This window comes from Pipistrellus kuhlii, unplaced genomic scaffold (assembly GCF_014108245.1).
Source record: "Pipistrellus kuhlii isolate mPipKuh1 unplaced genomic scaffold, mPipKuh1.p scaffold_m20_p_3, whole genome shotgun sequence".
NCBI classification, from domain to species: Eukaryota; Metazoa; Chordata; class Mammalia; order Chiroptera; family Vespertilionidae; genus Pipistrellus; species Pipistrellus kuhlii.
This window is the reverse complement of record NW_023425529.1, coordinates 109626470-109770648: the sequence shown is the minus strand read 5'-3', so window position 1 is coordinate 109770648 and position 144179 is coordinate 109626470. Positions and strand designations below refer to the sequence as shown.

The window sequence follows — 144179 nt, the reverse complement described above, 5'->3', positions numbered from 1 at the left end:
ATGTCTTTGTCCCCAGAGGAAGTCATTCAAATTTTCAAAGCCTCCCAGCAGCCCGCAGGAGTCCAAGGTTTTTCTGGACAAAACGATCTCTCTTAGCACAGATACTATTATTTTAACACAATTAAAAAAATGCAATGACACAAAGGGCTTACAATAGCCCCCATCATTCATCCTTTCAAGCCACACAAGAGTATTTAGTAAACAAATAGAGTAATCAGGGAGCACAGGGCAGGCTGCTCCATTACTCGGGTTACTAGGGAATCAGAATGGGCAATGTTGACTTTCTTATTAGTTTTCCAATTAGTGGGAGTGAATGGCAACAGCTCAGCGCGGGGTCTCTAGGGAGAGGCCTGAAATTTTACATGCAGCTTAAAGGATAGAAGGAGTTAGCGAGGCTGTGATGGATGCTAATCCTCCCTGGCCACCAAGGGATTAGGTGGCGAGTTGTGGATTTGCAATTTTAACCAGAGGAGCTGCTGGAATGTTTATCTCAGCCTCTGAAGGATGCCAGTGCATCCCTCCATTTCTGATTGTGAGGGCTTTCTGGAATTGGCAGCTGAGTGGTCGCTGTTTGCCACTCTTGAGCCCAACGAACCTTTCCTCCATTCCAGGCTCTGTGACACCCTGTCCCTCCCCACAAGTGTGATTGAGGACACCATATTTAACGGGACACCTCTGTGCTCCAGCCAGCCTGGCTGCTCCTCCTACGCCCATCTGTGCCCTTCGCCTTCCCTCAAATGGTCTCCTTACCCCCTTTTAGGCCACCACACTTGACTGTCTCTTCCACCTCTGGGGAAGCCTTCTGCATACATCTCCTTCCTCTCAGGGCTCTAGTAGTCTATAAATAGGCCCTTTCTTCTTAAAAAAGAAATAGTATGCGAAGATATGATTACAAAGCAATTTATTTTAGTCCAGCAGGCTACTGTATTGTTGCGACTGCTCCCTAGTTTCATAAGGTAAACTTGTAAGTTTTTGGAGGGTGAAAACCATACCTCTCTTTGTGTCTCTACACCAAACATTGGGGACTAGTCTCTTGACCATACCATACCCAGCCAGTCAAGCCTGGACCAGGTTAAGAACTCATTCTCAGGGTTGTACAAAGTGCAGGGTCACATCTGGTCTTTATTTACAATTTTAATATTTTTTCTTAATGGATTTTTTTGGCATCAGTTTTGATTTTTAAAAAATGTTGCATCAAGCCCTGGCCTGTATGGCTTCATTAGTTGGAGCGTCACCCCATACACCAAAAGGTGGCGAGTTTGATTCCCAGTCAGGGCACAGACCCAAGTTTCGGGTTCAATTCCCATTTGAGGCATGTGTGGGAGGCAAACAATCCATGTTCCTTTCTCACTCTATCTCTCTCTCCACTTCCTCTCTATAAAATCAATAAAATACATATTGCATTAAAATATTACTTATCTTGATAACTTACTTTTTGGCAGCCCCTTTCACTTAGCACCTGAAATGAATGTCTCACTCCCTCTCTCCCAGGCCCTGTGCCAGTTTGCAAGGTCTTCTCTAATCCACTGCTACCTGAGACGCAGAGACTTGCCCTGGGGTTCTAAATGAGCTGACCCACTGCCGAGCAGCCAGTGTGCTTATCTGGTACTTTCTGCAGCAGTGAACGTGTCTGACTCCTTGTGGCTGCATGTGATGAAATGACAGCTCTGAGGTTGGTGTCAGCCTTGGCCCCATGTGTTGCTTTTCTATGGGATGTCTGATGCAGGAGAGGAAACAACTGATTTAGAATAAGAGAATGGGGGCCATGCTTCTGAGTTCTGGGCTTTCCATAAGCAGAAGTTTATTTTTGGCCAGGAGATATAGTAGCACCCAGCGATCCTCACTCAATCCTCCTGCTTGCTAAATCCAATGGGTATTCTGCTTCATGGTCTCCATAATTAACTGGCAATAATTATGATGATCATAATAGACACTTATTGGGGAGAGTGGGAGGGTGGGAAGAAATCAACTAGTAAACTTGTATGCATATATGCATAATCCAGGAACACAGGCAATAGGAATGGAGAAAGCTTGGGGTTGGGGGCAGGGGCAGGCTGGGAGGCTAATGGGGGAAAAGGGGACACATGTAATACTTTCAACAATAGAGATTTTAAAAAGTTAAAAAGAAAATATACACTTATCAAGCACTTACTATATGCGCAAGAGAACACAGCCAGAGAAAAAGGCGTCCTTCTTTAAACTCACGTCACCTGGCCATGGAGAGGTGTTTACAGACCATGGTTCTGGGCTTAGCCCTACTGCGTTCAAAATCTAATGTGGTCATTTTCAAGATGGATAACTTTGAACAAATTACTTTAGCCTCCCTAAGTGAGCCTCAGTTTCCTTAGTCATAAAATGGGAATAACATAAGTGCCCATTTTGTAGGTAGTGCTTTGCAGGTAAAGTACCAAGCCCAGTGCTTTGCTCACAACAGATGATGATTCAATGTCAGAGGCAGTAGTAATCCCCTCTCCCTTTCCTTTCCCCCTGGGCTTATGGGCATTCTTAATAGTGACTCCTATTCCCAGCACCCACAGCCACTGTGGTCATTCTAATTCCAAACCTTTAAAGCAGTGGTTCTCAACCTTTGTAATGCCATGACCCTTTAATACAGTTCCTCATGTTGTGGTGACCCCCAACCATGAAGTTATTTTTGTTGCCACTTCATAACTGTAATTTTGCTACTGTTATGAATCGTAATGTAAATGTCTGTGTTTTCCAATGGTCTTTAGGCGACCCTGCTAGCGGTTCTCAACCTGTGGGTTGCGACCCACACGCTGAGAACCGCTGCTGTAGAGCCCAAGGTCACGGCGTTAGTAAGGCTGAGAACCACTGCTTTAAAGAATCATAGGCTTAATTAAAGTAAGGAAGAGGCCTTAGAAATTATCTCATTCTTACACAATGTGTGGTTTGAGGCACAGGAGACTGTCATCAGTGGGGACTAGTCAGAAATGCAGATTTGGAAACTCTATATAACCTGGTGAAATCAGAACCTGCATTTTTATGAGATGCTCAGATGATTCTTGAATACCTGAAAGTTTGAGAAGCATTGATCTAATCCAATTCTCAACCCTGTCTCTCCCTCCCCAGTCACTGTTTCTCCTATCTCTTCTATTGCACCCCTATTCCCTTTGAGTGTTCACAGCCGGCACTCTAACCCTAACTTTCTCCTTTCTCTTTGGTGTCCCCTTCCCCCACGGGACAGAGGAAAAGGAGAACTTGATGCCACATTCTTGAAAAAACTCTACCCCCAAATCTAGATTCTTAAGATCCTCCCGCCTTGCCTCACATTCTAGAAGTCTACAGTTTGACTCTGACTTATATAGAATGTTTGTGTGGCGCTATGTCAGGCTTGGGTTGAACCATGATTACCAACATCTGCAATGACTGTAGTGTTCCCAAACCTGCATGAGAAGGAACACTTTCCTGGTGGGCCCCAGAGAAGATTATTATTAACATACTAGGTGGGTCTGGGGTTAGGCATGGGGAAGAAGCACAGGTGAACCAAAGAGCTAGGATAGTTGAGTTACAATAGAATCGCACCAATGTCACACCAGCCAATGCTAAAATCTATCAACAGGAGTCCAGGATACTATCAGAAAGGATAAGAGGTCAGTCATGTGGAATTACCTTTCTAGAATTTATAGAAGTCAAGTTGCTTTTTGCTCTGTTTCTTTGTACTTAACCTTTTGCACACTAATCTTTAAATTCAGCTCGATCAAAAGCAGCAAATGTTAATTGGGCTCCTACTGATACAGTTGTAATAAGCTAGTTATTAATAACTGGAAAGGAGCAAAGGGAAGATCAAATATGATAGGCATGCCAGGTAAGGTCTGGATGAAATAGGGAAGGTACTCATCTGTCAGTCACACCTGGGAACAGGTAATTGGCCACTGCAAGCAAGGAAGATTCCAGATACTTAATCTTCTGAACAAAGGAGTTAGGTCTCTTGGTTCAGACTCTTGCTTGCTCGCACTTTTCTCCTGGCTTGTGGGGCTCTCATGCCCCTGCATTCACCCCCATGGCCCACAGCTGTGGACTCCACACACAATGGACTATAACGAGCTTGATGCTGAACCAGACCCAGCTCCGCCTTGGAACGGAAAGTTCTAGCAGGATCTGCTATTTCATTTCAACTCAATAGCATGTTTTAAATTACAATTGACATAATATTATATTAGTTTCAGGTGTACAACATAGTGATCAAACATTTATATAACTTACAAAGTGGTCACCCTAGTAAGTCTAGAAACCACCTGACACCATCAATAAACATTTCTTGAGGACACACTATGTCAAAGTGCTAGGTACTGAGGAGGATGCAAAGACCATGGGGCAGTCTGGCTCAGGGGCCACATGCATTAGGGGAGAGGAATGTAAATAACTAAAAGATGACATAAGGAGGGTGAACTAACTGCTCTAAAGGGGTTTCAAGAAAAGTGGGGACCTGAGAACAAAATAGGTTTTGTGGAAGGGTGACCCATGTACTGAAGCTTGGAGCCTGATAGGAGGGAAAAGGAATACAAGTAGAGGGAACAGCATAAGCAAAGGTCTAGTGGAGTAAGCACACCCCAGTGGCTGCAACATAGGGTGTGTGCTGGAACACATGGAGGACACATTCCACAGGAAACAAGAGAGAACTCATTGTGATGGCTTTACATTGCCACACTCAGGAGTTAGAACTACCTCTCAAGTCAGTTGGGAGCCACTGAAAACTTGGAAGGAGGGAGAGTGACATGACATGATCTGATGTGTGCTGCCCAATGATCGATCACCTTTCTTGTGGTGCAATGAGAAGTTTGGAAAGGCAAGAGGTTGGAGATACCGGGATGGGCAATGGGGCAGGGGATGGATGATAATTTTAGTATTTAGGTAAAAAAAAAAAAAAAAAAAAAAGCAGTAAGCCTGGGAAAGAAAGTTAAATGTGAGCTCTAAGAGAGGGAATGGTATTTATCAACCACATCTGAAATGAAGTTCATGAATAATATAACCAATTTACTCTCATAATTTCAGAAATTATAATACACTAAGTGTAATATAAAGAAGAAACATCAAGAATGTAACTTAAAATAAAATGACATGCATTTCACTATGAAGTAGTCAAATATTTTTACTCAAACTACAATCATTGTGAAGGTGACAACTGCAAATATAACCTGCTATAGTAGGGTACATTTTTAATTTGAATACCTTGAGTGATACTGTCAGTGTGATGGGATTTCTCTGAAATCTTGGGGAACCAGTGAAATAGGGGAAGAATCAAGAGGATGCCAAGGCTGACTGGGAAAGCTAGTGGGATTAAGATGACTCTGTGTGAAGGCAGCCTGAGCCCGCCCCCCCCCCCCAACTCCCCTCACACACACACCTGCATTCTGACACATATGCTTGCTAGCCCCATTCTCACTTTCTGCTTGTGTCCTAGCTAGTCTTGCAGAACCTGTTTATCTGCAGGGGCCATAAAAAGCCCCCACAGAAGATTAACTGCTGGCACCAGCTGTTTTGGGCGGTTGGTCAAAATCTCCTTCCCCACTTACCACTGTCAGAGGGACTGCAAAGCCCATGAAAAGTCTGGAAGCCTGGTCCATATTTGGGGAGACAAAGAAACCAAGGGGATAAATAGGTGCTTAGGCTTTGGAAAAATGACTCCTCTGAGTCACTGCACTAGTGCATCTGCAATAAAGGGTTTTTCCTGAATCTTCTGAGTACCCTTTGTGGTCGCCTGGTAAATCCTGCAGCACAGGGATTCCTAGTCTAGGTGATTAAGAGGGAGTGCTGCCTTACCAAAGGCAGGGACTCAAAAAGAATGGAAGGTTTAATGGGATGTCTCCTTGCAGGTAGAGGATGCAGGTCAATGTTGGCTTTGGGCAAACTGAGTTTGAGGTGCCTACCAGACCTCTCAGTACAGTGGTGCCTCACACAACGAACTTAATTCGTTCCAGGAGCAAGTTTGTTATGCGAAAAGTTCGTTATGTGAAACGCGTTTTCCCATAACAATACAGGTTAAAAAAAAATAATTCGTTCTGTAGCATAAAATATGCTAAGATGACATAAAAAAAGATAAATTTTTTGTTATTATTTTTATTTAGATACATCTAAAAACATAATTTTTAAAAAAAAAAACCACACATTTTTTTAATTTTAAGACAGACTAAGTAGAGTCTACCGAATCTTGCACATCTTCATCCATTTTCTGCTTTTGGCCGATGGTTTCATGAAAAACCTGTCCAAAGTCGTTTGTTTTTCTCTTTCTCCAACATCTGCGGAAATAATGGACAAGAGTATCGGAGTAAAGATCGTTGATCCTGTTTGCTTCAGCTGAATCCGGATAGTGGGCATTGGTAAACTCCTGAACTGCTTTCCATTTGATCAGGATGTTCTTGATGTCAGCAGTTGGGATTGGTTGATTGATTGTTGCTCCTCGTTATCAGATGACGCTTCCCTTTGAGCATTGTCCTGTTTCATTTCAACAGAAATCACCTTCCTGCTTTTTTTAGAAGCCATGATATAAAAAAAATATTGAGTTTAACTTAAAAGGACGACTGCCGTGATACGTGCGTGATTTAATTCGTAATGAAGAACGATTGCCGCGATACGTGCTTAAGTTAAGCGCAGTGACTAATGACTGCCTGCAGTGCCTGCGCGGAAGGATGCAATACATCGGCAGCGATCGTGGAAGCTCGGGCGAAGCAGTCGTGGAAGCTCGGGCAAAGCGGTCGTGGAAGCTCGGGCGACTTCGTTGTGTGAAACGAAGTTCGTTGTATGAATCATGAAATGAAGTTCGTTGTGTGCAGCGTTCGCTGTGCGAGGCGTTCTTTATGCGAGGCACCACTGTATAGTGTTCAGGAATTTCCGGGAAATCCATGACTCTGCACAGTATCAAATATGGTAGACAATTTGAGTAAAACAAAGAGTGAGAAGAGGCCACTGAAGTTGGCAATATATGACTGGAGAGGGCCGAGGTAGTAGAGTTGTGAGGGATGAAGTGGAACACAGAAAGGGAAGACATTAGAAGTGAACAAAGCAGGAACAGGAGATTTTAAGTGGATGGACTGTTGCAGGGAGTGGGAAATAAATTTGGCTACTGAGTGTGTGTGTGTGTGTGTGTGTGTGTGTGTATGTGTGTGTAGAGGTAGATGGGGAGATAGAGGTAGCCACAGTGATTACAATTCATTTGGCATGAGTTCTATTTTAGAACTTAGAGGATGAGATCCTAGCCAGGTTATTACAGAATTTGTTGAGTTAATAAAAACAATAGCAATATTTTTTTCCTTGAGGAATTCAAAAGGCACCTAGCCCAGTGTTCCTGGTACACATCATTGACACTTTATTGTTACCCGTTGAATCTAGGCATTGGTTGGCCTTCCAGGAAAACAAAGATAACCTAGTTAAAGGATACATTGGCAATTTAATTATTGTTTTCCAATGATGAGGCCAAAAGATCGGAGTCAGAGGAGGCTCCTGTTGGTGTGCAGAAGGGAAAGGAGGTTATTGGTTCCTTAAGGAGGCTGGCTCCTCAAGGAGGCAGTGGGTAGATTGCAGACATCCCTTCATCTGGACTTGGACAAAAATAAATAAAATGTGATTTTTAAAAAAGGGTCATCTGCATGGAACCAGGATGGAAACCCATGTATGCAGTGTTGAGTCTCGAAATTAAAATACTTAGAGGCTGATCAACAAGTGAATCTAAAAACCAAGGGAATTAAAAAAAAAAAATCTGATGAACAATATTAACTGGTGAATAAATAGAATCAGAGGTATGGAAGGGGAGTGAACTGATGATTCTCGGGAAACAGGGAGAGGGGGTGTGGGAAGAGAGTGAACATAAACTGTGCACCTATGGATGAGGACAATGGGGGGTGGGGAAAGGGCAGAGGGTGGGGTGGGAACCTGGTGGAGGGGAGTAATGGAGGGGGGGGGAATGAGGAACATTTGTAATAATATGAACAATAAAGATTTATTTAAAAAAATACTTAGAGGCTGATATTCAGAGCTCACTCAAAGGCACCACAGACCCTCTAAGCCTGCTGCAGAAAAAATTATCTAATTCTATTTTACATCCCTGACCTGCTGGGCTTATTACCTTGATTTTCTCCCATTCACCCAGTTGTTTAGTACAACTGAATCAAAATGACATTTTGATAATAAACTCCAGGATGGGGACAGTTTTCAAATTTGGTATCTTTTTCCCTAATCTGGTTTTCATTGATTCTGAGAGTTGTTGGAACAGGGGAGGCTCTGTTGCAATTCCCAGGCGGGGACTGAAAACATTCTCTTTGTACAGAGATGGCTTAGATTTCTCCACAGCTTCCTCCTGCAACAGCTCCGAAGCATAAATGGGTTGGGGGATGGGGCGTGTGTGGAATGGAAACATTTTGTAATATCAAAGCAACCAAACAAAATAGATCCTTCAGAATGGTTTTATTTTCTGTGGTGACATGGTCGTGGGCACACAATCCCCTCCTCTTCCTTAACCTGAGTCTGTAGCCTTTTGAATTACCTCATCACTAGCAGAAAATAGGATTTCTCACCTACAGATGGTGAAGAGAGAAGAGTCGAGGCTGAACATTAGGTAGAAATTACTTGTCAAGTTTGATCAATTCAGAGAAAATCCAAATCCCCTTTGAAAAGGCACAGTTGATATGTGAAGATTAGTGGGGATGTCCTTACAGATCCATTGTTTGGCTAAATTGTCTGCATATGCAGCGTGTATGCTAAATGAATGGTACATTTGCATCTAAATGGCCCATAAATAATTTGATTCTGCTGCAGACAGGGTAATAAACATCCCCCTCCCCGCAGTTGGACTGGTGAGATGTGTGTGAGTGCAGACTCCTTTCCTATGGCTTTGACTGTGCTATTATTTGACAAGGCACTGGGGAAAGCGTGCGTGAATCTATCAACGGGAACCAATCTCCATTATAAGCTGAGATTTGAGTGAGTTGGCAGAGAAATCTTTCAAAGTGTGCAGTTTTGGGCCTCCAGCTCTCTGGGCAAAATTAAAAAAAAAAAAAAAAAGAAATTAGAAATCAGGGTTGCTGCCACCAGAGCGAGTCTGCTCTGAAGGTTGGGGACAGAGTGAGGCCTCAATTACCACTGCTTGCTGCTTTGCTGAGAGCCTTACGTACGTGTCCATGCTGTCCATCTAGGCCACATGTGTCAAACACAAGGCCCGCGGGCCAAATCCGTCCCGCCAAGCCTTGCAATGTGGCCCGCACCGCGCTGTCATCACTGCACTTCGCTGCGTTTCCATCACAATGACAGTTTATGACTGTTCAGTAAACCATTCGGCCCGCGATTTAGGCTGGATTTTAGATTTTGGCCCCTTCTCTGATTGAGTTCAACACCCCTAATCTAGGCCCTCGTATTTACAGCGCACATGTGGATGGGCCCACCATCTACGTCTGAGTTGATGCTCTGAGGACTTTAGCTACTGAGTGGGCACATCCGGTATTAGGATCACAGCAATCTTCGCCTCCCATGTCCAAGCTGACGTTCCAGCTCTTAATTTGGGAGGCAGGGAGCTCAGTGAGGGCATGAAATGCCTCCAGCTTCCATTTGCAGTTATGTCATGCTTGTTATGTCAAAACTGTGACTTTTTACAGCCTCCTTTCATGAGATTTGTGATATGCCATTTTTTTAAAAGGTCCAAGGGAATGGTTTACCTTGATTTAAGAAAGCTCAATCTATTAAATCCAGCTTCGTCTGAAAGAAATATAGAAGGACTATTATTCAAGTTGCAAAAGGGTTCACAATAGGATTCTTAAAGTAATAAATAGTGTAAGTGGCACTTAGAATGTGATGTAGTGCTTTTTTTTCAGGAATGGGTCTGTTGGCAAAATACAGTCTACTTAAAGGGTTTCTTCCTTCTTCAGGATATTCAGCGCTTGTTCCCCAGCCCGTAGCAGCACAGAACTCAGATGATGACCCTAGTGCTGCCTGCATCGAATCCCCAATTCTGTTCCTTGGACTCTAAACCTCTCATTCTTTACTATGACAGGAGGCATAACTGAAATATGGTAGCAATTTGACCCCACAACAACAACTTGGCTTGCTTAGCTCTGGCTCAATCCCCTTTCTGTTTGCCTTCCTGAGCAAAGACCCTGAAAGCTAAGACCTATATTTTCATTTTCCCTGGAGTTTTGGACTCCTCATGTATTTAGAAGTTTGATCTGGCAAGCATGGTGACAGGGATTGGGGGGTGGGGGGAGGTAAGAGGGCCGGAGGAGGGGGAAATACAATTCCGTCTACCCTTCTGAAAAACAAACAGAAGCTTATTAACCTGTATACCTTATGCACGCATGGGAGATGCCCAGGAAAAATGAGTAATTCTCTAAGGCGGCTTAGAATTCAGGATTAAATAAAATAGGAATAAGGGATATAGGCCTCCTAGTGTTACGGAGGAGACAACGAGATCTCAGTCCTTGTCTTATTGAAGCTAAGATTTCAATCAAGAGACAAAGTGTAGCAAAGTAAGTAAGAATTTATTGACCGAAGCAAAAATATACTTAGGTCAGTGAAACAAGGAACGGCATAGAAGAAGCAACAGGAGAGCCTAGGCGGGGCCGCTTTGGGTCATGGGAAGTCAGAGAAATGGGGGCCTTAGAGACAAGCTGCTGCTGCCCATTGTTCCCCTGGTTGTAAATCTTGTGGGGTCCTGTCCCAAGTTGATCCCTGGAAAGGATCTGGAGTGTTCATCTAAGGCAGTTTTCCCAAAGTGTGGTACGCGTACCCCCAGGGATACGGGAAGAGTTTGGTGGGGGTACGCGTTGCACTGGAGTTTGGTGGGGATATGCATTGCACCGTGCTTAGCTGCGCCTAATTCTACGTTCTCATGAGTATGAGGGATACTCAGCGTTATGAAAATTATAGAAGGGGTACACATATGTCAAAAGTTTGGGAAACACTGATCTAAGGCATCCCTTGAGATAAACTTGAACCGTGCAGGAATTGGGACATTCAAGTGGAGACTGCTCTGCATCAGCAGGACCAGCGTGGTAGGCTTAGGACCAAAAAGACCAGAGGCTTTAATTTTAAGTTCAAGAGTACACAATTAATTCAATTAACTGTCAGAGGAATTACACCACATGAAACATATGCAGTTGCAACACAGCTTTTTTCACTCACACACATTCCTGAGCGGCTGGGGTACTAGCTCAGTTAGGGATCCCCATGGCGCTGTCCGCTGTGGTCGGCAGCTGGGCTGGGCTGGTCCCGGGTGCGAGGGCCTCGTTCTTCTCCCGAGAGCTTAGTCACGTCTCCATCGGGGATTGCTGGCCGTTCTTCTGTCATCCGGAAGGAGAGGAGCGTGGAGCGGTGTCGCTTGTCAGACAGACAAAGGGACGGGCCTTTGTAATGACAAGATGAGCATCGTTGGCTGGCAGGGGTCCATATTTGAGGCTTGACCACACCCATAACAGCTCAGGTGGCTTCAATGATTTACGTCAATGCACATATGTGAATCTTTAACATAGCGAGGGGGCTAAGGAGAGTATGTCACTCAGGCAAGTGTTTTTGTTTTTTTTAAATATCTTTATTGTTCAGATTATTACAGATGTTTCTCTTCCTCTCCCCAACCCATAGCTCCCCTTCTCCTGATTCCCCCACCCCACCCCATGCCCTTATCCCTCGCCACTGTCTTCATCCATTGGTGTAAGATTTTTATCCAATTTCTTCTCAAACCCCTCACACCTCCTTCCCCCTGAGAATTGTCAGTCCACTCCCTTTCTATGCCCCTGATTCTATTATATTCACCAGTCCATTCTGTTCTTCAGATTTTTTATTCACTTGATTTTTAGATTCACTTGTTGATAGATATGTATTTGTTTTCACTTTGTTGTTCATAATTTTTATCTTTACCTTTTTCTTCTTCCTCCTCTTCTTAAATAATACCCTTCAGTATTTCATATAATCCTGGTTTGGCCATTTAGGCAAGTGTTTATCTTGACACAAGTCACTCTGCCTCAGTTCAAATCTTTATCTCTGGGGTACACATGCTTCAGGGCATTGGGGAATGTATCTTTAATATCAGACTTTAAGTTTTAAGGGAAGTTAACTCAAACATTTTTAAACTTTTCTCCCATTTTTTAAGCATTTTTAAACATTTCTCTATTTTACTACAACAGGTCCCTTCTAGGGAAGAAGGGGGAAGGAAGTGGCTCAGGCATGCTCCTCTGGGGGAGAGTGCTCGCTGGGTCCTGCATCCTGAGCATATTTCTCTCTCTCTCGTAAGTGGAAATCTTAGGGGAGGTCTGCGGGAAGAAGGAGGTCTGAACAGATGATTCATCAGCTTTGCAGGTGTGCTTTTCCAGGATCATGGTCTCCACTGATTGTCAGCTCGCGGGCAGAGGGTCATCAGTCAATGCACCTGGTCCTGAGGCAGCCACAGCATCACTTGTCTGGTTTTGCTGCTTTTCTAGGCCTGGAGTTGAAATGCAACTGAGGCCTAGATATTAAATTTAGAAAGGAAAAAGTCAGGGGCTCCAAACTGCATGACCAGCAATATGTTAGGGGAGGATAGGTTACCCTGGAGACGAGATTCTTTTCCCCCCAATTTTGCCCCTTGCTAGGCATCTAGGCCTTTTTGCCCTGGTGAGTGTCTGTACCTGGCCCTTTGTCCTTGCTCTGTTCGTGTCTAACTGCTTGTAACACCAGAAGAGAGTTAATGCTTTTAAGGAAAGGTGACTGAGTCCTTAGAGCAATAGATGGAGGTAGTGTAGTTTGTGACCAATTTTGTCCAAGTGTTGTGTCAACTTGTAGTCTCCTCTCCCGTGCCAAGTCCATCTTCCCTGGTTGATGAAATTGCCAGGGAGGGGGTCTATGACAGTTGAGTCCTTTCTGGAGGGTCTGTCTTTAGGCAGATGTTGTATCGTAAATCAGCGAGCTAGATACCAGATGCCTTAACAAGCCAATTAATTAGGAGTCATTTATTGCGCACGGGTTCAGAGCAGAATACCTCTGTCAAATTCTGAACCAACACACAGAGGAAGTTCTCTCTATTTACACCTTTTTGAGCCCTTTGTGTGTGGATTTCATAAGGGCTCTGCGCAGGTTATTGTTACAGGCAGTTTGCAACCTTGGATATATAATGAACCGACACTTGGCATAAGAATATGGGAATTATTATCAGTATCAGCATTAGCCTGTCATGTCAGATGGCTAGCTTGCAAGGTCAGACAGCTAAGTTTTTATCTTTTTCTATTATTTAAACCAAAGCAGTTATTTTACAGAATAAGGGACTTTCTAAAAATAACAGAGTTCACCTACAGAATAAGAGACTGTCAGAGTGGTTCAAACAGCAGTTTTCTAAAGGAGGAATTACTATGCTTCACAGATGAGGGGAGTCCAGAGGAAGCCTCTCTCTGCATTTGCTGATTTTAAGTGCTTATAGCTCAACATGATCCGTATACCAAAGGGGCATGTTTTGGGGAGGCATGCCCTGCTACCCTTCCCTCTTCTGGGGCAGCTGGGGCAGAGTTTCTGACTCTAGTGGTGGTCCCTAGTGTCAAGGTACTGAGCAGCAGATGGCAACAGCAGTGGCATTTCTGCTACTAGAGTTCTGTGCTGTAGCTGGTGTTGCCCCCGACTGCTGGCTGCTCTGTCCCTGGCTGTGGGACTCTCTGGCCCTCCTGGGAACTTTTAGGGGTTCACACTCAGGGCTGCTGCTTACAGCTGTGCAGACTGCACTGGACCACTACAGAGGGCACCACCCACATGGGCTGTATACTCTTCCTTACCGACTGCTGTCCTCCAAAGGCTGCTTTCTGTCCCTAAGCTCTGCTGCTTCTGCTGCCTTAGTTTGGGCCTCACTGCACAGCTTATGCAGTAGCCATCCAGGAATGAAAAGAGAATTTTCTACAAAGAATGCTTTCAGCCCACACCTTCTCCGAGAGATTAAAACACATTTAGGCTATACTTTCTTCTGTCTAGACATTTAGAAAAAGATTTCCAGGGTCTAGATGTTATAATCATGTGTTCTATTTTCTATATTTTAAGATGCTTTGACAACTTGATCTTGAGGAGCTCTGCCCCTTCTAAGCTTAGCTAGTTAGTTCCTAGAGATTGCAAACAACTTGCTTTGAGAATGCCTTTCATATGCAAACCAGCTAATGCTGAATTCACTCCCCAACCTCCTCCTTTTTTGGGCTCCTGAAGTCCAGAACACCACCCCCCCCCCTTGCCCTAAATCACCACAGGGCCTTTGTGGGACAAGTTAGACCATCCTTGTGGCCCAGAGCCCGCTGAAATTATTCCAATACTCAATATGAAACCTGCTCAGCTGCTTACCCTATCTGCCTCACCCATTCCTTCCCATGAAAAACCCCAATAAAAGCTTTTCCCATTGATGTTTCCCCTTACTCCTCCTGCCTCATAATTACACAGCTCATCCTCCCTCCTTCGGGAATTGTAAGCAATAAACTTTTCTCTCAAAGGCAGTTGTCTTTGTGTATCTTGACCTGGTTAGATCAAATCCTGGGTACATCTTAAAACAATGAGAAAGAAGATACTATTTGAGCAGCACCATGTATGTCATGTCCCAGAATCTTTTTTTCCCCAATGATGAACTGAATTTCCCAAGACAGAACCCTTGTATTTTGACTGCCTTCTGCTTCAGGGATGTTACTTACAGAATTCTCCATCTATGCACCACCCCCTCAGTATCCTACATAATAAAAGGCTAATTTGCAAATGACCGAATGGTGGAATGACCAGTCACTATGATGCACACTGACCACCAGGGGGCAGACACTCAATGCAGGAGCTGCACCCTGGTGGTCAGTGTGCTCCCAGAGGGGAGCACTGCTCAGCCAGAACCCAAGCTCACAGCTGGCGAGCACAGCAGCAGTGGTAGGAGCCTCTCCCACCCCTGTGGCAATGCTAAGGATGTCAGTCAGACATCCTCCCAGGGCCCCCAGACTGTGAGAGTGCGCAGGCCAGGCTGAGGGGATGACTACCCCTGCCCAAGTGCACGGATTTCGTGCACCAGGCCTCTAGTTATTAATGAAGCCTTAATCACGACATTTAAGACAGGTCACTGACTCTCACACTCATAGTTCCCTTTATCATTGGTTCAGAGAACATAGGAACTATCATGAGTTAGGCTATCTGTGGCCTTCTAGAATCTCTACCTCTTCTAGAATCTTGGAGGTGAATACATGGATTAAGATTCTAACAGAACTCTAAGTTCATTCTTCTATTTGGCACAAAGCTCAAATTGCCTATATAGTTTATTGTTACTCTATTGAGTTCCTAAATAATTATATGGAATTTCAGAATTATAAAGAATCTGGGAATTACATAATTTAGATATTTACTTTTATTTTTTTCATTGTTCCTTGCTTTTTCATCTAATTCTCTTCCCCTTGAATGAATCCCTTCTACCATTTCTGACAGTTGATCATATCATTGCATCTGTGTGAATGCTAATTGTTGTGAGTTTTAGCGCAGGAATTTTTGTCAATTAGCCTGTGGTACAAATCCAGTCATTTGCCTGTTTTTGTAAATAAAGTGTTATTGAAACACAATCACAATCATTTATTTAGGTATTGTCTATGGGTGTTTTCAAACTACAATGCCAGAATTAAATAGTTGCAATCAAGGGCATATGGTCTGCAAAGACCAAAATATTTATTATTTATTAATTAGTATTTATATATAGAAACTGGCAATTCCTATTCTAGCAGATAAAATGGGCTGGTAGTCTTGGATATTATTTACAAGTTCTTCAGGAACAATCTCAGATTTTTTCTCTATGAAGCATTCTTATTTAATCTTCACCCAAGGATATGTTTTTATTGATTTTAGAGAGGAAGGGAGAGGGAGGAGGGCATGAGGAAAGGAAAGAAGGAGGAAGGGATGGGGGAGAGAGACAGAAAGAGAGAGAAACATCAATGTGAGAGAGAAGCATTGTTCAGTTGCCTCCTGTATGAACCCTGCCTGAGGATCGAACCCGCAACCTAGGTATGTGCCCTGACCCAGAATAAAGCTGCCACCTTTCTGTGAACAGGACAATGCTCCAAGCAACTGAGCCACCTGGACAGAACTATGAAGTATTCTTTAATTACTATTTCAGCTGACATTAAGTTCTTCATCAAACCATGTCAGTTAATCATTTCATTAACTCTGTATTATATAAGGCTGTAATATATAATTGTGTTGCATAAACTTTTATCCTGATGCTATTAAGATTGTCGTTGGTAGACAGTTGTCCATGGATCTCTCATATGTCTACACATATAAGCATGAACAACCCAATTTACTTCAGAACTATCTTTTCAGGACTCTATAATAAAATGATAATATGCTAATTAGACCAGATGTCTTCCGGACATCATTCCGGACATCCTTCCTGACGAAGCCAGGGCCTGGGATAAGCCAGCTGGGGTCCCGGGTGCCTGTGGGCAGCCTAGGGGAAGCCAACTGGGGTCCTGGGGGCCTGCAGGTGGTCCTGGGGAAGCCAGCCGGGGTCCCAGGTGCCTGCCAGTGGTAGAGGAGGGAAGCTGGTGCTGGCAGCTTGGGGAAAGAAGGCCTACTCTTGCATGAATTTTCATGTATTGGGCCTCTAGTGTTAATATAAGCATGGAGACTGTGACTCTTTTTAGAGCAAATTTATTTACATTCTGGATAGTAAAGATAGAGGTATTCCCTTCTCAGAAAGATTGGCTTAAAATCCAGGGTAAAAATAATTCAAAACACTCTCTCCCTAGAGAAGACGATAAGTAGGTTTGCTAGCAACCCCATATAACATCAGTCTCCTAATCTCCTTCAATGCAACACCTACTTTGTGCACAAGCAATGCCTGGCCATCATTACATCATCCCATTAGAATCGGGGTTCAGGGAACCTGCACCAGAATGTTCTTACTGCTGTGAATAGTAAGCTAAGTACATTTGGGCTCATTGTCTTCTTACTGGCCAAGTCCAACTCCAGCTACTGGGCTGCTGCGTGGGAACTGCTGGGTGCTTGACAGTTTCCTGATGCCTATGAAGTACATTTGTTTTGTCTCCTTGAGTTCACTGAGAAATTCCCAGATAAAGGGATCTGATCTCCTCTCCCCTTTGTGTTCTTCAGCAACCCCAGGACACAGTAGGCATGCAATAAAATTTTGTTACTCAAGCTAAAGGCACCCAGACATCCTTCTGAGCATTCTTCTCAGGGGCACTCAGAGACTTGGGACTATTTATAAATTGCCTTGACTACCTTCTGCCTAAGTGCCCCTGGGACTCCGGGATCTAAAGCCCATCTGGTCTTGTTTTAAAGCAGAGGCAAGTTCCAGCCAAACACTGTCCACCCATAAAACAGGCCCAGGATGGGTCTGGCCGTGGGGTCTATGGAACATGATCCCCCCAGCCCTGTGACCGGAGAAAACTGGACATACTCTTGGTTCCCCAGGTTGGGGGCTGAGTTAGGAAGGGGGAACCCTCCTCCTGAGTGATTGCTCTGGGAATCAATCTGCACCCATAATGAAATGAATGCACTTTGCTCTGGCCAACGTGGTGTAGTTGGTTGGAGTGTGGTCCCATACACCAGAAGGTGGCGGGTTCAATTCTGGTTCAGGGCACATACCCAGGTAGTGGGTTAGATCCCTATTCTGGGACATGAGGGTAGGCAACCAGTCAATGTTTCTCTCTCTCTTTCCTTCTCTCCCCCTTCTTCTCTTTAAACTATAAATAAAAAAATAAATAAAATAAATGAATGCACTTTGTGGACTCTTTCCTCCTAGGTTTGCCAGATTTAGCAAATACAGGACACCCAGTTCCATTTGAATTTCAGGTAAACAAGAAATACTTTTGTAGTAAGCTATGTCCCAAATTTTTCACAAGATATACTAAAAATTTTTTGTTTCTGTTATTTATCTGAATCAAATTGAACTGGATGCCCAGGATTGTGTTAAGCAGGCCTGTTCTCTGCTTTCTCCCCTCGAGGGCCCATTCCCCAGCTGAGTCTGACCCACAGGTGTGTTCTCTTCTCTAAACCAGCCCCAGCAGTAACAGCTTTTCTTTTTTTAAAATTTTTTATTTATTTATTTTTAATATATTTTATTGACTTCTTACAGAGAGAAAGGGAGAAAGATAGAGAGTTAGAAACATCAATGAGAGAGAGTCATCGATCAGCTGCCTCCTGCACAACCCCTACTGGAGATATGCCCGCAACCAAGGTACCGGAATCGAACCTGGGACCTTTCAGTCCGCAGGCCAAGGCTCTCTCTATCCACTGAGCCAAACCAGTTTCGGTGGACTTTTCTGATTCATCTTTTCTACAGCATCCTTAGTCAGGGCACAGCTGGATGTTTAGGAACTAGACACAGTCTTTCAAGAGACCTTTGAGTTTCCCTGATGGGCCTAGACCTTCTGTCATGCTTTGCAGAAAGCAGGACAACAAGATAGGTGGTGAGCTCACCTTTTAAGTTATCTGAAAGCATTTTGATGCATCAGAGTGCTTAAGGTCCTGTTTATTTGTGCTTTATTTTCAAATCTGTAATTCCCAGAATTGTATGTCAAGTGAGATATAAAAGTCAAGAAATGTCTATCCCCTGAGCGTTAATAAAACTTGAATTGGAGCCCAGGAAGAGGCAGAGAGAACAGAAAATTCATTGATCTCCTAGCTGGGTGGTAATCAGTGTTCCAACTTTGGTCCCGAGCCGCTGCTTTTCCCCCCTGCTCCTTGTAGAGGGTGTGCAGAGTACATCTTGTCTACCTCAGGCTGATAAGAAACTAATTTCGTGATTGCCTTCTCTCTCACCCCATAGGCAAGGCTTACACGAGGCTTAGCTCTGAGCTGCTGGGCTGATAATTCACAGTCCCCACTGAGGGCCCTGAAACATGCCGCCTGCTCAGCTGTTCTGGGGAGATTTGCAGGGGAATAAATGCCTCCCTGGGGATTTGCTAAGTAACTCCCTGTTGGGGCGGGGGGGGGGGTGGGGGTCAGAGATTGAAATATGAATTATCATCCCCACCTGGCAAGGATTTGCAGGATGAGCCCCTTCTGTACTCACAGGGAAGATTTATGTGGCCCCTTCGGCCGCACCAGGCTACAGGCTTGTCACTGTGAGACACTCAGCACTGGGGAGCATTCCACAGGGGCCTCTGTCAGCCGGCCCTGGTCCTGGGTGCTGTCTGCTGAGCTCCGCCATTCTGCCCACCGCTGCCCTCCACCCCCGAATGAGGAGGAAGACTTCTCTCTATCACGTGATTGTAAGAGACTCCAGCTCAGTTCACCTCCGCTATCCTTTTGGGGCTCCATTTCCTGCTCCATCAGAACGTGGCCACTTCCCTCACCGCCTTTCCCACCTTCCTCTTTCTTGCAGGAGGACTCGCTCTCTTCTTCAGGTGACTTGATCGCTCCTTTGTTTTCTGTGACCTCTTTTCTCACCAGTGTGTTCAGCTCTGGATCTGAGAATCTAATGGTCAGCCAGTCATACCCACAGCAGAATCCCATGGCGAGAGAGTTAAAAATCAGAACCCTGATTCTGCCCCAGATCTCCTGGATCGGAATCTCTGGTTCTGGGTCCCAGAAATCAAGTTCTCCAAATAATTCTTAAGTACACTAACGTCTGAGAACTGAAACTCTAGATTTCAGTGTAGAGCCTGAACTTGGCCGCCCTCCCCTGCCAAACTTCAGGAGCTCAGTTTCTCCCTTCCTCCCGTAGAGTCTCTTTCTAGCACTGGCAACCTCACCCATCTTTGAGGGTATTTTGATGGGAAGAGAAAATAACTGAGACTCTGTGGGGTTCAGAATTGTCCCCAAAGAGGACATGGCCTGAAAACTAACCTGGCTCATGAATATTCATGCTGGCCATTCGGTCCGTTTTGAACACTCAGATCAATTCAGGGCATTCTGTATAAGCCTTTGTGAGAGCAGGGAACAGGCTGGGGAATAAGAAGGTAGGGAAGAAGATAGAGGCTAAAAGGAATTGCCAGGCAATAGGATTAGAACTCTTGCTCAATCCTGATCTTGCCAGTAAGTAACACTAAGCCTGAAATTAAAGAATTAAACCGTGAAGGCTCCCTTGACAACTGATCTGATAAGCCTAGAAGTAAATTTCAGAGACACTGTCATCTGGAAGAGGCAGGGGACAGCTGAGATAAGGGGCACAGGGAGGAAGGGGGCTGGGAGTGATGGCCTGTTTCTTTCTTTGCAACCCAGTGGTTCGCACCATATGCTGAAATAGTATTGGGAGCAAATTAGTTGCTAGGGCTTTTATTCACCTCCAGTAGCACTTTCTTCCCTACATCCAATTATAACTTTAAGATGGAGGCAAAGTGAAAAGGGGAGGAAGATAATGAAACATAAGTCAAATGTGGCAGCTGGCAAATTTCTGATTATTGCACTTTCCCTTGTAGCATTTCATTTCTATCTTCTCACATTGCACAGTAGCCTATGGGGAGGAAACAAACCCAACAATAACACAGAACAACTCTGAAGGGTTCGAGGAAACAATATCAAATGCAATTTAATGACATTTTCCATGGGAGACAGGGTGGAGATAAAGCAGTATTCTCAGTTTGCTTCTTCTTGACTTTAACATTAAATTAATATACATCAATTGAAGTAAAATGATTTTTGATTACCTTTCTCTTCCTTATCTCAATAACTTAAACAAAAAAAAGTTAAAAAAGGGAAAGGAGTATTTATAGACTAACACACAAGGCAAAATATTTCCACACAATATTGGAAAAGACAAACTCTAACCCTAGTAGACAACCCATGTGATAACCTGCTCTTAGGGGTAAAAAATAAATGCTTATCTGCAACAGGTCTCCTGGACCTCTTGCCATTGTTTGTCTTGACTGGCCATTCTCCAATTTAACACAAAGGAAAACTCACCAATTCTTGAAGAAAGTTTCTTGAACAAATTATCTGAAGTTTAACAATCTACTAGGTGACTCTGCTCTTACTCCTTACGCTATGTATAGCTGAACTTCAATCAGAGCATAATTCTTTGACTTCCAGCCCACAGCCCTTCCCCTTCCCCCAGAAACTGGATCCCAGTGGAAGCTTCAACAAGCCTCACCTCTTCCCTCCCTTACATGGAAACCACTGGGATCAGAGTAACTGATTCACTCTTGAGCTTGGAGACTCTGCCTGTTTCAAGGCACTTAGTCTGCAGTTTCTTGTGACTTCGATCCTAGTGGGAACCATGCCCTTAATTTAGAAAGTGTGTTGCTCTGGGCTATGGACTATGAATGGGGTCCTTTTCAGGTTGCAATGAAGTGAAGGAGCCAGGGTAGAAAGGTAAGAAGCTGGGCTCTGTTCTCCATGGGACTCATTTCTTGACTCATCCCCTTTCCTGTCTCTCAGCTCCTCTCTTGGTGTTTGAAACCACTGCTCACTTTGCCCTTCTCAGGTATTGGATATTTCCAATCTCTAATTTAAAAATAAAATATTTCTTTAGATTGGATTTTGGTCTACATGTAGAAATAAGAAAGATGACCTATAAGAACAAGTAACAGGAGATACCGGTATTGTAGAGCTTGGTTTTACTTTTTGGACTGGGATGACCAAAAGGCTGGTGAAAGTAATTGAATAAAACTTCCCACACTGGAGTAGCGCAGGGAATGTTGTTGAAGCAGCTTAGAGGCCTCAGTCTCTTCTGGAGGACAGTTTGTATTTTCCCAATAATTTGCTGTTTCACTGGCTTGCCTGTCAACTGTGCTCCTGTAGTGAGGCCACCGGGATCTTGCTTCATCATTTAAAGTCCTGTGTATACTAGAGTTGTCTAAGTAATGGTGTGCCGGTTACTGTTTAAAGACTAGATCTCTGAGAGGTAAAAGCCTAGTTAATAACACTTGTCAATTTCTGTGGTATAAATGCTACCCTCAGTGTCAATTTCAAGCCATGTCGCTAAATGTGGAGTTGGTAGATGTGCTGTAGGACACCATTATATAGTGTGCTCACCATATAAATATGACAGATGGTAATAACCTCTAGAGCACAGAAAACAAATAAGTAGTGAAATAATTAGGAAGTGATGAGTTTTGAGTATTATCTTTGTTTTATAACTTATTTAATTGCAAATGTATACAATTTAATTTTTAGTAATGGCTGTGTTTAACATTTGTCTCATACACATCTTTTAAAAATTTAACAACTGGTATACAAGCCACCGTTAGCACACCACTCTGTCTTGGGCTGGGAAAAGAGGGGGAAAAAGGAGAAATAAAAGAGCACATTTAATATTAAAGTACTAAAAGGCCTCTATGCCATTCAGACTGTAAGATGATCCTTCTTGGCCTTGGTTCCATGAATTCATTGAAATGACATAGTTGGTATTGTCCAGAAGCCTGGAATCGGAGCTAGATATACTGGGTTTCAGGCTTGGCTCTACCATTTGTTAGCTGTGCAAGCTTAAATAAGTGTCTAAGCTCTCTTAGCTTAAGTTTCTTGTGGATACAATAACGTACTTGCTTCATAAGGTTGTTATGGGAATTAAATGAGATAATAATATATTCCAAGTAGTTAGCCCACTGGGTCACATAGTAAACCCTCAGTAAGTGGTATCCACGAGTATTGCTATTATTATTCGCCTGATCTATTTCTAAACTGTCCACAGTAATTGCAATGATAGGATCTATCTCAGGTGCAAGATCACAGAGATTGATTGTTAGAGACAATCTTCTTTGTATAGCCTGACCTTCATTTCTGCAACAACCATTTGTGTGGGGTCAGGTGCAGGGGCAGAAATGTCCTTCTCTCCACACCTCCTGAAAAAATTGCCCTCAAGCTCAGGTGCCTAATGCTCTAATACTGGTCACTCACTTCTTGCTGTTAAGTAAACTCCTTGGTGCACCATTAAGGCAGCACCTGAATGGGATGGAATGAGGCAGCCAGTTCCCAGGGCTCTGAGAGTCTAGAATGAGGAGCCTGGAGTGGGTGATCAGATACATGAGGATTCCCACACTCCTCAAACACCTTTCTATTCCCCCCTCCCCACTCCCTGCTTCCAAGTAGACTAGTTCTTCAAGCTGTGATGCCTCTAAAAGCAAATCTGTCTGTCTGCTTCCCCAAGTACCCCAGGATCAAGACCCAGCTGACCCTCAGGCCCACAGTCCACTATTGAGGTGGGAACATTGCTGAATGTTTTGGGTCAGACTTCTTATTGAAGGAACACCAAGTTTGTGGTTGATTTACCGGGTTCTAGTAGTGGTCCCAACCACTTGATATGCGACTTTGGAAAGGTCATTTAATGTCTCTGAAACTTCATTTATTTATTTATTTTTTTAGTATCCTGAGGATACTAATGAGATTAACCTGAGACTCAAACGAGGGAGCCCTTTATGACTGTAAAGCTCAACACAATGTGCTTAGTTGGTACCAATCTCTGCCCCTGTTCTTGAAACCAGTCTCTCTGTCTCTGCTCATTGTTTTCATTGGCCCCTTTTGCTTCCATCCTTCACACGTGGATATAGAAAGAGGCTTTCTTGACAAGACCATAGATGGACAAAAATAACGCACTCCTACCCTTCATGCGAAAAGTTTCTAGTAATCAAAACTATGGGTTCCTAGCTAGGATCACTTATTCCTAAGACAGACGTGGGAGCAATAGCAATAATGTGAAGTTATTCCCAGTCTGGCTCAGGGAACTTGGCACCACAGGAAGGCAGAGGTAATGTTTGCAGGAGTCCTGAGGCTCCAGGAACACTAGGCTCTAACTGAGGTTTTGTTTGTCTATTTATCTGGGCACCTGTGATGCTGCACAAATCCTACAAAAGTGGTTGAGTAGCAGAAACCGGGGAGGACCTGTGGATTCCGGGGAAGCAACTTGCAGCCAAGGGGGTCTTAGGTTCCAGGTGAGGGCCTGGGAGAAAGCAAGGAGCCAGGTGAGCCAGTCCCTCCGTGCTGATCAACTGGCCCAGTTTGCTCCTATTCTTGACCCTCTGTATGGTCTGAGGGGGGCAGCTGGTGCCTGGTAGGATGTTCTGACTCAGCTAAGAGAAAGGAGGTTGTAATCTGATGCTTACCTTCATCAGTGATACAATATTTATTGGTCCCTTACAGCTCTAAAAGAAGGAACCTCAGCCCCAGGGTCCTAGCAATCACTGTGTGACTAAAGGGGATTTCATTATTAAATCTTCTATTGACTGGCACCACCCTTCAGGTGCTTGCGGTGTGGGTTGGTGATACAGGTGGCTAGACCCATGGTCAGCAAACTGCAGCTCGCAAGCCACATGCAGCTTTTTGGCCCCTTGACTGTAGCTCTTCCACAAAATACCACGGCCTGGGCGAGTCTATTTTGAAGAAGTGGCGTTGGAAGAAGTATAAGTTGAAAAAAATTTGGCTCTCAAAAGAAACTTCAATCATTGTAGTGTTGATATTTGGCTCTTTCGACTAATGAGTTTGCTGACCACTGGGCTAGAGGATTGCCTGGTCATTAAGGGAAGGGCATTTTTGTGTTTCAGGGTTGATTATTTTTGGCGGGGAAAAGCTTGCTGGTGGCCAGCCAGGGCAAGCTGCCTGAAACTAAGTGCTCACTTGGAGGCCCGCCAGGATCCAGCCAAGGGGCTGGGTTGAGGGAGTGAGGCAGAGAGCAGCATCGGTTGGCGAAAGGCCCACTCGGTTCTGATGAGCGTGGTGTGGGGGTTGGCGCCATGCTTCTTCGGCGACTGGAGAGTGGCCAAGGGGAGAGCAAAACTGACAAAAAGGAGGACGAAGAGGGCCTACGGGGAAAGATTACAGATAGTCCACCTTGAACAGAAGAGACCAAGTTGACTAAACATGCTATTCTCTTCAAATATGTGACAGATTTCAATAAGATGTTGACAAATTGTTCTAACAGCCAATAAGAGAAAGCCATCCAGACAGGGGCAATGTGGACGTTCATTCAGGCTGCAGCACGGTGCCAAGTGCACACTTGCTCAGTGATAACACCTGTGTGCCGAATGGGGTTCTCAGAGCAACTGGCAAAGTGAGGGAAGGAAAGCGGACCCTCCCTGGCACATGAGGACCTGGGCCAGCCCTCCAGGCCCAGGATCGGGGCACAGACTCCATGCTCCTCGTATCTGATGGTGAGCTGAGGTTCTGTTCTGGTTTATAAGGTTCCACGAGCACAGTGGGTTCTTTGCGTGATACCAAGGTGCTCGTTGCTAGTGAAAGGACTGATGGATTTTTAATTTGATGCTAAAACTCTCTGAGGAGAGAACACCCTCCCAGAGGTGGGAGATTAATTTTATCCGTGTTTTTTTCAGCTGCTTCTCTTTCCCCACATCTTGCCCATCTTTTTTTTACTGCTCAGAAGAGGGCGAAGAGGTTTTCAAGAAAGCACCAGGAACGTGAGGACATTGATTCCAGAGCAGGAAAGGATGGCACAGGCCGAGAGCAAGCCCGCAGCAGCCTGCCAACGAGGGCTCCCTGTCTGCCCCTGCCCTGAGCCCTGGGACCAACCAGAAGACTCATCGTGTGATGGAGCCTCCAGCCCGGGGCCCTCTGGCCTTCTGAGGAGACACAGTCCCTCACCTCCAGCAGCACAGCTCTGCCCCCTGTGTCTGCTTGGTCTGAACTGTGTCTCTGAACGGGCCCGGTCCCTTCCCAACCAGCTGTTCTCACACACTTCAGAGTTAGCTCTCCCTGAAATGGACTGAAAAGAGAAGGGAGAAATGGTTTGGATACCAACTCTCTTTTCAACCCCAACAGTCTGCTTTGTGGTCTGGGTGAATTTTGCTCATTTTGGAAGCCATGGAGAAGGGAATTGGGGTGGGGGGTAATAATAATCATTCCGATTTAATAAAAATGATCTGTAAAACTATTCCAACTAATCAGGACAAACATTACACCAAGATCTTGAATCACAGGATGTTTACATAATATAATGCCCAAGGCAGACAACTATTAGACACCACTAAGTACCTGAGACAAAAAACAAACAAACAAACAAACAAACAAACAAAAAAACAAACAAAGAAAGAAGGAAGGGAGGCAGGGAGAGAAGAAGAATAAATAGGAATTTGGAGATCCGGAGGGCACAAGCAGAGTTCCTTGGAGGAGGGGTGGCTGAGTGTGAGCCTCCGGTGGCCTCTCACTTCACATCTCAGCATCTGAGGAGCAGCCCTCTGTGGCAGTGATGGCGATGCCGATGGCAAGGCTGCCGTTGTCGGAGAAGAGCTGCGCCAGCGAGGTGTTGAGGACGAGGCAGTCCCCGTCGGTGATCACCGAGTCCACACACTCGAGCACGGACCTGGGGGTGGCCTCCCACTTGAGGCGCCGGTGGTTCCTGTTGAGCTCCAGGCGGTAGGTGAAGCAGTCGGCCTGGGTGGGGGTCCCGATCAGCATCATGGTGGCAAAGAACTGGGGGTGCCCTTCGTGCCTCTCCTGCTTCCTGAGCACCAGCAGGAAGTGGTGGCCCAGGCAAGCGTGCACGATGATCCAGTCCGCGGGGGCGGGGAGGTGCATGTCCGTGGCCAGGAAGACGATCTCGGCTCCCTGCAGGATATCCACCCTGTGCGTCTGCCGCAGGTGAGGCACCACCACCTCCAGGCGGCCCTCCCAGGGGCAGGAGGACAGGGGGCAGGTGCAGGGCATCACCCGGCTGGCACGCAGCTCGGCCTGCTGGTGGTGGAGGTGGTGCGGGTGGGCGTGGTGGCGCAGGTGGCGGTGCCCGTGGTGGTGGCGGTGGCGGTGGGCCAGGGGGCGGTGGGGGCAGCCACCTGGCTCCGGAGCGCTCTGAGTGACGGCGCGGCAGTTGGACACATACTGTGGGACGAAGAGAAGGCTGTTAGTTGGGTCAGTTAGTGTGAGGTCAGTCTCCCAGCCTGGCCGAGACTCCCTGGTGTCCAGCGTGGTACAAGCAGGCTTTCCGGTGCAGGGAGAGGAAACTGTTTCTTACAGAATGAGAGCTGCGGGACTGTTACCCAAAGGGGCAGCTCCATTTTACACCCCCATCAGCACGTAAGAGAATTCCAGGTTCTCTGCATCCTTGCCAACACTTGTTATCTGTTTTGACAAATACTTGGGGACAAAATTGTTTTTGAATGTTTTGCCAAATTTAGATGCTGAAATATTGTTAAGTCCTTTCTGTCATTTCATTTCGGTACAAAACCTAAATTTACTCAATTAAAAAATAGAAGGTCCTTCAAAAGATTCCTCCTACAAGAAGACAATTTCCAAATATAATGGAACATTTTTAAAAGTCTAGAAAGATAAATGAGGACACGGTGAATGCTTTGCATGATTGATATTCTACAAACGCAGTCCAGAAAATGCACTAGTTATGCCTTTCGGATTCTTTAATAAGATACTCAAACAGATAGGAAATTTTCCCCCGAACATGCAGTGTGATGGTCTTTAGTTGTAGAAAACAAAAACAACAACAACAAAAAACCTTTCTTTTGCTTTTTTGATACTGTCGATACTTATGTGCAGGCACTGGAGGTCAATGGATTATTGCTCCTATTTTATTGTATTATTGCTAGTATTTAAAAAAAAAATGTTGGCAAGTTCCCCCTTGTCCTTCCAGTGGCGTCCGGGCTGGTGCTGTTTTGGGTGCCCTCCTCATGGTTTCCAAGGTAACTGGTGGGACGCAGAGCTGGTCTTATGCAACCAGACAACGTCCCCAGAGAGGAAGCCTGGCCCGGACTGCGGGGACCCCTGGGACTCTGCCCCCAGGCACACTTCTGCTCTGTCCCAGGCAGCCTCCTCCCTCAGGCTCTCCTAACCTTTTGTTCCTCACAGTAGTGTCCCCCAAATGCCCTTAAAACCTCAGAGCCATGACGGTACCTTCTGCTCAGGTCTGAGTAAACGTTTACTGAGCACCTGCAATAGCCAGACCCGGGGGGGCCGGGAGCACAGCCACGAGCAAAATACATAGCATGTTTCTTGGTGTGGGGAGAGCAGACATTAGTGTGCATGTGATAACTGCTGTTTTCACAAGGGTCCTCCCTGTAACATGAGGACTGTAATTCATTTTGTTCAGGTGAAGAAACAGGCTTCCTGTAGGAATGTGCCTGGGGTTACAAAGCTGGTAATTGAAAGACAGATTCATTTGTTACACCTCCTAACTCAGCACAGCCGCATCCCTGCCCCTCCTCCATCCCTTTAGTTTTCTTATTAACTTAATTAGCCTGCAGGACCTGGGCTGCTGAATGGAGGTGGCAGCTATGCGGGGGGCGCTCCAAGCAGGAGGCCGTCACAGGGCTGCCCTACCCTGGGTGCCCTGAGGGAGAGGGTGTCCTTCTGCCCTAGCTCTCCAAGCTCCTCCTGGACTTCAGAGCCTCTGGGCACTTAACCCTCCCCTGGCTTCGGTGTATAGAGGACAAGCACTGCCCATGTTTGTCTCCCTGGACCAGACCCAGAGAGTGGCTAATAGCTGAGGTGTCTAGCTAGCTTCCCTTTCATCAGGGCATGCAGTGGACACACACACACACACACACACAGACACACACACACACACACACACACACACACACACACACACACACGGTGTGCTGGGATGACCACCCTGGCAGTGGAGGTGACCTATAGGCAAGTAGGGACCTGCCAGCACTGCCTCCAGTTGTTCGCCCAGCTGCCAGTTTCTGCACCTCTCCTGGGAATGCTGCCAACCCAGAGAGCGAGCTACGGTGCTCCTGCCCTGTCCCTGGATGGCGGCTACTGGGCAGTCTGCTGGCACCAACCTGCACAGCCACCAGGCCCAGGAAGGAGCAGGCTGTCCAAGAATCCTCCTAACATTCAACCACTGGGGATGTGCCTGCAACCAAGGTACATGCCCTTTTGATCGGAATTGAACCTGGGACCCTTCAGTCTGCAGACTAATGCTCTATCCACTGAGCCAAACTGGCTAGGGCTCACACTTAGTCTTTACAACAACCAGGAAAGAAACATATTGTGTTTGTCTTATTGATGAAGAAACTGATATACAGAGAGGTTGAGTCACATGACCAAGGTCACACAGCTTATAAGGGGTGCAGCTGGGAATGGAGCCAGATCAGTTAAAGGTGATATAGGTCATAGACCAGGAAGATCACAGCCTGAAAGTAGACTCTGGTTGTTTTGTATGTTTTCTTCAGTTTACTTGTCCAGCAGTGTTGAGTAAGTCAGTTTCCCCATCAGCAAAATATTTATCTCAAAGGGTTATTAGGGAATCAAATGAAATAATGCCTTTAAAACAACATCAAGTATTTATCAAACAGCTTTAAAACCACATCAAGTATTATATCAAGAGAGCATTTCCATAGAGAGGGGCTTTGGGATAAAGACTCCGCGGCCTTCTGCCTCAGTCCATGCCTACTTGTGCCTATCCTGGTGAGCTGATCTTTGCCCCTGGGCAGTATTCCGGGCTGAGAACAGGCCAACATGGGAGTCTGGAGACCCCAACAGTGCACTGGGCCGGGGCCTCTTCTCCCAAAGCTGAGCCATGATGACAAACCTTCTGAAATTCCCATCTCAGAAACAATCTCTGGGTGAACTATTTTCCAGATCCCTTTTCCATCTTCTCCATCCTGTTCTGTGTGGCTAACTTTTGAGATGTGAAATCAAAGCAAGGAGGAGTGGGAAAGAGATACCTAGATCTCCCTTTCTTCCCAGCCTCCAAATTCTCGCCAGGGTCTCCCATTGGCCGAACCCAAGCAGAGCCCAGAGATATGCCCTCAGCGAGGGTCGGCTCCCTTTGGAAGTGGTCTGGGTGAGGTGCTCAGGTGAAGAGGGAATCCCCACCTGCTATGCAAATGTCGCCATTCCTTCCTCTGTGATGTTTGCTGATCTGACCAAGCTGGCCCTCCTAGGCTGAGATTTGATGAGGTTGAGGGAGGAGGTGGGAAGGGTAGAATTCCTACCTACAATTCACTTGGCCACTTAACAAATGTGTATACACCACCTACTATTTGCAACAGGCTGAGAACGCTAAGCAGAATAAGATCCTTGTTCCGGCCCCAGTAACTCAATGTAGTTATACTGTGTTTCCCCGAAAATAAGACCTAGCACATGGAAAGATAAGAGATCCCCTGAAAATAAGACCTAGTGCAACTTCGGGAGAAAAAATTAATATAAGACACTGTCTTATTTTCGCAGAAACGGGTATATCAGAGGATAGAATACAAAAATTCAGGATGCAGTGGGGGCTCTGACTGCAAATGGGGGAGATGGCTATTCTAGTCAGTGCAAAGCATGAGTGATGAATGCTCTCACAGAACAGGCAAAAGGGTTTGCTGACAAGATGAATAGCAAGTTAGAAGAAGCCGGGTTTAAAAGAACATGGGATAGTGAAGAAAAGACAAGTCCCATGTAATTAAGTAGATGGAGGACCTGGGAGGGATGGAGAGGAGTTGGGCCATGGTGCTGGAGAGCAGTCGGATCATTTTGCCCAAAATTGTAACCTGAGCTGAGGCGCCAAGGTGGCACCAGGCCTGGTCCTGATAGAAGTCAGTAGGAGGGCCCAAGAGATACAACTTCATGTGTTAGGGGGCTCCTGCAGGCAGCCCCAGCAGGGCCAGCTCCAAGCTGGTGCTCAGGATGGGGCCAGCCACCAATCCCCCACACTGGTTCAATCATTGGACTCTGGCAAAGGGCATTGCACCTAGGCTGTCCCATGGCTTCTGTTAGGCCTCAACTTCCACTAGCCGTTTCATTTTTTAATTGCTGCCGGGTAACAGAGCACCGGGGGTGTAATCTAAAGTGACAGAAGTCAATGACTGTGCAAATAGAGCGAGACATTATAAACTCCAGGAGAACCGGGTGCTTGCTGTGCCCCAGGAAGATGCTAAGAATAAAAACAGGCTTATTCTTCATTTCTTCCCGCTCCATTTTCTAATGCTAAATACGTTTCATTTAAATGATCTTTGTGTGAGTGGAGGTCACAGGGCTGCTGGTAGGAAGAAGGAATTCTTTTAATTGGCAAAATGCTAATCGCTTTGGAAAGTGAATTCTAATCTTTCCATCTAATACAGTGGATGTGTGAGTAATTACTTTCCTTCACTAAACTGTTAGTGCAACATTAGTGATTACGCTAATTAAAACTAATGAACTCTTACAGGCTGATAAACCCCAGTCAGTCCACCGACGCCTTCCCTCCCATTTGGAAGAAAGATCTTGAATTAACCTTTAGAGCATTGTGCAAAATTGGGTTTAAAAATGTTAGGCTTTATGGACTGCATATAATTCTTTCCACAAGCATTAGTGAGACCATTTCCACTGAGGGTGTAATTGAATTTAAAAACACTTCCTTAATTGGATCAGCCACACTCCCATGGTTGGTAATGGCCATCTCTCTAAATCCTGGCGTCCAAAGGCGGAACCTGCCCCGGAAAATCACGTGACCTTTTCTCCGGCGTCTGCTCCCAAAATTTAGTGGACAGCTTTGCCCTTCCACTTGTTTCCAGGAACACGGCCATGCGAATGAAACCCAGCTGAAGGAGGATTTTTGTACCCAATGTCAAACGAAGGACATTTGCTCTGAGTTTTCTCAGGCCTTATTTGTGAAAGTTAATTAACTGGGGTTTTCAGTGCTGGGGGAAAGGGGAAAGGCAGCGATGCATTTTACACCCAGAGAGGAAGAGCAAGTACGTGGGGTACTATTTCTGATAGATTAAATAGAGAAGGTAGCCGGACACACACAGGCTGTATTGGAAGGAAGAGTACCCCTGCTGGCTGCTTCCAGAGGGGAGGCGGGGGCGCGGAAGAGAGCAAGGGCCCGGGTACAGGCACCTTTAAGGATAGGGGACGAGGCTTAGGGCACTCAGCACACGCTGATTGGTGATTAGGGACCTAGGGTCTTAGGAAATCGGGGGGCTTAGGGTATTTGGCAGGTACTGATTGGTGGTTCAGAGCTCAGGAATGTCTGGCTGCAGGTGGGGTTTACATCTGTTTATCAACTGGAGGAAGGGAGGATCTATCAATTTCAGGGCCGAGAAATGGGATAAAGTCAAGGCCTGAACCAAACTGAGAATCAGGTCCACTGAGAAGAGAGAATGATTGTAACTGCTCTCAGGCTCCACTTGGTAGTGTGAGAAAAATCCTCAATGTTTCTGGGAAGGACAGCGAAGGCTGAAGGCCGAGTGCTGCTCACTCCACTTTCCTGGAGTGGGCATCAGTGGATAGGCTCCCACCTCTCTTTCTCAAAATCTGACGTGATTGTATGTGTGTCCACAAAACCCAGGAGGACTCTGAAACGCTTCCTAACAGTTAAGAAACAAGTTAAAGTGAGATAGGAAACAATGGCTTTTATCACCTGGGACAGAACATCCTCATTTGAAAGTGTATCTTGCACTCCTTTCTCTCAAACTTAGTTATACTTGGTTCACAGGTGGGTGAGGTCTTCCTGTGGAAGATGATATCTATAATTTTCTTTAAATGACTTTAGAGGAGAGGATGTGGTATAAATGTGTACATTTTTAACCTATACTGTAGGGGTTATCAATTCCCTAATCAGCAATTCACACTTTGAGGTGATCACCTATTTGATTAGAAAGGCCACATTCCAGAGATAACGATGGCAATTGCCTGAATTAGCATCATATTTCTGATTTACAACAGGAGCTGTAATTAACATTTCTGCAGAGGTTTGCATTGGAGAAACCAGGTTGGTTTCTTTGTTTCATGAGAAAGGCAAATTGCCACATGCATCACCTACAACTCCTAATTGAGAGCTTGTTTGGAGAGCGCAGCTGCTCATACCTTTGACCAAAGATGGTTCTCTCTTCTAGTGGGAAGGTTGTCCTCTTCCACAGTGTGAGGAGGGAAGCACATGGAGGAAATGGACACCAGCTTAGCCAGCATATCAGTGGAATCAGCCCAATGGGGTGACAGATGTTGCGGCAGATCACCCTCACATGTTTTGTATTCATTTTGCACAGAGTGTAACCAGTAGTTTCTTAATTAGCATAATAGATGCTAGAAATTTCTCTTTGATGAAATTCATAGTTTTCAAGCTATGAAGATTGGTTAAATGATTTCAGAGAGATTCTCTACTCTAGGAATGGGCCCGGAAGCTTATTCCCTAAGTACTGCTGTATCTGTCCACTGAGTCAAGGACTTATGCTGGCCTCATGGGATCTCTAAGGGTATCAAAATCTTGGCTCTCATATATCACTGCATATATATCAAACTGGTTATGAAAAAATTGAACCACTTTCTTACACCTTATATCAAACAGCTATTGCTCTTAAAAACCTCTCCTCAGCTCCCACCTTAGGTTCTGCCTTCAAGTTCACCCAGATTAGGTCCTGATTGGTCAGTTTCTATGCCAGTCAGCGTCAAAAGCTCCACTTCCTAGGCAGGCATTGGCTCCTCACAGTTCATCCAGATTTGGTTCTGATTGGTTGGTTTCTATGCCAGTCAGCATCAAAAGCTCTACCTCCTATTCAGTTAATTGGCTTCTCTGGAAAACTCAGAATGGCCCTGCTTTCACGTTGGTACCAGCGCTTCAGTCATGCCCCCAGTCCACTACAGGGTATATCTCTGGCCCCACTGAGAAGTGGCACCTCAGGTCTGTGCTGGTGGAAATTTTGAATTCTCATCCCTGACCTAACCTTCTTAGAGTGCAAACTCCATTAAGGCAAATATTTGTCTTGTTCATTCTTAGTTTACTCATAGACTTTACCTGTGTCTATGCATCTATGCTAGCACCACATGTTGACTGGTGAAATGGTCGTTTCAGTCGTCATGGTCACTGCCTTTTTATATATATAGATGCTTTTCCAATGCCAGTGGAACCTCTGTTCTATAACTTAATTCATTCTGGACAGCTGCTTGAGAAGTGATTTATTAAAAAACCAAATAATTTTTTTCCCATTAGAAATAATATAAATTAAATTCATCTGTTCCAGACCCTATTTTAACCTTTCTCGATTGCCTGTGATCATTATTTTGTGAGCACTTTCACATCCTTAGTAGCATCAGCACTCTTGATGGCCTTTCTATATTTTAAAATTGTGCTAATTATCAATTTTGCCATGCCACAGTCAGTATCTATATCAGACATGTGAACACCTCTATCATACTTTGCAATTATTTTGTTTCTAAGCTCTATTATCATTCTTACAACTTTTCTTTTTCACTTTGCTGTTATCCTAACCTTCATAGGACCCATGGTGACTTATTGTACATATTTTTATATATAAAAGCCTAAGTGACAGGATGACTAGCTGACAGGCCGACTGGCCAGTAGCTAGGATCCACACTGATCTCCAGGAGGAAGACACTCAATGCAGGAGCTGCCAAGCGATAAAAACTTTGCAGAGTGCCCCCTTGCACTCTGGGAACCCTCGGGGATGTCAGACTGCCAGGCAAGGAACCCCACTGGTGCATAAATCCATACATTGGGTCCCTAATTTAATAATAATAAGCAGCAACAAAAGAAAAAAGACATGAAAATATTCACAGAACAATTTCCTGAGATGTTAATAACATGAGGTTTAGCAAAAACTGACTTATACTTGCACATTCTCTTCTTTGTCACCTGAGAGACATATGACTGATTATACAGATATCAGTATGACAGAGTGGTTGAGTTGAGAACCAAAGTTTTGTTTGAAAATGGAGACATTTTTCCATGAGCAACTTGGTTCAGAATCAAATTGTTCGCAATGGGAGATGTTCAAGAACTGAGGTCTGACTGTACATACATATCTATGATAGAGTTTAATTTAAAAATTAGGCACAATAAGAGATTAACAGTAATAACATACTCTGGCCCCTGGCCATAATATATTGTAATAAAAGTTATGTGAATATGATCTTTTCTACCTCTCTCAAAATATCTGGAATTTTCCACTTAAAATCCAGTTACCCATAGTGATTGACCATGGGTAACTGAAATTGTAGAGAGTGAAATCACGAGGGGAGATGGGTACTACTGAATAATATATAGATTATTCTGCGTACTATCTTCCCTACTGCAATGTAAGTTTCTTGGGAATAAGAACGTGGCTATGTTCACTGCTGTGTCTCTAGAACATTATCTGGTACCATGGAAAGCTCAATAAATCTTTTATATGGAATGAATGAATAAATTTCTCTGGGACTTAAACTTTTCTATCTTAGAGGACCTGAGTAAAGTATATATCCCACTGGAATGTTGATGTGACTATTCCCATTCTTCTCCCCCCAACTCTGACCTGCTGGTTTTCTCATAGCCTTTGACTGCTGGAACCATGGGCCTGCTGAATGCAACCTTATTGTGTGTGCAGCATCATCCAGCCCTATCTGTAATACCCTGTGTGAATTGGGCCCCAAGGAATGAGTGCAAAAATGCAAATACTCTGGCTACTGCTATTGCTGTAGGTAACAAACTGCCCTTCATCTCTGACCCAGGAGTCTCATGTCATCCACTATCATCCATGAAACTGAGATGAGCTGCAAACAGGATGAAATCTCAGACTCTTTATAGTTACATTCAACACCTGACAAAATGGGCATTTTGAAATTAAAAAACACACACACATACATGAATATTTATAGAAGGATTAGCTCATAATAATCAAAATTGGAAAAACACCTAAATATCCTTTAGATGGATACTTTGTGGTATAGTCACACAATGAAATGCTACACACCTATAATAGGAGAATGAACTACTACTGCACACAGCAACATGGATAACTTTCAAAAACATGTTGAATAAGAAAAGCTAGACACAGAAGAATACATCCTTAATAATTCTATTTTTATGAAGTTCAAAAACATGCAGTGATGAGGAGGTTTGCACAGTGGTTATCTTTGTGTGGGGCATATTGACTGGAAAGGGATAAGATGGAGTCTCTGGGGGACCAGAAATATCCTAACTCTTGATTTACCTGATTGGCTACATGGGTATACCTACATACATAGATATAGATATGTATATACATATAGACAGATATGTATATCCATGGAACAATACACTAAAGATCTGTGCTCTTTATTGCATGCTATACACACACAAGAAGGAAGGAAGGAAGGGAGGGAGGAAGGAAGGCAGGCAGGCAGGCAGGAAGGAAGGAAGGAAGGAAGGAAGGAAGGAAAGGGAAGGAAGGAAGGGGAAGGAAGAGGAAGGAAGGAAGGAAGGAAGGAAGGAAGGAAGGAAGGAAGGAAGGAAGGAAGGAAGGAAGAAAGGAAGGAAGGAACATATTCAATAGAAAGAAATAAAGGACTTACGAACACTAGAAAGCCTTTGCTTTCATTTTTACAGGTGCTCATATGACCACCTAGAGATCTAGTTGCTGTGATGCCAATAACTAGGGGCACTGGAGGCTGGAAATGAATCGCAACAGGGACAGGTGTTGGGTATCCAGGGAGAGTGAGTCACGTGGGCTTAGAAGGGGTTGTGGCTGACACTCCCCCGGAGACACTGGGCCTGAAAACCAGATGAAAGGCCGTGAAGGTGTCCACAGCCATGCCTGGAAAGGTGTCGGCCTAGTCCCCAGGTTGTAGAGGCAGAAGGCTCCCTTCTGAGACCAGATTAGGGGCTGAGGACTGATGCTAGTACCGCATCAGTTAGAGAAGGCTAACCCCTGACTTTGGCTGAATCAATAGCTCCTTCTTTCTCTACAGCGCCACGGTGAAAAGCTGCTGACAGCTCTCAGTAAATCCCCATAAGTGAGGTGGGGCAGGTGTTTTATTGACTCTAAAGCTTTCCCAGTCACTGGGTACATATTTAATAAAACCTTAGGCTTTAGGGGGAGCGAGGGGAGATATAGAAAAGCAAGAGAATTGCTACCCCTTGGGCTTGGGAGGTTAGCAGTCTGGCCAGTCCCTAATAACTCATTCATCCAATATTCATCTTTAAGTTATTACAGCCACTGTGTGTCTCTAAGGAACACGTTTATTAGTGTGTGCTAAGATAATTAGCGCAATGCACTTCAAGGCAATTGGAATTGTGTCAATAATTGTATTTCCTTCCAGAATTCACCATGGCTACGTCTCCACTTGGTCCTGTTGTATTCACGTTTCCCCCATTGGAGGATGCGCACTTTCTACCAGCATCTCACACCGGCCTGAGGGGGAGGAGATTAACGTCCCAGGCTTAGCGTCTGCAGGCCAGGATGGCTGAGCCCACACAATGCTGCAGCTTGGATCACTTCTGGGAAGGCAGCAGGGGCTGGCCTTGCTTCCTCTCCCTGCTTTGTTCCCGTGCTCTAGGAGTGTCATAGGAAAGAAGACACATGTAAAGTTTCAGCTAATCTAAAGCACCGGATTTTATTCCCTGCACTTGCATAAGTCTCTCTCCCATTCTTGGAATTTCACAAGCAGCCAAACTCTTTTTGCTCTTCTCCGCTGAGAGAAGGCTGGGCCTGGGAGGCTCAGACACGGCAGTGTGCACGCATTACCTGGACATCTTGTGAGAAGGCAGACTGATTCAACAGGTCTAGTCTGGGGCCACGACTCTGCGTCCCTAACCAGCTCCAGGGATGCCCAGGCTGCTGGGTCACAGATCACATTTTTAAGATCAAAAGGCTCAACAGATATTCCCCTTCCACTTACCTCTTCCTACATATCCCTTTCGGAATCAAATATACGATTCTTTAGGACCTCAGACATTTCTCTTACTTCTCTGATTCTTTTATAGCCTCTATCCTTATAGGTTTCAAAGTCCTTTCATAACAGAGGGCTACCCCAACTTGTCAGTCATATGGAGTCCTCATGCGCAGGCAGAGCTTTGAACACAGACCAACCTCACAGGAGGGGTGGGGGAAGCATGAATCTGAGGGAATTTAAAAAATTTTAAATACAGAATGAGGAGTTGTTTTATCTCTCTCTCTCATTCTCATTCAGTATCTAAATTCATTTTTTTTTTTTTAGGAGAGAGCTTAGTTTTATTTTTACTTATTTATTTTTGTTAATCCTCACCTGAGGATATTTTTTCCATTGATTTTTAGAGAGAGTAGAAGAAAAGAGGAAAGTCAGAGAGAGAAACATTGATGTGAGAGAGACACATCAATTGGTTGGCTCCCATGTGGACCCCCAAGCAGGACGAGGATGGAACCTGCAACTGAGGCACATGACCTTGACCAGAATCAAAACCAGGATCCTTCACTCCACTTTTTCTAATCTCTTATTATTTAGTTTAGAAAATGGAGAATTTATTAATTAAAGCCAAGCTCTTGCCCTAGCCAGTTTGGCTCAGTGTCTATAATCTCTTACTATTTAGTTTAATTCTGTTTTCAAGTTCAGAATTTAGAAGTAGCTTCATCCTCTTAGTTCTAAGTAGTAACAATACATAAAGAAACAAAAATCACCCTCTTTGCTACCATTCTGTTGTTACATAGTAAATCCGTTCACTCATTCACTCACTCATTAATTCAACCAATACATATTGAGCAGTTACTATATGCAATGCTGGGGCTTAAATCGTGAACAAGGCAAACGTGGTCCCGGTCATCAGAGACCTGACATTTCCAGCAGGGGCAGAAAATGCTCTCAGAGGCCTGGGAGGGATTTGCAGGAGAATGATCAGGATGTAAGACCAGCGTTTTACAGAGGCCTGAGTATAAATTCCTTGTCCTTTCTGTTTTTTCTTCTCTGAATGTCAATCCCAGCAGGAGGAAAGGAAGGAGAAGGAAGGTGCCTTAGACAGGAGGTGACAAAGGGACTAGACCCACTTTAAGGGTCTGATTTCTGTATAAATTATCTGTAAAGGAAGGGGAGTTTGGAAGGACTTTATCCTCCTCCTCATACCTTCTCCCATTCCACTGCTGCCAAAACTTCTTCCATGAACCTGATATTGTAGTATTTTGGAAGGAAGCCTTCCTCCATAAAACACAGAAATGGCAGGTCCTCGATCCCATCCCTGCTAATGCTCCAGCCTCACAACGAGGACTGGGGATGAACAAAGTCTCTCCAATTTCTCCCCAGGACTGGAACTTGGCACTTCCATTGCATTTGATCTCAACCAAGCAATTAACGGTAACGCCCCTGCTAATCTCCACAAATTCCTATGTATAGGCTTCAGGTTAAAACTCACATTTCCTGAGCTAAGAAAAGAAACAGAGCTATAGATAGTCGAACCTCACTGTTTGTGGTGGAGAGAGGATGGGACAGACGGCAATGAAGATTCATGACGAACTGAGATGTGGTAACAGAACTTCCACGCCTTACAAAACCAAGGGCAACTCAAGGGTTACTTTTCCAGGCCTTGGTCTCCGTGACTGTGAAATGAGAGTGATGGTTCCTGCTCCTCTCCTAGGGGATCTGAGGAAGAGGTCAAATGTGTTTCAAACAGTCTGGAAGAAAGTATGATGTGAATACAAATCGTGGAAGGGCACGAACATAATTGTCCTGACTGACACCTGCTGAGGGCCTCTGACAAGCACATTACATGCATCATCTTATGGAATCCGGGCTCCAGGAGGTGAAGACTATTACCACTAGCAGTTTGCACACAGGGAAACCAGGGTGCAGAAGGGAGGGGGGTCTTTTCCAAGGCCTCCGGGTTAGCAGTGGTGATGTTGTTTTGATCCTTAGCAGCTGGCTTTAGGACACAGGAACTGAGCCACCAGAGCTTCCTGCCTCCCCTGTGGGTGCAGCCAGAGCTCAGTGATCTGCCTGTGGATTATCTGCAGCTCATACTTCATTTCATTCCAAACTGCCTTTTCCCTGCTATCCAGTTTAGCTCATTAGCTGGCGAGGGAGCTCAGGGACTTAGAACTAATCCTAATATTAAGTAGGGAGCAAAGCATAATTAGGAAGATAAGTCTTCTGGGGGGAAAATGTATGAAGCATATTCCAAAGTCAGGCAAGGGTGATTTACCCCAAATTCTAGATAATCTACACCACTGTTCTCTTTTTCTAGCACAGATAACTATGAGCTGATGATATTAAAATTTTTTTAAAGATTTTTTTTCTGATTAGAAGGAAGTATATTCTCATCACAAAATTTTAATAACTTACAGAACAATACACATGAAAAAGTGTAGATTAACATCGCTGTTTTTCCTGGCTCCTTTAGTCTTGGAGAACTTACATGGATGTGGCATAATTGGTTTCATTCCGATCTGGTTAAAAGAGACACAATTGTTGTATGTATCCAATAATTCATTAGTAAGTTTATCTGGCAAACCTGCCAGATAGTGGGGATGGAAAGAAAAATGAGATGCAGTTCAGATCCTCAAAGAGTTCTCACTGTCTCATCTCGGAGTCTCTGCATCAATTTGTTTTGTGGCCCAATTTCATTGTCCTCTGTTGCCCCCTCCTCCTGATGCCTGTGGTACAGGAAGTAGCTTTGTGGCTGGAGGCAGTCAGGCTTTATTTGCTGATCCTCCCACACTTCCAATCCCTTCCCCCCTTTTCTTGCCTCTGGGTTTAACAGTAGCATAAAACTAATTTATAGCTCTTGCCAGGAAGAGGACAAATTTTCATCTCAGCCCGTCATGCAAAAAGCACTAGTATAAATGAATAATTGTTGGCCCATGCTACCTATTAGAGATTGTACTGAGGTCACCTCATTTGTTGTTTTAACTCAAGAAATTAAGGGCCCTGGCAAGGGTTTCCACCAGGACTGAATTGATAATGAGATAGAACAATGTCTTTGTTGGTGACCTCTCCTGGCGCTCTGTCCATGCAGGGAGGGGGAGGGGGTCTCTCTTCCATAGCTGTCCCACAAGAAAGGCAGATTCTGCCAGTATTCACTTTTGATTGTAGGCTCATTCCCCACACTCTCCCTACCCCCATCCTTGCCAATCAGTGTATGCCCATAGGGCAACTAGACTATGCTGGACACTGTGACCTATTGACCACTGGCATTGCTATTTTGTCCACCAGAAAGCTCACCAGCACCTGCCATATGCGAAGCCGTGTGTTTCTGAAATAAGAGTCCATGGAGTGAAGCAAGCTGCCTTCCTTTCAATATCAAATGGCTTGAGTTGTAGGAAAAGGCTTGTGCAGTGGGGGCAGGGGGCTGTGAACCTTGAAAGGGGCCAGATATGGCTTCTAATTGGAGTGGCTAAGAATTACAGTGCCAGTATATGTGAATAGAGCCTTTCCCACAGGGGCTGAACAGATAGTTAATAACATGATATTATTCATTTTTATTCAATCTCTCCAGGCAAGAACTATTACCCTGAACCATCAATAGCATTTTAAAAAGTGTCTCATGTAATTTTTAATATAGGTAAGGTCAATAGCTTTTTCTGATTCACATTTCCGTATTTCAGGCCTTGCTAGTGTTTCCCAAACCTTTGACATATGTGTACCCCTTCTATAATTTTCGTAACGCTGAGTACCCCTCGTATTCATGAGAACGTAGAATTAGGCGCAGCTAAGCCGGTGCAGTGCATATCCCCACCAAACTCCGGTGCAACGCGTACCCCCACCAAACTCTCCCCGTACCCCTGGGGGTACGCGTACCACACTTTGGGAAACACTGGCGCTAGGCCAATGGATGAAGACATTGACAGCAAGGCTGTTTCTGCTTGTCTCGTGCAAGTATGTGTGACTCTGGAAGGGTGACTCTGGAAGAAGCAAGTAGCAGGAGGGGAGGTGCTTTTCAAAGAGACAGATATTATCTAAGAGAATCAACTGGAAAATTAGTACAAAGAGTAAGAAAATTCAAACAGTGGTAGTGTAATAGGAGTCCAGTTTAGGGATGGTTTTTTGTTGTTGTTGTTTTTGTTTTCCATCCAGTGAGCCCTGACCTGATGACTGGGGTGGCAAGGTTATAGAGCGAGGTGGGGTGAAACAGGGAAGAACTATTAAGTGAATGCTTCTTTTAGATCTTGGAGCATGATCCCAGGGCAGAAAGAAAAGTGGGAAAACTTCTGGATTAAGCTAATTCTCAGCAAAGGCATTCAAACACTAGATTTTGTGGGAGACACATTTTCTGTGACCAGGAGCCACAGTTCATGTTGTGTGGCAGGCAGTGGCAATGCTCCGGGATAATGCAATATTTTGCAACATGAGGCCGTGGTGAGCCTCATGGAAGCGCCCAGCTTGTTCCAGTTCTGCACTCAGTACATTGCCATGCCAGAGTCATATGCATTTGGCAGGCTAAAGAAGGTTGAAGCAGCCATGGAGCATAAAAAGCCAGTTTAGTAGGATGTGGACAGGAGTGATTTAACCTTCTACACAGTTTGAAAGTGAGGGCTGTACTTTTTATAACCCCACCTTATTCAGGTCACTGGTGGGTATGCAGCGGGTGATCAGGTAGTGCTCTGTTAGTATGCCTGAAGCTGGAATGTATGAATTTAGTCTTATTCTTTCACTTATTCATCTAACTTTATCAACCATCTCCCTTGTGCCAGAAACTGTGATAGAACTTGATAAAATAATAAATAAGACCTAGTGTCTTCCCCCTAAAGAGAGCGCAGTCTAATGGAGAATAGGCTGGAAAACAGGGAACTACAATACAGGCGTGGGTCAGTGGTATGGCAGAAATAAGTTTAGGGTGCTGTGGGGACAGAGGAGAGGCAAGGAGAGAAATCTGGCCAGGAAAAGTTTATGGAGGAGGTGATAACTGAGCTAAGCCTTAGGAGACAAATGGGGATTGTCTTGTTAAAGAGTAGGCTGTGGAGAGAGGGAAAAGACATCCAGATAAGCACAAAGAAAAAACCTGTGCAACTGAGCTGAAGGCTACAAATAGTTCAGCAATCCTGGGAGGTCAGGGCGGTCAGGTAGGAGGGAATGATGAGAAATGACACAGAAGAGGTAACTAGCTATGGATGTCCTCCAAGAAAGTTTGGGTCTTGTCATCAAGGCTTTAGTGGTCCATTAAAACCATTTGAGGGGATGAAGGAGAGGTTGACATTAATTTCTTTTTTTTTTAATCAATCTTTATTGTTCCTCATTTCTTCTCCCCTCTACCAGGTTCCCACCCCACCCTCCGCCCCCTCCCCATCCCCCATTGTCCTCATCCATAGGTGCACAGTTTATGTTCAGTCTCTTCCTCCCTCCCTTTCCCCGATAGTAAATCCCTTTTCAGATAGTAAATCAGTTACTTAGCATTTTCTCATATCAATAATACCTCCACATGCCCAATGATACACTTCACACAAAAGACATTTCCAAATAGGTCAACCAGCCTCATCCAGGCCCCACCCAAGGCACTCACAGATCAACACCCCAGCCCTATACTAACTCAACACATCCAGATCTAAGCCTTCATCACTTGATTCAGCAGACCCTCAAGTTCCCGCAAAAGTTTCCAGCCATGTCTGAGAGGCAGCCGTGGGGCAGGGGGAGACATTAATTTCTTATCAAAACATTGCCAGGTAGATGGAGTGAGATGTGAAGAGGGATATAGAATTAGTAGCACTTACAAAATGCATATTTAAAGCCAATCACATACAACTCCTTTGTAGAGATACATATAGTTGCATACTAAAAACATGAAGTTAATTAAGAATGATTTATATACTACATTTAAAAAAATAGAATAACTTTATTTTACTTAAGTGAGTTCATTATTACCATTAATATCACTGCAAGTACATTTAATTAAAACAATCTCTTTCTAAAAAGCAAACACTCCTTTTACATTGAAAATACTCTATTGTTAGCTGTAAAGTTGTACATTCAAGTTTTCTGTAACATATTAGGTATTTTTAAAATTATATTTTCATTTTGAACTAATTTTAGATTTAGAGAAAAGTTGAAAAAACAATGCATGTATTGTTAATACAGCTTCATCTAATGCTAACAACCTGTTTAACTATCATGCAATTATTAAAATTGGGAAAATAAAATTGGTATAATACTCTTAACTACTGGCCTTATTCAAATTTAGGACTAAACTACTTACCCATGTTTGTCCAGGAAGTCTCTCTGAGTGAGCAAGACAAGAAGTAGAGGAAAGGAGCTAGTGACGAGGTGGAACCTGTGCCAAGTGTCCTGAATGGGAACCTGTTTCACATTTAAATAGTTCCACTGAGGCTAATGTGCAAAAGTGGGAGACGAAAGAGGCCTCCTTTAGCCAAAGAAACAATTTGAGTAATTATGAAAGGACAGCTCAGAGGGAGGAAATTTGTAGAAATGGTGAAACTCTTTATTTTGCTTGAGCCTATGCAAATATATGTCTAGTTTTTCTAGAATAGATGAATTAACAAAAATAATCTCAGAAGAGATAGAAAATTTAAACATATCAATTACTAGGAAGTAATAGAGCAAACTTCCACAACCTTCCCAAGATGCAACCACCAGTTTTACAGAGAAATTCTTTACCACAACTGTTACCAGATCTTTACAAACAGATGATCCACACCCTACCATACTTAAATTGTTAAGAAGATCAAGTCTTATTTTTAGAAAACCATTATAATACTAATAATAAAATTTAATAAAGATAGCACAAAAGGAAAACTACGGACTAATATCATTTATGAATGCCAATGTGAAATTCTAAATAAAATAGTAGAAAATAAAATACAGTAGCAGCTTATTGAAAGAATGATGATCCTTTGGCTAGGAAGTGATCAGATCAGGAATGCAAGGATGATTTAGTATTTATAAAGCTATTAATATGACTCGCCACATAAGAAGATAAAAAAGAATCACATAAATAACAGATGACTCAGTTGCTTAGAGCATCATCCCATATGCCAAAAGGTTTAGGTTTGATTCCCCATCAGTATGGTCTCATGCCTGGTTGTGGGCTCCATCCCTGGTAGGGGGCATGCAGGAGGCAGCTGATCTCGACGTTTTTTTTCTCTCTTTCCCTCTACCTTCCTCTCTCTCTAAAAATCAATAAAATAATCTTTTTTAAGAAGGTGAAATATTTAAATAGGCATTTCTCAAAAGAATATACATAAATGAGGAGTAGGTAAATGATGTGCTTACCTCTTGAGCACATCAAAATGACAAATAAATTACAGAACAACCATCACTGAGAACTAACTACACACTAGTTGAACAGAAATCCCATAACTAAGGATATACAGAAGAAGCTATGTAGAGACTCGTAGGAGGGGTGGTGATGTGGAATGGAGGGGAGGGGTTGCCATACCTACTGTGTGGCAGATAGTAAATAGGAAGGATATCTCAAGTGCAGTCATCCTCTTGAGAAGAGAGGGGTCCCAGCCCCACACAGAGTTCCCCAGTGCAGGGCTTCAGTGCTGGGAAGAGAAGTCCTCTAACTTCTGTTATGAGAACCAGTAGGGATTGTGGCTGAGTGAGACAGTTTTTTATTGACAGGAATGCTGACAGACACATCTCTTTCTTTGCTGAGCTCTCCCCCTACCTAGACTACAGTTTCAGGCTGAGTCCAACTTTGAGTTTCCATCAGACTGGCTAACACCATTTGCCCAATTCTACTGATTCCCTGAGATCTCCACACATTCAACTTGTGGGCCAGCACAAGCCACTTCCAGAGGCTTTTCCACACAAACAGTCTGTATCAGACTGGGCTAGAGACTTGCTTAAAATCACTCATAGGTTCACAAACCGCAATAAACAGTGTTGTGCCTCAGCAGGCTCTGTACCTCTTACTAAGTGGCCCCAAGCCTGGCACTAATAGCAATTGGTCTCAATTTGCAGCTTAGCCTCTCACAGGCGCCTCCAAGCCCAGCACAGGTGGCAATCATCTGCTGATCACTTTGTAGCTCCTGCCAGGTGGATACAGGCTAAAAACGAGCAGTGGTTGTCTTTGACCTGCACCAAGACATGCCCAAGAGCCTCAAGACCAACATATCCAGTAGCAGGTTTCAGACCGCACTAGAGTACCACCCAACCATCTCCACAAATAACACACACAATAGACAGACTTGGCAGGTACTAGAGCCTGCTAAAGTGAACACTGCTTCTTGGGGTCAGCCCCTGCACAACAGCTCATCCACTGCAGACATGACCATCCCTCACAAACAGTCTTCCCTGAGGGTTGGTCTCTCTTGACATCACAACAGAAACAAAGGCTCATCTACAATAGGAGGATATGCACAACCCACACAATGGACATGCTTGAAACACCTGGATCAGATGACCAAGGAGACTGTGCTACTGGGCCCCATATGACACCTACTACATAAGGAAACTCTGCCAATACTAGGAGATGCAAATACCAGACTTACCTAATAAATAGGAAAAACACAGGGAGAAGACAAAGAGACATGTCCCAAGTGAAAATAAACAAAACAAACAAACAAGCCAAAACTGGACATAACTTTAGAAAAAGAACTAAACAAAATGGAGACAAGAGCCAAAACCGGTTTGGCTCAGTGGATAGAGAGTCGGCCTGCGGACTGAAAGGTCTCAGGTTCGATTCTGGTCAAGGGCATGTACCTTGGTTGTGGGCACATCCCCAGTTGGGGGTGTGCAAGAGGCAGCTGATCAATGATTCTCTCTAATCGATGTTTCTAACTCTCTATCCCTCTCTCTTCCTCTCTGTAAAAAATCAATTAAAAAATAAATAAAAAATAAATGGAAACAAGAAGTCCATCAGACGAAGAGTTCAAAACATTGGTTATAACAAGCAGATCAATGGAACAGCAGAGTCCAAATATAGATTATGGGTCTATTTAATAAATTTAGTGGAGCAGCAAGTAAGCATTGCATATCGTTAAATAGAATCTCCCTAATGAGTTTTAAAATCTGAACCCCTATTCATCGAGAGAGGCAGAGAAGTGAGCTGAGAGACAGTATTGTGTGGAGAAGTCAGGACACAGCAGCGACCTGCTTGGACTAATGACAAGAGACCAGATAGCAGCAAGAACTCTTTAATGGGTTCCAATATGGCTCGATGACAATAGCTAGAAAGAATGCCCACCAAATCCAACCACTGACAATACATAGGCGGTGTGTACCAGCCCTCAAGAGCTACTTGTTAACATTTCAGAAATTTAGTGAGCTGATTATTAAACACAGCCACTACCAAAATTAAATTATGCAAGCTGACAATTGATAAGTTATATTAAAAATAAAGGTACTAGTAAATAGCCAATGTTCTCAGTGGTTAGAGCACTAGCCTGTGCACCATAGAATTGCAGATTTGCGGTTTGGCTCAGTGGTAGAGCATCGGTCTGCGGACTGAAAAGCCCCGGGTTCCATTCAAGGGCATATACCTTGGTTGCGGGCACATCCCCGGTAGGGGGTGTGCAAGAGGCTGCTGGTCGATGTTTCTCTCTCATCGATGTTTCTAACTCTCTATCTCTCTCCCTTCCTCTCTGTAAAATATCAATAAAATATACATTTTTTTAAATGAATTGCAGGTTTGATTCCTGGTCAAGGGCATGTACCTGAGTTGCAGGTTTGATCCCTGGCCCCAGTCAGGGTACATGCAACCTGTCTATGTGCCTCTCTCTCTCTTTCTCTCTCTCTCATTTCTCTCTCTCTCCCCTCCCCTACTCTCTAAAAACAATGGAAAGAATATTCTTGGGTGAGGATTAACAACAAAACAACAACAACAACCAAAAAGGTAAGTAAACTTACTGCTTCCTAATTATTATATGTGTTCTTGAGGTTATTTACATATCTATAAATCTGTATTTGTAATTTTATATATGGAAAAAATACTGGTAAGCATCCCTTTTCCAAATTTATGTGACATTGGTAGCTTGAAATTAGCCATGGTATAAGTATTTAATACCATGGAAATTGGCAAATGCTGAAAATCAGAACTAGATTTCCTGTTTGTTATTTGTTTATTTATTTGTATTATATAGAGTAGACTGAAGAAAGTGATAGAGAAATGTTAAAAAGGCAAATTAAATGTAAAAGTGTGTCATGTATATAGCTGTTACTTTGTGTTAAATAGCACTAAAGTTGAGAAAATATTAATTTAATATTCTAAAATTATTTGATTCAGCCAAGAAGTCATTCATGTCATTAATGAATGATATTCTGACATTTACCTCTATTGTTTCACTTTTATCTTGTTAACATGAAAGAAAATATCAACCAACATTCATATGGAAATCATACACATTCATAAATGATATGGTGACATCTCATTGTAATCTGATTTTGTCAAAAGATAGCTGCATTGTCACCATAAGTTGGCTATGAGTACAAAACCAGCGAAAGTGTTTGGTGTGGCTACATGGAATTTAAAACTAAGAATACTATATATTTTATTATTCTTTTAAAATTGTGTCAAGCATTCCTTATATTAGTAAAATTTATAATAAACTTATGTACTATATATGTACATGCATACTTTTCCCCCCCGACAACTGATTGTCAAACATCTATCAGGACATCACTTAATAGGCTCTCAAAATTTGGACAGAACTCTGGGCAAAAGTAGGGAATTTCCAACTTGGTTTAAATTTTCACTCTTGATGGAATGGAAACCCTAAAAATATATTAATTCAGTTATGGAGAAAAGAATGTTGCATTTATTACACACCTCAAATTAGGAATACGTTTAAGACTTGTACTCATTTCGCATATGAAAGAGCTTAGTTGAGCAAGGAACCTCTAAAGCTACAGTACCCTCTGCCTTCGGTGACATGTCTTACATGGTGAATGAATGGGCTTCTAATCTTATTATAAGAATATTGATGGTCCTTTCCTGATCCTGACTCATAAAAAAAGTTGATGAGGGTCATGAGTCTGGAAGTGGACATAAATCCTGAGGCTGTCCTGCATAACCTTTGACCTTTCAGTGGCTGCTGCCTGAAGGAAATTGACTGTGCTGCTGGGAGTTAGGGTGGGGGGAGTGGGGACGTCGGAGGCTCCATAGAACTGAGACCTTTAAATGGACTCCATCATTTCCATTCCACGCTTAAGGCTACACTGGAAATTTATAGACTGTGGTTTGAAAATCATTACAAGTACTAGACACTCGTGTGTGTGTGTGTGTGTGCCTGCAGATCTGCAGAATGAGAATCTCTGGATGTTGTAACGAGTGCCCCAGATAAACTGTATATGCTCCCTGAAGATTGAGAGCTGTGCCTCATGGAGAAATTGCCAGGCATGACTTCCGCTCATGGGCGAAATCAGCTGCTTTACGACTGCAAGGAAGTTTCAGACAAGCGTATCAGTAATTGGGACCATTTTTCTCTAGTCTGGTCAAGACTCAAATCAGGGAATACTGGCTGAAAGTGCCCAAAGTACTTATGCAAGAAGGTCCTATCTCCAAGCTGGCCTAGTAATAATGTTTACAGTATAGTGATTAAAAAATAGATCAAGGTAAAACTATAGATGCATAATGATATTTAATGTTCTTCTTATAAAAAATACAATAAAACACATTGAATTCAAAATCTGCTGGAAGCACAAACACCAGAATACTAATCGTGGTTAGCTTTGGGTAGGATTATATCAATTTTTTTCTTAGTGATTTTCTGTATTTTACAAGCATACTTATAGAGCACATACTGGTTTTATAATTAAAAAATGAACGCTATTTTAAAACAAATTTGTGTGTGAGTGTGTGTGTGTGTGTGTGTGTGTGAGAGAGAGAGAGAGAGAGAGAGAGAGAGAGAGAGAGAGAGAAACATAAAACAAAACCAGAGCAAAAAGCACTTCCATTTAGAATTCTCCTATCAGCAGCCCAAGCCCAGGGCTTTCCCCCAGCCATGGGCTCCCTATTTGTGTCAGTCTTTTTTTCCCAGAGAGGGAGAGAAAGATAGAAACACCAACAATGAGAAAGAACCATTGGTTGCCTGCCTTCCTCATGCCTCACACTGGGGATTGAACCTACAACCCAGGCATGTGCCCTGACCAGGAATTGAACCATGACCTCCTGGTTTACAGGTCGATGCTCAACCACTGAGCTATGCCTGCCAGGCTGTGCCAGTCTTAATCCACAGCATTCAAAGTTCCTAAACCAATGCAGAATCTTGGGGCAACTTGCTGATGGCATAATTCAGCAAAGGTAGTTGGGAAGTCAGCTTTGATCAGAATGGCCCACAGCCAACGTTCTGGACCCTCCCTGGAAACTAAGGTCTGTGTCCTCCCCTAGGAGATACTGGGTTCCTCTGGCTGCTCAGCCCTTCCTCCATCTTCCACGGAGGTGAAGAAAGCAGGCGTAGCCCTAGCCCGAATGCATCAGGATGCTTCAAAATGCCTAAAATGGACGGATGAACTTCTACTTTCTATGGGAATCAGCTTTCACACAGTGCCAGAGTGAGGAATGGTTTGCACCAAGAACTCACATAAATCTTGACTCTGTGATACGTTGTCCGGCTGATGTAGTGCTGCTGCAAACCACTCTGGATACTTAAAACCCAGGAGGCATTTTTCAAACCTGCTACCAGCAGCTGGTGTTTGGTGGCTAGACACGGGGTATTGATACGTCCTGCAATTGGAGCAAATCACTCTCCAGAAATAGAAAAACGCCGTGACAGGAACCGATGCACCACTGAATTTCATTTGCCTGGGGCACATTGATTTCCCCACTCTAGGCTTGGAGTCAGAGGCAAACTCTTGAGAAACAACATGCTGCTATACTCAGGTGACTGAGGGGAGTTTTGAATTGATAATCAACTCTATAAGAATGATTACTTTGAACAAATTCTATTCCTAAGATTTGACTGTGCGTTGTCACTACCAATTTAATTCCAAGCAGCTCTGGAGACATGAAACGACAAGCTTCCCCTGGATCCTGTGTTTTGTGTCTTCACAGACCCTTAGTTTGATCATGGGCCTGAGCATACAGTGCCTGGAGGAGCCTGGGGCAGAATTTCCAGACATCAGGTACAGAGTCAGAAAGAAAGAGAATACGCAGCTTGCATGCCCACATCCTTCTTGTTGGCTTCAGTGGAAATACGGTTGAGAAATTGTTCTATTATACCCAAGAGAGGCAAAATGGGGAAGAAGTTAAGAGCATGACTTTTGGGACTTGGGGTTGAGTTCTGGTTCAGCTGCTCATTGGCTGTGCGACCTGGGAAAAGTTACTCAACCTCTTTAGCTTCATCTATAAAATTGGGACAATAAGAGAACTTCTTAGGATGATTTCAAGAACTAAGAGAGAGATTAGCACATTGCCTGGCACAGAGCAGATGCTAATCAGTGTTGGTGGTGGTTGATGGTGATATTATCTGAACTTAGTGAGGCAAGACTACTTGGAGGGGATGAAGGTGGTAGTAGTTGGCACTTTGGTGTGGTGGAGGCAAAAACATTTCCTGGGGAAAAGGAATGATTTCAGCCTAACTAGACCTTGCAAACTCTGTAATTTGGCCTTGCTGATAGGACAAATAGACAATCTGGAAAAGCACTTTCAATGCCCTCCAAGTGAAACCTTATGGCTGACATTTTCTTTACATCTCAGTAAGCCAGGATGAGGCTATGAAGCTATGGTGGGGGACAGGAGATGCTGCTTTCCTGGTCACCTGCTCCAATTTCTCTCTCCAAGGGCCTCAGGACTGTCCTTTCCTGGAGTTTTGCTACTCTTGGGTTTAACTTCTGTTCTTCATGTCTATCAACCTCTACTGCCATAGGGCTCACAGGTCATTTTGAAGAGAGTGTTTTCTAAAGGGGAGGCGATTCTCTCTCTGGGGAGCCAGAGAGCTGTTAACCTGATCGACTGTGAGAAGGGTTCAGGCCTGAGCTGGACTCCTGTGGGAAGGCTCCACCTGAACTTTCTGAGGTGCCTCTGGGGCTGACTGGGAGGCATGTGTCCCCTGGGCCTGGGCGCTGAGGACTCAGTGAGAGACCAGGAACCAGACTCTCCCCCTGCACTCCCTTTACCCAGAGCCACTCATCCCAAGGAGACCTGTCAGCGCTGGTGTAGATGGAGGAGATGAGTGAGTCATGTTGGAGCAGATGCAGGGAGGAGCTGCCAGTGGCATCGCAGGCTGATGCAGAAACCTGGCCTGAGGTTGATAGTGCAGGGCCACACTTGGGACCAGGTTCCAAGTTTTGCTAGTTTTCATCGTTCACTTACATGATCTCTACTTGTCCTCACCCAATCTCAGGAGAGATGACAGACAAGCCCAGTGTACCGTTTTAGGGACAAGGAACTAGAATCAGAGAGATTGCACAAGTGGTCTAAGCCTCAAGGCTAGGGCATGGCAAGGTGGTGAGAGGATGTAGTCCCATTCCTAAGTTATGCTTTTTTTTTTTTCACCTGAAAGAGGTTAAAACTGCCTCCCAAAGAGCTTTCCCCAGGACTCATGGCAGTTTGTTAACAGCGTTCCATTAATCCTCTAAGACAGTCATTCCATTAATCCTCTAAGACAGGTGGCTGATATTATAATAATTATACTGATCATTATCATAACACAGAATTACTAGGAACCTGAGGTACAGCTTACTCAAGGACATACTTTTTTGTGTGACACACACACACACACACACACCAAAGAGCAACCAGGTGAGACAGCTTTCACTGAGTGCTAAGAACAGGCCTGAGGTCCCAGCAAAGCAGAACTTTCCTAGTATTTCCTGATGCTCTAGTGACACAAAAAACGTTTCTGATGACACACACAGGGAGTTAACACCATTAGAGAAAGTTTTGAGTGTCTCTGCAGGCTCAAATGCTAGAAATGTGAGGCCACAGTCAGTCCTGGGGAGCAGAAGGAAGCCATGGAACGGAGGCCCACTCAAGGCTTCCTGGACTCCCCTGAGGGCTGTTGGGAAGTGGAGGTTATCCAGCCCTTGCTGTCAGCACTGTGCATGCTCAGAAGCAAACCGGCCAGAAGCAGTGTGAGAGTGGTGAGCCTGCCCCAGGACCGGGTCCTGGCACAGGACTAGCCTCAGCTCTTTACTCTATGATGCTCTCATGCATCTGAGAAGGGGAGGAGGCAGGGGTGGAAGGAGGCTGCTTGGCTTCCACAGTGTGTGAGAGAGAGGAAAAGCCCTGGGCTTGGTGCTGGGGAGCCTGGATGCCATGGTCTGAATGTTTGTGTCCCCTAACCCCCTGCCCAAGTTCGTATGTTGAAAGCTTAATGCCCAATGTGATGGTATTAGAAGATGGGTCTTTGGAGGTACCGTATTTTTCGGACCATAAAACGCACTTTTTTCCCCCCAGAAGTGGGGGGAAAAAGTCCCTGCGTCTTATGGTCCAAATATAGCCTACACATATACTTTAAAAAAAAAAGTTTTTTACTTGCCCAGCTCTGTGTGGTCTCTGTGTGCTTGCCCGGCTCTAAAATGGTTCTAAATGCTGCTGTTTACTTTACAGGGTTGATTACATGTGTTTATGACTGTGATGTTGGGTTTTAATGCACATAAAATATTTTAGGACACTATTTGTTTCAGAATCTTTTTTTCTTCATTTCCCTTCTCTAAAAACTGGTGCATCTTATGGTCCGATGCGTCTTATGGTCTGAAAAATACGGCACTTAAATCATTAGGTTGGAACCGTCATGTATGGGATTGGTGCCTCATGAAGGAGGCTCCAGAGAACCCCCTGTCCCTTCTGCCATGTGAAGATACATGACCCAGCAAAGGGCCCTCATCCAATCCTGTCGACACCTGGTTCTGGGCTTCTATCCTCCAGAACTGAACGATAAATGACTCTTTATGAGATGAGCAGTCTGTGGTACTTTGCATTAGTAGTCAAACAGACTAAGACACTGGAGAACATTGTTCCTGGGTCTTGAATCTGAGCCTCTTTGGCCAGCTTTGTGATGACGACGAGCCCTTCTGCCTAGCCTTGCAGAGTCATTCACACTGTCATTCACTCATCTGTCTCAGTCAGTTCAAGCTGCTGTATCAGAATACCATGGAAGGGTGGTTTAAACAACAATTTCTTTCTCACAGTTCTGGAGGATGGGAAGCCCAAGGTCAAGGTGCCAGCAGACCTGGTATCTAGTGAGAGCCCTCTTCCATACCTCAGATGGCCACCTTCCTGTTGTATCCTCACAGGACAGAGGGAGCCCACTCTCTTTCTCTTCTTATAAAGGCACTACTGCCATCGTGGGGCTCTGCCCTCATAATCTCATCTAAACAAACCACCTCCCAAAGGCTCCACCTCCTAATATCGTCCCATTGAAAATTGGGTTTCAATACACAAATTTGGGGGGACACAAACATGCAGACAATAACACTCTTCCATCCATCTAAAAGTGTGTTTGGAGCATAGTCCCCAAGATGCGGAGAGTTCAGTGGGAGGAATTGACAACTTAATAAACAGCTAGTAGCCTGGTGCACAAATTTGTGCACATTGAAAGGAAATTAATTAGAAGGAATATTTTAATATTGCAATTTGCCCTTTATAATAGAAGTGTCAACCAAATTCATGATCAACAATGACAGATCGAAACACAAGCATGCGATTGGCACCAATGAGAGCTTTATATGTATCATACATGCAAGAGTCAACTTGGCCTTTTATAGATATAGAATAAACTTGCTTAATAGACCTACTTTCTAATGTAGCTAAACTTTTTCCAGACCAATGAAGCACCCCAACTTCTCTTTCAGGTAATTTTCAGCAACACAGCAGTAAATATCAACATGAAACACATTATTATTGTAGATCACATAGGGAGAACCAAGGATAAAATATTTAACTGCAGTAGTGTTTGACTATATTATGCACAGTGAGAAAACCTGAAATCATTTTCAAGGACCACCATTTCTTACTTCTTTTCAGTCAGGTCAAGTTTCTAAACTTTCTAAATCTCTATTTTCTGGCTAATGAAGAGAAAATAGGATTCCACCAAGTCTCCTATCTACCTACTCCAGGACTGCTGTGAGGATCAAATGAGATGAGGCACAGGAAAATGCTTCACAGACATTTGGTTAAAGTGTGAAATGTTTGCACCTGGCTATAAAGCAAGTTGTGTTCATGGGCTGCAGAAACTGGAAAGAGGCTAGTTGCTAGGGAAAGGAAGCCAGGCACTGCTACTTGACATAATTACTCTTCACCCACAGCAACCATTTCTGGGCTGGGCTGGGCTGTGGGCTGCATTTTGTGCCATGGCAGCATTGGCTGCAATTTGGTGGGCTGTTGCTCTGGGGTGGTTGCTGGGCCTGTGTCCCACTTGGGAGAAGCTGAATGTTGCTTTGTCAGCAGCAAGTCTGCGTTGCCATTTCTCTGTAAATGGCCAATGCGGGTCTGCCCCCTAGTGGTCAGTGCACATCATAGCAACCAGTCAGACGGGCTGAAGAACACTTAGCATATTAGCCTTTTGCATATATATATAGATTTCATTGCACCTGAGAAGTGCCATGGCATGGGGAAGGCACTGGGTTCCGGAGGAGATATATATATATATATATATATATATATATATATATATATATATATATATATATATATATATATATATATACTTTCTTTTGTGCTGATTTCTTTTTTTAGAATATATTTTATTGATTTTTTTACAGAGAGGAAGAGAGAGGGATAGAGAGTTAGAAACACTGATGAGAGAAAAACATCAATCAGCTGCTTCCTGCATACCCCCTACTGGGGATGTGCCCACAACCAATGCACATGCCCTTGACTGGAATTGAACCCGGGACCTTTCAGTCCACAGGCTGACGCTCTATCCACTGAGCCAAACCAGTTTCGGCATGCCAGAGGATATTAAACAGAAAACCAGCACCATTTTGGAGTATTGAGGAAGACAACCCAGAATTGGCCATTCAGAGAATGGCAAGAACTGGGCAAGCAAAGAGAAACAGAACAGCAGGCTTGCTGACATGTTGCACAAAATTTGTCTCTTACCCCAAGCCCCATACTGCTCATATCATTCTAGGCTGCTGGGGTAAGTCATGAGTTTATTTGCCCACAAAGATCCAGCAGGAAAAAAGTACTTGTCAATGTGCAGCTTGCTGGAGAGCAGCTATACTGATGCCTTATATCTTCTGAGATATGATAGTTAATTGTATGTGTCAGCTTGGTTAGACCAAAGTACTCAGATATTTGGTAAAACACAGAAGTTTCTGTGAAGGTATTTTTAAAATGAGATTAACGTTTAAATCAGTAGACTTTGAGTAGAACAGATTGCCCTCCATAATGCTGATGGGCCTCATACGATCAGTTGAAGGCTTAAGAGAAAACAGACTGACCTCCCCTGAGGAAGAGGGTATTTTGCCTGCAGACTGTCCTGCAATACTAACCCTTCCCCAGTTTCCAGGCTGCTAGCCTACCCTGCAGATTTGAGACCTGCCAGTTCCCACAATCACATAAGCCAAGTCCTCAAAATAAATCTCTTTCTTCTTTCTACATATAAATCAAGTTCACTCTCTTTTCTTTTTGTATAATATACTAGAGGCCCAGTGCATGAAAATTCATGCACTGGAGTGGGTCTCTCAATCTGGCCTGCCCCCTCTTACAGTCCAGGATCCTTCAGGGGCGGGAGGTGACCTGGTGATTAGGGGAAGGCAACGTCCCATCACTCCTCTGCTGCTGCCACTGCTGGCAGTGCAAGCCTCTGCCAGCCCTGGTTACCTGAGCCTCGGACTGGCCCTGGGCAGCTGGGAGGCTGAGAGGCCTGGGTGCCACCATCTTGTGGCTATGGGTGCCAACATCTTTGAGGGTGTGGCAGTCAATTAGCATATTCCCTCTTTATTATATAGGATTTTTATTTATTTCAGAGAGGAAGGAAGAGGAAGAGTTAAACACCAGTGATGAGAGAGAAACATCAATTGGCTGCTTCCTGCACACCCTACACTGGGGATCAAGCTCACAATCCAGGCATGAGCCCTTACGGGAATTGAACCATAACCTCCTGGTTCATAGGTCGATGCTCAACCATTGACCCACATAGGCCAGGTTCTCTCCCTTTTCTATAGGTAGGCATGTCGGTTGGTTGTATTGGTTCTGTTTTCTGGAGAATCCTGACTGAGATAATCTCTGGCACCTTTAGGTTGCCACATTCATTTGAAAACATTACATCTTATCCACTAGGAAAGACCAAGCTTTTTGGCTTTTCCTGCTGTTTACAAGTAGTCATACTAAGAATTCCGAGGCTTCTGGAGAAAAACAACTCTAAAACCATTCTTGCGCCAACCTGTAATAAGATCTAGAGTCCAGATGAGTTGATTAACTTCCTGGGAGCTGCTTTTTCATCTCTCACACAACTCCAGGGCCATTAAGATGATATGGGAGTATGAAGGATCTTTATAATAAAAATGACAACAGATAATATTTATATAACATTTTCTGGGAGTCAGGCCCCCATTGAACACAGTACATGCACCATCTCATTTAATGCTCACAGCAAAGCCATGTGTTAGGAATCATCATCAACTGTATTCTAGAGACGAGGACGCAGGCAGAGACCCTCGGCTGCACTGTCCCGGGTCACCTGGGGATGTGGAGGGGGCAGGCAGAGGCAAGACTGAAAAGGCCAGGCAGCCAGGCTGAGCCCTTTTAACCACTTTGCTCGACCTGAACTGAGACCAGAAGGAGCTGAAGGTGAAGCTGGTTCTATAATAGTTTGTGCTTCTGTAATGTTACATTGCACACCTCCAGGAACCCTCTCTTCTTTCACAAAGGCTGTCAGGGGTGGGCCCTGCAGTCAGGCAACCTGGTGCCCTGTTTCTGCTGGCCTCTTCACCTTCAGATCCTGTGGACTGAAAGGGCCCAGGTTCGATTCCAGTCAAGGGCATGTGCATTGGTTGCAGGCACATCCCCAATAGGGGATGTGCAGGAGGCAGCTTGTCTGAGTTTCTCTCTCATTGATGTTTCTAACTCTCTGTCCCTCTCCCTGTCCCTCTATAAAAAAAATCAATAAAATATATATTTTTAAAAGAATTTGTACTAGGCAACCAAATCCCATTTCTGCTACTTACTAGCCAGAGCCTTAATTTCCTCATAGGCAATATAGGAATAATGATACCATTGGCCTTTTACTATTACTGAGGTTTAAACGAGTTATTTGCATAATGCACTTAAAATAGTGTCTTGATCATCACTTTAATATGTATGACATATTAATATTTAATGTATACATTGGTTTATGTTTATATGTATACCTACTCCTCCCAACTAGCCCATGAGTCAGGCAGCAGTGCCTCTTCCATTTTAGAGATGAGACTATGACAAGGTCTGTCGGAGGCCCAAGCCCATACTCTCGACCTCTGTGCAGCTGTTGACATCTCCCACAATGCATGCTTGGGGCACTCATTGCAGCTGTGCATCCCCCTGCACTACCCTTCCCAGATATACCCATGCCTTCTGACTGCAAGTGCGGGAGACTCTAGCCCAGGGCAGCTCTGACAAAGGATGAGGAGAAATTGGGGGGGAATACCCACTTTCTTCCTTCCTGAGGGAGTAATTCTGAGGGTGCTCCACAACATTTCCCATGGGTTTCAGGGGGACTGTGCCCCTGTCGCCCACAGTGGTATCATGCTCATCCAAGCACTTTGCATGGTTTCTTTCTACGGAGTAAGCAGTCCCAGGTGCTGCTGAGCAGTAACATTCCTTGGCTCCCACCACCCCCTCTCTTCTCTGCCAACATCCTAAATAACCTCCTGCAGAGAACAGACTCTCTGCCTGGGCTGCTTCTTCCCAGATCTCTGGTTCCCTGGGGTTTTTCTGTCCAACCCCACCCCAGATGCTGGGGTCTTTGGAGTGACATCATGAGGGAACAGCTCAGCTGTGGGAATTGTTTCTGTCCTGCTGCTTCTGGCTCAGTTTTCTAGGAGGCTAATCCTAGCCCCCTGGGCCTTTGCACCTGCTTCTCCCTCTTTCTCCCCCACCTAGCCAACCCAGACTCTCCCACCAGGACCTGCTGTTCCTTTGATCTGTGTTTGTACATATGTATGGGCACCATATGGCTTAACTTATGCTCCCCCAAAAGATATTGAAGTCCTAAAACCCAGTGCCTGGGAATGTGACCTAATTTGGAAATCGGGTCTTTGCAGCTGATCAGGTGAAAAAGAGATCATTAGAGTGAACCATAATCCAATATCAACAGTGTTCTTACCAAGGGAGGGAATTTGAACACAGAAACAAACATAAACAGAGGAAAGAGGATGTGAAGATACAGGGAGAATGCCACCGCCCAGCCAAGGAGCTCTGGAGGCCACCGGAAGCTGCTAGAGAGGACAGGGGTCCTCCCTACCTGCCAGGAGAAGGAGCCAACCCTACCTACACCTTGATGTGGGACTACCAGCCTCCAGAACTTTGAGATAATAATTTCTGTTAAGCCGTCTAGTCCGTGGTACTTTGTTAATATGGTCCTAGGAAGTGAATACAGACACTAATACATCACAATCGTGATGTATTAGATTTATTTGGTTTCTTGTCTCCCCAACTAAACCTTCAGTTCCCGGAACCATATTACCCCAGAACCTAGTACAGTGCCTGACTTGTAGTAGGCAGTCAAAAAATGTCAGGTCCATATGAATAATTAGACTTTAAAGCGGAAAATCATATAATTTTAACCTTTGTTCTAATTAACTATAACAAAGATGTGAATTATGAGCACGGGTTATTTCAATAGCTTTGTGCCCCTCTTAATGACACCCTCACCTAGCTATGGCCCCAGGAAATGCCTGGTCATTATTGGGTCGATAATCAATGAAGTGGGGCAGAAAGGCAGCGAGGGAAGGTCTACTGCTCAGCAAACTGGGTATGGAGAGAGGGTGAGAAAAATGCTCACTGTGAAATACCTGAGGTTCTCTCTCCCAGGCCACAGTGATTCCTGGTTACCTCTCAGCACTGCCCTCCATGCAGCCGAGCCCAGGGCCTGGGGAAGAGCTGGCAGGGACATATGAGGGCCATCCACAGCCGCCACAGGGAATGCAGCAGACCTGTGTGTTCCCAGCCCAGACTACATGCCTCTGCTCTAGTGCATGGGTTCCTGTCTGCGAGCGATTCAGGGCACCTTAGAGAAGTCTGGCTCCTGTAGCTACAGGCTCAAGCTCCCCCGGCCTGAGACCTGCCCAGCTGCTGTGAAAAGGCACTTTCTGAAGACACTGGGGTCTCAACTCAGACCTGTATAATATACTCATATCATAATTTGAGAACAATGAACAGGAAATTTGCTACCTTTCTGCAATGTAATTTGGAGACTTCTTCCTCAACTCCAACATAGATTTCTTATTTCCCCAGTAATCCTTCATTATTTTTTCCCATATAGTAGGCAGCATATTGGTTTCTGTGAAAAAGACACTGGGCTAAAAGACTAATGATTGACCCTGAGCCATGAGATGATGCTGACTTAAATTTTTAATATTGTTGATTTCCAAATTTTGAAAGTGAATATGTATTTTTTAGATAATCAGAAATACGTTACTTTTTAAAGACTCAATATCCTCATTACAGGTGACAAATGTTTACTGTGAAGAAGCCGGGTGTGCAGCAAGTCTGGAAGATAAAACCCTTCTTGTTCTGTAACAGGAGGCACTGCCCCCATGACCTCCAGCCCCAGCCTTAAACATTAGCTATGGGTGGTTCTATTCATTTCCTTTATTAGAGAACAAAGACCAGCGGGCACATGGTCTTCCCTGGAAGTCTATGTTTGGATCACCCTAGCAGGGGTCCTCAAACTTTTTAAAGTGGGGGCCAGATCACCGCCCCTCAGAGAGCTGGAGGGCCGGACTATATGAACTACTAATTCCTACTGTAACACCTCGGCTGCGCTCACTGCCCAAAAAACCTGGCGGGCCGGATCAGACTCCTCTGTGGCCGCATGTGGCCCTTGGGCCGTAGTTTGAAGACGACTGCCCTAGAGCAATGGTCGGCAAATTTATTAGTCAGCAGAGCCAAATATCAACAGTACAAAGATTGAAATTTCTTTTGAGAGCCAAATTTTTCCAACTTAAACTTCTTTTGACACCACTTATTCAAAATAGACTCGCCCAGACTGTGGTATTTTGTGGACGAGCCACACTCAAGGGGCCAAAGAGCCACATGTGGCTCGCAAGCCGAAGTTTGCCTCTGCTCTATGTGCACGAGTTCCCGGCTGCAAGCAATTGAGGGCACCTAAACATAAGGCCTCTTTCAATGCCCCTCTGGCCAGACAGCTCCTCTTTAGGTGTAACTGGACCTTCTGCTAAATATTAAAGCTGTTAGCTCTTACTTGAGTCTCAGTAGATGGTGGGCACCCTATTCCATAATAGTCCTCCTCGCCTACTTGCATACTGACATAATCACAGCTCATATGTGCAGGATGCTGAAGAATGGTGGTTTCTCAGCTTGAACTGGGTCATTGAAATTGCGTGGGGAGCTTTTACTGCTCAGGCCCACCCCCAAAAGGCTGACCTAATCCGTGCATGGTGCTGCTCCCTGGTCCCCACTCCTGAGCTCTGTGAAGCCTCCCCAGGTGATGCTAACATGAGCCCGCACCAGGGACCTTCTTCCCCGGGCGCGTAGAAAGCACTTGCCCGCTGTTTCAGCGGGCCCTCCGAGTTTCAGCGGGCCCTCCGAGCTCCCGCCGCCAAGGTGAGCTGCCCCAGATCCCAGGCCTTTTTATAGCCACTGCTTCCGAAACCTTAGTCTCATTCTACCCCTGGGGTTTCTCCAATTTCCTTTTCTTTTGTGAAATCCACAACAGATATGCCTTCCAGCTTTAAAATTCTCCAATTATCTGAATGTATGCTCTGGGCCCTAGAGAGCTTGGTCTGTTCTGTGATTCCCCGGCCAGACCACGGGAAACATTTGGGTGGCAAACTTGATCTGCAGACACTGGGAAACCATTGTCCTGTCCTTCCTTCAAGGTAGAGGCTGAAGGGGCAAATGCCCACAGGGTACGCAGGTGCTAGGGACCTCGGCACCTGTTGGTTTTGTCCTATAGAGGGTGGTGCTCATTTGTATCAAAAGAAGGGTGTCTGTGCCAGGAAGACCTGGGCTGTGACCTGAGTTAGGCAAGTTGCTTACCAGATCTGAGCCTCTGTTTTCTCCTCTGTAGAATCACTGGGATGTTGTGTTTATGGCTCACCTCGTAAACCCAACCAAGTTCAAAGATACACTTCCTTTCATTTGAACTTCACAGGAACTTAGGGCAAATTTTTACATCCCATTCTACAACAAAGGTGAATTTGATTTAAAGGGCTTTAGGCGCCTTGTCCAAAATTGCACTAATACACGTCGGCAGAGCTCGGTTTGGAAGTCAATTCCTATTAGCTCCCGCCTCTTTATTGGTTTCACTTTTCCATGCTAAGTTCCCTAAAAGGTCACTATGTTCCTCGCCTCAGAGGGATGTTAGTAGGATGACATGTGATCAGGCCCAGCAGCAGGCTGGGCACCTGTCCATAGAGCATTGCTATCATAAGTGTTAACAGAGGAGCCATCACAGTCTGACCATTTCCATTCTCCTCACTCCCATCTCCATAAGCTGAAAGGTGTGGGCCTGACCTGATCTAATCTGGGTCCCAGCCTCTAAAATTTTTGTAAAGCTTCTTGATGAGTCCAGGGTGCAGGCAGCCTTGGGAAGCACTGGCAGAAAGCACACCATGTGCTAAGTGTTCCTGGGCCCCAGGCTGCGTGGCACAGAGCAGGCACATAAAGGAAGTGGTAGATGCGTCGGTAAAAGGGCACTGGAATTGGACAACTCAGCCTTCAGTCCAGCCCACTGGCTTATCAGAGAAGGGCCCTATTCTCTCTGTGCCTCAGTTCCTCCTTTATAAGAAGCAAAAGCAGAAGAACCTCAGGCCGTCTTCTCTGGTCTCCATGGCTGGGCTGAGAGGCCCACATTCATGAGTGCCGAACGCTGTGAAAGGTGAGGAGGTGTCACAGTTTTAGAGGTGCTTCGTGTATTTATTGATCTCACAAGATGGTACTGACCCATCTTTTTTTCACCCTTAAACATAAAGCGGGGGAATAAATAAGAAATATAATTGCACCTCACACTTCAGGACTCCCCAGGCATCTCGCAGTAATAGGTCGCTCCAGCTGCCCTCTCTAAGTGCTAATAATTCCTGGGTGTTTGATGGTAGCACTCTCTCCCAGAGATGAATTGACCCCAGCTAAGAGCCCAGCTCTCTCCCAAATCTCATTACAATCAGCCTGATGGTAGACAGGCTTCAGAATGTAACAAAATTGGAGCTTTTAAATCATTATCTTGACTCTGGGAGCATCACATTAATAAATAGGAATGAAGAGAAAGAAAAGGCAGGGAAGGGAGTGTGACTTCTATGCCAAGCTTCCCACCACACTCCTCACCATGACACACAGGAAGGAAAATGGATTTTGCCAAAGCCAGGAGCCCTGTTCTCAGCCAAGTAGAAGGATGTGCTTAGCATCACCTCAAGGTGGAGGGCCTTATAGCTGAATGGACCCTCTCACCTTTGAAAACCAGTGCTCCAGATTACCCACTTCTCCCAGCTCACCTTCCTGCCAAAGGTAAAAGTAGGCGAAACTAAAGTCAGTGCCTTTATGAAGCATCTTGGTGAGCTTCTGAGCTGACTCATCACATTCATTCTGTAAACGTAAGTGCACACCTGTCACAGGTGAGGTACCAGGCAGACCCTGAGGAGCATCCACACATGAAATCATGCTTCTACTTCCCACTTATCTACCAGGTCAACTCCATTTCCTATCACTCAGCCCCCTCTGCAGTGTGGATCCTGCCATTTCTTTTCTAGATATCACAGAGCCTCCAGTGGGGATCCTGCCGGCCTGTAGTCCCCCATCCCAGCGGTCCTCACCTGCCTCCATTCACTGCCACACCAAGGTGTTCCCGAGGGCCTAGGGCAGGGTCTTCTCAAAGGTCCTTTGTGTCTGCACACACCCTCCATCTCCCGTGTCACACCTGCTGCAGCCACACACTCAAGCCCAGACCCTTGGCCGTTATCCCACTTTCTCCATAGGATAGCCCTTCCTTCTGCTCCCTCCTTGCTACCTGGTTTCCTCCAGAGGCTCCCACACAGGTAGACAAAGCCCAGAATCCTCAGTTTCCAACGCCCTAGGCCTGTGCCTTTGCCTTTTGGTTCCTCCTCAGCCTCTGCCTGGAAGGGGTTTTCCCTGAGCCCTGCAGAGCTGACTCCGGAACCATTCTTTTCATTCAGATCAAGCTTATGTGCCCTTATTTAGAGAAGGCTTTCCTGGATGACCCAGCCCACAGAAGCTTGTTTGAATTCTCTGTGAAGCACTTACTACTACCTGACATATTTATGTATGTTTTTTTTCTTCCTCCCTAGACTAGATGTAAGCCCTGTGGGATCAAGGGTGGGTATATTTCATTCGCTAGTACATTCTCAGAGCCTAGTACAGTGCTTAGCATATAGTAGTTGCTCAGTGAATATTTGAATCAATGAACAAATGGATAGATGGATGGATAGATGGATGGATAGATGGATGGATAGGTGGGTGGATAGATGAATGGATAGATGGATGGATGGATGAATGGATGGATGGATAGACAGATAGATAGATGAATGGATAGACAGATGGATAGATGGATGGATAGACAGATGGATAGATGAATGGATAGACGGATGGATGGATGGATGGATGGATGGATGGATGGATGGATGGATGGGTGGATGGATGGATGGGCAGGCGGATGGATGGCCTTGTTTAAAAGTTGAATTATTTGAAAGCAGAGATGCTCTTTACCTCTCTCACAGTGTGGGGGATGGTCACTTTTCTTGGTGGGCCCTGGGTAAAGGTTTAGATGTACAAATGCTCCCCTTAAAGCTTCTAGAACTCTGTGTCAAAGCCCACTTCTTCTTTGAGGTTAAATTAAGAAAACAGCGTGATTTAACAGAAGTATAATTAGGAAGGCATATGTAATATTTCTGTGAGACTCAAAAACTACTACCCCAGGTCACCTACTATAAGAAGTCAAAATCTCTTCTCCATCTCTGCTGAGCTTCTGGGTGGAATGAGATTAGAGCCAGGACTTTACCTCAAGGAATTAAAGCCAGGACCAGGCCTGTTTGGGTGTCGAGGTGAAGTCCACCATGAGGGCAATAAAGGTCTTTTTCAATAAAGCCTGTTTCAGCAATGTGTTCTAGTCCCCTTAGGATGGAATCCAGGCCATTGTAATGCCTGATGGTGGAGGGAAACCTGCTTCCCAGGCAGGAAGTGGACACCTAGACCAAGTGTGGCTTAAAAGAAGTCAGTCTGTGAACACAAGTGGTATTGACAGAATCGTTAGAAGGGAGGAGGGGTTTGGGCAGTGCTGACTCATTTTGTTGCATTTAGAAAAACTATCTTTAAAAAAGTGCATACATCTCAAAGTTTTGTAAACAATAATATAAACGAAGCCACTTTAAAATAGAGCAGGAACTGCCATGCAAAGAAGCTGCCTTGCATGTCTTATGTCTCAAATTTTTGGAATGTTAAAACAGACAAAATAACCTCTGGACTGGGTCTGCACAACCTTGTTTCCCAAAGACCTGCTTGCGAAGATAGCAAGGAAGCGGATATTATGATTACTGGACTGATGACTACCGGGCTGAAAATCAGAAACTTTTTTAGAATTAACATCACAATGAACATGTTACATTATCTGCACCAATAGAAATGCCTTCTTCCTACTGAGGTAAGTGTTCCCCTTCCCGTTCTCATAAATACCCTTTGCCTCTTTCTCCTAATCATAGTAATTCTACGTTAAATTTTTTTTTTTTAGCCAACTCCATTACTGTTACTGTTTTGTGTAACAGCTACATCATTTTCATATTCTCACCAATAGAGCACAAGTTTTCCAAGTTCTGCCAAAGCTTGTAGTTTTCCATGGACTTTGCCTTTATCCTAAGAGCATTCTCTCTAAGAACCTTCTAAGACCACACAAGTCTAGCAGGTAATCTGGGGAGTCCTCATTGGTAGGGAGGAGGGGGACTTGGAGGAGCGTGCCTTCCCGTTAGTTGAAAGAATTCAGGGGGGATCCTATTCAACACCTATATCATCAATGTCAGCTAGAAAGTAGGGGCACCAGTGGGAAGAAATTAGATAAAAACTGGGAAGCTGGTATAAAATGTGGGACCTCTCCCATGAGGTACTGGTTAAGTATGTAACTTTTGAGGGTTTTAAAATATTTCCATTGAAGTGCCACTCTTCATAGCAGGCCCTCGATAAATATGCACTCATAATAGAAGCTCAATAATAGACAAATGAATTGATGGGTTACTCCATCTTCTTTCTCTCTGGCCCACTATCCTCAGCCCATTCGGTGCTCAGAGGACCTGGCAAGGGTTCTACTCCCACCAGGGCCCTCAGGCTCCTGTCCAGCAGAACAAGCAAACCACCTGGGTCTGGTTTGGTCTCGAACCACTGCGTGCCATGACAGCTGTTCTAAAGTGTGTCCAGAGCTCTGTAAGGAATTGGGAGGGGAATAGGCTTGTTGCCTTGAGTCCTTTTTAGAGCAGGGCAGGGCTAAGCAAACAAATTGAAGGATGAGAAAGGGGGTAACTTATCCAAATAATACTCTCCACCCACATTGGGATTTAAGATCATGGAACACTTTCCCAGATATTTCCTCATGTGCTACAGTAAGAAATATTGGCAGGGTTAGCTCCGCACTCCATCCAGGTTCTGCAGGAGGGGACAGATTCAGCAAGGAGAGGTGAAGGTCAAAGCCGAGGTGTCAGGGAGGAGTCTGCCCAGCTACCCCCTCCTCCCAGCAGGTGATAACCCACCCACACCTTGCTACCCCAAACCTGCTCAGGGCCTCTGGGCAGAGCTGAGCCAGGCTTTTCATAACCAGCCAGACGTTTGCTTGAGGCGTCTGCACAGGCTTTTGGCTAACCTTCTCAAAACCTGTTCTTGCAAAATGCTTTATTTATTTATTTATTTATCCAATCAATACTAAGGTAAAAATAAAATAAAATAAAATAAAATAAAGACCCTTTGCGCTCGCGCGCTCTCTCTCTCTCTCTCTCTCTCTCTCTCTCTCTCTCTCTCTCTCTCTCTCTCTCTCTCTCTCTCTCTCTCTCTCTCTCTCTCTCTCTCTCTCTCTCCCCTGTACCAGTCACCCTGGTAAAGCCTGTTTCATTCCTGAAATTCAAATTGGAAACTGCCTTCTGTTCTCATTAGTTTGGGTTGTAGCAGTCATTATATTCTAAGCAATTAATTCCTGAATGCCAATTTCTTACTAGAATTATCCTGGACTCTACAGCTGGTTTTCTTAGCAGCAAGGCTGAAGCAATTACTCCTGGCTTTTGTAACTAAACATGCTGTGCTTGGCACTTTACAGTGTTTTCATTATCATTGAGTTACCAACATTTATCTCCATCAGGGGAGAGGAAATGCTGTCCAGCAGTGAAGGCTGGGCAGTCACAGACCTGTTCACTGACATCAACAGGCATCTTCCTTTTGCTTGGAGAAAAGGGAGAAAGCCCCAGACTCCACACCTCCTGTGTTTTGAGATTGGGGACCATGTGGAAGAACTGGAAAACCGAGGGGAGAGGAGGCAGGTGGCTCTCAGGTGATAGGGTTCCCTGGGAGCTCAGGACCTGTGGCCGAGAGAGGGTCCTTGTCCGGTCCTCATGGGGACTGTTCCCTGGGGTTCTCAGCTCAGCATTTGTGTGTAACAAAACCTTCCTTCCAAAGCTGGGCCCCTGGAGTCAGCCCTGGGAATCTGAAGGTGTTTGTGGGATTCCCTTTTCCTTCCAGCAAGGAAGGCAGGGCTGCTCTGAGGGGGACACTCCGTGACAGGCAGGCAGCTCCACCCCCCCCCCCCCCCCCCCCCCCCCTGGGCTGGAGAAGCCCGCTTACCCGCAAACTTAAGGTTCCTGGACAGGCTGCACAAGAAGACGTAAGAGGAACTCTGGCTAACTCCTGAGTCCACTCACGATCCCACTCACCATTCAGGGCTGTGCGGCTGTGAGCACACAGCTTAGCCTCATTCCCCATCATACAGTGGTGGCAATAACTGCTCTGTTTCACAGGGGTTATTTTGATGACTGAGTGGATTAATACTTGTGATTGCAACAGTGTACCTAGCACACAGCAAGTGCTTTGATACACTTAAAAGGAGCGCGGAGCCATGCCTTAAGCAGGCTCTGCAAGCCCTGCAGAGCGGTCTGAAGGTCCATGCAGATTCAGGCCTTGGGCAGCAGAGGAGCAGAAGCTTTTGGAATAAGCTTTGGAAATGTACGCGGTAAACACACCTGAAATGTGGGGGAAATAGCAGACGCGGCGTCAGGGCTGCATGAAACAATAGAAGGAACTTGTCAAGATGGAAAAAGCAAAGAAAGCTGCTCAAGAGCAAGCACTGGATGCAAGTAGAGCCAGGAAATGACTGGCACAATCTTTGCTGTGTGTTTATTTTTATAACAAAATGGAAAATACTATAAAAGTGGAAAATAAACAGGAACTTTCCTTTAACAACTACAGGGGCTTTTTAATGTTCTTTGTCCCCTTTAGGTCTGAGAGTCCACAAAACAGACTATAAAGGTGGAAAGAGGAAGGCTGAGTCCCCAGCCCCTCAGCCACAAAGCCCTGATTCGTTCAAATGAGCCAGCAAACCAACCCCAAACCCATGCTTCTTAAAAAGCCAAGCTTTTGGTGTATAGGACAATGCTCCAACCAACTCAAACACCCAGCCAGGGCTTCTAGTATATACTTCATTTCAGATATTGTGTTATTGTGTTCTTCATTTCTGACTGGTTCTTTTATGGTTTCTATGTACTTTTTCATGCTGTTGTAGTTTCCACTATTTTCCTTGAGTATTCTTATGACATTTTTTTTTGAAATCTATAACTGGTAAATTGCTTGACTCTGATGAAGGTAAGTATCAGACATTGGTTGTCTGGCCCTGAGCAACATGTTTGGACCTACAAAGAGAACCACAGTTTGTGTCTGTCTCTGCCAGGCCTGAGTGTATGTGAGAAGGACCAAGCTATGCACCAAGGCTGGCTTCAATCAAGAAAGAGTCTCTTCGTCGGCTTGGGGACTGAAAGGCCCCGGGTTCGATTCCGGTCAAGGGCATGTACCTTGGTTGCGGGCATATCCCCAGGAGGGGGTATGCAAGAGGCAGCTGATCGATGACTCTCTCTCATCGATGTTTCTAACTCTCTATCTCTCTCCCTTCCTCTCTGTACAAAATCAATAAAATATATTTAAAAAAAAAAAGAAAGAGTCTCTAACAGTACTTGAGGTACAGGAGGAAGGTTCTTAGTGATTCATCAAGTAGAGGGCAAGTGATAGTCCCAAGATTGATACAGATTCAATCTCAGTGCTGGGTCTGTGGCCACTCAACCAAAATCCCTGTGTATACCAAGTCTAGCTGCCAGATGTCCTCAGATCAATATTTGTCCATTTGAAGGGAAGGCTATGCACTAATCAGAGAAAAGTTACCCCCATCCTAGAGCCACATAACTCAGTCTGTCCGGTCTTCTACCAAGAGCCCTAGCTCAGCAGGATGGGGCTGCCAGGAGTCAGGAGGGTAGGGATACTGGACCTGTGAGGAGGAGGGCCGGTCAGGTTATAGAGAAGGAAGGAGAAGTACCTCATCCCAGAGCCAAACAACTCAGTCACTGCTCCCCATGAGTCTGCCCAGACCTCCACACCGCTCCTCAGGCAGCTGACTCCTCTGCAGGTTATGAACTCCTCAAAGTGGGGCAACAAGGACTCCATAGGGTGGGGCTATTGCATTCCTCCAGGTTGATGCTATCAGGAAGGAAGTGTTCCGTCTAAGAAAGGGTGTATGATTTAACGTGTGATCCTGGCAGTTGTCCCTGGAGTTCTCTCCCCAGAGCCACAAACCTCAGTCTCTCCTCACACAGTCCACTCCACCCTCCCTTTCTAGGAGCCCAGGTTGAGTGGTTACAAGGCTAGCTTTTACCAGCACTGATTCCAGGGGAAGATCAGCAAAAGGCCCTACTCACCTGAGATTTTCCTCTGCCTGTCTTCTGCCAGCTGACTGTCAGGCTCAAAGGAGATTTTGTGTGTTGGCCCTTTAAGAGGATGCCTGTGTCTTTAGCAGACTCCTGCCTCTCTCTGGCTGACAGAATCCCTGCTGATTTTCACAGCCAGATGTTATGTGGGTGCCTCTTTCTGGCTCTGGTGCTCTGGTCTGCGTAGCCTACCATGGGGTTGAGATACCACATCCTCAGGGGAACCTTTGCAGCTAAAATATCCCTCCAGGATCTCAGCTGCTACTCCTGAGAGTGGGCAGCCATTTTTGCGTCTCTGCCCATCCTACAGGTCTCACTGTGTATTCTTCTGTAAATCCTTGGTTATAAGACTTCTGTTAAGCTAGTCCTTGGTTGATTGTTTGGGTTGATTACTCTATATTTTAGTTGTAATTCCAGTTAGGTCCTGAAAGGAGGTGAGTGTACCTTCCATCTACTAGGCCACCATCTTGGGTCCCTGTCATATTTATTTTCCTAATGGTTAGAGAAGCAGGTTCTAGCATCTCCTAGATTAGCCAGCCATCCTGCTATTGTGGTGAAGCATCACATCTGTTTGGTGTTGTGCCCTGACCCTCCATATCAGTGGCCCTGCCCTCCCAACTTTCCCCTTCCTCCTCCCAGATCCCTTTGGGACATTTGAGGTATATGAAGGAATTCATCTTATTAAATCCACACCCAGAGAACAACAACAAAAAATGCAGCAAATTTCAGACTCGTCTGTTGGCTTTGGATAAGTCATTCCCCATTTGAAAAATGTGTCCTTTCCCTGCAAGACAGGGTTCTCTTTCTTTCATAATTTCAGACTCTTTCTCATATCCAGATTGCCCTCTAACCCACTAATCAAATAATGTCAGCGGAGTTTCCTGAAGACTTCTTATTTAAGATAGAAAACAAAAGAAAAGAAAAACGAAAGCAGAGAAAAGAAGGGAAGAGTAATAAAAACCAAAGAAATCAGTATTTACAAGGGCCCTATTTTGTGCCTGGCACTGGTCTAGGAGCTTTTGCATATATTTGTCACATTTATGCCTCCTTAATTTCACAAAGAAAATGAAACTCAGAGTGGTTAAGTAACTTGTCAAGGGTCACAGACTTATAAATACAACCAAATTTAGAAGCCACATTTCAGCCCAAAGGTCATGATCTTCCCAGGACATTGAGGGTTGTTTAAAGCACCTATCTGGAGTTTCACTTTTTTTTTGCTAAATTTCTGTCACCCGTGATAAATGGGTTAAGCCTATACAATTAATCTACTTGCATTCTCCATTTTACTTCCATTTTGTTTACTTGTCACTCCATCATTTGTGGTAAACTGCCTCAAACCATTTTGAAAAGAGGCAGCACGTAGATAAGTCTGATGGTAAAGACCCATCACTGCCCACCAAGGTCACCTCAGAGAGCAGTGTCACCTTCTCACCTGACAGAAAGAGAAGCCAAGGTTAAATGACTGTTCCAGAGCCCAGGGGACTGAGCCAGGCTGCAGATAGCAGCTTAGGCTCCTGGTTCTGAGAAAACTTCCTCTGCCAAGTACTTTCAGTATTTGGTGAGTAAGTGCCTGGGAGCTCTCCTTTCTGCTTCTAATTCCCCTTAGATTCTTGGAGAGCCGTGAGTATCTGGCACTTGCTTCAGTAAGCACACTGAGAAGAGTCCAATTGGCATTTATTTAATTACCATAAACAGATGTATCTCTTTGGCTTCAATGAGGCAGCTTCTTAATGTGCTCATCAGCTCTCCTGCTTGTGGGAATGCCAGGCAGAGCACGGGCACAGCCGAGGTGCCCGTGGTGCGAGCGCCTGCCCTGCTCTCTCCATGCCAGCACCCCGGGGCACTGGGATGAGCAGGTGTCGTGGGAGACTGGGAATGATGGGGAGGGCACATTTCCCACGTCTGAGGTACTTCCCTCACAGAATTCCTCTCATTCCTTCCCTTCAGGGTCCCCTGTGAGCCCTCTGCAGCTCTGTGGGAGGCTTTCCAGATGTCAGGGCTGCTGGATGAGTCCTAAGTCCAGGCTTTACTTTGGTGACTTCCCTCCACAGCTCCTGGCTGAGTGTTCAGACATTCTCTGATGTCAGTAGAAACCCTGGCCCGAGTTTCTCCAGCTTGAGCACCAGAAACAAACCTCACAAACATCACTCCACTTTCCTCCAATAAGCTCCCCTCTCTCCTTGACGCCTCCCTCCCTCCCTCAGTTCTTCCCACAGCAGTTTTGGAAAGAGAAAATGTCTGAAGGGCATTAGAGGAAGGGTTTACTAGAAATCAAAGTAGAGGCTGGATTAAATTAGGTAGAAAATAGTCATCAAAATATTTTCCTCTTTGCTTTTAAAAAAATTAATTTACACAAAAGTATGGCTGCTAATGAGAAGGGAAATTTCAAATGCCTATCGATCTCTCAGAGAACAGGTGTGACATGGTAAGAGCCATGTTCTCTTAAAGGACATTTTTGCTTTAGTATAAAAAGACTTCTTTCTTTTTTCCTTTCCTCAAAGAAAAAGTGACCTGTTTAATGCTGTTCCAATGCTTAAGAGAGCATTTGCATTTCTGATATCCTCAACTAGCTCCCATTGTCATTGAGAAACAAGCCAATCACATGTCCCAGATTTGGAGGTCACTGCTAGTTTCAGAGGGTCTGTCCACCTGTCAAACCATGTAACCCACTTTTTAAAAAAAGTCAAGTTGGTCCGAAGGTTGTGGGTTATTGTTAAGCTGATTAAAAAAGTCATAGGTCACAGATTTCCTTTTCTGTAATACAATTTTGAGTTGAGTATTTAGGTAAAGTTGTTGCAAAGATTTCTGTCAAGTATTGTATGCAAATCATAATTTTTCATTGAGCCTGAATTTGGACATTCAGGCTCTTTGTAGAAGCTTCTAGACAACCAGTCCTGTGATGAAGAGGGAGAGACGTGTAACATAGAGTTTAAAAGCAACAGGGAAACGCCACCACTCACTGGACATATCCTTGCAGAAATCACTTAATCTCTCTGTGCCTCAGCTTCCTCCGGGGTAATGTGGGGATAGACTGATGGCATGTTTTGAAGATTTTTTAAGCACGCAATTAAATGAGGTAAATTACTTAGCACAGCACTTGGCACTTAGCACTTAGCAAGTTCTCAATAAACATTAGCTAATGAGAAACATACACATACGTAGTCTTCATTTGGTTTCCCGTAGAGCCTTGGATGTAGGAGTTTATTTGGGAGGTGATTCCAGGAAGCAGGAGGGGAGAACAGAGTCCCTGCTGTAGACCACTTGATTTCACAGGCAGCTCAGAGAAGCCTAGAATATGCCTCCCAGGGTCATCCACCAGCAGCTGGAGCATCTAGTGTGTGTTGGATGTATATACATACAAGGGTGAATAAGACAGAATCCCAGATCAGTATTTTTAAATGAAATATAATACACTCAATATTAGACCTATAGCCAAGCAAGTTGGCTCACTTGTTTGTTGTGAGAAGAGAACACTAAGGGATGACATACCAATACACGCCTAAAAGTACAGAATTTTAATTTAAAAGATTCTACCACAAAGAGCTGTGTGACACTGAGCTGCTTTGATATTCTGTATAATGGGGAATGATAATAATATACCACTTCCTAGCGGGAGTCAAATGCATAGCATTTAACACACATAGCATGCCTTTCATTAAAGGGTAGTCATTTTGCAGTTGTTCTTATCATCATTATTATTATTGTGTGCATAACTGAGACACTAGAAAACTATTGTCGGAGGGTTTCAAGATGTATAGTCAGCGTACCTTAGTATAAGTCACAATATACGCCTATTTGTAAAAAGGAAACCTGAGGTGATGAGTGGCTGCTTGCCTCAGACTTCTCAGCACATCCTTGACCAGGTTGTGGGAGTTAGAACTGAAGGGCTGAGGGTCTGACTACAAAGCTGGGCAGATGGCTAGACTTGCTGGCCAGCCTTTTGTAAAATCTGTTATTGATCTGCACTGGTTCCATCTCTGTGGGACCTTGCAAATCCCAAGCTAACTGTATCTCTTTCTCCAAACACCATTTGCAATGGCTTTTCTCCTCCACAGAGGACACCCTCTGGTTTTGTCCTGGGAGGCCCGCCCTGTCCTGTCCATGGGCCACTCTCCTGGCTGGAGTTCCTGATGCTGCAGCTGGAGACAGCCCTGCAGCACACAGCTCCCTACTAATCACAGATTTGTGATTAAATATACATTACAGGACCAATAAATGATTGAGATACAGCGTCTTGCAAGGAAAACTGACATTTCCAGCAGACCACACTTCTAAATTACGCACAAGGACCTTGTTCTTTGGCTAAAAACCGTAGGGTAGTTTCAACTCCATTTCCTGATGGCTCTTATCATCGTGGGCCCATGGTCAAGATAAAAATGTAGTGTTTTGTAGCAAAACTTGATCCATCATTTTATTCAAAAGTCTGGGGCTTTAGCTTTGTGGCTTTCGTGACTTCAGTTGGAGCCTCATCCCTGTCTTTGCCAGCACTAGAGACTCAATGAATATTTGCCCTTTCAATGCCCACTGTTGCCCCACTGGTTTACACTCTGGCAAGTTCCTGAGCACAAGGACTCCCAGTGAAGATGTCCAGCACTGCCATGGTCATGTTATAAAGATGGTGTCCCTAACCAATGCCTCAGCCCCCGGCAGTGTGGTGATACAGATGAAGCGATGGATCTGCCCCTCATCCCTGTGACCTTGGGCACGTCGATTCATCCCTTTGGACCTCATCTGTTAGGACATAACCTAGAACTAGAGCATCACTGTGGTTATCTTAGCTTGAACATATAGGCTTCAAAATCATGGTCATTCAACAACAGGTCGGTCCCCCCACCCCTTATTCCCAACATCCAGTTAGAATATGAAAAATTTGGTCACCCATACAACCTGGGCCAAAGAACCTTGGCCACATGTTGTGCATCAGGTAATATCTCTAAGGGGCTCCACTTAATAGTAATGGTGACTGCCATTTACGGAGTGCTTATTATGTGCTAGGTGCTGTGCTAAGCATTTGACTTTGGTGACTTCACATAGTATTTCATCTTCACAATCATTTTACAGTTGAAGAAGTGCAGGCTCAGGGAGGTCAAAGGCATTACTCAAGGAACATGACAGCATTGGATTCAAACCCAGATCTGTCTGAGTCCAAAACCCATACTTGATCTTCAACTAGAATGGTGCTCTTCTTTCCCAGGCCTACTTTCTCCCTTGCCTCTGCCCTGAGACTGGAGTGACCCATCACAGACTGAGCGGAGGAGAAGGGTCTTCTTGTTCATGTCCAGTCTTTCTTCCTCAGTGCTGGGGATCAGGCTCCCCCCTCCACTGGCCTTAGCATCCTGTGATCTCGCACTGCTATTGGGAGATCACTTAGGGTCCAAAGAGGTTGACTTCTTAAAGTTACCATAAAATGTGTGTGTGTGTGTGTGTGTGTGTTTGTGTGTGTGTGTGTAGAAACAACTCAGATTGGAGTGCAGGGGACTCAGGCCCATGGCCTAGCCTGGTACTTTGTAAAAATCTCTGGTGATAGTGGGATCCAGAAGTTTTCTTGGCTCAGAGAGGTCAGGGTGTCTCTCTCATCCTCCTTCGATTCCAAGGACTGCAGCCTCCATTGAGCATTGGCGCCCACTTCATCTCCATCGCACTCAGATCAACGCTACTTCTCAAGGTAGAAAGAACTGAAGGGCAGAAAGAACTATCCAGTCTTCCAGGGAGCATGTGGCTTTAGTCCACCAACCTCCACCCTCCCCGCTGAATCTCAGTGGTGTCACTGGGCCTCAGATCCACAGCCTCCGGATCAGAGCCCCCTCACAGAGTCCTACCCGTGTGCTCACTCAGCTGCTGCTAATGAAAGGAAATCATGCATAAGTCATGAAGGACCAGTTTCAGGCTGGGTGGGGAAAGGAACTGATCTGCATGGCTGGCTCCTGCCAGGGGATGACAGGGGACCCCACTCTTCAGCTGCTGTCCCAACAGACACCCTCTTCTCCTGAGACCCAATGGGCTGCTGGGCTCAGAACACAAGCAGAGTTTAGGGTTTTCTTTGAAATTTCGCTTTAATGACAAATCCGACTTTTGTGTAAGGTAAGACATTGTTCTATTCAAAATTCTCTTCAAGGCCAAGGGCAATTTACATACCAAGGAACAGCAAGCACTGGGCTGCAGAGAAGGAGGCAGGCAGTAGAGAAAGACAGCCAGAGGGGATCCTGGGGAGTGGACACCAGCTCCTAAGGAGCCGCTTTCATTGTAATGACCTTGTTGACAATAACTGCTCTTTACAGACTCTCCTCTATGACAGACATTCTCCTTGTGAGCTGGTTTAATCCTCATAGCCACCGTAAAATGTGGGTATTATTGTCTCCTTTTTATAGGTGAGGACAAGGAGCCTCTAAGAGGCCCAGTCATTTGTTCAAAGTCACACGTGAGCAGGTGGCACAGCCTGGACTGGAATTCCCTCCCAGAGCCCCAGTTTCCCTGCACTCACTGCTCCCCCCCCCCCCCCCCCCCCCCCCCCCCCCCCCCCCGCCGGCTGAGCTGGCGGATTTAGAAAATATACACCAAGACAGCTGAAACTAATACAAATAATATTGAATGCCAACTGTAACTGAAAAATAAAATTAAAATAAAATATACGCCAGGGGCAAATATAAAGCACTATGCTTTTGACACTATGTATCATGTTGTCATTTGATTTTCAATATATGATGTTTATACATCCATGTAAATTGTATTGTTTTTAAAAGAGTTTGGTAAAAAAGGAAAGAAGATTTATGGGAAAGGTGGAGAAATAAGGGGGGATGGTAATGTAGAGGTTCCAATTTGCTAAGAAAATGGGGGTCTGGTGAAAGGAAAATGGTAGAGGGTGGTAAATAGCCCACGGGGTCATCCTGCTGGCCCAGGGCAGACTGATGGGACACCAGAAGGATTCCTGTGATTTTTTGCTCGCACAGAATGTACCAATGCAGGGGCCATCTAGTTAGGGCTGATCTGAAGGCATCGAGGACAGTGCAGGGAATGTAGGTCTGTCACTAGGAAGCCTAAATCGTGGTTCTAATTCCGTCAGGAAATAAGTTAACTTTGCAAAAGTCTTGGGTTGAATGGTGGCCCTCCAAAACAATGGATCATATCTTAATGTCTGAAACATGTGCGTATTACGTTACATGGCAAGAGTGAATATTATTTTATATGACTAAAGGTGTGACTACATTAAGATTCTTGAGAGGAGGAGTTTATCTTAGATTTTCCAGGTTGGCCCTAAGTGCAATCCCATGTATTCTTATGAGATAGACACACAGAGAAGAGAAGGCAATGTGACCGTAGAGACAGAGACTGGTGTGACGTGTCTACAAAGAACATGTGGAGCCATCAGAAGCTGGACGAGGCGAGGAGCATATTCTTCCCTGGAGCCTTGGAGGGAGCCTGGCCCTGTTGTCACCTTGATTTTGGACTGCTAGCCTCCTGAACTATGGGAGAAGATGTTTCTCTGGTTCAAAGCAACTCAGTTTGTGGTGATTTGTTATAGCAGCCATAGGAGACTGACACAAGTCACTTCCCATCTCTGGACTCAATTCTCTCTACTGTTAAATAATATTCAACCCCCAAGTTCTGACTTTCTCCTCATCATTCCATTAGCCACAGCCCCTCGTGGGATGGGCAGGAGGTTGGAGGGGAGGAGGGGGTAGAGACTGGTCTCCATTCTCTAGATTGACCTTTTCCATGTGACATCAGTGTCTAAACAGGTTAAATTTTTCCTTTGGGGAAAGAGCTGGTTGAGTCAAGATGACTTTGCTAAGAGTAAAATATCTTCACAGACAGTTAAATTTTTTCTTACTATTAATTGCTAGAAAAATATTCAGCCTTACCCCAAATAACTCTGACCCCTCTGTGCATTCCAAGGAAAGCTCTCAGTATCTGCTTTCCAATTTCTTCCAAACAATCCCTGAAGTTTGAGGGACCATGGTTAAAGGAGTTCCATAAAATTTGCTTTCAGAATGTAATTCCCATCAAAATCCCAATGTAATTGTTTAAGAAATAGAATGAAAAATCATCAGATTTCAAAAGACCCCAAATAGGCAAAGCAATCCTGAGAAAAAAAGAACAAAGTTGGAATTATCATGCAACTTGACTTCAAATTATACTACAGAGCTACAACAATCAAAACAGCATGGTTTTGGCAGAGAAACAGACACACAGAGCAATGGAACAGAATAGAAGGCCCAGATGTAAAACCATATTATATGGACAGATAATTTTCAACAAAGTAGCCAGAAACACACAATGGAGTAAAGATAGTCTCTTCAATACATGGTGCTAGAAAAACTGGAAAGCCACATGCAAATGAATGAAACTGGATTACAGTTTATCCCCAATGTACAAAAATTAATTCAAAATGGACCAAAGACCTAAATATAAGACCCAAAACAGTAAGTTACATAGAAGAAAATATAGGTACCAAACTTATGGGAATTGGTTGCAGAGAAGTTTTATGAATTTGACCCCTAATATAAGGAAAGAAAAGTAAAAAATAAATGAATGGAACTATATCAAACTAAAAGACTTTTTTCTGCACAGCAAAGAAACTGACAACAAAACAAAGAAGCACCCAACCAGATGGGAGATGATATTTGCAAACAGTAGCTCTGACAAAGATTTAACTTCTAGAATGTATAAAAACTCATAAAACTCAACACCAAACAAACAACCCAATCAAAAAGTAGGCAGGGGGTGGGAGGAAGGAGGATAAGGACACATATATAATACGTTAATCAATTTTAAAAAACTGCAAAAAAAAAAAAAAAAGTGCGCAGAGGACCTGAAAATATACCTCCCCCAAGAAGACATAATAACAGCCAACAGATACATGAAAAGATGTTCAACCTCACTGGCAATTAGGGAAATGCAAATAAAAATAAATAAATAAATAAATAAAATAAAAAGCTTCTGCCCAACAAAAGAAATCATCAATAGAACAATAAGAAAGCCCACTGCATGGGAGGACATATTTGCCAATGCTATATCTGATAAGGGTTTAATTTTCAAAATTTACAGGGAACTCATACAACTTAACAAAAGGAAGATAAACAATCCAATCAAAAATGGGCAAAGGACCTAAATAGACACTTTTTGAAAGAGGACATACAGAAGGCCAAGAGTCATATGAAAACATACTCAAAGTCACTAATCATTAGAAAGATGCAAATAGACAATGACCATCTCACACCTATTAGAATGGCTATCATCAACAAATCAACAAATGACAAATGCTGGCGATGATTCAGAGAAAAAAGGAATCCTCATGCACTGCTGGTGGGAATGCAGACTGGTGCAGCCACTGTGGAGAATAGTATGGAGTTTCCTCAAAAAAATAAATATTGAACTCCCATTTGATCCAGTTTACATTCCCATCAGTAGTGAATAAGGAATTTCAGAACATTTTCATCACCTCCAGAAAGAAAGCTCTTCCCCTTTAGCAGTCAATCCTTGTTTTTCCCATCATTCTGCCCCATGCACCACCACTAAAAATGGAACTCCTATTTGACCCAATGATCCTACTTCTAGGAATATATCCCAAGAAACTAGAAACACCAATCAGAAAGGATATATGCACTCCTATGTTCATAGCAGCATTATTGACAATAGCTAAGATTTGGAAACAGCCTAAGTGCCCATCAACAGATTAGTGTATTAAAAATTTATGGTTCATCTACACAATGGAATACTCTGCTGTTATAAAAAGGAACTCCTGACATTTGCAACAGCATGGGTGGAGCTGGAGAGCATTATGCTAAGTGAAATAAGCCAGTTGGAGAAAGATAAATATCATAGAATCTCACTCATTCCTGGAATATAATGAACAATATAAATTGATGAACAAAAATAGATCCAAAGATAGGCAAGCATCAAATAGACCATCAAACCTCAGAGGAAATGCAGGAGAGGTTGCTGGGGGTCGGGGGTCAGGGTAAGAAATCAACTAAAAGACTTGTATGCATACATATAAGCATAACCAATGGACACAGATACTGGAGGGAGTGGAGGCATGTGCTAGGGGGCCAGGGAGGGGTCAATGGGGGGGGGGAGAGACATATGTAATACTTTAAACAATAAATAAATAAAAAAGAAAGCAAATAATAAAACATGATAAGTGAAAAAACTAGACATAAAAGGGCCATATATTTTATCAGTCCATTTACATGAAATAATGTGAATAGGCAAATCCACAGAGACAGAAAGTAGAATGGTGGTGCATGGGGCAGAATGATGGGAAAAACAAGGATTGCCTGCTAAAGGGGAAGAGCTTTCTTTCTGGAGGTGATGAAAATGTTCTGAAACTCCTCATTCACTGCTGGTAGGAATGTAGACTGGAGCAACCACTATGGAAAGCAGTCTGGTGATTCCTCAAAAATTAAGAATAGAGTTACCATATGAGCCATCAATTTCTCTCCTGGATATATACCCCCCCAAAAAACCTCAAAATCATGTATTCCCAATTATATATATATATACACACACACACACACACACACACATCTCTAGATTCATTGCAGCATTATTCATGGTGGCCAAGCCATGAAAACAGAAAGTGTCCCAAGAGAGAGGACTGGATAAAGAAGATGTGGTATCCTATATAATAAAGAGGTAATATGCAAGTTGACCATCACTCCAACACCAAGATGGCCACCCCTATGTGGTCAAAGATGGCTGACCCAATGTGGATACAAGATGACTGCCACAAGATGGCCAGCAGGGGAGGGCAATTGGGGCAACCAGGCCTGCATGAGAGGACAGTTGTTAGGGAATCAGGCCTGCAAGGGAGTGCAGTTGAGGAATACCAGGTCTGCAGGGGCAGGCAGTTGGGGCAACCAGGCTGGCAGGGGAGGGCATTTAGGGGTGACCAGGCCTGCAGGGGAGGACAGTTAGGGGCGACCAAGCCAACATGGGAGGAAGTTAGTGGCAATTGGACCGCAGGGGAGCAGTTAGGTGTCAATCAGGCTGGCAGAGGAGTGGTTAGGGGGTGATCAGGCTGGCAGGCAGGTGATCAGTTGGGAGCCAGCAGTCCTGGATTGTGAAAGGGTGCAGGCTGGACTGAGGAACACCACAGCCCCCATCCCCGTGCATGAATTTTGTGTACCATGCCTCTATTATTTACACAATGGGAAACTATTTAGCCATAAGAAAGGATCAAATAATGCCATTTGCAACCACATGAATGCACCTTGAGAACATCATGTTAAGTGAAAGAAGTCAGTCAGAAAAGCAAAGAACTATATGATTTTACTCATATAAAACTGAAATTCATGAACACAAACTATAGTGTGGTGATGCCAGAGGGAAGAGAGTAAGGGAGAAGGGGCTTCTAGTATAAAGTGACAAGAGAACATTTGACTTTTGGGGGCACATGGTACAATATACAGATCTTGTAATATAAAAACCTATACCTGAAACCTTTATGCTCATGCTGACCAATGTCAGCCCAATGAATTTGATTTAAAAGATATTTTGCTTTTGGGCTGCTGGGTAAATGTGGTACAGAGGTAATCGACTTACCTCATCTTAGTGCCAGCTTCAGCCTTCTCTGCAACTCCATTACTAGCAGTTCACCAAATGACTGCACGGGACTCAGGGCAACCAGTTATGTGACTCAAGAGTCTCATTTGCAATTACTATTAATCGGAAAATTCCCATGACTGCTCTGTGCCCACAGAGGAGAGAATCATACAATATTCACAGAAACCAAAGGGCTAGGAGGGGCTGCAGGGGAAGCCTTAGAGCTAAGCTCCTGGAGTGAGCACTGCTAGCTCCAGCCTCTCCCCCATCCTTCCTGCCCTGGAAGGCGCTAATGAGCTGTGCGGAGGCTCCAGCCTGGACCGCAGAAGGAGGTGGTATTATTTCTAGAGAACTCAGGAGGGGGCCCTCAGAGGCGACTGTGTCAATGAGAACAGAGCAACTACAGGATTAAACAATCTTGTCGGGGCCTTTAACTGCCTGAATAAGACATTCAGGCTGAACACTCCAAAGGCCGCCTCTAAATTTCTAAAAACAACACCCAGGTCTTCAGTGCTCACTTGGCTGCCTGCTGTGCGGTATCAGGCAGAGTTAGTGGAAGCCCCAGGCCCATGAGGTTTTTCCATAAATGTAGGGGCAATGTTTGGCTTGGCCACACTTTTTTTCTTGTCTCCCTCCTTTGATGATCCTCCTCCTTTTCCATGTACCCCTCAGCCTCCCTCCCACACCCTTTTCATCCACATAGGTTGGTCTTAGAATGAAAGGCATGTGATTGCTTCAAGTAATGGTACTGAAAATGCCCTAATTTTCTATTTAGTATCTGTCAGGAACTTAGAGTCATTATTGTCCCATATGTCCCTCCCACCATGTGTGTGCCTGTGGGTAACCCCAAGGTTAACATTACAATAGAGAAGGGCGCTGGGGAAGCTGAATAGAGGCATGAATAGCCTCCCAGTAGAGGTGGGGAGGTTAAGCCCTCACATCTGGATGCTGGGGAGGCCACGGGGCGGGGTGGTGGGGGGCGTGGATGTCTCAGCAATGATGCTGACCCTAACAAGGGCCTCTTGCTTTGTTTTTCAGAAAGCATCTTACGGTCTTCTTTCAGGAGCTGGTTTCTCGGGGGCTGTGGTAAAGCGGAGGAAGTCGCCCAGTCGGCCCCGGCTCAGCTACTATCTGCTTGGGAAGGGCTGTGGACTCACCCCCGAGGGGCTGTGCCACCACTACAGATCCTTCCCCGGAGAAGCCTGGGTTCAGGAACTCGGGAAGCCTGTGTCCAGTCCACCCCTCCAAGGGCACCCCCGGAGATGGGGAGGAAGAGGGAGGGCAGCCCAGGGCAGGCTTTATAGAAGCAGCTAGGGCGGACCGGAGAGGAGCTAGGAGAGAAAGGCACTTTGGATTTGGAAACAAGAAAAAGACATGAGGGAGAAAGGAGTGATGAATCCAGACTGAGTCAGAGGCCGCACTGGTGCCAGCCCGGCCCACAGGCTGCACTTCAGTAACCTCTGGGAGTGAAGAAGCAGAGGGCCACCAGCCAAGAACACTGGCTCTTGGCATTGGTCACTTTCATAGCGTAGGAAGTGGGGGCATCGTCTGTGCAAGAAGCCCTCCCTACAGGCAGAGACAGACAGACAGACAGACAGACAGGCAGCTCTGCTATAGATCCTCCCCCTGCCTGGGACTTGCTTAAAGCAGAGGCCCCTCATTCTAGATCAGCTACATTACACATCTCTTTTCATTAGGGTGGGATGAAGGGGCTTCATGACTTCAACTAGGGTGTCTGCATTCCTGGGAAGTCTTCTGCCTTCCATTTAGACGGAAAGATACCAGCTTTGAAGGAATCCCAGGTAACTAAGTAGTCGCCATAATAAGATTGGGAATGAAGGTGACCTATACAAGCACATTTTCCTCTGCTCAGAAAGGGAATTTTTACTATAACTCAGCACTTGCCTCAGATCCTACAATACTGTGGGCATCATCAGGAAATCCCAGGGAAAGGAGGAAGTGCAAACATGTTTCCACAAAAAAAAAAAAAAAAAAACAAGGCAAAAAAAAAAACAGTCCCCTCAGCCCTCTCAGGTAGCTGTGTGCCACCGAGAACACTGAAAGTAAGGTTGCAGTCTGTGTCCTTACTCACCCACCAGGTGCCAGCGTCCTGCAGAGTGTGGGGAGCACCGCGGATCAATAGCTATTCTGGGTGAACATTGCCACAGCTTTTTTTTCTTTGAAAGAATTTTCCCCCATATGGATCACAGCTTATTATATCCTAGGCATATTTCTGTGGTCTGTCTATGGAAATGATGCTTACAAGGAGCACTTTGCTTTTGAGGTTTTATGTGTTTTTTAATGTAAGTGATGGCAGCAGCAATGCTTCTGTGGAACTGGTCCTTTAAAAGCTCTGCAAATGACTGTCAGCCCTCATGGTTGAGAAGCAGGCAGGATTTACCTGGTGCACCACCTGGCTGGTGGGGGAGCACAAGGTGTCACCTGCATCTCCGCGGGGGCAGCCTGGGCTGCAGCGGTGCCCCAGCCCGGCACAGCCTCTGTGCATCGCATTTGCTCTGCAACCTTCTGGTTGCATGCGCGGCACTCAACTTGCTTTGCTACCTGCAGTGAAGCTCATCGGAGCCAACCTCTTACGTAGTTTTTATGGAAAGTGGAAAGCCAAACGAGAATGTATTTGAAAAAGTGAGCCATGGAAAATAGCCTCTAAAAGCATACATCACCAGTCTTTATGTTACTGCTTATAGCGTTTCTAAGTTGGCCAAAGGCTTTAAGTGACAACTTTTGAAGGTCCTAATAAATCCCTACACAGTATGTGCAATAACATATTTTTTTTTTGAAGGAGAGTGTTATAAAGCACATCCAGCTCTAGTATCTCCTTTCAGCCTCACAGAGCCATGGAGGAGGCAGATAGGCATTTGTATGTTCATTTTGAAAGGCTCAGAGGGGTTGAGGCTTGAGGTCACACAGCTCATCAGAGCTGACCATGACCTCCAACCTGACTCTGGACTCCTGGACTCAGGCAGCAGAATTGCTTGTCAATATCCAGGCATACATCACCAAAAAGTACACAAAATGCACTGCACCCACCCCACACCAAGACCTGAGCACCCCTCTGCCCCTTCACCATCAGCAGTAGTCAATGAGCCATAGGAATCCAAACTTTGGGAATGCTAAATCTCATAAACAATTTTTAAATATATTGAAATGCAAAACAGGAGTAAACAAAATGTTTAAAATGTTAGTTCCACAGGGAACTAACTAATGTAAAGTGACAAAATAATGGGAGTTTGAATGTGGTCTCCAAAGTGGCCATGAAATGGAATTCAGAATCACATGTTAATATGTACACCATACACTTGCTTTGTCAAGTATGACTAATGGTGAATTCTCATTTATAAAACTAAGCCATAAAAGAAATAGTGAAATGAGGAGAAAGAGAGAGAAAGCAAGAGAGAGCAGGGGGACAGGAGAGGGAGAGGTTGTGTCAGATGGTCACAGCTTGGGTACCCCAAAACACCAGTTCATCATAGAGGCCAGAGCAACCCATCCCCCTCCACCCAAGAGCGGCCTGACAATGGCCCCAGAGGCTCCGGGCAGCTGTCCCAGCTGGGGACTTGCAGAAATTGGGGGGCGAGTGTTGGAGGCACCCCCAGCGTTGACTTGCAGTGATCCTACCCAGAGAGTCTAACTCTTTCCAGGAGTTTACAAAGTGATGAGCAACAAGCAACTCCCTTTCTGCCCAAGATCAGTCAGTGGCGAGAATAACAGATCTACCCCATAGCGATTATTCCAGCACATTCTTCCTACAGATGTGCCCCTCTCCCCTGTCTCTCAGCCCTGGGCATAGAGAGGACAGGCAAGCAACTCCCAGTGAGCTCACATTTATTTTAGCACACAGGTATGATGGCTGTTTCATATTTCGGGAGTTCAGCTACCCCCACCCCCCACCCCTCCACTACTGCCCTGCGCTCCCGTATTCCTAGCTAGTGGCTCTTGATTCATTTGTCCATCACTCTCGGCCGGGATGTGGTGCGGTCCTCCAGGATCCCATATTTTGGCTGTTCTTCTAAAGAGCATTGACCTGGAGGCACAGATGCAGAGGCAGCGGCGCCAGGCAAGTAGCCGGGCGGCCGCAGGCAGCAAGGCACCCGCAGCTGCGGTGACTCAGACAGCGGCTCGGAGCCGGTCTCATTACTGTGAAGCTGAAGCAAGCCTGCCTCCTCCTATCCCAGTCCCCGGTGCAAAAGGGCGGGGGGCGGGTAGTGGTGGTGGTGGCGTATCTAGCTCACAGGAAGCAAAATGCAAACTCCTGACTCTCTCTCTCTCTCTCTCTCTCTCTCTCTCTCTCTCTCTCTCTCTCTCTCTCACACACACACACACACACACACACACATATGCCCATTCTCACTCACTCTGAGCACAAGGAAAATAGAGCCCCCGTTGGCGACCCCCAGGCCCCGTTACTTCAGTGGCAGCCCAAGGGGGCTTCCAAAATGCATGCTCTTGCCTGCTTTTGCCAACACATGGGACAGGCTGCAATTTGGGTAACTTTCCAGCCCTGTCTACTGAACATTTGTCTACAAACAACTGAAAGGGGGGGGGGGGGGGGGGACGCCCCCTAATCCCTCCGCCACCTCCACTTCTGACCCCCGTCAAACTCTTGGGCTGACGCACGGGGGAAAGAAACTAGGCCTTCACTCCAGCTGCCCTGGCCAGTCAGCGGGGGAAGCAAACCGCCGGGAAGGCACCCAGCCACGCAGAGAGCCAGGGTGAGCGCTGAGTTCCAAGCACCGTCCTGGCGCCGGCAAACCGGCCTGGGCCCGGAGCTCCGTGCATGCGCGGGAGGGGACTCGAACCCCAGCGGGTGATCATCAAACCGCGGAGAGCAGCTCACCTTCAGGTTGTGCGTGGGGTTGACGACGCAGACAAGTTGGCCCGCGGCGGAGAACACCCGCTTCGCCTTGTAGTGCTGAAAGCGCAGGTGAATGAGATCTAACACGGCCCCAAAGCACTGGGTGAAGAAGAGCATCCCAACTTTTGGGGGGTCGCTGGCGCGGGGAGGCAGCGCCGCCGCTGCGGGTCCTTGGGCTCTGGAAGGAGCGCAGCCGCCGAGACAGACACTCCGCTCCAGACCGGCTCAGCGAGCCTTCATATTCATCATCCGAACAAGATGGTTAGAATCCTGCCGCAGCGAGGCGGCCAATCACAAGGACAGAAGTGTTATCCTTGAGGTGCGGAGACAGCCAATAACAAATGCCTCCCCGACTGGAACTCCCCGATGAATCGAGCCTGGCGGAGAATGTATTATTGAACATTACCATAGATCAGCACATTGCATTTATCTTGTGATTACAGCCAGCCATACATAATGCTGGGGGGATCGGCTGACAAAATTGATTGCTTAATGTGTCTCATTTATTAATTGACTTAATTTAACATGAGAGCCTTTCTTAATGGGCTGGCAAAAACGTAGAGCGTTTCCGCCTCTAAATAGTAAAACAGCCTGCTCCAAAGTAGGCAGATGGATAACGCTGGTCGTGGCTCCACTCACCAGAGCTGCTTGGGGGGAAAAAATCAAATATTACAAGACTCCTCTGATTCCAGATAAGGGTTTGGCAGGGGAAGAAGCATACATCTTTTAATCTTGCGTTCTGACCCTCTCTGCAATTTGGGTTTCAGCCCCTTGAAAAAAAAATCTTACTCTCCACTCTTTATAAAAAGGAAAGAAAAAAAGAATTCCACACAAGGAAAACAGACTGTGTGTGTGTTTGTGTGTGTGTGTGGTGTGTGTGTTACTGTAATTACTGAAGCCTGAAGATATTAAAGCATAAAAATGCACTGAGTATGCTTCTAAAAATAATGAAATCCCTGATGCATGAATGCACACCACAGAAAACCTACACAAAGAGAAAAGTGGCTTGTAAATCAGCAAAATAATTACAGATGCAGAGGGTCTTTGCTTGTCATTCATTTGCATATTGGTGGGCAGCCAGTTGCTAATTAACCACTAAATTGCTGGATACGTTAAAATAGAAAGAGCACATCATTTGTGTGTGCCTGCGGATGCCAGCAGCACGCTTCTGTGCCGAGCAGGCAGAGGGCATTCTAGTCCTCAGACTGCATTCCTCTCTCTTCCAAATGGGGCTTGAGGGCGGGAGGGGGCGGGGGGGGGGGGGGAAGAAGGTGCGGGTTGCGGGGGGGGGGGGGGGGGGGGGGATAAGCCCACTCTCAGATTCTGGAAGAAAGAGTAGCACCGGAGGAGTTATAGTTTCAGGGAATAGGCAGCCTTCCCGACTATAGCAGGAGAGTTGAATGTTGTATCCCCCCTCTTCTTTGGTTGTTTTTCTATTAAAAGTCAGCCCAAATCCAGTGTGCCTGGGTGAGCAGGGGCCTTGTGCCCGAATTGCATCCAGAGTTGTGAGCCCATTGCTCCTTCCGAAATGGCTCTCACTCTGCGCTGGCTATGGAGCATGGGTTGTAATATATGAGAGTGTTCTAGTACATACATGTGGAACACCTATTCTGTGACCTGGTCAGGCAATTACATCAACAACACATTAAGATATAGGGGGAAAAAATGAACAGATTTACTGAAACCAGCTCGAAGCCCAGATATTAGTTTTAGTTTAATTTTTAAACCAAACCAAGTGTCTTAAAAGACAAATAAGCCAGGCACCAATTAAAATGGAAACCTGGTACTTTCTAAAATAATTGCACTGGACAAACCTAGAAGATGACAATTTTTTAACTGATTAGGGTTTGATCAATATGATACGTTTATAGGATATGAGTCACTAAACAGTTTGTAAACAAGGCTGCTGACCCACAGCACCAGCATCTCTCTCTGAAGCTGTTATTTTCCAGACCAGTCAGTATTTTAGTGTTCAGTTGAAAAAAAAAATTCAACATTTTTAATTGCCTTACTTTTTTTTAAGAGATACAAGTAAAATTACAACTTCATAGATTTCTTAAAAACACCTCTAATATTTATAAAGGTCCAAACTTCCCTTTTCTCCATCCTTTGTTAGAATGGAACTATTGTGTTTTTGTTTCTTCGTTTGTGCAGCCTTAGACAGGTTTCTTAACCCTTTTAAAACTCGGTTTCCACACATATCACAAGAGAATAATATAAATTTGGGGTTTTTTTTTTAGGTCATTATGAAGACTAAGATAATGTATCAAGAAATACCAAGCACAGTGCCTTGAAATAACTTGAGTTCAATGAGCATCTTGGTGGAAGGGTGACTATTTGGTAGTATGTTTTTTCTTTTTGCTACATGAAATATTTTCCCCCACTGATATTCATGCTGTCATCCAGGGTCATGACAAGAGTGAACTTGACTCTGCTATTTTCTAAAGGGTTCGTGATCCTGATATCACCTAGAGACCTGGCCTGGGAGTGAGGCTGAGGGGCTAAGGAGTGCCTATTGACATCAGTGGTAAGAATAATGCCATAGACCTGCTATTGTGGTTTTGTTACCTTGGTCTCAAACTTGACTCCTTGCTCTAACTCTGTATTCAAAACTGCTCTATGTCAGTTTCTTTAAAAAATATTTTATTAATTGGATTTACTGGGATGACACTGGTTTAAAAAAACCATCCAAGTTTCAAGTGTACAACTCAATGAAACATCAGCTGCCTGCTGCATCCTGTGTCCATTGACCCCATGCAAAGTCTCTTTCACCCCCATTCCCCATCTCTTTGCCCACCTCTACTTAGCCCCCACCCTTTTCCCTCGGTCTATCACCTACTGCTGTCTCTGTCTATGTCTAACGCATATGCTTTTTGGCTACTCTCTTCACTTTCTTTCATCCAGTTCTACCCTCTGATAGCAGTCAGTCTGTTCCATGTATCCTTGGCTCTGTTTCTATTTTGTTTGTCATTTATTTTGTTCATTAAATTCCATATATAAGTGAGATCATATGTATTTGTCTTTCTCTGACTGGCTTATTTTACTCAGTATAATAATCTCCAGTTCCATCCATGTTGTCCCAAAGAGTAAGATTTTCTTCATTTTTACAGCCAAGTAGTATTGTGTAAATGTACAGCAGTTTTTCATTCACTCATCTGCTGATGGGCACTTGGGCTGTTTCCAGATCTTAGCTATTGTAAATTATGCTGCTGTGACATAGGGGTGCATATATTCTTTCTGATTGGTATTTCAGGATTTGTAGGATATATTCTCAGAAGTGGGATCACTGGGTCAAATGGCAGTTCCATATGTAATTTTTTGAGGAAACTTGACACTGTTTTCCACAGCAGCTGCATCAGTCTGTATTCCCACCAGCAGTGCACTAGTGTTCCCTTCCCTCCACATCATCACTAGCACTTGTTGTTTGTTGATTTGTTGATGATAGCCATTCTTGCAGGTGTGAGGTGATACCTCATTGTCCTTTAAATTTGTATCTCTCTAATGATTAGTGATGTTGAGCATTTTTTCATATGTCTATTGGCCATCTGTATGTCCTCCTTGGAGAAGTGTCTATTCAGGTCTTTCACCCATTTTTTAATTGGGTTGTTTGTCTTCCTGGTGTCGCATTGCATAAGTTATTTACGTATTTTGGAGATAAATTCCTTATCAGATGTACGATTGGCAAATATGTTCTCCCCTTCATTGGTAATTCCATTTTCACTTTGTTGATGTTTCCTTTACTGTGCAAAAGCTTTTTAGTTTGATTTAGTCTCATTTGTTTAGTTTTTCTTTTGTTTCCCTTGCCTGAGGAAATATGAGCAAAAATATTGCTATGATAGATGTCTGAGTTTTTACCTCTTATGTTGTCTTCTAGGATTTTTATTCTTGTGTAAGGTGTAAGCTGATTTCCTTTTTTGCATAAACCTGTCCAATTTTTCCAACACCATAGAAGCATGAACAAACTGTTGAACCTCACAGGGAAGACAGGGGAGGATGGGTGGGAAGAGACCAATGAACTTGTGTGTATATATGCATAACCTGTGGACACCTACAATAGGATGGTAAGGGCCTGGGAGGGGGGTAAGGACAGGAGTGTGCTGAAAGAGGTTAATGGGGGGAAAAGGAAGACGTATATAATATTTTAAACAATAAAGATTAAAAAAACCCTAAAACACCAGAATAAAAATAAAAAAAAATAAAAAGACTGATAATTGGCATGGGGAAAAAAGATTTTCTTTATATATTGTATTTAGGTGCTTCTATGTTGGATACATAGATATTTACAAGGGTTATATCCTTTTTTTTAAAAAAATATTGATTTTAAAGAGAGGAAGGGAGATGATGATAATGATGATGATGATAGATAGATAGATAGATAGATAGATAGATAGATAGATAGATATTGATGTGAGAAAGAAACATCAATAAGCTGCCCCCTACATGCACCCCAACTGGATATTGAACCCCCAAGCAGAGTATGTGCCCTGACCAGGAATTGAATCTGCCACCTTTGGTGTATAGGACAACACTCCAATCAACTGAGCCACACTGGTAAGGGAAAAGGTTATATCTTCTTGTTGGATTGATTTGTTTATTGTTTTGTAATGAATAAATATTGCTACCCCAGGTTCTTTTTTGTTTGCTTCCATTTGCATGAAATATTTTTTCATCACTTTACTTTCATTCTGTGTATATCTTTTTGTTCTGAGGTGGGTTTCTTGTAGACAGCATATATATGGGTTATGTTTTATTATCCATTTAGCTACCCTATGTCTTTTGATTAGACCATATAATTTGTTTACATTTAAGACTATTATTTGTAGGTACTTATTAATTGACATTTTATTATTTATATCTATGTTGCTCTCCTCCTCCTCTCTCCCTCTCTCTCTTTATTTATTCTTAAAGCAAACCCTTTAGCATTTCTTTCAATACTGGTTTGGTGGTAATAAACTCCTTTAGATTTTTTTGGTCTGGGAAGTTCTTTATTTCACTTTCAATTTAAATGATAGCCCTGTTGAATAAAATAGTTTCAGTTGTTGGTACTGGCATTTTATTACATTGAATATTTCATGCCAATCTCTCCTGGTGTGAAGTGTTTTTGTTAAGAAATTAGCTGATAGCATTATGGGCACTCCCTTGTAGATAACTAACTGCTTTTCTCTTGCTGCTTTTAAGATTCTCTTTTTGTCTTTAACTCTTGGCATTTTAATTATGATGTGTCTTGGTGTGGGCCTCTTTGGATTCCTCGTATTTGGGACTCTCTGAGCTTCCTGGACTTATAAATCTATTTCTTTCACCAGGTAGGGAGAGTTTTCTATAATTATTTCTTCAAATAGGTTTTCAATATCTTGCACTCTTTCTTCTCCTTCTGGAACTCCCATAATGTGAATGTTGGTATGCTTGAAGTTGTCAGAGACTCCTTACACTATCTTCATATTTTTGGATTATTTTTTCTTTTTGCTCTTCTGATTGGGTGTTTTTTGCTTCCTCATATTCCAAATTACTGATTTGATTCTCAGTACTCTCTACTTTATTGTTGGATCCCTATAAATTATCCTTTATTTCACTTAGTATATGCTTAATTCCTGACTAGTTCTTTTTCATATCTTTGATATTCTCACTACAGTACTTGAAATTCTCATTAAGAGCCTTGGAAGTCTCACTTTGTCTTTTAAAGATCTCAGTAATATCCTTAACCTACCTTATAACCATTCTTTTGAATTCTGTATATGGTAGTTTGCTTGCTTCCATTTCATTCAGTTATTTTTCTGGAGTTTTCTTCTGTTCTTTCATTTGTGACAAGGTTCTCTGTCTTTGCATTTTTGCTGCTTCGTTGTGTTTGTTTCTATATGTTAGGTGGAGCTGCTATGTTTCCTGGAATTGGTAGAGTGGCCTTGTGTAGTAAGTATCCTGTAGGGCCCAGTGACTCAGCCTCTCCCAACATGTGAGCTGGGCACTCTAGATCCACTCTTGTGTGTACAGTCTTGTTGTAGTTGAGCCTTGATTTTCTTAGTGTCACTGGGAGGAAATGATCTCTAGGTTAATTGTCTATGAGGACCAGCTGCAACTACAGTGGAAAAGCTGCTATGCAGAAGATACCCTATGGAGCAGGACTTGCTTCAGTGGGGCTTTGGTGCTCACTGAGTCTTCTCCTTGAGTGTGTCACTTGTGGGTGTATAGAGTTGTAATCTAGTATGGTCTGAAGTTATCCACTGGGTGCACTGGCTCTGGCGCCTCCCAAGAGGTGCAAAGTCAGCCACTTTCTAGGGCCACCCAGCAGGAGCTACAACGTGATCTACAGATGGCTGCTACCTTTATTGGACTTGGAAGTACCTTGGTGAGGCCAAGCAGTGAAACAAGGCAGACTGGTACTAGTGCTGGGTCTTGGGCCTCTTATTGATAGGTAATGGGACATGCTAGTGCTAGCTGCTCCTTGTTTAAGAGATTTTAGGAAAGTTTGAGGCCTGAGCTGGGACAGGACATTCATATGGAAAAAATGCTACAACAAGCTTGGGTGGGGCTGCAAATTGGATGAATTGGGGTCTCAGGGAATCACCAGGGTGCAGCAAACAGGCTGATGTTGATTCAGATGTGGCTTCCAGTTGGCTCTGCAACAAGGGAGGCCTCAGCATAGGAACAATGACCCCTGTGAGCACTCCCATCTGAAACAAAACCACCCCCAAGTTTCTACCTTAATGTCAGACAATCCAGTTCCTTTCTGTAAGTTCTTGGATTCTCCCCACTCCACCCCAAGCAGCTGCACCAGAACTGGTGCTCAGAGGGAATGAGTCCTGGTATGTCTATGCACTGGCCCTTTAAGAAGAACTGCCTGGATCTACAGCAGCTTCCAAATCACTCATCCACAAACCCTGCTGGTTTTTACAACTCGAAATTATGGTTATTTCTCTTCCCGTCTCTATAATCCTAGGCTGGGGGTCTGGTGTGGGGCTGTGACCCTTTGCTTTTCACAAGAGGCCTCTGCAGCAGAGATAGCCCTTCAGATTAAGAAGAAAAAACAAAAACAAACAAAACAAAAAACCACATATGAGTGTCAACCAACCCATTCTGTGCTTCTCGCCCTCCTACCAATGTACTTTCTTCTTAACTTCTCTAGTTGTAGGACTTCCATTCAGCCAGATTTCAGGTGGTTCTGAATGATGGCTGTTCTATATTTTAGTTGTAATTTTGATGAGGTTGAAAAGACTGTTAGTAGAAGCCCAATGTAAATAAAGGCTTATTTTGAAAGAGTTTGTGAATATGGTTTCATCTCAGTGGACTTAATAAGAATTACAGAAGATCCATGAAGTTTTTAAGAGAATTAAATAGGCAGAAATGCCACATGTTTGAATTGAAAGTGGTGGAGTCAATATAAAATGACAGGAGGCCTTTGGATCATAAAGCTTCTATAGGTAGGAAGCAAGTTAAGAAAATTATTCAGCAAAACAAAAACAAAAACAAAAACTAGGGTTGCCTCCCCGCCCTCAAACAAAACAAAACAAAACAAAACAAACCTCCCCCCACCCCCCCCCAAAAAAAGAAAGAAAAGAAAAAGGAAGAAAGTAAGAAAGAATGACCAAGAGCTCAGAGGCTGAAGCTGAGAGCTATGAAGACTCATTTTTAGACTTTGTGTTTTAGTCAAGGAACTTTCAACATTTGCCCTGATGGATTTTACTGTGGGTTGGAGGCTCCTTTGTGTCTTCAGTTTTCCTCTCTTTTGAGTGGGGTGGGGGTGGTTTATAGTAGTTACCCTATCTTGTCCCACCATTGTATGTTAAGTGTGTATGCAGGTAACACTTTTCTCTTTAGATCAGTGGTTCTCAACCTTTCTAATGCCGTGACCCTTTAATACAGTTCCTCGTGTTGTGGTGACCCCAACCATAAAATTATTTTCGTTGCTACTTCATAACTGTAATTTTGCTATTGTTATGAATTGTAATGTAAATATCTGTGTTTTCCAATGGATGTAGGCTCTATAGCAATGGTTGTCGACCCACAGATTGAGAACCGCTAGAAGGATCGCCTAAGACCATCAGAAAATACATATGAAAATACACAACATGAGGAACTGTATTAAAGGGTCACGGCATTAGGAAGCTTAAGAACCACTGCTTTAGACCATAGATGCTCAGGAACTGTACTCAGATTGTGAGGAGACACCAGAGGAGTCTCCTCCACACCGTAACCTGATGTAGGTAACGAAGATCCTAGACTTCAAGCATATGCCTAAAGAATGAGATTTTGGGGCAGTCCTTGGAAGGGATGAGTTTATTTTACATTTGCAATATAAATAAGCTGCAGCCAGAGAGTGGAAAGAAATAAGCCTGACATTCTTAGACATTTCCCTTTAAATGGGAGGCTAATTCTCCTCCCAAAGTGAATTGCTTATAATACCAGAATCTGACAGACATGACAAGGTGTGGTTTTGAGGCTAGATAAAAATACTGCCATTTATACTTTGCTCTCTTGAGTTACTTACTTTGTTAAAAGCCAGAAACCACATTTCAAGGACCCTCAAACAGCCCTCAAAGAGCAACTGAAGTCTCTGTCAACATCAAGCATCGACTTGATAGCCAGGTAAGTAGGCCTCCTGGGAAGCAGGTCTCTAGCCCCAGTCATATCTTCACATGACTGCAGCCCTCACTGACATATTGTCTGCAATCTCAAAGCAGACTCTGACCCAGAACCACACAGCTAAGCAGCTTCTGATTTCCTGATCCTGAGAAAGTGTGATGTAATTGGTGTTTTTCATTTCCTTGAACCATTAACTTTTGGGGAAATTTGATATATGTGTATTATTGATGAAGAAAATGAATAATTATGTTGGTGTAATTGATGTAAGAAAAAGGAGCCTAGCCCTAACCAGTTTGGCTCAGTGGATAGAGCATCGGCCTGCAGACTGAAGGTCCCAGGTTCGACTCTGATCAAGGGCATGTACTTTGGTTGTGAGCACATCCCCAGTAGGGAGTGTGCAGGAGGCAGCTGATTGATGTTTCTCTCTCATCGATGTTTCTAACTCTCAGCATTCTATCCATCTCCTTTCCTTTCTGTAAAAAATCAACAAAATATATTTTTAAAGAAAAGGAAGCCTCAGATATTGCATTGGTGAATGCAAATGGCACTAATTGCAATGGTCAATGGTGTATTTCATTTTAGGGAGCAAGCAGAGAAGGAAGAGAATGAGGATGATGATGTAGAGGAGGAGGAGTGCAAAAGCAAAGTTTCTTAATTCTGTTCACAGGAAAGACCTTCCTTGAAACATAAGTACCTTAAAATAAAGATTGTGGTTTCTATATAAACAAAAAACTAGATCTCCTTGAAGAAATGACTAGTTCCAGGTCTGGAGCAGCAAATATTTAAGATGAATCTGGAACACCTCATCACACCAGAAAATAAGGGTGCAACAAATAGAATACTAGAAAGGAATTGAAAGCAATGTGAAGAGGCTCTCACTGGCTGAAGACAGGGCAACTGGAGCACGATTAAGTATAACAACTGCCTGCCCAGCATGGCTCAGGGGTTGTGCATCAACCTATGAACCAGAAGGTCATAGTTCAATTCTAGGTCAGGGCACATGCCCAGGTTGCAGGCTTGATCCCCAGTGTGGGGTGTGCAGGAGGCAGCCAATCCATGATTCTCTTTCACCATTGATGTTTCTATCTCTCTCTCCCTCTCACTTTCTCTCTGAAGTAAATTTTAAAAAATTATATTTTTTAAAAAGAATAACAACTGTGTGGGGGCCCTCTCTAGAGTACACCTGATGTTCAAGGCCACTCTGAGTATAGGAATCCTAATCAGTGTGTTTAAGGCTAATTTGCTATATGCAGGTGCAAAGGTAAAGAGGCAGCAATCTATACACTGTGCAGATGTGACTTTCTGTAGCCCAAATACTGAGGTCACTATTTGGCATTAAGCCTCTTTTATATAAGGTAGGGGTGTCGAACTCAATCAGAGAAGGGGCCAAAATCTAAAATCCAGCCTAAATCGCGGGCCGAATGGTTTACTGAACTGTCATTGTGATGGAAACGCAGAGGAGTGCAGTGATGACAGCGCGGTGCGGGCCACATTGCAAGGCCTGGCGGGACGGATTTGGCCTGCGGGCCTTGTGTTTGACACATGTGATATAAGGTATGTTGCTGACTAGCTGGTGTGCTGTTGCTACTATGTTTGTATAGCTCCTATATTGGGAGCTGTGTTGTAGGGAAGTTGTATTACTGACCAGCTTGTGTTGGCTGTTTTTGCTAGGATGGTTCTTGTGTTTGCTACTGTATTAGCAAGGACTAGACTGCTTCGTCTGATGGCTACTTGATAGCAATGGCTAGTTGAACTACAATAAAGAGTCTCTTATACATCTTTGATTTCTTATGTCTTCTCTGTCTCTTACCCAGCGTCCAAGGAGGTCCAGCCCCTGGCAGAAGGACTTGGACCCAACAGTTGTGTAGTGGGGCCGTATTCAAGGAGTGAATTGGTGCAGCAAGAAGGGTCAAGGATAAACTTACTCCCCAACAAACTTCAGTGGGTTAAAATACAACTAATATTAAATCCATACATTCATGATGGTACTAGAAAAACTAATACGTCCACTTTGGATCATGCTTGGCACTTAATTCATTATATTGATAAAGGAATAAATTGGGCACTTATTCTACCTTTCTTTATGAACTCTACCTCGGTATAATTGGTATTGTGTACAACCTGGGAAGTCTACAACAGTGTTTACAAAGCATTCTTTCTAAGGTAACGAACATGAAGTCAGATCAAACTTCTAGATTTAGCCACAAATTTTTAGGAAATATAGGAGACAGAGGAACATGATAAATGACAACATGGAGATTCATTATAAAAATCCAGGTTATAAGAAATTCTACAGGAAAAATGACCTGGTTCTTTAACAAATAAATACATTGGAAAGAGAGATGGGAGGATGGGGGAGAGAAGAAAGAGAGAGAAAACGAGAGAGGAAAATCATGTTTCAAATAATTTTTATAGAATACAAACATGTCCAGTGTATAATAACTTAGGAAAATAGGAATATACAATTGTACTTATAGTCCTGACCGGTGTGACTCAGTTGGTTGAGCATCTTCCCATGTACCAACAGGTTTCCAGTTTGATCCCTGGTTTGAGAGCATATAGAAGGCAACTGATTGATGTTTCTCTCTCATATCAATGTTTCTCTATCTTTCTTCCTTCCTCTCTCTCTCTAAAATCAGTAAAAACATATTTTAAAAACTGTATTTATAAGACAAATCCACCTTATTTTTAAAGAAACATAATAGCATAAAAGAAAAAAAATAACAATGCCTATCTATGGATAGCAGATTATTAGTAATTTTAAAATATTTTATATTTCCCAAACCTGTTTTAATGTGCAAATATTATCTTTATATTTACTACATTGCGTCCCTTTTGGAATAAGAGTAAATAGATAAATTAGTAAAAATATGTCTATAGTCATGAAAAAGCAGGTTATCTAAAAACTGTTGTTCTTCACAAGGTGGCCCTGTGCTTCTGTCTGTTGACATTTTGTTTCCTCAAGCACACTGACTGATTTCGTTGGATTGTGATGTATTGGTGGGTCCCGTCTCTCTAGTCACAGGCATATATTTTACTAAGGATTCTACAAGAAAGACCAGAACCCACAGGAATGACCCAACCCTTCTAACTCTGTGATGGGTAGAGAAATTCTGTTAACCATTCTGCACCTGAATAATGAAGTCTGACTTTGGTGGATGAAACAGGAAAAGGAAACAAACAGCCTCAACATAGCCCAGGTTGGGTACAGATGGTCCAAGAGCAACAAGTTTATTCTGTAACATTGCCAAGGCAACAGCAGCTGCTTCTGGCATTGGAGAAGGTAGGGGGAGGGGAAACCAGTAGAAATGAAGAGGCAGAATGATTCCGTAAATGTTTCCTAGGAAAATAGGAAAGAATACTAAAGTATCAGAAGTTGTCTGGATGTACATACTTTCATAGCACTTGGAGTGTCATCCACGAAAGGCAAATGGTTTTTTTCCTATTATAATCTACCTAGAACCAAATAGGAGCTCAGGGCCTCCTGTCATATTGTCACTTTCCCTTCCATGGCTCCAAACAGCAGTGGGGAGATCTTTCTGATAGCTTCAGTCCCTGGAGTGTCAAAACACATGGATGCTTTCTGTGACAGGTACTGCAGCACCCCACCCATTCACAGGCTGACAGATGTTTATGTTTGTACTGAGTCTGGACTTGAGTGGAAGGATGAGAGGAAAGGTACAGGATTGGTCTTCCTCCTCCTCTTTCTCTCCCCGTGGCTCCAGCCTCCTGACTTTTTTATCTGCAAAGGAAGGTGATGAAGGGAGGGGAGTGTGGCAGCGAGGAGGGAAGGAAGAGCAGGGAGTGTGCTAGAGATATTTTCCCTTCAGGGGCAGAGCCGACAGGCTACCTGCCCAGAAGGCGGCCTCTGTAGGGCAACAGGGAGCCCGTGGAGAGCTAAGTCAGGGGCTGTTTGTCAGAGCTGGTGCCCAGCTCCATGTCTAACAGGTCTTGGAAAGGGATGGGAGCTGAAGATGAAGACAGACATTTGGAAATAACCAGTGGGAGATGTTAAGCATCCAAAGCATTCTCAACCTGGAGAAACTGAGAGCTCCAACACACTGACTCAGGGAAAGACCCCTTTCCCATCGAACGTCGTTTCATGTGTTCAGAAGCTCAAACAGTTTCTGGGCAGTTTTCACCTGCTTAGAAGTAAAGAGAATTTAGAGCCCTGCTTGTCCCTAATTCAAATATATATTGTTTTCAAATGCCAAACCACTTTTACAACAAGGCCAGATAGCACAGAAGTCAAAGGCCTGAAGTTGGGAGTCAGGCAAGTCAGGTGAAGTCCAGGCTGACCACTTAGAGTTTCTCATCCTATTGAGCTGGAGCCATGTTTGCAAGGCTAGAGGAAGGTAGCCGAGGTCCCAGGTCTGAGCTCCTCCTCTGTCAGGGTGAGTGTGTGTGAGTGTGTGTGTGTGTGTGTGTGTGTGTGTGTGTGTGTGTGTGTATGCGCCACGCGTGCGCACTAAAGCCAAGCTCCGAATGCTGGGCTGTGAATTTGGTAAGAACCTAGAACATGACTGGTATTTGAACATGTCTTTGAAAAATGGGAAAAATGGAATTCACCTGTGCTTGCTTCTTGGACTTGAAAATTATACCAGATAAGATAGAAACAGTGAGGGTGGAGGGAGTAAAGAGAGAGAGGGGATTTATTGTAAGGAATTGACTCATGTAATTATGGGGGCTGGCGGGTTCAAAATCTGGAGGGCAGGCCAGCAGGCTGGGGCCTCCAGAGAGAGTTTATGCTACAGTTCAAGTCCATGGCAGCCTGGAGGCAGCATTTCCTCTCCCTCAGGGGATATTAGTCTTTTTCTATAATTGCCTCTAACTGGTGAGATGAGGTCTACAATATGCAGGCTAATTTGCATCACTCAAGTCTGCTAATTTAAATGTTAAGCTGATCAGAAAAAAAATGCTTTTATAGAATTATCTAGCACCGCGGCCTAGCCAAGTAGAAAGACAATGAATCTTTGCAGGGCCCCTTAGAGCAGGGCCCAAACACTGGTCCTTCTTCCCGAGTCAGTCCCGGGGACCCCACGGAGTCACTCACACAGCCAATTGGTGTCCACTAATGCAGTTACTGGCACCACATCTGTGGAGTAGCTGGGGCCAGATTTCAGTTTTGCTTTATTTGCACTGCACCCTTCTATAGGAGAAAGTAAGAAAAAGCACAACCTAATTTGTCAAAAAAAAAAAAAAGCCATTTCTATCACAGATCCTTTAATAGAATAAATGTCTTTATTCTAATTTTTTCAATATTATGAGAAAGAGGAAAATATTTAAAGGGCCCACTAGACTGAGGACCAGAGGTTCAGCATGCTACCCTGCGGTTTGGGCAAGTGTCCGAACCTGCGGAGAAGTAGATCCTCACACCTGTGCACACAGCGGGTGCCGAGGATGTGCCACCACGATCTGTGTGAAAGCGCAGAGGTGTCTATTGCACTCCAATCTGGAAAAGGATTGAAAGCCGAAACCTTGCTGGGGTCATCTAACTTGTTTAGAAGAGCAGTGCAGCATACAAAGAAAGTGTCGCTGTTTTTTAAACAGAAAGGAAGGAATGAGAAAAACAGGCTGTCTCTCTCTGAGGCTGACACCTTGCTCTTTTCTCTCTTTCTTTCTCTTGAGCAAAACTTCGCCATGTCTTGACAGCCCATCTCAGTGATTTCTCCCGCTGATGGCTGCCTGCCATCTTTCTTCCTCTGGTGCACACACTCGTGGTGCCCAGCTCGTTCTAGGGTGGCTGTCGGGGAAGGAGCACGTCCTGGAAGGGAGTCCTGGGGCAAAGAGGATCACAGGGTTTTAAAGGTGCCTCTCCTGGGTTTGGGGAAGAGGCTTAGACACTGTGACTAAAAGTGTAAATCAGAACAGTGTCCTACAGTACAGTTTGGAAATGCATAACAAATGCCACAAAGCTGTATATGAACCTAGCAATTCCACTATAAAAAGTTTATCCTAACAAAGGTGAGTATGCAAAATGTAGGTATAAAGCTATTCATGAGGGTCTACTTTCAATAGTGAAAATTTGCAAGCAACCTGGATGTCCTAAAATATGTACAGGATTGAATAAATTGTAGCATGTTTTGAGACTAGGATATTATTATTATTGTTGTTGTTTATTTTTATTGTTGAAAGAATTACAGATGTCCCCTTTTTTCCCCCCATCGACCCCCCCTTCTAGCCCCACTTCCACCCCCGGCCTTGTCTACACTATTGCCTAATGGGTTCATCTCTTTCCTCCAGCCCATCCCTGCCTTCCCTCTGAGATTCGACAGACTGTTCCAAGCTTCTACGTCTTTGGGTCTATTTTGTTCATCAGTTTATTTTGTTCATTAGATTCCACATATGAGTGAAATCATGCGACACCTTTCTCTGGCTTATTTCATTTAGCATAATATTCTCTAGGTCCCTTCACTCCGTTTCAAAGAGTAAGAGAGTCTTTTCTTTTGCTGTTGCCGTAGTATTTTATGGTGTAAATTTACCACAGCTTTTTTTTTTTTTTTCTTTTTTTTTTAAATTCACTCATCTACTGATGGGCACTTGGGCTGTTTAAAGATCTTAGCTATTGTAAATTTTGCTGCTATGAACATAGGGGTGCATACATACTTTCTGATTGGTATTTCTAGACGTGGGATGACTGGGTTAATGTGAGTTCCATTTTTAATTTTTTTAAGGAAACTCCATAATGTTTTCCACAGGGGCTGCACCAGTCTGCATTCCCACCAGCAGTGCACTAGGGTTGCCTTTTCTCCACATCCTAGCCAGCACTTGTTTGTTGATTTGTTGGTGGAAGCCATTCTGACAGGTGTGAGGTGATGCCTCATTGTCATTTGCTAGAACATTATTTAACCATTAAAAATAATAATGTATGTGTGTGTATGTACAAATAAATATATAAAAATAATCATGATATATTAAGAAGGAAAGTAGGTTACAAAATGTTAAATACTAGAGGCCCTGTGCATGAAATTTGTGCATGGTGGGAGGGTGTCCCTCAGCCCAGCCTGCACCCTCTCCAATTTGGGACCCCTCAAGGGATGTCTGACTGCCTGTTTAGGTAGGATCAGGCCTAAACGGGCAGTTGGACATCCCTCTCACAATCCAGGACTGCTGGCTCCCAACTGCTCACCTGCCTACCTTCCTGATTGCCCCTAATTACTTATGCCTGCCAGCCTGATCACCCCCTAACCACTCCCCTGCCAGCCTGATTGATGCCTAATTGTTCCCCTGCCAGCCTGTTTGCCCCTAACTGCCTTCCCCTGCAGGCCTGGGTCCCTCCCAACTTTCCTTTCCTTCAGGCCTGGTCACCCCCAACTCCCCTTCTCTGCCGGCTTGGCCACCTCTCACTGCCCTCCCCTGCAGGCTTGATTGCCCCAACTGTCTTCCCTTACAGGCTTGGTCCCTCCCATCTGCCCTCCCTTGATGGTCATCTTGTGGTGTCCATCTTGTGTCCACATGGGGGCAGAATCTTTGACTACATGGGGGTAGCCATCTTGTGTGTTGGAGTGATAGTCAATCTGCATATTACTCTTTTATTAGACAGGATAGAGGCCTGGTACATGGGTGAGAGGGAGGTGGTTTGCCCTGAAGGGTGTCCTAGATCAGGGTGGGGTTTCCCTTGGGGTGTGGGGTGGAATGGGCAAGGGGCCTGTGGTGGTTTTCAGGCCAGCCATGCTCCCCAGTGACCCAAGTGGAGGCCCTGGTATCTAAGATTTATTTATCTTCTACAATTGAAACTTTTTAGCCTGGAGCAGAGCCTTCAGGCTAAAAAGCCTTCTGCTTGCTCTGTGGTGGCAGCCATTTCTATTGGCATTTATTTATCTCCTATAATTGAAACTTTGTAGCCTTAAGTGGAGGCCTGGGCTGGCAAGGGCAGGTGGAAAGCTTGGCTTCCTCCATAGCTGGGGAAACACAAGCCTCCCTCCTGCTCTCTGTGGCCACAGTCATCTTGGTTACGTTTATTTGCATATTCGCTCTTAATTGGCTGGGGGGCATGGCTGGTGGGCGTGACTTGTGGTTGTAGTGGAGGTATAGCCAATTTGCATATTACTCTTTTATTAGATAGGATAGCATTAATTCCATTAAAAAAATAAGCACATATTAGTGAAATATTTTCTTAATCTGGTTTGGTCTCTATGATAGCATATTTATAGACAAGGTGGCTTATAAATAACAGAAACTTATTTCTCATTAATTTGTGCACCAGTATGGTCCCTTGGCCTGGCTGTGGCATCAGGTCAAAATCTATTCTCTGACATCCCCTGAGGTGTCCTGGATTGTAAGAGGGTGCAGGACAGCCCAAGGGACTCCACCTGTGCATGATCAGGGTGGGGAGGAACTGCAGGATGGCTCCAGGGCATGTCCAGCCCTTCTTGCTCAGTCTTGATCATCCCGGTCTCAGCAGCAACCTAACCTACCATTCGAAGTGTTTGCCCCCTGGTGGTCAGTGCATGTTATAGCAAGCGTTTGAGCAGCCTTAGCATATCATTAGCATATTAGGCTTTGATTGGTTGAATGGATGACCAGACAACCAGACACTTAGCATACTAAGCTTTTATTATATAGGATAGTTCTGGATCCTATATAATAGTCCAAGATCAAGGTGTGGGCACATTGGTGTCTGGTGAGAACCCACTTCCTGATTCAGAGATGGCAGTTTTTTCACTGTCTCCTGAAGCCTCTTTTATGGCACAAATCCATTCATGAGAGCTGGACCCAATCACCTCCTAAAGACCTCACCTCCAAATACCGTCATATTAAAGATTAATTAACATACAAATTTGAGTGGGTGTTGGGGGGCACAAATATTCAATCTCTAGCAATGCATATATACCAAAATGTTTACAATGATTTTCTCTGGGCAGGAAAATTTTGCTTGATTGTTTTATCTCTTGTCACTTATCTGTGTTTTATATTTTTCCACATTGAGCATAAGATTACTTGTATAATTTTTTTTATATTTTATTGATTTTTTTTTTTTTTTACAGAGAGGAAGAGAGAGGGATAGAAAGTTAGAAACATCGATGAGAGAGAATCATTGATCAGCTACCTCTTGCACACCCCCAACAGGGGATGTGCCCACAACCAAAGTACATGCCCTTGACTGGAATCAAACCTGGGACCTTTCAGTCCACAGGCAGACGCTCTATCCACTGAGCCAAACCAGTTTTGGCTTACCTGTATAATTTTAAAAATAAGGAGAAGAATATCTTTTTCAGTTATTATTTGTTATTGTTTGTTATTATTTTACAGGAGAGAAAATCTTTCCTGTAAAAAAGAAAATTTTAGCAGATGTCAACAGTAGATAGATCTTTCTGAAGAGTTTAGATCATGAACCAGAGCAAGATAAAGCAGACATTTAGTTCCATAAGAAGCCCTGGGGCCCCAGATTATCATAAAGGCTGTATCTCTTAGGTTTTGTCAACCTAAATTCATCAAGAAGGTTCTGGGGTTAATGGTGAAAACCAAAATCAGTAATATACACAAAAGTAGCACTGAGAAACCTGACAGGGTGTGTGTGTGTGTGTGTGTGTGTGTGTGTGTGTGTGTTTCCATGAGTAGGGTTATTTTTCTTCCTCTTGGCAGACCATGAGATCTGTTATTTTTAGTGAATGTAATGGCAGGGCTTGAAATGATGCTATTTCTTGATAATGCTGAGATATTTCACCCTGAGTGCTCATAGTGCAGATAACAGCCAGCACTTTTCAGATTGGATACGGCAGAAATGTCAGCACCTAATGGTGCAGTCTCCTCTCTTGGACTGCTGACCTATAATCAGAGATTTAGTCTCCTGGCTGCACAAATGTTAAAACCATGGAGGAAGGCTCAGGTTTCTTGATCCTGAAACACAAACTAGAAGGCTAAAGAGTCAGCAAATACTCATGATGTGGGGAGAAGGACTGAAGGCAGGAAGGCTACCATGCTGCCCCTATATTTGCAATGTCAGACCGTCTTTAGGAGGCGAGGTGTCTGGCTTTCTGATTGGGGTTTTCCCTCCCCCCATGCTCATGCAACAATGGAGGTGTAGGTCCTTCTCTTGCCACAGCTCTGCCACCTTGGAGCATGGCTGGTCTTTGCCTGCAACTCTCTTGGGGCATTTGCCTTATCCTGTTTGTGTGTTAGTAACACACAAATACTTTTGAGACTCTTACTAGATTGAAAGCTCCCTGAGGGCACTGACAGCTTTCCAATTGGCATGGAATTGACAACATACAGTATTTAGCAGATGTTCAGGGGGGAAAAAATCATTGAATGAGGGAATGAAAGAAAAGTAAGCACTGGTGACAGAGAGAACAAGTTTCCTTTAAGAAAAACAAAAGCCAATTTTTCAAGCCCCTAATGGTTCAATGGATGTATGTGATTTTCTGTTCTCAAGAAAGGAGCTGGCTCTGATATCCCTGACTTCACCTCTCTGATGCTCTCTTACTCTTCTCTTGCCAGCAGAAAAGGTGAACTTAGCCATGAAATCTGAAGGGCTCATTATTCAAGTTGCTGCTCTCCATCTGGGACGCTGCCTACTCAATTTCTCTTTGCACTCCACTGATAGCTGTCTGATGGTGAAACAGGCTTAGTCTTTCCATTTGCAATCTGTTAAATGGGTCAGTCCATGGGTATTTATTATTTAACTATTAGGTACACAACACTGAGAAGTACAGTACTCATATTTATTGGCTTTTTGGATTGAATGGGGAAGTAAAGTGGTTTTTCATAGATTACAAGGACTAGTATAGATCATTTAATCCATCCCTTTTACACAAGAGAGTGAATCAAACCACTCCAAGGCCACATTATCATCCTTTTCCTCCTCTTATCTCTTCTCATCCTCTTTCTCCTCCTCCTCCTCCAATCATCAGCCACAACCTTCACCAAACACCCTGTATACAGGACACTGTGCCAAGTGTGTAAAATGAACACAGAGAACCGTTAGATCAATGCATGCACATCCACAGAACTGTTTTTTTCATGATTTAGTTTCACATTGTAGACTGGAACAGATGTTATAGCTTCCATTTCTAATGTTATCCTATTATTTTTTGACACATTTGAAGGACAGGCTTAGTATTAATGGAATATACAACAGTTTGCTGGCCCCATGCCCCTTTCCCTCTCCCAGGCTCCAAAGGGGCCTGGCCAGGGGCGAGCTCTGAGTGTTTTCACTAAAGGTGGTAATGGTGTCCCTGAAAGAAGCTCCTTGGAGAGGGAGCTACCCTCTAATTAGGTGGCACTCCTTCCTTAAGTTCTAGCAGAAAGTATTGTACAATATAAACTACGCATTTCATCGTACACACCAGCTATTTCTTCCCTAGTCAAGCCCATAAGTCTCTTCCCTGAAGAAACTACTTTCCCTTACTTCAGACTTAAATGGAGCCTCAGACATGCTCCAAATCACTGGGTCAAATCTGCCAGGAATCATAAAGGAAAAAAATATTTCTAGGAGTGAATTATATGTGGCAATGAATGCATACACTCGGTGTAGCTCCTCATTTCCTTCCATTATGTTAATTCTTCCAACTCAATAACCTAATTCCCTGCCCCCCACCACACACATTTTTTTTACCCCCTGGGAAAGAAGCTGATTGATGCTGAAATCAGGAGCCATCCAATTTTGTGATCATCTAAGTACTCCAGGCAATTGCCCAGCGGCTGCCAGGGGCTGACTGAGGCACACACTCAAACCACCACGTTCCAGCAGGCTCATTGAGAGCTGCAATGTGGTGTGTGCCTTCAGGAGAGTGTTTGTTTGTGGCCGCATGTCCTGGACAGATGCCAAGGCCAGGAAATCTGTAGAGCATTGTCCTCATAATTCCTCTTTGATCTGTCTCAGCCTGCCTTTGTGTCGCTCAGGGAGGCGCTGCTCCAGCCTGTTGGCATTGCTCCCTCACACAGTCCTGATTCGATGCTTATTTATTATTCAATTATTAGAGTTATTGGTTGTATTCGAGCCTTCTTACCCTCAGGGCACATTTACAAATAGGGTAGGAAAACTCTACAGCAGCTTAATTTCTGTTATTATCAAGAAGTGCATACTTAGTGTGAAACATTGCCTTTGTTTCATAAAGCTCTTACAGCATATTTATCTTCTTAAACCCTGGTTTTCTCTTTAGAGGCTACCTAAAAATGTGCACATGAGTCTTCTAGATAAAGTAGGTTAGTAGTAAGGGACTGGGCTAGTAGCCAAGAACCTCAGCTGGTGGGGAAAGGGTCCCTAAGGGAAAACCTGACCCCTGCAAGGTGAGACTTGGCTCCTGATTATGTCAACATTTGCTTAACAGATGCTTTCCATTCCATTCTGGTCTTTCTCAGAAGCGTGCTTCCTCTCTTCACTTTGTGGACAAATACATGTGCACACAAGCAGGTACACACACACACACACACACACACACACACAGACACACACAGGGCTACAATATTTAGCTGCCTCTCTATAACATAAAGAAGCATTGACCATTTCCTGGGGACAAAGGGGAGACATTTCATGTCATCTCAGCAGATCCTTTTCTGTGGACTCTTTCAGAGGCTCGAAGGGCCCTCTGTCCTGTGCTGCTGCTTCCCCTGATGGACCGGGGGGGGGGGGGGGGGGGGGGGTGTCTGGGATGTACGAAGCAAGTGCAGCTAGGGACGGTCTTGTCTTGTGCACACAGGAGACACAGGCTAGAGCGCCCCTCCTGTTGCAGAACAACCCTCCTCCCTACCTGGGAAGAAAAGGGACCTGGGAACCTAAGTTTTATTATCTGGCTATAAAATTTCATTGATTGTAAATCCCCACAGAGGAATGCAATAAATTATGTCATTTATTCTTTTTCATTTCTCTGGTTGCCCTTGTTCTACAACAATCCCAACCCCTGTAATTAGGTGGGACTCCGGCTGTCCCTATTTCGCTGCTGAGACCACCTGGAACCCAAATGACTTCTTTGTCTCCTGGCAGCTCACGCCGAAGTTCTGACTACCAGCCAGGTATTGTCAGAAGCTCTGCCCTACCTTCTTGAGGTTCAGCAGCGGTTAGCTCTGACCTTTCTCGGAGGTAACCCCTGGATGCTCCATCTACTTTTTCTTTTTTTTTGGGGGGGGGGGGATTAAATAGAGTGAGTCCCAAAGTTCTCAAAGCAGCCAGAGCCTGCCCTCCTCTGGTCACTCTCTCGGACCAGCCCAAGTGAGAGGCCGTCTGAAGTCCCCATGTGGGTTTTTGCTAAGTGGGCTGGAGACCTTGGCGGTAGCGTCCCATAAGCTTCTGCTCTGGCCTGTCTGGGAGTCACCGTTGCTGAACGTGGGTGCCTCCAGGAGAGACAGAGGGCAGCACAGAGACCTGGCCTCCTTAGTGCCAATGTGTGATCCACAGGGGAGGGAATTTCTTCCCCCGTCGAGCTCAACTTTAAAAGTGGCACGAATGCCTGAGGCCCTGGAGAAGGAGATTCTAAGTAATTTAGACACCAAAGGAGTGTTCGCTGGCTGTCTATTGATTGTTTCTGCTGCCTCTCTGAGTCTGGGCAGCGACAAGGCGCTCCCTCCATGCAGTTTGCCCATAGCCGGACAGCCCCTGAACAAATTACTCTTCCATGGGTACTCTGCTCCAGCTCCACTTTCACCTCAGCACTCCTCCCCCTACAATTCTCACTCCCTGCTGCCCTGTGAAAAGTTCCTGTTGCATCTTCTTCTTCTTCTTCCTTTTTTAAAATTTTTCTTTATTGTTGACCTCCTCCACCCCACACCCCGCCCCTGAGACCTTCACCACACTGTTGTCTGTGTCCATAGATTATACAAATAAATTTTTGGTTAATTTCTCTCCACCCATCAACTCACCCACCCCTGCCTTCTGGTTTATCTCTTGGAAACACTTATTTCACCCCCGAAACACAGCTCTCAAACCTTGCAGCTGGCCTTCCTCCCAGTGCCTGATTCTACAGTACAATAAGCAGCAATCCCTTATTGATTATGCTTCCTGGAGAAAAGCGCTACCATTAAAATGCAAATGGCTTATCAAACGTGGTTAATCCCTTCCAAGAATAGGGCTATCTCTGCCTTATAGGGCTTTGCCAAATATTTCAAATAGCCTTTCTGATCTAGGCAGGGTGGAATTAAACTATAGGTCATGATCCATCAGTGGGTTCTGAAATCAGTTTAATAGTTAACAACTGTATTTAAAAGCTAGAATTGAACCAAATAGAATAGAATAAACATACAAGTGCACCTCATGTAATAAAGGTGAAATTTTGTTTTAGTGTACACACACACACACACACATACACACACACACGTGTGAGTGTGTGTGCTGTGGTAGGGCATAAAATGTACTCTGTTTATTTTTTAACCTTTATTTTTACTGTGAAATAATTTAAACTCCCAGAGCATATATACAATTCATATATTTCAAAGACTAATAAAGCCCAAACCTGAATTCCCACGACTACAGTGGACAACAGAGCTCATACCTTAGAAACCATCTGTGAGAACTGCCTCACCTCATTATCTTCCTCCCTCGAGAGGCAACCACTCTCCTGACTTTTATGGTTATCACCTCTTGCTTTCTTTATAATTCCACCCAGCTCCCCCCCCCCCCCCATATATATTAGGAAAGCAGAGATTAGTTTGGCCTGCCTTTGAGCTCTAACAGTTCTTCCAGGATTTGCTTCTTTCACTCAGGCTATTCCTTGCCAGTGTTGTGTTTGTGAGATTTATCCCTATTGGGTGTATAGCTGTGGTTCATTCATTTTCACTGCTGTGTGACTTTCTTTCTCTGACCTTGCACAGTATCTGAACTGCCCCAGGGCTGGTGGGGCTGGGGCTGGTTCCAGTTGGGTGTTTATGAACAATGCTGCCTTGAACCTTCTCCCTCATTTCCTTGGCATGCCTGTCAAGGAGTTTCTCACAATACTCGTGGGAAGGATATTGGATTTGAGGTTGTTCCTTCACGTTCAGCCTGATGAGATAGAGCACAATGCTTGCACTCATTTCCTCCACCCCACATGTGCTTTTGTTCAAATGTATTTCTGGTTGTGGGTTGTGATTGAAAAAGTTGAAAAATACTAATCTAAATACTCCTAAGATAAGAATGGTATTGCCTGGCTGGTGTGGCTCAGTGGTTGAGCGGTAACCTACAAGGTAATGTTCAATTCCTGGTCAGGGCACATGCCCAAGTTGCAGGCTCGATCCCCAGTAAGGAGCATGCAGGAGGCAGCCAATCAATGATTCTCTCTCATCATTGATGTTTTTATCTCTCTCCCTCTCCCTTCCTCTCTGAAATCAATAAAAATATACTTTTTAAAAAGATGCTAGTTGGTAGTTCTATAAAAATAAGAATTTTCTCATTGCCATGTGTGTATAAGTGTGTGTGTGTGTGTGTGTGTGAGAGAGAGAGAGAGAGAGAGAGAGAGTGTGTGTGTGTATGTGTGTGTGAGTGAGTGTGTGTGGGGGGGGGGGGGGGGGGGCTCCAAGCAACCTGGAGCAGGAGAAAGGTGAAATGATGCTCACATTCGTTGAGTACTTGCTATCTGCCATGCACACAGCTCAGAGCTTTCTGCATTACATATACTAGTATTGTCTCCTGAATCTTCACATTAGCCTTATGAGATGTGATTACTCCCACTTAATGCTGAGGTGAAGCTCAGAGAAAATAAAGAACACACCTGAGTCCTATAGCAAGCAACACGCTGAAGTTAGAATTTGAAGCGGACCTGTGTGTCCGCGAAGCCTGACCATTCTTTCCCACTCAGGTGCTCTTCCTCGTGCCCTGCATCTCCGGGCTGTGCTCTGCCTCCTTGGCATTGGCCTTGGCCCGCGCTGCACTGACATCACGTGAGGGCACAGTTCATTCCAGGACCACGTCTTCCGGGCAGTGCCCTTTGCCTCCTTCTGGGCAGATCCTTGCCTCCCATCCGGGCTCAGATGCTTGGACCTCACAGCCTTCCACCTCACTTACGCTTTCCACCCCTGACGGTGCTTAGATGTCTCTTCCCACTCATTGACTTCGCCTTGTCTCTCACAGTCTCTCACTCTTTAGAGCCCTGACACAGAGTCCAAAAGACAGGCGTGCATGGCACTGCCCCAATTACAAATCACATATTACTAGTATATGTGTATTTTATTATATATTATATATCACAATTTGATTTAGGAAATTGGCTTACATGATGTGGAGGCTGACAAGTCCAAAACCTGCAGAGTAGGACAGTCGGCTAGAAACTCAGACAGGATTTCTGTCACCATCCTTGAGTCAGAATTCCTTGATTTCCGGGGAGCCTGGTTTTGCTCTGAAGGCTTTCCAACAATTGGATGAGGCTACGGTGGAATAAATTGTATTCTCTCAAAATGCATATGTTGATGTTCTAACCCCCAGTATGACTGTTTTTGGAGATAGGATCTCCAAGGAGGTGTTTAAGGAAAAATGAAGTCACAAGATAGGGCCCTAATCCAACTGGAGGAAGTGACGCCAGCGAGGTACAGAGCAGAGGCCAGGAAAGGACAAGAGAAGGCATCTATCTGCAGGCCGAGGAGGGAAGGCTCAGGACTTCGCAGCCTCCGGCAGTGTAGGGAATACATTTCTGCTGTTGGAGCCATCCAGTCTGTGAGATTTTGTTATGGCAGCCCTCGCAGACTAACACAGAGGCACACACACACACAACTGAAGGTAATCGCTTTTATTTAAAACCTGCTAGTGGCAGGCATTAATTACATCTTCAAAATGCCTTCACAGCAAGTTCTTTCCTAGTGTTTGACCAACAGAAGGCACCATAGCCTAGCCTGCATCATTAAACATGTGAACTTGAGTAGACAATGCAGGAGCCTTCATACTGAGATAAAGTCCTTCACTAAGTTCCCTTGACTTCCTGTCCGGTTTTCCCACCCAATGAGTTTTTGGAGTTTGGGCACGAGGGTAGAGCTAAAAGGTGACGGAGGATTAATGCCACTTCACAGTTTTGATTCTGGTCAGACCTGCTTGTATTGATAAAGCAAAGCGCTACGATCTGTGCCTAATAGTGTCAACAACGGCTGTGGCAGAGAGCTACGCACCCACAGTGTCTCCCTATAAGTGATTAAACACAGGGAGAAAGCCTCGCCCAGCTCTCAAGGCCCCAGGACGTGGCCTCCGTGAGGTTTCCCATCCCCCTGCCCCACCTGAACGAAAGCCCCCTGTCCCCGGTGCTGCTGGGGTCCCTTCCCACGATGTTCCTGAATGGAGCTTGCGGGTTGATGGGAGCGGGGAGGGCGCTGGAGTCCTGGCTTCGTTCGCATCTTACCACCTGGGTTAACTCACCTTAGGTTGTTTACTCACTGGGGACCATTTCCCATTTGTGTGATGTGGGCAGAGCAGTCTTTCTGCTCCGGGTGGATGTGAGTGCTCAGAAAGATCAAGCTCATCAAGCACCCGCCTTTCTGTTTGTAAAACCTGTCATGTGGTTATTTTCGTAGGCTGTCACCACCCTGGAAGACACTGGAAGGGTCCATGTGCCTCCGTCTTCTCTCCCTTCGGCGGGTCTCTCCCATCATCAGTCACAGTCTGAGCCCAGAGCTGGACCAGTGGGGACCACTGCAGCAAGGGGCTGGGAAGCACGTGGCCACGTAGCCCCAGGCGCTTAGAAAACAGGTATAAAGACTTGGAGAAATACCTCCCCCTCGCTCAGGGAGTCTGCGAGCCAGTGGGCAGGAGCAGGCCCCTCCTTGCCCACTATGGGTCCAGGCTCCCTGCCCCCTCCTGCCCGGTCAGTGTGGGCTCACACTCCTGTCCCCCATCCCAGAGCAGGGCGCCTCTGTGACTGCCAGCTCCCTGGACCGCTCTTCTTCACTCCCAAGTTCTAGGACGGCGCGCTTTTCTCCAGGGGTGGAGCTGGGAATGAAACCCCGCTTGGAAAACATCAAGCTGAGTTTCACCGACATTGCATATCTCCCGGGCGCTCTCCGTTTGAAGAAAACAGAAGCCGGAACCCTGCAGTGGAAGACTCATTAAATAATTTACTGCGCTGGCCACTGACCTGGTGATGTAAGCCACCTTTACCACGGGGCTTGGCCCCGCACCTCACAGGAGCTCACCCTGTGGGTGAGGAGCAGCCTTCTCTGGAGGCATCTGTGGCCCCTGCAGTGGGTGCCTGGGTAGCATGGGGAGGCAAACGCCCTCAAACGTTCTCCAGCCCTGACAAAATCCGACAGCATCAGCGATACAGTTGTTTAGTGACTGCAGTTCTATGCAGAGGAAATTACATTCAGGAGTAGCACATGGAGACACGGAGATGGAAACCCACATGCTAAGTTGTAAAGGCAGCCCGCGCTGTGTGTGCCTAAGATCCTCGTTCAAGGGGATTTGAAAAGAGGTTTGTGACCTAAGGGATTCAACAGCGTCTCGCTCTCTCGTTGGCTTTTTGAAATCTATGGCACCTTTTCTCTTTACAGAGTTTATCTGGGTTAAGAATGTAATTGTTGTAACAAAAAAGAAAAAACTAAATAGATTTATTCCTTAGTTTAATGGGCTAATTGTATTATTTTCTAACTAATAAAGTAAAATCAAGAAATCACTTATAACATTTAAAATAAATTGTGGCAAAATATGCATAACATGAGATTTACCATCTTAAATGGTGTACAGTGCAGTGGCAGTGAGTACATGATACTGTAGTGCTATTGGGGATGCTTTTACACTTGCTCCTAACCCTGCCCGCAGTAGGCTAGACTCACTAGAAGTGGTCATAGCAAGATTTTTGCCGACGAATTGATATTTCTCTTTGTCCCGTTCTAACTCTTTTGGGATATTGTGCCTTTATCCCATGAGAGTCTCTCCTCCATTTGAATAGTGACTACCATAAAACTCTTTAACTTTAGCCAAACATCCACAGAAATATAAAGGAAAAAAAAGTTATGAGGGGAAGGAACCAGTGTTTATTGGGTAGCTCTGTGCTCTTTTTGTGCTAAGCTATTTATGATGTCATTCCATTTACTGTTTACAAGCAGTCTCTACCATACTGTCTCTGTTTAACAGATTAGGAAATTGTGGCCCAGAAAGGTTAAGTAACAAGGTCACACAGCTGGGATTCAGCTCCATGTTCAAATGAATCCAAAATCCATTAGGATACGTCACCCAAGAGGAAGAGAACCTGAATGGCAGAAAGATTTGGGGGGAAGATGGAGAGGGTAAGTGAGTGGGAGAGTGATAAAAGACAATGCTGGTCTCCCTTTTTGGAAGGTATCAAGCCCATTGACTTCTGATCTTAAGGGCACTTACAGGGTTTTGGCTGGCTAGGCCTCTTTCTTGAGGAGAAACCTCCCAGGCCTGCCCTCTCCTTGGGCGTCTGATTACAGACATTACAGATGACTTTCATCGCATACATTCTGCTGCTCAAAGGGTCACTCAGAGCTGCTGGCAGAATTTCTAACTCTGGCAAATTAAAATGCCAACTATTTGTCAAGATAGATTTCCTTAACCAACTCTCTCCAAGTGTTGGAACGTCTCTGTCTCGTTGAAAATGCCCCTGGAGAGTTACCATGGCAACCCTGATCATAGACAGGCAGGATGAAATCCTTAAAAGAGGCTTCCAAATTGGTGTGGCCACTTTCAGCCACGGGCTGACACTGGGTTTGCTGTGGGTGCCTGTCTGATGGCTCTGGCCTTGGCGATGAAAGTTCAGTAAGAAAACTCAAAGGTAGCAAAGATGGAAGGAGGTGTCTCTTCCAGCCTCAGACATAGGTTTGTGTTTGTTGTTGTTGTTGTTTTTATCAGGCTGTGCTTATTTTCCTCTGTCCTTCCTCTATCTTCTGGGCTCAAGGTCAAACATTTAAAAGCAGATTTGTTTCTTATAGAAAAGTCCTTGACATGAAAGTTAGGGAAGAGGTAGGTAACTGGTTCAATAAAGGGAAATAAAAGAAGATAGAACATTTCAAAGTGTGAAAACTGGAATTGGGATTTGATTAAGGATTAAGATAATATTCAAGAGGTCTCAATGATTGCATGCTGTGTGTTTTTCTTTCCTCCTCTTTTCCCTCCTCTCTCTCTCTCTCTCTCTCTCTCTCTCTCTCTCTCTCTCTCTCTCTCTCTCTCTGAAATGTAGACAACCATGAGATTTGGAATGTATGATTTTGATGCAGGTTAGTAATTTACTAGGAAAATTCCTTGGAAATTGGAATGAGAAAATTGAGACAAATGACTCGATCCCCAGTCAGCTGATAAATCACAAGACTCTATCTATCCTCGCAAACCAAACTCGCCTAAGAGCAGTTGCCTACATCACCTTACTCAGGGAGATAGATAACAACAACGAAAAACAATGAGAGCCAGACTAATCCAAGATAAAGGTGAAACTAAGCAGCAATTGACCCCTAACTCCACTATAAGCTTATTTTTATGTATCAGCATACTAAAGAGCACACCTGGAAATCTAAAGAACATTCTGTTGAGATCCTCCCCTAGGACTTCTTTTAAAATTCCTGCCTATAGAAAATAAAATTTTAAATTATCTGAACTTTGAAAAACCTTGTCCCTGCGTCATATTTTTTCATGTTCCTCAAAGTTTGATTTTCAGTCCTGTGCTTTCTCCTCCCCAGCCCATGCCTATCCCGGTAAATTCCTATTCAGTCTTTAAGACCAATTTGTACCTCCCCATTGACTATGAGCTCTTCTTAGCCATCCTGCACTACCAATCATAGTGCCTTGCACTTAGTCATTATCCCATCCTATCTAATAAAAGAGAAACATGAAAATTGACCAGACCTCTGCTACGCTTACCAGCCACACTGACCAGCCAATCAGGAGTGAGTATGCAAATTAACCCAACAAATCTGGTGGTGGCCATAGAGCTGCAGCAAGCAAGAAGCTTGAGTTGCCCAGGCAATGGAGGAAGCCAAGCTTCCTGCCCAGCCTGGCTGGCCTGGCCTCCACTCCAGGATTGTGAGAGGGATGTCTTACTGCCCATTTAGGCCCAATCCCACCAGGCCTCTAGTAAAACTTACCAGGATCAGGCCTAAACGAGCAGTCGGATATCCCTAGAGGGGTCCCAGATTGGAGAGGGTGTAGGCTGGGCTGAAGGACACCCCCCATGCACAAATTTTGTGCACCAAACCTCTAGTAAATGAATAAATGAATGAATGATGCATGAATGAGGGATCATTGGTTAGTTCAAGCTCCCCATACCCCACAACTAAAAAGTGGCACTATAACAACAGAACTGTGTAATTCATTACAGTTCAAAATGTGTCATAAACCAAGACATACTTCATATTCACACAAACACCTTGAACATAGTTACTAACAATTTATTCATGTGTCATTGGAAAGGCCAATGTATGACTAATTTGTCTTCCCACAGTGTGATTGTCCTTTGATGTGCAACCACTGTCTTTTTCCCAGAGCCTGTCAGTATTCTCTTCACAGCTTCTTTTCTTCAGCTCCAGGTCAGCTTGCTGCTTTCCCTCAGAAGCACAGCCCGATGCCCATCACCTGGCATTAGGCCTGTCTCTGCCACACCAGCCTCCCAGCATGCCACCGCTCTGCTCTCTGGGCTGTGGTTCCACTGCACCTTGGGCACAGGCATGAGGCAAATGCAAAGTTCTTTTTAAATCTTAGACTGTTTTCCTTTTCTCCTTTTCTTTTTTCTGGACTTTTGTAGGAGCTGAGACACATCAAAAACACAGGCCTTTTGCCTTTAAGGTAGCTCATTTTGCCATAACAAATTCATCTCCAAATCTGTCAAGCACCATGTTACTACCAGAACCAGCACCAGCAGAACATGCTCGGTTTCATCTGCATTATTATTGTCCATATTCTCATCACTGTCAGCACCCATGACATTTGTCAAGCACAAATGCATTACAAAGGCATATTTTTTCATAAGCATTTTTTTTAACCATTAACTCAACTATCGATACTTAATAAATATTCATCATAGGCCTACTGAACTGATAATACAATGGTGAAATAGACCCAGTCTCCCACAAATGTTCATAGTGGCATTATTCACCATAGCCATAATTGGAAACAAATCAAATGTCCTTCAATGGATAAACAAAATGTAGAATATTACTCAACAACAAAAAGGGATAAAGTTTTGATACACACTGCAACATGGATGAACCTTGAAAACATTATGTTAAATAAAACAGCCAGATACAAAGTCACATGTTATGAGATTCCACTTATATGAAATATCCAGAATAAGTAAATCTATAGAGACTGAATGCAGATTAGTGGTTGCTATGTCTGGGGAGAAAGTAGTTTAATGGATACAGGATTTTCTTTTGGGTAATGAAAATGTAACTAGCCGAAACCAGTTTGGCTCAGTAGTAGAGCGTCAGTCTGCAGACTGAAAGGTCCTGAGTTCGATTCCGGTCAAGAGCATGTACATTTGTTGCGGGCACATCCCCGATAGGGGGTGTGCAAGAGGCAGCTGGTCGATGTTTCTCTCTCATCGACATTTCTAGCTCTCTATCTCTCTCTCCTCCTCTCTGTAAAAAAATCAATAAAAAATATATTAAAAAGAAAATGTAACTAAATAAAAGCAGTGGTTGTGTAACAGTGTGAGTGTCCTAAATGTACACTTTAAAATGGTTAATTTTATGTCATGTATATTTTACTTAAAAAAAAAAAAAAAAAAGGTCCTATTCCTCACAGTTTATTATTTCTAAAGTTTCATGTCTGAAGTTGTACAAATCTGTAATGGCCTGTGTGGTAGCACAGACTCTGCTCTGTAATGCTCTGGTAAGACAGACAACGATCTTATGATGAAGTCAATAGTTGGTATCACAGGAATTTCAAAGTGGAAAATAATGTAAAAACTAGCCATGGACAAGAGCTAGAATGGAATCAGCAGAGCATTTACACACCTGGCTGCTTGGCCCAGCTCTGGATCAGCAGGGTTTCAGTTTGTTTTAGCAACATTTGGCAGGTACCTGACAAGTTGATGGGGGAAACGAAGCTACAAGTGATATGAAGACTGTGTCAACAGCCTAACCTACCCCCACCAGCTGATGTGGGAGCGGGAAGAGCCTGGCACAGAAAGCTGAGAGATGAGATGGAGTGATGAATGCCTTGGAGAGAGACATGCCAAGCTCTCCAGTGCAAGCCCAGAAGGAGGAGGGAAAATAAACTCTGTGTAAGAGATAGAATCACGTTATGTCCATGCAGGTTCTGAGGGTAAATGCCAAGGGTTGAGTCCTCCATACCTCAACCCCTGTCCTGCAAGCTTATTTCATCCCATCAGTAAAGGAGGCCAGTTAGGTATCCTGTTTCCCTGAAAATAAGACAGTGTCTTATATTAATTTTTGCTCTCAAAGATGCGCTAGGTCTTATTTCCAGGGGATGTCTTATCTTTCCTTGAAGAAGAATACGGTACACATTTATTGTTAAATTAAAATAAAGGAAATTTATTACCTGTATATGGTACAGTAGTTGTCAACACAAACCAGACAAATTGTGAATCCTACAGTATCAAGAATTTACTCATTTATTCAATGACAGTCATGCCATCATCTTCTGGAACATCATTATAACAATCCAATTCCTGAATTTCCTGGTGAATTTCTTGTGACTCCATTTCTTTCAGAATCAGTGGACCAAATCTCTCATGTTTAGTAATAGCACTATCTTTAAATGAGTACTTCTTGTCAAGATAGCCTGCTCACAGTGCATTTGCAATGCAACTGTCAGTGATTTTTCTCCCATGAATTCTTCACCCAAGTCACAACTTCTTGCAGTTTAGGTTTCACAAAGTTTCAACGCTGATTTCTCTCCATTCTATTTTCAATGTAGTCATTAATTTCCATGCTCAAATTGTCTTTGAATGGCTTGCTTATTGCAATATCAAGAGTCTGGAGATAGGCCATCATTCCTTCAGGAATCATTATCTGATCTATTTTTCTTTCATGAAGAAATGTCTTCATGTCTTTAGTGTGGTGAGTGCAGGCTGCATCCCAAATTAGCAGACCTCTTTGGCTCCCTAGCATAACAAGTGGCAGCATTAAATTGATCCCCTTCCTTATAACTTCTTATGTGGCCCAGGCTTTTTCAGGAATAAAAACACCCAAAACATGTTCAGTCTTTTCCTTCTTGCCCTTGGAAATGATTGAAGGTGGGATTTTAGTGCCCTTTCGTAAGCAATTCGACAACTACTGTATTTAGAAGGGAATGTACACTAAGGAGGCACCTCGCTGTTTAATTGTTGTTTGAGATGATTGGCCCATAAACACTGCAGTTTCATCCATAGCAATCATGTTGGAAAGATTATATTTAGAGAAGTCAGCATTATCAATAAAGGACTTGAATGCAAGTGCTCGCTTAATAACTTGAGTATCTTCCAACCTAAACAATGTTGTACTGGTAGATCTTCTTAAAGACAGTTCACTTCCCTAAAGGAAATTATCCAGCCAGTGTTGTGATGCTTTGAAGTCTTCGGGGGCTATGTCAAACTGTGGTGCCATTGCAAGGGCAAATTCTTGAATCTGAGCCCTATTCACAACCAAAGCCTTTGCTCTCCTGTCAACAACCCATTCACAGATCAGGTCTTCCAGCTCGGAAAATAATGGTTGCCGACCTGATCCACACTTGTGCTTTTTAGCATTTCCCTTGTCCACTTGTTCAATGAGGTTACCATACTCTGCTCGCCATTTTTGGACCAATCGGATACTCAACATCTTCTCTTTGCAGAAAGCAGTAAGATTTTGGCCCCAAGAGTCTTCCACAATTCTTTTCTTGTACTCCACGGAGTAGCTTTTTCTTTTTGAGCTCATTTCTAGGGGTAAAAAAAAGGGATTGGGGTATCAAGGTGGGGGGAGGGGGATCACTTAAAATGACACAGGGGGGATCAGAGGGGGGAATCAAAATGGCACAGGAGAATCAGAGCGGGGATTACCATTTTAGTTTTATTTTCGGGGAAACACGGTAGGTGTGTGTTCCCCACTTAGATCAGCAACCTGTTGAGAATGGAGGCCATGCCCCACATGCTGGCTAACTCTGGTCCTTCTCCTTATTTTCCTGTCCTCAGCAGTTGTCCCGAGGGTTCCCACATCCCCTGGGCTATATGTTGGGAGTGGGAGACACAGATGGGAACGAAATGCTATGTCTGGCATTTCACTCTGTCAGAGAGAGTGCTCGATGTCTTTCTTGCAACCTTTCACTGTCATCCTCTGAAATAGGATTTAGGACCATTTCTCTCTTGCTGATGAAGTCCAGAGAGGTTCTGTGACTTGCCCACATCACACAGCCAATAAGCAACAGAATCTGGGTTTGAACCCAGACCTATGCGATAGCACAGACTCTGCTCCCTGAGCCTCACCCCATAGCCTCCCTGTTTGGCTAAGTCAGTGCTGTAGAGCATACTCCTTATGAGGGCAAGCCCTCTGACAGGAAACGTTAAGGGAAAACTCAGTGTAAAGCTGAGAATGCTAAGGACCTGTAATTTGAAATATCTTGCCCAGCACAGATATGGTCACCTCCCCGGGTGGCCCAGGCTCACTTCGTTGAGATCTGGGCTCCTCCTGGCAAAAGGGATCAGCTGCTGGAAGCTGACCTTAGAACAAAGCTGCCACAGGTCCGAAGCCAGGTGGCGAGCAGGGGGCGGAGGTAAACTCTGATCACAGAAGGGTCATGTCACACCTTCACAGTGTTCTTTTTTCAATTTTTGAATTTGGGGACAATATTTAAAACTCAGGAGACTTCACAGAAAATATAGATTTCTGTCTTCTCTTGACAAGCCACGCTCAACCTGCATTCCTGAACATCCATCCCCAGGAGCTGGGCGGCTGTGCTCCATCGTCACTGGACCTCCCTGGAGCCCCTCGGGCATCTGTGGCCTTACTGCTCCCCAGGCCTGTCCTCCGCTCAGAGCTGAGGCCTGCGAGGTTTCTGATGAAGAAAGAGCAGACACGAGTCACACTCTTGTCATGAGGAAAAGGCCAGAATTGACTTTTTAAAAACTCATCGTCTTCTATGATAATAATAAAACTGTATTTACAGGGAGTCGTGCTTCCGAGAGATGAGGCTGTGCAAACATCACTTCTGCCACGCTCCCAGCAGGGGTCTGGGGAAGTGATAAGGGAACTCCGACTGGGGTCTCTGCAATGCAAAGAAGCAGACATCAAGGAAAAGTGGCCTGCCCCAGGCGGGGCAGTGGCAACCAGAGGGACAGATAGGAGTTCAAACAACAAATATTTGCTGAGGCCACAGGAACCAGACAGTGAAACAGGCACATTAGCAAGCCAGCCATTGCCCTGTGGAGTGTCTGCCTCCTGGGTCCAGTGCTCGACTCCTTATCCTTTAACTGCAAAAAAGATGTAGGCAGAGGAAGCCAGTTCTTAGTGAGTGACATCTGCCATGGTCACTTCTTGCACGTCCACCCTTGTCTTGTACTCACCCTCTTCACATCAGGCTGTGACCTTGGCAATCCTAGTCCTTCTGCATCTTGTCAGAAGGCAAGGGCTTCTCTCATCCTCTGGCCTCAGCCCAGAAGCCCCTCTGCTCTGTACAGCAATTACTGTATCGTTTTATAATCCCTCCCCCCCAACCCCCATTACCTGCTGTGCTGGTCTCTCCAGGAGAGGAGAGCATGTTTATAGCTAGAAAGTATAAACAGTGGATTTTGTATATTAATCTTGTCTCCTACAACAAATGATAAGCTCGTTTATAAGGTCTAGGAATTTTTTTTTTTTTTTTGGTAGATTCCGTGGATTTTCTACATAGATGATCATGTCTTCATGTCAGGAGAGTTTTTATTTCTTCCTTTCCATCCAGTATGCCTTTCTTTTCTTACCTTACTGCACTTGTTAGGGCTTCTAGTAAGACCTTGAATTGGAAGAGTGAAAACAGATATCCTTGTTTTGCTATTGATCTTTGGGGAAAGCATTCAATCTTTACCACTAAGTGCAGTGTAAATGTGTAATGTCTGTTAGCTGTAGGTTTTGTTCTGTTTTTGTTTTTGTAAATGTCCCTTTTCTAGTGAAATATGAAACATAATAAAAAAGACCAACTAATGTGTTTTAGATAAAAATCTCATGTATGATTAGAGAATAAAAACCAGCTTGAACTAGACATAGAAAGGAACTTCTGTGGACTAGAATATCCCACATCCTATGGATCCCACATATGGCCAATACATTTTGTCTTAGGTACAAAAGCAATTCATGGAGACTCAGTAAGAAGGTGGAAAAAGATCAAATCAACCAGAAAACGAGAGATGCTGGAACAACTGTACATATGTATATAAAATATGAAACTCAACTATACTGTACACACACTACAAAAATTAACTCAAAATGGATCAATACACCAAGCTAAAACTTCTAGAAGAAAATCTATGTGACTTCAGGTTAGGCAAAGAGAAATTAGATATGATGCAAAAAACACAATCCATTTGGGGGGAAAAAATTTTGTTAAACTGGACTTCATAAAAAATTAAGAATTATTTGTAATCCTTCAAAATAATAAACCCAAAGTCCCTCCACTGCTGAATGAATAGTCTGATAAATCCATTCAGTAATAATATAGAATGAACTATGGATATACATAGCAACATAAATGAATCAAATACATTAAGCTAAGTATAAGAAACCAGACTCAGAAGACTACACAAGATATGATCCCATTTATGTGACATTCTGTAACAGACAAAACTTAGAGAACAGATCAATAGTTGCCAGGAGTAAAGGACTGGGAGAGATTGATTATTCTTAAAAGTAGAGTCTCTTCTAAATGAAACTTCTGGTTAATCAGACCTTCTCTAGAAATAGAAACTGTTAAGTGGCTTGGGAAGCCAAATTCTACTAAACTAATTTTTTCTTCTCCTCCTTCCTCCCCTCCTTATCCTGTGTTTTCTCTTACAGGAATGATGACACCACCAAGCTGGGGTTATCTTAGGCTTCTTTCTCTCCCTCCATTCACCTTCTGACTCCAAGGCCTGAGCTTCCTACTTCCTAAGTACATTGTGTGAGTGTTTCTTTCATCTTCACAGCCATGCTCCTCACCACGCCTCATCATCTCTTGTCTGAATCACTGGGCAATGGAGAAGGCAGGGAAGCAGGCGGGCCAGGGGAGAAGGGAGGGAAGCAAGCAGGGCAGTGGAGACCGCAGCAGGAAGCCCTATTGTAGGAATCTTCCTGCAAGGGGCATCTAGTTTTTATATAAGTCTCTATGCATTTCAAGTGATTGTTGTTTCACACTGCTAAAATATTTTTTATTTGGGAAAACATACAGCTCTGCAAAAACTTAAGAGCCAGGTCTGAAGGTAGATCTCCCTGCATCTGATTCGCATCTCACTTCTCGCCTCGGCTCCTTGTCCAGAAAACTGAGGTAAACCTCACACCAGCCTGGCAGACAGGTGGCTATTAAAGATAATGTGTGTGGAGTGCGGAGCGCAGAGCCCAGCACCGCTTGGGAGCTCAGTAAATGGCTGTGTTATCTTCCATAGCAATGATCTTCAGAAGCCCTCTGAAGCCATCAACACTTTTAAACATGATCTATAAATATAACTGATTTTTAGAGAACATTGGGAAATACCAAAAGATATGAATAAAAAATTATCCCGCCAGTACCATGAATAAAACCTCCAGACAAAAAGAGAAATCCTGTAAACTGTAGATATTTCCCTCTAACGAACTTGAAATAGTGACCTCTGTTGGCCCATGGAAAACATGAACTTTTCAGCGAACTGTTGAGCAAGGGTTGAGTCAGTCAGGCTTGGTCCCAGTCCCTGGAACAAAAACCAGGTTTTGCACTGCAAGGCATTGAAATCACAGGGGTTGGCACCATGTAACTGGGATGTTAACAAATTAAAGGGGCCCTTTCCATTTTGCTCACCCTCCATATATATATATATATATATATATATATATATATATATATATATATATATTTGAAACCCCATGCTCTTCTATTTTAAAGTGTCATAATTGCATGTGCACAAAACAGAGGGGAAAATCAGAATGCATCATTAAGAATATTACAACAAAAGGAGGAAAAAATCGTTTGGAACACATGTCTGATTTAGGTGGGGTACTAGTAAACAGCGACAAAGAAGGCTTTATAAACCCAGCAAACCTCTTACAGGTATGACCCAAAAATCTAATTAGGAAGAAACCACTATCATTTTCTTCAGGTGAAATATTCTTGATGCTCAAGAGTCTTTTGGCTAGGGCATTTAGACATGAGATACATATTTAGACATAACATACATTTCCATCTCTTAAGGTGTGAACTAAAACTCGAGGTTTCAAACTGGCAGCCATAGGATCATATGGTTTGGTTTGGCACTTAGCTGTATTTTTTTTTTAATTTATTTATTTCCGACATTTTAAAAATGGAGATTTCAGTTGGCTAGAGTGGCTTAGTGATTGAGCATTGACCTTTGAAACAGGAGGTCATGGCTCACTTCTCCGTAGGGGCACATGCCTGGGCTGTGAGCTCCATCCCTAGTCCGAGGACGTGCAGGAGGCTGCCAATCACTGATCCTCTCTCATCATTGATGTTTCTATCTCTCTCTCCCTCTCCCTTCCTCTCTGAAATCAATAAAAATTTATTTAAATTTTTTTTAAAAATGGAGCTTTCACATAAAAATCTGAATTTCTGCCTTCTTATAAACAAATGGAGGAGACCTGCCATCCCATCCAGCATTCTCCCATGGCAACAGTCAACAGGGCCAACAGCAGCAATCTCTCCCGGAAATGGGGCACTCGCTCCCCAGTTTGCTTCCTTCCCCATCCTGTTGGCCTCACACATCACATCACCTGCATGGCTTTTGTAAGTGCTTTAATATGAGAACCTAGATTCCAACAACCTTACGGCATAACTATGAGCTCCATTCTGGTCAGTTCAAACAAGTATCAACCATGTGCAAAGTACTTTAGTAAGCAATGGGGATGCCAAGCATGGGCATGCTCCCTGAACCTAAGGAACGCATAGATCACAGTGAGAGCAAGTGAACAGAAAAGGTAGAGAAGTGGTAAGGACTAAAGGATTAGGTTTGCTGTCTAGTTCTGTGATATGATATTCAGCTAACTACTTATTTAATCTTTCTTCTTTTCTTATATGTGCATTTAAGAATATAAACTTCTAAGCATGGTATTAGCTATATCTCAGAAGTTTCAACAGTGTTTTTATTATAACTTGTTCAAAAACATGTTTTCTAATTCCCACCTATATGCTGGCCAGTGGGCTATTAAAAGTTTCTTAATTTCCAAATACATGAAATGTTCTAATTATCATTTTAAAATTGATCTCCACCTATTTGCTTTATAGCCAAAGACACTCTAAGTTATTTCAGTCTTTTAAGTTGTTGAGACCTGCTTTGTGGACCAACAGGTGGCTGGATTTGCAAATGTTCAATGTGAGTTTGAAGAGAAAGCATGTTCTTCAGTTTTTAGGTGCAGTGTTCCTGGTGTGTCCACCGGGTCACATTTTCTGATCATGTCATTCTAATATTCTATTTTCCTGATTTCTAAAATTGGCTTGTTGCCCTAGCTAGTTTATCTCAGTGGATAGAGCATCAGTCTGCAGACCGAAGGATCCCAGGTTTGATTTTGGTCAAGGTCACGTACCTCTTTGCAGCCTCCTCCCCAGCCTGGACTCTTGTGTGGGCTTGTGCAGGAGGCAACCAAACGCTATGTTCCTCTCACATTGATATTTCTCTCTGTCTTTCCCTCTCTCTGAAAATCAATGGAAAAATATCCTCAGATGAGAATTAAAAAATAATATTAAATTAAATAATTTAAAAAATAAAATTGGCTTGCTCTATCAGTTACTGAGACAGATGTGTCAAATATATATATAATAGAGAAATATTCTGATTAACTGGGACACCATAACGGGTAGACTGGACAGGAGGAGGTTGCGCAGCGTCAGGGGCGTGGCAGCAAGGGCCTCAGAGCACCTGCCCTGGGGGAGGGCCTGACCAGCAGCAGCCGTGGCTGCTTTAAGGGCCAGAGAGGGAGGCAGGACTGGACCAGCGATTGGAGGGTGGGCAGCACCGTGTGATTTCGAATTGTGTGCTGGGCTCCTAGTCTATAAGAATAAAAGTGCAATATGCTAATTGGACTGGATGGCCTTCTGGGTGAAACAGAGGCTTCACAGGAAGCCGGGTCCCAGGTGCTGGAGGGAAGCCGGTGTTGGTAGCCACGGGAAGGAAGGCCTACTCTTGCACATATACAAAGCCAGCAACCAGAATGCAGAATCGACCGGCATGACTGGTCGCTATGACACCCAGAGGCCAGCAAACCAGCCCAATCAGGGGGTGGGGCTAGCCAGCCAACCTCCTGCAGCCCCTACCCCTGGCCAACCCCACCCCTCCTCACCCTACCCCCACCCCAATAGGGTGCAGGAACAACCAGCCAACCACCTGCAGCCCCTCCCCCCAGATGGCTCCACCCCCAATGGGACCTACTACCCCTATAGGTCCACGTCCTCTCCTCCAGCCAGCTTCACCCCCAATTGCCCCCACACACACCAATCAGGCATAGGGCTGGCTGACCAACTTCCCACACCCCAGTCAGTGGCAGGGCCAGCCAGCCCACCACCCACAGCCCCACCCTACAGCTGGCCCCAACCCCAATCTGCACCCCCCATCCCAATCAGGGGCAGGGCCCACTGGTCAACCTCCTGCTGTCTTCTGCTCCCAACAGGCCTGGTCCCAATCTGCCCCAATTGGGGCCAGGCTAGCAGGACCCCACCCATGCACGAATTTGTACACTGGGCCTCTAGTCTTTATATAATTATAGTTTTGTCTATTTATCCTTGCAAGTAGTTCTATCAGCTTTTGTTCTATGTATTTTTTCTTAAGATATAACATACATAAATTACATAAAGCTTACTTATACATTTTAATGAATTTTATGTATATACCCACACAATCCAAATCAAGATCTATTCCTTTTCCAGCATTTCAGGCTTCCTCATGCCCTTCCAAGTCAGTATGTTGTCCCTCTCCCAGGCTAACTTTTTTACTGAGTGTAATATTAAGTTTTGACTGTTCCTGAAATGTATATAAATGCAATCTTCCTATCTTATAAAAGGGTAATATGCAAATCAACCATCATTCTGTCACAAAGATGGCAGCACCCATACCACAAGTTGGCTGCACTTAGTCCTCTCCTCCCCTCCGGAGTCCCCCAGTCTCAGCCGCTGAGAACAGGCAGAGTGAATGGTCTAACAGAATGCTTGTTTCTTTTTTTTTTTCTTTTTTTTTCTTTTTTAAAATATATTTTATTGATTTTTTACAGAGAGGAAGGGAGATAGAGAGCCAGAAACGACGATGAGAGAGAAACATCGACCAGGCGCCTCTTACCAACACCCCCTACCAGGGATGTGCCTGCAACCAACGTACATGCCCTTAACCGGAATCGAACCCGGGACCTTTCAATCAGCAGATCGACGCTCTACCACTGAGCCAAACCGGTTTCGGCAGAATGCTTATTTTGTTGCCACAGAATGTTCTGCCCCTGGCCGAGGTTGGGCCTCTGGCCACAGAGAGCCTCTGGGCTGTGGGCACAGAGCGGCCAGGACCCACAGAGAGCTATTGGTGCACAGATTTGTTTGCAGGGCTACTAGTACAGTATATAGTCTTTTGTGTCTGGCTTCTTTTGCTTAATATTATGTCTGTGAGCTTCATTCTTATTGCTGCACATAGCAGTGGTTCATTATTTTGATTGCTATATATACTTTCATTGTAAAAGTTTAGCACAATTTATTTATCCATGCTACTACTGACGGATATTTGCATTGTTTCCAGTTTGGGAGATTAACCAAAAAGGAGGTTTGGGCCATAACAAAGACTAAAAGTATTTATCTGAGCAAAAAATTAATTGCACTCCAGAAGTCACAAATTTATAATAAGTACTTACCAAAGTGTGCTCTGAAGAGAACAAAGAAAGACAGGGTTTTATAGAGGAGACAGTTACAGGTGTGATTCCATTATGATTCTTCATTCAAATGAAGGATACTGGCTGGGTCAAGAGGGAATGATTAGTTTCAAATTGCAAATGGAAGAGGTGAAAACTACAAGGAGGGAGTAAAGTCCATATGTGTCCACGTTTTAATTTTTTTACAGCAGTTGTTCTGGGGTGTTTATGGCTGGACACTGAGCTGAGTTTAGCAGCAGCTCTGACAACTGAGGCAGAGGTGTGCACAGGCCCCACTTTCTCCTGACTTGGTGTTGAGTGACTCTCTTAGCAATGCTTATTTTATTTTATTCTGCCTATTACCCAGGGCTATTGTGAAAAATCCTGCCATAAGCATCCTTATAAACATGACTTTTGATGAATAATACATACACACATTTCTCCTGGTGTATGCCAATCAGTGGAGTTAATAGGTGCTAGGACAGACATATGTTTAGCTTTAGTAGATATTTTCCATGTGTTTACTCCTTCCAGCAATTACATAAGAATTTTAGTTGTCAACAACACCTGTAATTTTCAGCCTTCATTTTTCACCCTTCTGATGAGTGTGTAGTGGCATCTCAATACAGCTTAAATCAGTACTTCCCTAACAACTAATGGTGTTGAATACCTACCTTCTCTTATAAGCCATTTGAATACCCTCCTTTGTTGAAATGTCTATTCACCTTTTGTGCATATGGGTTTAATGTACTTTGAGGCTATGCTATTAGGTGCATTAATATTTAGAACTGTGTCTTTCTCATAAATTGAATCTTTCTTTATTTTGAAGTGCCTCTCTTTATCTCTAATAAGGCTTTTTTGCCTTAAAGTATACTTTATCCAAACAAAACACACACACACACACACACACACACAAAACAAAACAAAAAAACAAAAAAAACAACCCACAGCTCTGCCAGCTTTCTCTGAGTGTTTGCATGTTTATCTTTTCCTATCCTTGTCGACATATGTGACATATATATCCTCATGTTTTAGATGTGGCATCTGTTAATAGCAAATGGTTGGATTTTGTTTTTTATTTAGTTTAATGATCTTTAGTTTTTTATTGGAACAGTTAGTCCATTAATATTTAATGTAACTACTTTATAATAATAATATTATTTGGGTTTATGTCTACATCTTATTAAATGTATTTTCTTTGTCCTGCCTATTCCAGACTTATTTTTTCCCTTCTACATGAAGTGGTTTTTTTTTTTAGATTAACTTTTTATTCTCTTCTTTCCCTGTCTTAACTTGAAATTTTACTATTCTTTTAGTGGTTAACCTTAAGTTACAATGCACGTCTTTAATATATTAGAGTTTATGTTGGCACTCATCCCAGAAAATGTAAAGACGTTAGATATTTTAACTCTTATATATTGATTTATATGACATTGTGTTTTATATTTTAACTAGAGGCTCAGTGCACGAAATTCATGCACGGTGTGGGAGGGTGTCCCTCAGTCCAGCCTGCACCCTCTCCAATCTGGGACCCCTGGAGGGATGCTAAACTGCACAATTAGACCCAATCCCACTGGGCATTCGGACATCCCTCTCACAATCCAGGACTGCTGGCTCCCAACTGGTCACCTGCCTGCCTTCCTGATTGCCCCTAACTGCTTCTGCCTGCCAGCCTGATCACCCCTTAACCACTCCCATGCCAGCCTGATTGATGTCTAACTGCTCCCCTGCCAACTTGTTTGCCCCCAACTTCCCTCCTCTGCCAACCTGGCCACCCCTAACTGCCCTCCCTTACAGGGTTGATTGCCTCCAACTACCCTCCCTTGCAGACCTGGTCCCTCTCAACTACCCTTCCTTGCAGGCCTGATGCCTCCCAACTGCCCTCCCCTGCTGGCCATCTTGTGGTGGCCATCTTTTGTCCATATGGAGGAAGGATCTTTGACCACATGGGGGCAGCCATCTTGTGTGTTGAAGTGATGGTCAATCTGCATATTACTCTTTTATTAGATAGGCTAGAGGCCTGGTGTATGTGTGGGGGCCAGCTGGTTTGCCCTGAAGGGTCCAGGATCAGGGTGGGGGTTCCCTTGGGGTGTGGGATGGCCTGGGTGAGAGGCCTGTGGTGGTTTGCAGAAGGGAGAGGGAGAGAGAGTTAGAAACATCAATGTGTGTGAGAGAGAGAGAAGAGAGATCCAAGATGGCAGCATAGGTAAACATCTAAACTGCTGCTGTGTACAACAATTTTAAAGCTACAACTAAAAGACAAAATGTCTATCACCCAGAACCACAGGAAAGCTGGCTGAGTGGAAGTTCTATAACTAGATAGGAAGAGAAAAGAGCATTCAGGGCACAAGTGCTAAAAAACTGAGGTACATGGGATAAGGCTCCATAGCTCAGGGGTTAGAGCACTGGTCTTGTAAAAAACTGAGGTACAGGGGCACTTGCACGCACGTGCACAGGCACACAATATGGGATAGCGGTGGATCCTGGCTGGCCGCGGGAGTTGCTTTCCTCAACCCGAAGAGAGACAAGCTCCATATCTCTCTGAAATCCAGTTTCTGGGGAGAAGCTGGACTGCCTGCCATTGGGTCGGAAAGTGAGGGTGGCTTGCTTGCAAAGCTGTGCGCAAGAATAATTGTTTGCTGTGCTAGGGCACAAGACACAAGGATGTGTCTTGGAGAGACAGCTGACTGCCAGACATTAAGGTTCTTGAAGGTCTCTTAAGTTTCTCAGTGGTTTTTAGAAGATTCTTGAGTAACCTTAAGATTTTTGAGTAACCTGTTTGCTGCCCTAGCCTAGTGACGCCCTGAGAATCTGCCCCACACAATCTACCAACACACCCAAGCTTCAAGTAGTGGCTTTTGCATATGGATGGCCTTCTCTATTACAGTTTAAACTAGGAAACTTGCAACCAGGTGAAGACAGCTCCAAAGCTTCCAAGCTCCAAGCAGGGAGGAGAGGACTATGGTTCTCACTGTAGCTCCTGCAGGGTGGCCTCAGACAGTAGCTGAACTGCACTCCATTGGAGATCCAAAAGCCAGTGTGCCTAGTTGTCAGTGTGATACATCAGATGTCAACTCCTCAATCCATAAGTGTCACATTATGGCGGTAGACTCAGTGAGCACCAAAGCCCCATTGAAACAAGGCCTGCACCATAAGTGTGTCTCCAGCACAGCAGTTCTTCCATTATAAACACAGCGGGTCCCCACAGGCAATTGGCCTGGAGGTCAATTCCTCTCAGTGTACCATCAGCAATCAGGCTGAACTACACCAAGACTTTGCACTCACCCACAAAGGGGTGTACCAAGAGCAACCACCTTGGTGAGTGGGGAAGCTGAGCTACTGGCCCCTATAGGTCACCAACCACACAAAGCCAATCCATCAACACAGGAAGGCAGTCAAAATGCGGAGATGCAGAAGTATGTCACGAATGGAAGAGATTGAGGAAAGTAAACTACTGGACAACACAGTTCAGACCCACATTTATAAGGTTACTCAAGAATCTTTTAAAAACCACTGAGAAACTTGAAGAGACCATCAAGAACTTTAATGAGAATGCAAAAAAAAAAAAAAAAAAAAAAAAAAAAGGAAAAGGAAAAGGACCAGTCAGAAATTAAGCATACACTGTCTGAAATAAAGAGTATACATAAACTCAACTGTAGATCAACATACCCCAAGAGTCAAACCAAAGATCTAGAATATGAGGAAGCAAAAAACACCCAACTAGAAAGGCAGAAAGAAAGAAGAATCCAAAAGTGTGAGGATAGTGTAAGGAGCCTCTGGGACAGCTTTAAGCTTACCAACATCCAGATTTTGGGGGTGCCAGAAGAAGAGAAAGAATAAAATATTGAAAACCTATTAGAAGAAATAATGACAGACAGCTTTCCCTACCTGGTGAAAGAAATAGACTTACAAGTTCAGGAAGCACACAGAACCCCAAACAAGAAGAATCCAAAGAGGACCACACTGAGACACATCATAATTAAAATGCCAAGGGCAAAAGACAAAGAGAGAATCTTGAAAGCAGCAAGAGAAAAACTGTTAGTTACTTACAAGGGAGTACCCATATGACTGTCAGCTGATTTCTCAACAGAAATTATGCAGGCTAGAAGGAAGTGGCAAGAAATATTCAAAGTGACGAACAGCAAGAACCTACAATCAAGATTACTCTACCCAGAAAAGCTATCATTCAGAATTGAAGGTCAGATAAAGAGCTTCACAGACAAGAAAAAAATAAAGGAGTTCATCATCACTAAACCAGGATTACATGAAATGCTGAAGGATATTCTTTAAGAAGATGATGAAGAAAAAAAAGGTAAAGGTAAAAATTATGAACAACAAAAAGACATCAAATAGATACTTACCAACAAGTGAATCTAAAAACCAAGTGAATAAAAAATCTGAACAACAAAAACAAAAAATGAGAGAGAATCATTGATCAGTTCCTCCTGCATGCCCCACACTGGGGACTGAGACTGAACCTGGGCATGTGCCCTGACCAGGAATCAAACCATGATTTCCTAGTTTGTAGGTTGATGCAACGTTCAATTACTGAGCTATGCAAGGAGAGCCATATTTACCTTTTTTGTTGTTGTTGTTCTTAATTTCTTCCTACTTCTCTGACTGTTCTTCCTTCTTCTCTCTGAATAAAACTATAAATAGTTTCATTTATTGTAACCTAGTAATGAAATCTCACAGCTTTAGTTTTTCTGAAAAAAAATTTTAGCACCATTTTTGCAAATAATTGCTGAGTATGGAATTCTAGGTTAGTAAGTTTCTTTCAGCACTTTAAAGTTTTCATTCCGTTGTCTTAAATTGTTTTTGTTGAGAAGTTAGCTGTTGAGTCATTGTTCATTTGAAAGTGCTCTTTTCCCTTCTCTGAATACTTTAAAGACATTGTCTGTGGTTTTCAGAACTTTTACTATGATGTATTCTCTTTACTCGTCAGTTAGGATTGATAGATATTTTTCAATCTGTGAGTTGATAGCTCCTCAATTGTAGAAAATCCTCTGCTATTAAATCTTCAAAGTTGCTTATACCCCAATTTGTCTATGAGTCTGCTTATTATTTTCCTAATTATAGTAACAAAAATAGAACCAATTAAAAACCCAAACATCAGTGTTATGCTAAAATTATGCTAGCCTTAATGATATAATAAAGAGTATACAGGCAAAAATTATCATTAGTTAAGGACAGTCATAGCATTAGTTAAGAGCAGACATTAGTTAAGGATAAGTAGATACTAATTTATTCATGATATATTTTTATGTTACAGAAAGATTAAATAGGCATGCATACAGATAACCCCACTTGTGTTATATGTTCACATTTGTAAGCAGAAAAGTGAAGTGTCAGATCAGGGTCACATTATGACTTTGTTGGGCCTGAGGGCCTTTTGCCTTTGTGGGCTTCTTTTACCCAACATAATATTAAAACTTATATTTTATAACTGTATTGCTACAAAGACAAATATATTAATGCTATATATTAAAACATTTTCTTTGTCCAAAAAGTTATTTTTCCGTTCCTTATGATTTTGTTATTTTTTATTGAAGTATACTTGATTTACAATATCATGTTAGTTTCAATTATATGACATAGTGATTAGATACTTGTATATAGTAAATCACCATGATAAGTCTAGTTACCTCTGTCAACATATGAAGTATTAATGACTGTAATTAAAACATTCTCCTGGCCCCAAAAGTCTTGTAGGCAATGGGCCCCCAGTTCTTGGTGGAAAAGTCAGCCCTGTCATGAAAACCTCCTGTAATTGCAACTATGTTCTTTTAATAGGGTTTCCAGTGCATGTGTCTGCGAGTGAAAAGCATAGGGCAAGAAGATGAGCATTTAGCTCTTCATCCTATCGTGAAAAACAAATTCTCTCTCCACCATCCAGAATGCCTGATGCTCTGGAAGATAGAGTAAAACTTGCATTTTGCCTCTAGGGCATTCAGGCCAGACTTGTCCTGGCTGAACCATCCCCAAATCCTGTAGCCCTGATGCTGGCTAAGAAATAACATCCAGCAGCATTTGTCAGAATTTGAGTGTATATATTAAATATTAATAATAATATGACAAATACATTTTTTAAATCTTTATTTTTCAGATTATTATGGATGTTCCTCTCCCCCCCCCCCACCCCACACTGTCCTCATCCATAGGTGTAAGTTTTTGTCTAATCTCTTCCCACATTTCCATACCTCCTTCCCCCTGAGAATTGTCAGTCTGCTCTTTCCATGCCCCTGATTCTATTACATTCACCAGTTTGTTCTGTTCATCAGATTTTTTATTCATTTGATTTTTAGATTCACTTGTTGATAGGTATGTATTTCCTTTCACTTTGTTGTTCATAATTTTTTTATCTTTACCTTTTACTTCTTCTTCCTCTTCTTAAAGAATCCCTTCAGCATTTCATGTAATCCTGGTTTGGTAGTGATAACTCCTTTAGCTCCTTCTTGTCTGTGGAGCTCTTTATCTGACCTTCAATTCTGAATGATAGTTTTGCTGGGTACTCTTGATTGTAGGTTCTTGCTACTTTGAATATTTCTTGCCACTCCTTTCTTGCCTGCATAGTTTCTGTTGAGAAATCAGCTGACAGTCATATGGGTACTCCCTTGTAAGTAACTAACTGTTTTTCTCTTGCTGCTTTCAAGATTCTCTCTTTGTCTTTTGCCCTTGACATTTTAATTATGATGTGTCTTGGTGTGGTCCTCTTTGGATTCCTCTTGTTTTGGGTTCTCTGCACTTCCTGGACTTGAAAGTCTATTTCTTTCACCAGGTGGGGGAAGTTTTCTGTCATTATTTCTTCAAATAGGGTTTCAATATTTTGCTCTCTTTCTTCTGGCACCCCCATAATTTGGATGTTGGTACACTTCAAGTTGTCCCAAAGGCTTCTTACGCTATCTTTATACATTTGGATTCTTTTTTCTTTTTGCTCTTCTGGTTGGGTATTTTTTTGCTTCCTCATATTTCAAACCTTTGACTTGATTCTTGGAATCCTCTAGTCTACTGTTGAATCTCTGTATGTTATTCTTTATTTCAGTCAGTGTATGCTTAATTTCTGACTGGTCATTTTCCTTTTTTTTTTTTTTTTTTTCATTCTCACTAAGATCTTTGAAAGTTTCACTATGTTTCTAGGAGGTTTCTAGAAGATTCTTGAGTAACCTTATAATTGTGGTTTTGAACTCTATATAGAACATTTTTCTTTCATCCATTTCTTTCATTTGTGACTTGTTTCTTTGTCTCTGCATTTTGGCTGCTTCCCTGTGTTTATAGAGTGGCCTTGTGTGGTAGGTGTCCGATGGGACCCAGTGGCTCAGCCTCCCCAATTACCTGAGGTGTACACTCTTGGTGCACCCCTTTTTGGGCTGTGTGCATAGTCTTATTGTAGTTAAGCCTTGATTGCTGTTGGTATCACTGGGAGGAATTGACCTCCAGGCCAATTAGCATGAGGACCAGCTGTGTCTACAGTGAAAGAGCTGCTGTGCAAGAGACACCCTTATGGGGCAGGACTTGCTTCAGTGAGGCTTTTGTGGCAACTGAATCTGCCCTTTGAGTGTGTCACTTATGGATGTGAAGAGTTGTAATCTGGTATGGCCTCACACTGACCTCTGGGTAAACTGGCTCTTGGATCTCCAAGAAGATGCAAAGTCAGCTACTGCCTGGGGCACCCAGCAGGAGCTACAGAGACATCTTCAGATTCTTCCTCTTTGTATTGGGTTTGGAAGTGTCCAGATGAAACCTAGCTGCAAAGCAAGGCTGGCTGCTGCTGCATCAGGGCCTTCAGTCTTCTTTTGGTAGCTTTGGGGCTCCCTGACCCAGCTGCTGCCTGTTTGACAGGTTTTTAGGCTAAGAAAGAAGAGGCTATTCATATGCAAAGCCACATTTCACAGCTTGGGTGAGGTTATAAGGGGGATGGTGTGGGATCTCAGGGAATCACCAGGGCAGAGCAAATAGCCAATGGCTGCCACTGATGTCCTGGCACAGGAACAATGACCACTGCCAGTCTGAAAGAAAGCTACACTTGTTCCAGCTTGATGCCAAACAGTCCAATTTCTACCCTTATGTGTCTGAGTCCAGATCTGGAGAGCAATCAGGAGCTTGTATCTTCCTCCTGATTAAAAAATGCAGTGCACCTGGTTGCCAGCCCATTCCGCATCTCTACACCTCCTACCAGTCTCAATGCACTTTCTTCTTTACTTCTAGTTGTAGAACTTCCATTCTGCCAGCTTTCCCGTAGTTCTGGAAGATATTGATAGTTGTTCTGTCTTTTAGTTGTAATTTTGATGTGGTTTTGAAAGGCAGCAAGTACAGGTGTTTATACTTGTAAACACTGCCATCTTGGTTCTCTCAATAAATACATTTTGAGATTATGAAAATTAAGAAGACAGGTAAATATGGTAATCATCCTATATAATAAAGATGTAATATACAAATTGTTGTTAAGCCATGAAGTGTAACGACCAATCATATAACAACTGGATCATGGATTAGCAGAATGGCAGCAAGCTACAAGTGGTGGCAGAGGGCTACAGGAGGGGGCAGGACAGCAAGCTATGAGGAAGGGGGAGGGGAGGCAGAGGGAGTTACAGGAGAGAAGGGCAGCAGGTAGAGAGCTACAGGAGTGGGCAAGACAGCAAGCTATGGTGAGGGAGGGAGAGGGGGCAGAGGAAGCTACTGGTGGATGGCAGCGAGCTACAGGCAAGCTATTGGTGCACAGATTCATGTGCAGGACTACTAGTCAAAGAATAAAAACATAAGCAGACAAACATCTAGAAATGAAAAGGAATATGATATAGAGACACTTTGCTGCTGCTTCTCAGCACTTAACTCATGCCAATGGACTGTATTTCTAAGGGACATCACTGGCCCTGACACTGAGGCAGCTGAGGCCGGAGGATGGGCAGGGTGGTGAGTTTCTTGGTGAGGAATGCTTATTTCACTAAACTTCCAGCCCTGAAAACTGGGAACTAAAAGTGAGAAGACAGAATAACTCTGTTCCTGCTTTTAAATAAAACAAGTCAATGGGAAGAGACAAAATAAATTATACACTGTCTAGGGAGGTGAGAGTGCAGGTGGAAGAACAGACAGGTGATGCCAAGAGCCTTGGTCTATACACCCACAGATCCCTTGGTCATCATTCATCATAATAGTGAGGCAGAAATCAAATGAAGGAAAACACTTGCCTGGAAAATGATATACTTGCCAGGCTTATTGATCCCACTGTATGAGAAATATCTAAAGGGGGGAAGCATATCAATAACTATATCTCTATCCTTGTATACACAGAGTTTCATGCTCAAGAAACTGTCAGAAATAGACAAATTTCACACAGAGAGGAAATTGCAGGAGCAGGAAGATAAACATAAAAGGAAACGTCTTAGAAGTATTTGGGGCAGGCAAAACAGAGGTGGAACCTGAAGTCTGTCTATCTATCTATCTATCTATCTATCTATCGAGAAAAAGAGAGAGAGAGAGAGAGAGAGAGAGAGAGAGAGAGAGAGAGAGAGAGAGAGAGAGAGAGAGAGTTTGTGTGTAGAGGCAATTCTAATCCCCCACCTCCTATGCCTTTCTCCAAGGTTCTTCCTCACCTCTGGAGAAATCTGGAACCCTTTTTCCTGGGGATCTGCAACCCAGGTACAGTGTCCAGGTGAAAAATACAAATTGGAAAATGGTAGGAGTGCCTTCTTTTTTATACCAGCATAGTATTCCATTGTGTAGAAGTACCAAAGTTCTTTAATATACTCATCTGCTGATGGACACTTAGGCTGTTTCCAAATCTTAGCTATGGTGAATTGTGCTGCTATGAACATAGGGGTGCATATATCCTTTCTGATTGGTGTTTCTGGATTCTTGGGATATAATCCTAGAAGTAGGATTACTGAGTCAAATGACAGTTCCATTTTTAACTTTTTTAGCAAACTCCATACTGTCTTGCACAGTGGCTGCACTAGTCTGCATTCCCACCTCAGTGCAAGAGGGCTTCTTCTCCACATCCTCGCCAGCACTTGTCATTTGTTGATTTGTTGATGATAACCATTCTGACAGGTGTGAGATGGTACTACATTGTCGTTTTAATTTGCATTTCTCAGATGATTAGTAACTTTGAGCATGTTTTCAGATGTCTCTTGGCCCTCCTTATGTCCTCTTTTAAAATGCATCTATTTAGATCCTTTGCCCATTTTTTTTTTATTGGATTGTTTATCTTCCTTTTGTTAATTTGTATGAGTTCTCTGTAAATTTTGGAGATTAAAACCTTATCAGAGATAACATTGGCAAATATGTTCTCCCAAGCATTAGGTTTTCTTGTTGTTTTGTTGATTATTTTTCTTTTGCTGTGAAGAAGCTTTTTACTTCGATGAAGTCCCATTTGTTTATTTCCTCCTTAGTTTCCATTGCCCTAGGAGCTGTACTGGTAATGATTTTGCTATGACATAAGTCTGCTATTTTGCTACCTATGGCTTCTTCTAAGATTTTTATGGTTTCCAATCTTACATTTAAGTCCTTTAACCATTTTGAGTTTATTTTTGTGTGTGGTGTAACATGGTGGCCTAGTTCAGTGGTCTGCAAACTGTAGCTCGTGAGCCACATGCGGCTCAGGAGCTGCCGTTTGCCACTCTGTTGACTAATGAGTTTACCTACCACTGGGATAGGGGCTTAACCATAAGGAACAACAACAGCCTGTAATTATTGGAATTGAGAGTCTAGGTCAGTGGTTGGCAAACTCTTTAGTCAACAGAACAGCAAACCGTGGTGTGTGAGCTGCATGCGGCCAGCAGTTGGGAGCCAGCGATCCTGGATTGTGAGAAGTAGGATTACTTCTCGAGATCTCAGATTGGAGAGAGTGCAGGCTGGACTGAGGCACATTTCTCCCCTGTCCCCCATGCTCACGAATTTCGTGCCCTGGGCCTCTAGCATAGCTGTAAAAAAGAAAGATCTCTTAGCCTTTGAGACAGCATGGAGGTACCTGGAGATGATTATACTAAACAAAATAAGCCAGTCAGAGAAAGACAGGTATCAGACAGGTATCAGTCAGGAAAGACAGGTATTCCACTTATATGTGGAATCTAATAAACAAAGTAAATTGACAAATAAATCCAGAGACATAGAAGCATAGGACAGACTGAGGAATTCAGAGGGAAGGAGGAGAGAGGGAACAGGAAGAGACCTTATATGCATATATGCATAATCCATGGGCACAGACAATAGTGTAATGAAGGCTTGAGGAATACCAGGGGACAGGTGGAGGAGGTCATTGGAAGAAAAAAAGGGGACATCTGTAATAATTTTAATAATAAACAGAAATTAAAAAATAAAAAGAAAGTTGTTTTTATCTGTGTTGGAGAAAAGTACAGAATAAAAAAGACATGATTAATACAACATTCCTATTCTCTAATGTTGTTTAGACTTCATGTGAGATCACACCATATTTATGTATTTGACTTATTTTACTCACCATAAACTCTCAAGGTGTATCCAGGTTGTTGCAAATGGCAATCTTTTCTTCTTTTACGTGGCAGAATAATGTTACATTGCATGCATACCATGTCATCCTTACCCATTCATCTATTAACAGACATTGAGGTTGTTTCCATAGCTTGGCTATTGTGATTTATTCTATATTTTTGATGCTTTGACTGTGTGTGTGTAATTTTTGTAAGTCTGAATGATTTTGTAATTTAAATTTTTTAAATTAAAAAAAATTAATTTAGAAATAAAACAATTTCATCCTGTCATTCCAGCTTTACTGGTTCTTCCCTTTCATCTCCCGGATGTCTGCAAGGCCACAGACCATGCTGTTAAAGTTGAGTCCACCAACCAGCAGCACCAGCAGCACCTCGGAGCTTGTGAGAAACACAGATTCTCAGGGCTCCCCCTTCCCCAGACCTGCTAGATCAGAATTCCTTGGTGGGACAGATCCATTTGTTTTAATAAGCTTTCCTGCAGATTCTCAAACACATCTAAGCTTGAGGACCCACTGTCCTGAGAGAACTGCCTCACACCTCAGTCTCACTGTCCATTCTGTCTGATGGCCAGGAAAAGTTAAGAAGGTAAGAATTTTGAAGACTCAGATCAGTGTCTCCACTTGCTGCACATTAAGATCTCCTGTGAGTTTTTAAAAATCACCAATGTTTGGTCTCCATCTGCAGAGATGCAGATTTAATTGGTCTGGGTGCAGCCAGGACATGGAAATTTTTTTTTTTTTAATTCCCCTGGTAATTCTAATTTGCAACCATAGTTGATAACTGAGCAAGAGAACAAAGGACTTGGCTAAAAGAAAGTGAAAGAAATTGGTGGTCTTGGTCACCCCCTGCTGGCAGGAGGCTAAACAGCTCATCTCCCAGTGACTTGGGAGAGGTAACAGGAGGTGCTGCTGGCTTCCAGGGACTTCATGGCTCACATCTGAAGTCTAGTTGATGTCAGCACAAGAAATGCCCTTCCGAGCAAAATGCCTGATTAAGTCCCTAATTCTGTTTCAAAGACCACGCTATCTGTAATCTATGCAACAGACCCTCAAAGAGCACTTACTATGTGCCACCCACTGACCTAAATGCTTCACAAACAACCTGTCCCTCCTATTAGCTGCCCTTTGAAGTCTGCACTATTATTACTTCCATGTCACTAACTGAAAACTGAAACACAGAGAGGCTAGTAATTTGTATCAGCCATTACGTGGAGGAGCTGGGGTTTAAACCACAGCAGCTGGCTCCAGATCTGATTTTAAACACATCTTTGTCTTGCTGCCTCCGTGTGTGATCTCTCTGCCATGTTATCTGCAGGATTCCAGGATCTAGAATCTACTGTGCCAGACACAATATCCTCATTTTACCCAAGAGAAAACGAGGCTCAGGAAGTCTCGTCCACTGTTTGGACGGATTGTAGACCTCACAATTCCCCATACCCAGTCAGTCACTGTAATATTTCCGAGCTCTTCATTCATATCCGGCTCTTGCCTCCATTCCCACCGTGACTTTGGACAAGTTATTTCACCTCTCTAAGCCTCTATTTCCCCATCAGAATACCCATTTCTAACTCATACAGTTGCAGCAGTGAGACTTCCCCATTCCAAGCTGTTATCTAACATCCTCGTATTTGCCACAATGATTATTTAAAGGGAAAATGTTTATTAATGTCTATAACCAAATTCTCCAGAATACTTTTTCATGAGGTCAAAGGTTCATATGCATACGTGTTGATGAGGTGGAGTGCTGGGGGCACCCCTTCTGCACACAGCTGGATCACATCGGTACCAAAGATTGGGCCATGAGAACAGCCTATCCAATGCCAGCTGAACTAAATGTGGCTGTCTAATATGCTGATGCTTAAAACTCCATTACAACCTCCCAATTATTAGGATGGCTAGAGGATAAATCAGAAAGGCTTCCAGGAGAAGGAAGTGTCCCACTGAGATCTGAAGAGGCAAATTGCTACTCTGCAGGAGTGGGTCAGTGAGAGTGTTCCAGGCAACTAGCAGAGCAGAAGAGTCAAAGAACCTAGTGCGGGGGTGTCTGACTCTCCTGGCTCCCTATCCCTCAGGCTGGCTTCTGTGTCCTCCTGGGAGCCAGAGAACCACTCTAACCGACCACCATCTGATTCATATTCCAAGGAGGCCTGTGGCCAGCTCTCAATCCCACACTATAAATAACTTCAAGGCAAGGCAGCAAGAGAAGGATTCCTGGGTCTTACTGGTCTGCAGTGGGGAACCTGGTCAGAGATCCCTGCTCTAGAGCCTTTTTTCTCCTGCTTTTTCAAATTGGGCTCTTTGGGGGTGAATACCCTGGGAGCTTTCTGAGGCAGAGAGAGGCGTCACCCCACCCCACCACTGCCATGTGAAGTCTTCTGAAGGGGACAGCAGGCAGGTTGATGCCACACACAAGCCACTTCTCCTCTCTGCCTGTGCCTGGCCCAGCCTCAACTATTTCTCCCCATGCCTACACACCCCAAAGGGAAGGGGGCAGCTTGCCCAGCAGCTCACCCAGCCATCTGCAGCCATCGATGCAAATTGCATCCCCCCAGAGCCCCAGGGCTCCCCAAGGGCCCCATGGCCCAGCCTGACCTCCAGCCCATGCCTGGTGGCTGAGGCCTCACAGCAGGACACCTTCAGCATGGTGGGTGACAGGCTGCCACCAATGACTGGCACAGTGGTCATTGACAGGGGCACATGCACCTATATGGCAGATTTCATAGGGCAAGCCTGGCCCACCTATGCCACTGCCACCATTAGGCTGCCAGCCTAAGAAGCCAGCCACCTCAGGGCAGCCAGTGCTGGAGAAGTTCATAGGCAAAGCCGCCCATGCTCTCCTGGAGCTGACTCTGGTGCAGGCGGTAAGAAAAGACATTGTGGTGAAATGAAATGAGGCCAAGCTCATCTGGTGCCACCTTCTGGGCCATAACCTCCACGTGGCTACCTTGGACCACCTGCTGCTGTCCTCTCACTGCCCTTCAGCACCCACTGAGAGAGGCGGCCTTCGAGTTGCTACGCTCACCCACCATACACATGGCTGCCGGTGGGTGCTGTCCGTCTGTGCACATGGCAGGTCAGCAGGCTGTTGGTCAGCACGGGCCACAGGATCACCTGCACAGTGCCTGTCTTCCAGGGCTACCACCTGCCAAATGCCACCAAGAGTCTGGGCCTCAAGGGCATCCACCTAAACACCTTCCTTGTGAGATGCTGCTGGGCTCCGGCTTGCTGGGGCAGCAGGACCTGGACATTGTGGAGAACATCAAGCGCCACTACTGCTGTGTAGCCCCTGACTTCCAGAAGAGCAGGCCCGGACCCCGCTGGAATGCAGGCAGACCCCGACGCTGCCTGAGGAACAGTCGGTCACTTTGGGCAAGGAGCTCTTACAGTGCCCAGAGCCTCCCAGAGATCCCAAGGTTGTTGCCCACAGGCGTTTCCACCATGGCCAAACAGTCTTCTCGAGGTGCTCCCCTTCACCCCCCCGCCCCCGAGATGCAGGCGATGTGGCCCGGAACATGCTGCTCTGAGGAGGCTCCTCGCTCTTCATGGCGTTCCAGGGCCACTGCTGTGCAGTCTGCCCTCAGAGGAGCACGTGGTGGTGATGGCCCAGCACTCCTAGAACTTCAGTGTGGATCGTTGCCCAACTTCCAGTTCTGCTGGGTCTGGTGGGAACAATATGAGAGGGGTGAAGATGGGTGACAGTAAAACTTCTGCTACCCGGCTGGCTCTGTCCTGCCTTCTCCCAGAGCATGATCTAGTCCACTCCTGAACCCACACAAAGACCCCCTAACCCTGTCAAACCTATCTCCCCTGGTCTGTCCCCCCACCCTCCTAGGCAATCTCAGCTTGGGACTTCACCCTCAAGACATGCCCAGCTTTGGCACCCCTAATATTACTCACATGATCTGTTGCTTTTGATATAGTTTCCCCAAGATTCTCCTAGGCTCTAAGGCCCCTTGCTATGTTCCTCAAGGATCCCCAACCTATCCCCATAATCTATTGCTCTCCAAGGAACCTGCACAGAATGCCCCAACCCCACTCCCAGAATCTTTCCACAAGCATTCCAGTCCCTAGGCCCACTCTCATAATTTGATCCCTATTTATAAGTCCCCAAACATACCCCCTAGATCCACTTGCTAAGGCATCCTTGTTTCTGAGCACCCCAAATCCATCCTCTGGTTGTTTTTTACTATTTGATTGCCCAAATTTCTCTGACACACTGGTGTTCTGAGCACCCCAATATCCCCACAAATGCCACCCCCCAACATCCATCACAAAGCTCCAGGTTCTGTTCCACAAGGGACTCTCCTACTAAAAGATTTTCCAAGTCCACAACCCATCCTCCAACTCCACCCCCGCCCCCCAAAAAATGTATTCTTCCAGCATGATTTGTTCTCCCAGATTCCTTTTCATCTATGTGCTCCCACAATCCATCCCCCATTCATAGCCCCAAGGAGCACTATGTTCTGAGACCCCAAACTCCCAGGTTGGGCCTCACTGCTCTCAGCTCACACCCCTTGCCCTGCATCTGCTCTGGACATACACCCACGTGGCACCTTCACAGTGTACCTCCTGCCCCATGCCTCAGCCCCTCCTAAAGGCTCCAGCCCCAGGACCATTCTGTGATGATCCCACTAATGTCCTAGGTCATTTGCTATGTCTGACCCACAAAGATAGTCTCCCAAGGTCACCCCATGATGAGCCCCCAGGGCACCCGGAACCCACCCCAGAACCAGCCCCCAGGCTCTATCCTATTAGTTGAGTTACCAGTGGGCAATGATGCTCCCCAAGGCTGCCCAGCCACTGTGACCTGAAGTAGATACTTCAGGTGGGGGCTCCACCTAGAAACTGGCTCCCTCCTCACCAGCCCCCACACAGTCCCCAGGGGCCAATTGTCCTGGGCTGTGTTTCCCCAGCTCCCACCTTTCTGCTAGTACTTCATGACAAGTTCACTCCAGCTCCCAGGCCTTGCTTAGCCTGTTTCTGCCACCCCACCCCAGGGGCTTTCCCCGGGATCTGCCCTGAGTATGCCCTACGAGGCCTCTCCTGCCCCATCCAGGCCCTGCAGAGGCCTGGAGTGGGAGGCCAGCCTCTCATGACGGGAGACTGGCCATTCTCCCCACAGGCTGCCCTTGGTCGTTCTTAGCTCACCTGAGCCCCTACTGGAGGCAGGACCCTCTGCTTTCTCACCACCGTCCAGCCCAGCCCGGTAAATATCAGGACCCAGGTCAGCAGCCTGGACACCCTCCCAGTTTATCAACAAAATAAGCACAAACTGCCAGAGCTTATTCATGTTCACACAGGGTCCTCTCCTCCCCCCAGGACAAGGAATCATTCATTCCTTCCTTCACCAGTCAATATCTCTCCCTCATTCTCTCACTCACCTGCCAGCACTGTTCGTATGTAAGAATGGGAACATATATTTATGAAGCATTGAGCCCATTCCACCTGACCCCTCATATACCAACAGACAATGGGGTGGGTCGGGGGTCCTTGCCAAGATCTTCTGTGTTGGACCCGGCCTGGCCTCACCTCTCAAAAAGGCAAGCA

The 144179-nt window shown here is 44.3% G+C and overlaps 1 protein-coding gene and 1 pseudogene across 1 annotated transcript; one reads left to right on the top strand and one right to left on the bottom strand.

The window, feature by feature from the left end:
• Positions 1-25220: 25220 nt before the first annotated feature.
• SIAH3 (siah E3 ubiquitin protein ligase family member 3) lies at positions 25221-86495 on the bottom strand. Its single transcript, XM_036458241.2, has 2 exons — positions 85790-86495; positions 25221-26682 (listed from the first exon to the last, which is right to left on the bottom strand). Exons 1-2 carry the CDS (start codon positions 85922-85924, stop codon positions 26014-26016), a joined length of 804 nt encoding a protein of 267 aa, XP_036314134.1. The 5' UTR covers positions 85925-86495; the 3' UTR covers positions 25221-26013.
• A 54458-nt stretch (positions 86496-140953) lies between these two features.
• On the top strand, positions 140954-142497 carry LOC118729625 (annotated as a pseudogene).
• The last annotated feature ends 1682 nt before the right edge of the window (positions 142498-144179 follow it).

Excerpts from the sequence above, each read along its gene's own strand:
- SIAH3 (XM_036458241.2), bottom strand. The coding sequence starts at position 85,924 with ATGCTCTTCTTCACCCAGTGCTTTGGGGCCGTGTTAGATCTCATTCAC. Across the intron at positions 26,683-85,789 it reads ACCCCACGCACAACCTGAAG|TATGTGTCCAACTGCCGCGC; the intron begins GTGAGCTGCTCT and ends TTCGTCCCACAG.